This window comes from Acinonyx jubatus, chromosome C2, assembly GCF_027475565.1.
Source record: "Acinonyx jubatus isolate Ajub_Pintada_27869175 chromosome C2, VMU_Ajub_asm_v1.0, whole genome shotgun sequence".
NCBI lineage: Eukaryota > Metazoa > Chordata > Mammalia > Carnivora > Felidae > Acinonyx > Acinonyx jubatus.
In genome coordinates this window covers 107,144,938-107,274,586 of record NC_069384.1, presented here as the reverse complement: position 1 = coordinate 107,274,586, position 129,649 = coordinate 107,144,938, and the positions used below count along the sequence as shown (strand labels likewise).

The 129,649-nt window shown below is 38.5% G+C and overlaps 1 protein-coding gene and 1 non-coding gene across 4 annotated transcripts; both read left to right on the top strand.

Moving 5' to 3' along the window:
- The first annotated feature begins 17,488 nt into the window (after positions 1 to 17,488).
- Positions 17,489 to 96,323, top strand: GMPS (guanine monophosphate synthase). Of its 3 annotated transcripts, none has more exons than XM_015066027.3 (16): positions 17,489 to 17,625; positions 43,092 to 43,273; positions 46,747 to 46,861; positions 53,829 to 53,926; positions 57,737 to 57,840; positions 63,210 to 63,403; positions 63,599 to 63,764; positions 70,960 to 71,111; positions 71,589 to 71,762; positions 74,049 to 74,154; positions 76,276 to 76,391; positions 78,537 to 78,662; positions 89,345 to 89,460; positions 93,913 to 94,043; positions 94,973 to 95,145; positions 96,201 to 96,323. In XM_015066027.3, the coding sequence occupies exons 1-16, from the start codon at positions 17,581 to 17,583 to the stop codon at positions 96,300 to 96,302; spliced, it is 2,100 nt and encodes a 699-aa protein (XP_014921513.1). In that variant the 5' UTR covers positions 17,489 to 17,580; the 3' UTR covers positions 96,303 to 96,323. The 3 variants fall into 3 exon arrangements, with proteins under 3 accessions (XP_014921513.1, XP_026917356.1, XP_026917357.1); XM_027061555.2 differs by lacking the exon at positions 17,489 to 17,625 and adding an exon at positions 18,942 to 19,166; XM_027061556.2 differs by lacking the exon at positions 17,489 to 17,625 and adding an exon at positions 19,173 to 19,352.
- LOC113600079 (U6 spliceosomal RNA) lies at positions 37,147 to 37,248 on the top strand. The gene has a single exon (XR_003421046.1). It is a non-coding gene; the product is annotated as a U6 spliceosomal RNA (small nuclear RNA).
- Positions 96,324 to 129,649: the final 33,326 nt, after the last annotated feature.

Here is a 129,649-nt window from a genome sequence, read left to right as displayed (position 1 = left end):
GAGAACATGACGTTAGCTGAAACCAGGAGTTGCAGGCTTAACCGACTGAGCCACCCAGGCACCCCTCTATCTCGAAATTATTAAGAAAAAGGTTGGTTTCCTGAAGACTGACATTAAAATTTTAATACAAAAAGTTACACATTTGTTAAATGTAGCCTGTTTAGACAGGAAACCAAACTATACAAATATTACATTTCTGAAAACTAATTTCATGCAATGTTTCAAGAAATTTTTTGCAACTCTTTAAGGAATAGTTTATGAACTTAGATTCTTCAAAGAATGACTTCAAAGGTCAAGGAACTTGCTGAAATATTTTTTTTAAGTACATATGCATGGTACATAACTTGGATGATGGATTAATGTATTAGAAAGTTTAATACTAAGATATGTAAATAGAAGTTATTTCTAGTTCAAGACTCATGTTAGAAATTATTCATACTGTCTCCATCCACTTAAATATTGAAAAACAGCTTCTTCTGTATTCTTTACCCTAGGATCTCAGGGTAGTCATAATTAAATTCTATTCCATTTTTATTTATTTATTTTTAAAGATTTCTTTTTCTTTTCTTTCTTTTTTTTTTTTTTTTTTTTTAGAGTGGGGCAGAGGGTGAGAGAGAGAGAATCCTAGGTTCCACACTCAATGCAGAGCCCAGCTTGGGGCTTAATCCCATGACCCTGGTGATCATGACCCGAGCCAAAATCAAGAGTGTGAGGCTCAACAGACTGAGCCACCTAGATGCCCTGGATGTTTTCTTGTTTGTTTTTAAGTAAACTTCACATCTGACATGGGGCTTGAACTCAAGACCCTGTAATCAAGAGTCTCATGCTCTACTGACTGATCCAGCTAGGTGCCGCAAGCCAGAGCTTTATTTATTTTATTTATTTTTTTTTTTAACGTTTATTTTTTTTAACGTTTATTTATGTTTGAGACAGAGACAGAGCATGAACGGGGGAGGGTCAGAGAGAGGGAGACACAGAATCTGAAACAGGCTCCAGGCTCTGAGCTGTCAGCACAGATCCTGACGCGGGGCTTGAACTCACAGACCGTGAGATCATGACCTGAGCCAAAGTCGGCCGCTTAACCGACTAAGCCACCCAGGCACCCCCCTCCCCCATGCCAGAGCTTTAAATGTTACCATATGGCTATCCAAAGCTGACATTCAGCTGATAATACCGCATCAAAAAGAGACCAAATCCTTTTCAGTCAAGTGCTCTTCTATAGGAGCTGAGTTTTAACCAAAAACAGGTTGAGGTGAGGGATGGGTCAGGAAATTCTGATGTGGAATATGGTCTGATCTTGGCTTAACTAAGGTATAAGAGACAATGTAATGTGATGCCAGATATTACACATAGTAAGTCAGGTGGTCATATGTAATACGTTCTCTGCATTTAAACCCTCAAGGCTTTTTAGAAGATCCATAAATAACAAACTGATTTCCTTTAGCCTGATGTGGCAGTTTTATTTTAAAAATTTATTTTATTTTAATTCTTGTTTATTTTTGAGAGAGAGACAGAGCAAGAGCAGGACAGAGAGAGAGGGAGACACAGAATCCGAAGCAGGCTCCGGAGCTGTCAGCGCAGAGCCTGATGTGGGGCTCGAACTCATGAACGGTGAGATCATGACCTGAGCCAAAGTTGGATGCTTAACTGACTGAGCCACCCAGGCGTCCCATAATGTGGCAGTTTTAAAACATAGCTTCCAAAGTCTTTATCATTTCTCTCTTTAAAAAGTTTTTTTAATGTGGGGCACCTGGGTGGCTCAGTCGGTTAAGAGTCCGACTTTGGCTCAGGTCATGATCTCACAGTTTGTGAGTTCAAGCCCCGTGTTGGGCTCTGTGCTGACAGCTCAGAGCCTGGAGCCTGCTTCAGATTCTGTGTGTCCCTCTCTCTCTGACCCTCCCCTATTCACGCTCTGTCTCTTAATAATAAATAAATGTTAAAAAATTAAAAAAAAATTTTTTTTAATGTTTATTTATTTTTGAGAGAGAGCGTGAGCGGGGAAGTGGCAGAGAGAGGGAGACATAGAATCAAAGCAGGCTCCACGCTATCAGTGCAAAGCCTAGTGTGGGGCTCAAACTCACAAGCCATGAGATCAAGACCTGGGCCTAAGTCAGGTGCACAACTGACTGAGCCACCCAGGTGCCCTCATTTCTCCCTTTGAGAGGTGGAGTCTGTGTCCTTTCCCTGGGATTTAGGCTCTCTGACCAATAGCATACAGCTGAGGTGATGCTGGACTAATTTCCAGGTTCAGGTCTTAAGAATCTGGCAATTCCCACTTCCTGTCTCTTGAGACAGTCTCTTTTGGAACTGAGTACCATGCATTAAGGGAAGAACTATCTGGACAGGACCTAAATAAAGCCCATGGCTCTCAGTTGCTGGCTGAACTCCCAGTCAGCAACACCAACTTGGTTGCCATGTGTGTGACTTATCTAGGAAGTGAATCCTCTAGCCCCAAGTTAAGCTATGCTTGCTGATGCCAGTGGAGCAGAGACAAGTCTTTACTGCTAAGCCATGCCCAAATCGCTATTTCTTTCTCAGAAGACCTTGTGGTAGTCTTGTGGGACAGGCTGAGACACTCTTCTGCAAACCTGGACATGTTTCCCCACCAGGGTCTCAGTGTACCTCAGCAAATGTGGACCAACTCTCACTATGAAAACAAGACTGATACTGCATGGGAACTTTAGCCTGTACTGTGATGCACAGCTATTCTTTTTGCATACTCAGTGCTCAGTGCTCACTCACTTCTGGTAATGTCATTCTTTTTCCTGGTCTACCCTGATCGGGGTGTTCTGGTAAAGCTGGTGAAACTGCCCAACACAAACCCTCCTGATGGTAGCCACGGTCCCTTCTTGCTTCCAACTGCTCCACTCCCTACTCTGCCCTTCTCCACTGCACATGCTTGAATGACCAGAGAGTGAACACAGGGTTCATTCTGGTCCTATCAGAGTCCACTGTATAGATTTGTTACAATTTCCAGCCAGTCTCAAATTGATGATACTGTCTATTTAGGTTCTTTCTAGTTTGATGATTTGTTTTCACTATCCCCTTCCAAATTATTTATATATATGTATAATATAATAATATATCTAATATATAGGATTTACACACAGTACGATAATAATATATACACATACATGTATATATTTTAGAAGTAAAATTTCTGGGTGAAAATGTATTTTTAAAATGTGATAAAGGAGCACCTGGGTGGTTCAGTCAGTTAAGCATCTGACTTTGGCTCAGGTTCATGATCTCACAGTTTTTGAGTTCAAACCCCAGGTCAGGCTCTGTGCTGACAGCTCAGAGCCTGAAGCCTTCTTCAGATTCTGTGTCTCCCTCACTCTCTGCCCCTCCCCTGCTTGCACTCTGTCTCTCTCTCTCTCAAAAATAAACATTAAAAAAAAATAAAAAATTAAATGTGATAATATTGTCAATAGTCCTACAAAATTTTTTTGCCAGTTTACACTGTTTAACTTTGGTTAGTTCCATCTGCTTATCCTCATTAATCCTTTATTAATTAAATTATTTAATGTTTATTTATTTTTTGAGAGAGAGAGAGCAAGCTGGGAGGGCAAAGAGAAAGGGAGAAAGAAATGCCAAGCAGGCTCCATGCTTTCAGTGCAGAGTCCAATGCTGGGACTTGAACTGACTAACTGTGAGATCCTGACCTGAGCTGAAACCAAGAGTCAGAGGCTTAATTGATTGAGCCACCCAGGCACTCCCTCATTAACCCTTTATATATCATATTTTCAGCCTTCACCAATATGACAGGTACAAAAATGTGGTGTTATTTTAATTTGTATTTTTTTAATGATAAAAGCATACGTTCACATTTATTATATATGTATACATTTCTTAAAATTTCATTTATTTTTTCTGTGATCTGAGGCTGAATCTCTCAAAAATAAGGTATAAATTACATCAAAAAATGTTTTCATATTATTTTATTATTGTTAGTTAATATCAACACAGTTTTTGTTCCTTTTCTGGTATTGTTGCAAGATTTTTTACCTCAGGACCCGGGATTCATTGACTTGCCACTTGGAAGAATGAAGAGGTGGACACGAAATGAACAGTAGGCAAAAGTTTATTAGAGTAGAAGATTTGAAAGAATAGTAGGAAAGCTCTCTTTACAGAGAGGGGACACTGGAAAGTGAATGCCCACCGACAATAGACAAGGGTCCTTGTTTTATAAGGTTCTGGTTGTCCCCCCTCTTCCCTTCCCCTTTGTTCCTTCTGAGGTCCTACCTCATTGGCTGGACAACTTTAGGCGCTGGTTTGTCCATTCCTGAGTGGCTCGTTTCCATTGTATGAGGGGTGGTCTATGGCCATACTTAGGTCTGTTGTCAAATTCCTGAGGGAAACCTGAGGGGGAGTAGGTGGTGTATGTTACTTGCTTAAGAGGAACCTTAAGCCCGAGGGGGTTTGCTGTGGTCAGACACTCGCAGCATTGTGCCAAAATATGTGTTTTTCCCACACAGGGACATCAGGTCCTAATCTTTTCCCTCTCTGCCTATGTATTCCTATTTTTCCCTACCGTGGTATCCTGTTTTTCCATTTGGAAGTTTGTGGAATTTCCTTTTTCTTAGAGTTCAGAATTTTCACCATGATGTATGAAGGTATGTGCATGTATGTTTTTCTATTAATCTTAATAAATACTTTTAGGCCTTTGAATAAAGTTCCAAATCTTTCTTGAATTAAGGGAAATTGTTTTTCAAAATATGTTCAGTTTTTCCATTCTTTTTTTCCTCTTTATTAATTCCTGAAAATCCTAGTAAACTTTTCATTTGTTGACTGGATTTACCTCTTAAGTTTTCTCTCAAAATTTTTTTTTTCTTTTTGCTCTGTGCTATTGGGAATTTCTAAACCAAGTCCTTCAAAGAAAAATTGGAAGTGTACAGTTAAAATTTGTGCACTTTGGCAGGGCTTAGGGTAAGGAAGGGATGAATAGGTTGTAGAACATAGAGGATCTTTAGGGGAGTGAAGCTGCTCTGTATACTATAATGGTGGTTACATAAAGTAAATATTTGTCCACACCCATGGAAGTACACCCCAAGAGTCATCCCTGATGTAAACTATGAACTTTGGGTGATGCTGGAAGCCGAGCTATCCAACCAGCCTGATGGCAGGGCCCGGGCGGTGGACGGATCCGGACTGCAGGGCGGCCCGACAGTGAAGCTTCTTGTACTCCTGCTTTTATGTAATTTGGCCTTAGCGTTGGTCGGGGCAGCCCCCCTACCAATGAAAGTACCTGGGGATTTGTTGGTTGGGGAATTGCCCACGACTGGCCCCCTGGGAAAAGAACCACTGGGGAAAGAAATAAGATTCCGCAGGGAAATTATGGCCCTACATCCAGCCCTTTCCACCCCCTATAAAGACTCCTCTACCTAAAGGAAGGATAGCCCCATATATTTCCCAGCCAAGGAAGGGGGACAATGGATTCGAAACCCCCACTCTGGCAACAAAAGAATGTATCTATGGATACAAGTTACTCCAACCCCTAGGCCCACTTGGCCCCCAGGAGGCATTCCAGATGATAACTGGACCTGGTGGGTTAAGGTACAGAATGGTTCATTAATTCCTAGGTATACATTGTCTCTCTGGGAGCACATAAGGCGTGGGTTCCCAGTGCCCTCTTGGCTCCCTCCTGGCACCCCAGACCAAAGCGAATACTTTTGTCCCTCATACCGCAAATGGCACAAAGGAACAATTTAGAAGTCATGTCCTTGTAAGACATTCCACTTGAGGTGTTGAGAGCTAGATGACCTTGAAAGGGTAGGAGGGAATGTTACAAGAAAATAACTATGTTGTTCCCTAATGGGTGACTACACAAAGGAACATTTTTAGAATTAGGTAATGCCAAGAAACATAGATAACTGCACGCTACAAGGAATTTGCTAACAAATATAATGCCACGCTCACTACAATAAAGCGGCCAGTCTAACACACTGCTGTTGTCTGTGTCCATTTTTTTTTTTTTCGCCGACGCTGTTCATCCTTCGGGAACCCCTGGACCTGCTGGGGCTGGACCTCGGCAGGGTGAAAATGCAGGTTCATCAGTTATAACAAATGAACCATTTTGGTGGGGGATGTTGTTAATGGGTTGGGGGAGGAGTGTGGAGGCTATGCATGAGTGGGGACAGGTGTATATGGGAAATCTCTGTACTTTCTCCTTAATTTTGCAACGAACCTAAAACTGCTTTTAAAAGTAAGTCTATTTTGGGGGTGCCTGGGTGGCTCAGTCAGTTAAGCGTCCAACTTCCACTCAGGTCATGATCTCCCAGTTTGTGAGTTCAAGCCCAGTGTCAGCTCAGAGCCTGGAACCTGCTTCAGATTCTGTGTCTCCCTCTCTCTGCCCCTTCCCTGGCACACACACACACACACACACACACACACACACACTCTCTCTCTCTCTCTCTCTCTCTCTCAAAAATAAACATTAAACATTTTTAAAAAATAAGTCTATTTTAAAATATGTAAATTTTATCTCATTAAAAATGATTGTAGAAAATTATTTGCACGGGGATTGGGATGGTTGGAAATTTGATGAATTAAGAGCAGCAGATTACTCTTAAAGCTGACTCTTTAAGATGACTCTTTAAAGATGACTCTTGGGGCACCTGGGTGGTGCAGTGGGTTAAGCGTCCGACTTCAGCCAGGTCACGATCTCGCGGTCCGTGAGTTCGAGCCCCGTGTCAGGCTCTGGGCTGATGGCTCAGAGCCTGGAGCCTGTTTCCGATTCTCTGTCTCCCTCTCTCTCTGCCCCTCCCCCGTTCATGCTCTGTCTCTCTCTGTCCCAAAAATAAATAAATGTTGAAAAAAAAATTTTTTTTAATAAAAAAAAAAATAAAATAAAGATGACTCTTAAAGCTGATGGGTTTATTGGGGGATCATTTTACCGTTCTATTTATTCTGTACATATTCAAAATTCTCTGTAATGAAGAAAAACAGGCAAAAAATGCATTGGTTAACAGCTGTTATTCGTTGTGCTCTTCAGTTTGTTTCAAAAAACAAAAACAAAAGCAGAGAGAGAGTTTTACTGGAAAGATATTGATGGCCCCCCGGAATCAGTGGAAGGCTCGGAGAAATGGCTTAGCAAACACACAGAAACCAATGCAAGTCAAGGCCAGACACAAGGAGTTATAGCTATCGATTACAGGAAATTTTCCAAAAAACGGCTCTAATGACAGGCCTGTGATCTTCGAGCTTCAAGTCTCTCCTGGGCTCTGATAGAAAAATGAACACCACCATCTAGTGGTTCCTTCCTACACTTATGTGTGGTTGCAGATCTCTTGACTTGTTTCCCAGCTCACTACCATCTGAATTATGTCTTCTATACATCCCTCAGAACTTTTTCATTGCTTGTTTTTTTTTTGTTTTGTTTTTGTTTTTTTTTTTTTGCGGGGAGGTGGGGAGGGAAGGTAGAATCAGGTTTGCCATGGTCTAATTTATATACGGTAAAATTTTACTTTACAGTTCTGTAAGTTTTGATAAATATAAACTATTCTGACAAATAGTTATATAACCACCGCCACAATCAAAATATGGAATAGTTTCACCAGTCCAAAAAGTCCTTTGTGCTCTTTTGAGGGAAATCTCTCCACCCATCCCTCAGCCCCCACTGATCTGTTTTCTGTCACTATAGTTTTGCTTTTCTAAAATGTCATATAAATGGAATCATTCAATATGTAGCCTTTTGAGTCTGGCCTCTTCAAGTTAGCAAAACACCTTCATCTATGTTGTCACCTGTATTGAGAGTTCTCCCCTCTCCTCACCCCCTTTTTTTGCTTTAGCTGAGTAGTATTTCACTGTATGGATATGACAGCATGTGTTTATTATCCATTCACCAGTTCAGGGACATTTGGACTATTTCCACTTTGGGCAATTATGAATAAAGTCACTATAAACACTGTGCACAGGTTTTTGTGTAAACACAAGTTTTCATTTCTCTTGGGCAATTACCGAGAATAGGATTTCTGAGTTGTACAATATGTGTATATTTAACTTTATAGGAAACTACCAGTATGTTTTCTAAAGTGGTTGTGCCATGTTGCACTCCAACCAATCTTTTTTTCTGCTTATGACATCCTACCTGGTTTTCCAATATTGCCATGTTTTACTTCTAAATTTTTTTCTTGTGTTATTTTATGGGATTTTCAGAAGACTGGGAAAATGATGCCAAAATATTTTAAGTAGCATATTATGTTTATTAACTATTTGTAGTGACTAATTTTTAAAATTTATCTCCCCCTTTCGTGATTGGGGTCTTGATGTTTGTCTTAATTTCAATAATGTTTTAGCGATTACTATGCCTGTTATTTTGCTATAAAAATTTCCCCATATCTTGCCATATTTTAATGTACATGATTTTTAAAATAAGGACAGAGTACATAATGCTTTAGTAAATGATTCCACAATCATATACAGTAAACACGTTGGTTTGGGAGCATAATTCATTCTGGAAACATGCTTGTAATTCAAAGCACTTGTATATAAAAGCAGATTTCAAGAACCATTGGCTCAGTTGTGATCATGTGATGTTCAGTATCACATACTATTTGTATTACAAGACACCGTTCCTTTATCAAGTTAAAATTTATTAGAAATGGGGGCATCTTGGGATTCAGTCCATTAAGCGGCTGACTTTGGCTCAGGTCACGATCTCAGGGTTTGTGAGTTTGAGCCCCGCATGGGACTCTCTGCTGTCAGCGAGGAGCCTGCTTGGGATTCTCTCTTTCTCTCTCTGTCCCTCCCCGTGCCCTGTCAAAAGCGAATAAATAAATAAATTTTTTTAATTTATAAGAAATGTTTGCTTGCCTTGCAGAATACTTCCAGAGCAAGTTACTCGCAATCCAAGGTTTTACTGTTTTGGGTACTCACAATGTGCTAGTCATGGGACTATATTCTGAAAGTAACTAATAGTTTGTATTGTCTTTTATCATTTTAAAGTGTTTTCATATAAATTATTTAATTCTATGTAAGTTAAGCTGATTTTAAGTGGCTAAGAGGTGGAGAAAGCTGGAGAAGCAGGTAAAAATGTGTGAGGGGGAGGTTGGGAAGTGGAGAAAAGAAGGACATTCATGAGTACTATGTTGGGTAACCATGTTTGTCCCACCCTGAAATTCCCTTGGGAGTCTTTAAGCTACACCTTCACATTTTTTTATAGTCTTTTGAAATGCTAATTAACTGCTTACCTACTTTTTACAACTAGTGGAATTTTACGTTGGGCCACACTACCAATAGGGAAAGACATCTTAGATAAAATAGAAGTAGGTATGGAAAGGCAAACTTTGTCAAGTTTCTCCTTTCAGGAAGAGTATCTATTCTTGTAACAGGCCCAAAGTAAAGTTGGGTCATGCTGCTTTCTTCTACTCAGCTCAGATTTGTGGCATCTTGGTTGAACCGAGGCTCTGAATGAAGAACTGATTACTAGGAAGATGTTGAAATAAAAACATAAAAACATCAAACTATTGGGGCACCTGGGTGGCTCAGTCAGCTGAGCTTCCTATTTGGGCTCAGGTCATGATCTCATGGTTTGTGGGTTTGAGCCCCAAGTCGGGCTCTGTGCTAACAGCTCAGAACCTGGAATCTGCTTCAGATTGTATGTCTCCCTCTCTGCCCCTTCCGCACTTGTACTCTGTCTCTCTCTCTTTCTTAAAAATAAACATTAAACAATTTTTAAAAATCATCAAATTATTGGTTACAAGTAGAACGCCCTGTATTTGTATAAGTATTATGATGCCTATTGCCAGAATACTAAATTCATGCACATTATGCGAAGATACGTGATTTTTAAAAAAATTTTTAATGCTTATTCATTTTTGAGAGAGAGAGAGAGAGAGAGAGAGAGCGTGAGCTGGGAAGGGGCAGAGAGAGAGGGAGACACAGAATCCGAAGCAGGCCCCAGGCCCTGAGCTGTCAGCACAGAGCCTGACACTTGGCTCGAACCCACAAACTGCGAGATCATGACCTGAACCGAAGTCAGATGCTTAACCAACTGAGCAACCAGGCGCCCCAAGATAAGTGGTTTTAATATAGGAAAACAGCTTATCAAGTCCTAAGGTAAAAATTCCATGGAAAGTGTTACCATTACTTGTATAAAAACAGATAGCATACTGCATTTCAAAACCTGGAGGACTTCATTTTCTTCACCCTCACTGCAAGCTGTTTTATGGTTACTTCTTTCATTCTTATATATATATATTTAATTTTTTTATTATTTATTTACTTCTGAGAGAGAGAGAAAGAGACAGAGAGAGATGGGGCACAAGTGGGGCAGGGGCAGAGAGTGAAGGAGACACAGAGTCCGAAGCAGGATCCAGGGTCTGAGCGGTCAGCATAGAGCCCAAAGCAGGGCTCGAACCCACAGGCTGTGGGATCATGACCTGAGTTGAAGTTGGATGCTTAACCGACTGAGCCACCCGGATGCCCCTATTTTTTGTTTTTAAATTTTTTTTTCTTTTTTTCTTCAACGTTTTTATTTATTTTTGGGACAGAGAGAGACAGAGCATGAACGGGGGAGGGGCAGAGAGAGAGGGAGACACAGAATCGGAAACAGGCTCCAGGCTCTGAGCCATCAGCCCAGAGCCTGATGCGGGGCTCGAACTCACAGATTGCGAGATCATGACCTGGCTGAAGTCGGACGCTTAACCGACTGCGCCACCCAGGCGCCCCTATTTTTTGTTTTTAATACACAAATGCTCCAACAGCAATATTATTCACAACACCAAGAGGTAGAAGCCACCCAATGTCCACTGGCAGATGAATGGATAAATAAAATGTGGTATATACATACACACAATAGAATATTATTTGGCCTTAAAAAGAAAGGAAATCCTGTCCCATGTTACAATATGGATAAAACTTGAGGACATTATGTTAAGTGAAATAAGCCAGTCATAAAAAGACAAATACTGTATGATTTTACTTATAGAAGTTGTACCCCTCTATTTCCTAGCTGTGGAGACGGGACAGGATTTGGCTGAATCAGTTCCTCCCAGCAGGATGTCAGTTTAGCTGCAAGAGAAGGAGACTAAAATCTAAGAGCACAGTGGGACAGAGGGCACAGCAGGGATAATCAATAAAAATATAATTATGATAATAATATCCAATGGTCTGCTTTAATGATATTTAAACATATGAATGTATCATATATGGGTGGTTATTTTTATTATATAGTCATTCCTTCAAGAAAGGATTAACTGCAAGATTTTTTTTTAAGGAGCTTTTATGGTGTATATTATCTTTTAAAATTTTAAAGTATTCTCAAACTTACAGCAAAGTTGCAGTAACAGTACAAAAAGCTCCCATTTGCCCTTCCCTTACAGAGGGCATTCAAGTTTTGCCAATTATCCCATTATATCCTTTATAGCAAGAGGACTCAACCCAGGAGCATGTACTTACTCAGCTCTCTTCTCCAATCGAGAACAGTTCTTCAGCCCTCCCTTGACCTTCATGTTCTAAGATTATCGGGCTAACTGTATTTTTTCCCAGCATTGCCCCACATTTCCAGTTCCCCATGTTCTTCTAGAGCTCTGTCTCTTAATCCAGACAAACTCTGTGCCTCAGTCCATGAATAGAAGTAGACCTGTGTCACTTATGAGGCTGGGGTAGAAAAAGCCATATAATCTTCTATTTGGCTCTCTTTCACACACAGACACATACACACATTCCCTGGGAAGTCCTGAGGTCATGTATAGGAAATCCAGTTACTCTGAGGCTGTGGTGATGAAGAGACCATAGAGAGGTAGAGATTTCAGATGGGCTGCAGCCATTCCAGCCCTCAGCTGTTTGAATCTTCGAGATCAGGTGTCATAGATGTGAGTGTGCAAAAGTCTTCATGTGATTCTAGCTCTCAGCCTTTGAGCCACACTAGCTAAGGCCTAGTGGAGCCAGGCTCTGGGCTGTATCAGCTGATACCTTAGGATGGAGAAGAGTTGACCCTGCTGAACCTTGTTCAAATTGTAGCAAAGTAGTGTTGTTTTAAACCACCAGGTTTTTGGGTGTTTGTTGCAAGCCATTAGATAACTGGAACACTTGTAGACCCGTTATTTTGTGGAATGTACCTATATTTGGGTTTGCCTGATGTTTACTCACAGTTGGGTTATGATGTCCATTTGTTCCACTACCGTTGATGTTAACTTTGATCACTTGAGAAAGGATGTGCCTTCAGTTTTGTCCATAATAAAGTTATTTTTTCCTGTATAATTATTTTGTAGAGATCTACTTTGAGACAATGTAAATAAAACCTGTTTGTGACCCATCTTTCATCCATAAGTTTTACCATCCACTGATGTTTCTTGACTGAATTTATTATTTCTATGAGGGTTGCAATATGATAACTTTATAATTCAATTATTCTTTTGAGTTTTATTAGTTGACATTCTATTTATCACAAGGGTTTTCTATTTAATCATTCGTTTATTTATATCATCAGAGACTGATGGGCTCATAATTTAATCAATGGGTATAATTTGTTTACTGTCACTATTTTGATACATTGTCTCAGATTTGGCTGGCAAAGTCCTTTCAAACTGACTTCCCCCAAACTGACATGTCCCCATTATTCTCTGAACACTTCCTCACTTCCTGACACAAAAAAGATGTTCCTGGTCATCCTGTCCCTGCTTTGATCCTAAATTAACCTTTTCTCCAAGAAGACCTGGTTCTTGTGGGAGAATAGTATTTAGAAACTGCTATCTAGAGGCTAGGTTTGCTTGTTGCTACTGGTGGATACTGCTTCCAGGTTTTTTCTGTGCACAGAGACAAGTAAATACAGTAGAGGGTGGTGAGTACTAATGAAAGGGATATGAGAGCACAAAAAAGGAAGAGAGATCTAACCCAAGCCTTCATAGTTTTGGGAGGGGAACAGAAATATTCTAGACAGAAGATATTTATGCGCAAAAGGCCTGAGTCAAGAGAGAACATGTCTTGTTTAAGGAACTAAAGCAGTGTAATATGGCCAGAGTAGAGTGAGGTGGCATTGGTAAGAGAGCAGGATACAGTAAACAGGGGCTAGCCAAGTCTCCAAGGACAAAATAATGTTAGAAGTTTTAAGTTTATCCTGAGAGCAATCGTGAACTATTAAGAAGATTCTGAGCAAGGGATATATGATTAAAAATCACTTTAGAACAGTTGGAGCATCTGAGTGGCTCAGTCCGTTGAATGTCTAACTCTTGATTTTGGCTGAGGTAGTGATCTCATGATTTGTGAGTTTGAGCCCCACATCGGGCTCTGCAATGATGGCGTGGAGCCTGCTTGTGATTCTCTCTCTTTCTCTCTCTCTGCCCCTCCCCTTCTCTCACTCTATCTCAAAATTTTAAAAAATTAAAACAAATTAAAATAAAAAATCATTTTAGAACAGTTGTCTTCAATAAAAAAAAACCCTCACATTCCACCCTAAAAGGATTTTGAAAAACAATGTACTTCCTTCCACATTTTAAGTTGGCATCTAATATTTTTCATGAGTTTAAAAGTTAATCGTTTAATTTTTATTTATTTATTAAATATTTATTTTTGAGAAAGAGTGTGCACGCGAGCAGAGGAGGGGCAGAGAGAGAGGGGGATAAGAATGTGGAGCAGGCTGACAGCCATGAGCCCCATGTGTGGCTCAAACTCACAAACTATGAGATCATGACCTGAACTGAAGTCAGACTCTCAACTGACTGAGCCACCCATGTGCCCCTAAAAGTTAATTTTTTTTAATGGGAGGTTTAAAATATCTTACATTTTTAAAGATGAAATGACCTTGGATTGTACCTGAAATAAGTATTTTATGATACGATACTCGCCAAATCTGAAAAGTCATGTAAAATTTCTATCTGTGGATTTTATCCGATGTTATTACCTAAAAAAAATGGCTCCAGAAACCACAAAATTACATTTGTAAGTATTAGGATCACTCATTTATGTTGCCTAAGTTGTCCCGTTCCCCCACCCCGGACAAAACTATGTATGAGACAGGTGAAGTTCTTGTAGGTTTCAGATGCTTCAATTACTCATTAAAAGAGGTTTTCAGACTTCCCTTCCAGCAAAGATACAGGAACAGGAACTGGATTTACTCTCCTGCTGGAACAACAACAGCAACAACAACAAGAATTCAGACAAAATATATGAAGCAATGGTTTCAAAATACTGGATATCAAGCATCAAAGGACAGTGACCCGTGAGAGACAAGAAACAAAAGAGATGAGCCCTTCAGTTTCCCCAGCTACTGCCTTGATAATCTCTATAGATATAACTGTATTAATTAATAATCATGTAAAGTGTGAATGATCTAAATACTCCAATGAAAAGAAATGAGCAGATCAGACAATAAAAGCCAGACCCAATTATTTGCTGCCCATAAGAAACACTTTAAACATAAATACAAAAACAGGTTAAAGAGTTGCAAAAGATACCATGTCAACAATGAGTCAAGAAAGCAGGCATGCTGTTTAATTGTATTTTTTTTCATTTGTTTTTTAGGTAAGCTCTAGGCCCAATATGGGGCTTGAACTCACAACCCTGAGATCAAGAGTCTCATTCTGACTGAGCCAGCCAGGCACCCCAGGCATGCTATTTTAATATTGGACAAAGTAAATGTCAGAGTAAAGAATATTACCAGGGATAAAGAACGTCATTTCATAATGATAAAGTGGTCAATAACAATTTAAACATTTATGACCCTAACAACAGAGTTTCAAAATACATGAAGCAAAAACTGATGGAACTATAAGAAGTTGATAAAAATCACAAGTATAATTGGAGATTTTAGAACTCCTCTCTCAATAACTGATAGAACAAATAGAAAATCAAGAAGATAATAGTCTTGGTGCACCTGGGTGGCTCAGTCAGTTAAGTGTATGACACTTGGTTTTAGCTCAGGTCATAATCTCGCAGTTCGTGAGTTCAAGCCCCGCATCAGGCTCTACGCTGACAGTCTGGAGCCTGTTTGGTATTCTCTCTCTCTCCTCTCTCTCTGCCCCTTCCCTGCTTGTGCTCTCTCTCTATCTAAAAATAAATAAATAAACTTAAAAAAAGAATTTAATAGTCTTGAGCAATACTATCAAACAGCTTGACCTATTTGCCATTTATAGGACACTCTACATGACAACAGCAGAATACACATTCTTTTCAAGTACACAGAGAACATTCACCAAGATAGACTATATTCTAAGCCATAAAACAAACCTCAATAAATTTAAAAGGATTCAAATCATACAAAATATATTACAAAATATATTCTCTGACCACAATGGAATTAACTTAGAAACCAATAACAGATCTCTGAAAAATCCCCTAATGTTTGGAAATGGAATAACAGGCTTTTAGATAAGCCATGGGTCAAAGAAGAAATCAAAAGAGAAATTAGACACTATTTAGAACCAAATGAAAATTAAAATATCATATATAAGATTTTGTGGGATATCAGTAGAGCAGTTCTTCGGGAGAGACATAGAGCTAAATATATTAGAAAGGAAGAAGAAAAAAGAAAGAAAAAGAAAAGATCTCAAATTGATGATCTCAGATTCCAACTTAGTAAAATAGGAAAAGAGCAACCTAAACACAAAATAAGAAGAAGAAAGGAAATAATAAAGATTAAAGTGGAAATCAATGAAATAGAAAGCAGAAAGACAATAAACCTAAGAGCTGTTCTTCGAGAGGATTAATAAAATTGGTAAACTGCTATCTAATCAGACTGAGGAAAAGCAGAAAACAAAATTACCAGTATCAGGAATGAGAAATTTGACATCACTACAGAGTCTAGATATCAAAAGGATAATAAGAGAATATTGCAAATAACACTTTGCCTATGAATTTGACAACTTAGACAAAACTGACAAATTCCTTGAAAAACACAAAATGCCAAAGACCAATCAAGAAAAAATAACCTGAACAGCCCTATGTCTTTTTAAAATTTTGTTAGTTAAAAACCTTACTACCAAGAAAACTTCAGGCTCAGATGGCCTTATTGGTGAATTCCACCAAACATGTAAGAAAGAAATAAAATGAATTCCACACCAACTCTTTTAGAAATAATAATTCTATGTAAAATTTCAGGGAGTGCCTGCATGGCTCAGTCGGTTAAGTGTCTAACTCTTGGTTTCAGCTCAGGTCATGATCTCATGGTTCAGGATTCAAATGGCACATCTGGTTTCACGCTGACAGTGTGGAGGCTGCTTGGGATTCTCTCTGCCATTCCCTGCTTGCATTGTCTCTGTCTCTCTCAAAATAAACAAATAAACTCGGGGTGCCTGGGTGGCTCAGTGTGGGTTAAGAGTCTGACTTCAGCTGAGGTCATGATCTGAGTTCAAGCCCTGTGTTGGGCTCTGTGCTGACAGCTGAGAGCCTGGAGCCTGCTTCAGATTCTGTGTCTCCCTCTCTCTCTGCCCTTTCCCCACTCACACTCCATCTCTCTCTGTCTCTCAAAAATGAATAAATGCTAAAAAAAAATTTAAAAATAAATAAAATTCTACACAAACTTTCAACCTTATTTTCTGAGGCCAGCATTACCCTGATACCAAATCCAAAGACATTAAAAGAAAGCTACAAGCTAATATTCTTCTTTAAAATAGATACAAAAATTTGAAATCAAGATTTAACAAATCCAATACATAAAAAGGAAAATATATCATGATTCCTTCAAACTTGTCCCAAGAATATAGGGCTGGTTTGACATTTACAAATCAGCTCATCAATGTAATTTACCACATAAACTGAAAAAAGGCATATAATAATCTCAACAGACACAGAAAGAGCATTTGACAACATCCATTCCTGATCAAAACTCTCAGCAAAACAGGAACAGAGGGGAACCTCCTCAACTTGGTGAAGGCTATCTATGAAAAACCTACAACTTATGGGTGAAAGACTGAATGTTTTCCCTCTAATATCATAGTTCCAGTGAGATTGGGCACAGACATTTGGGAAGTTTTGTTTTGGAATTGTTGATTTTGGGGCCCAAAATGCCATTGAACATCTAACTAGGGATTTACAGGGTAATATGGATCTGGAGCTCAGAAGAGAGAGCTGTTATAGAGCCTATTAAAAGATATTTTAAAACGAATTTATATTTTTAAAAACCCCAGAGAAACAAGGTGAAAAGTTAAGATGAGAAGAGAGTTAGGAATGGAAATATTGAAGAAAAGCAACACTGAAGCCTTCTCCTGTAGGAAGATATAGGAAGAGGAGCAAGAAAAGGTGACCAAAAGAGCATGAGCTAGCCTTAAAAAAAAAAAAAAAAGTGACCAAGAACAATCTTACAGGTGAAAAGACACCTCTAATGGTGTGTCTGTAAGCGAAATCCAGTTTCAAGAAAGAGGGAGGGGTCAAGTCAAAAGTTGCAGAGGACCTTAAGATTTAAGGATTGTGGTACATGCTGATATGCTTAGCCATAAACACAGGTGACCATCAGAACATATTTAAAATAGGCATTATCTAGTATAGATGGGCTTTAGCCAATCCTTAATACTGGCACATCATATTACATTCCATTCCATTCTGGGTCAATATTGATGCAACTGAGTCTTTCCTATTGGTTACTACACCGTTCTCTTACTACACCGTAGGTTCATACGGACCTACCAAGAGAGCCCAGTATCCATGGCTTTAGAAAGTTCAAGTATCCATTTTTCAACTCAAAAAAGGGTAAGTGAAATACTTTCGTTGACTCCAAGGCCTGATAAGATTTGGGGCCTTTTGTTCCTGAAACTAATAAACCGTCTATCCTTTCCCAGATCAGGTACCCCTTACCTCCTATAATGAGAGGCAGAGAAGAACATTATCTCACCGAGCCTCATTTTTTTTATTATTATTAGTAAAAAAATGTATAAGAACATAAATCCGACCTCAGTACTTTCGTGGAATTGGTTAGAATAAAATGGAGGTTTCGCAAATCAGGGTTGTCTTATTCAGGCTTCTTGACACCTGGACTAGAGCCTGACACATAGCATAGGCTCAGCAAATGACTGTATTGTAATAATTGAATATTTGTTAGAAGGCTTTGTTAATCTGGAAGCTGTTCCAAGTGTTACTTATTCTCCAACCCCGATTTAGGCTCCCAGGTGACCAAATTTAAACAACTCCTCTTGATGGGTGCTAAGGAGTAGCTGGAAGGACTATAGCCCCCTCCCCAGAATAAATAAAAACATTGGAGGCTGTGCAAACAGAACTTCGTGGCCAGTTCCCTGGCCCACCATCCCACCAGATTGCCGCTCCCAAACCTCTTCCTTTTGAAAATCTGCACCCGTTGTAGAACTTTTGGGACCCTATGTGAGCAAGTCTCGCTTTGATGTCTCTGGAGATGTTACCACAAAACTCTTCATAGTAGCCCTGGCCTCTTCAACATCCCTCAACTTGAGATGCGGCCGCGAAAACGGCTAAGAGCTCCCCCAGGGGCCCAGCCCTCGGGAGGCTTCTTAGTCCGCGCCCCCAGCCTCTCACAGTGGTTAAAGGATGCCGGCAGGCAAGCCTATGAAAAGCTCTTCGAGGCTTAGGGTTTTCTCGGAGGTGGACCTTGGGGGCGAAGGTGGGGCCGCCCGCCAAGGGCCCCTCCTCCCGCGGCCCGTCGCCCGGTGCGGGGGCGGGAAGGGCGGAGCCGGGCTGTTAGCTGCGGGCTCCTCCTCCCAAGGGCAGGCCAGGGGAGGCGGAGGCGGGGCAGGTTCCTAAATGGGGCGGACTTTGGCGGCGGAGGCGGGGCCAGACGCCGCGGGCACTTCTTCCCTTGGGCGGGCAGGCCGGAGAAGCGGCGGTTTTCTTTTCCCGGGGGCGGGCCTCGGCGGCGCGAACGGACCTGGGGGCGGGGCCGGGCCCCGAAGGCCCCTCCTTCCGAGGCGGGCTTGTTTGGCCGTGGCGGCAGCTGCGGGGTGTCCGCGGTTTGGCTGCCCAGCCAAACGGGCTCTGGCTCCTCCCAGTGGCCGGCCGGGGCGGAAGCAGGAGGCGGGGGCAGCGTGCGCGCTGCTGGTCTCCTCTCCCGCGGCGCTGGGGCCCGCGTTCCGCGGCTGCTGCTCGATTCGGCGCCTCGCAGTCGGCCAGCTCCTCTCGGCGCCCGCCGGCTTCTGGACCAGGCCTCCTTCTCAAGCCCCGGCCCGCGGCGTCGACCCCGCCAGCCCTCTACCGCCCCGTCTCATAGTGTGGCCACCGCTGCCGCGGCCCCAGCCCCGATGGCTCTGTGCAACGGAGACTCCAAGGTCAGTCTTTCGCGTGGGGGTCCCTGCCTCGCCGCTTCCGGGCGCAGGCGAGGCTCCGGGGCCGGGGAACCACCGCTCGACCCCCCCTCCCCCCAGCCCGTCAGCGCAGCCCTGCGGCCCGGGCAGCTGCGCGTCGGAGAGTCCTTGGTCGGGGCCTGTGGCATGTTTTCTCCTCGGGAGCGGCAGGTGCTTTGTTGATTTTGTCTGCGTGTCGGGGTTTCTGCGGCCGCCGGTCTTTGGGCGTCGGGGAGGGCGTCAGCCTCCCGCGGCCGCGCCGCTGGCCCCCGCCTCCCCCGCGCCGCTGTGGGGCTCGGAGCCCGGGGAGCGCGGCCGGAGGGTGGAGGTAGGGAGGCCAGCGGGTTGTGCGTGTTTGCTTCCTCAGCCCTCACCCTCGTCCCTTCGAGAGGCTGGGGGCCTTTTGTGGATCTCCGGGGACCCGCCGAAGGCAGGGCAGGGTCGGGGCCTCGCGTGCGGCTTTCGAGCCGTGCCGGCCTCCCGTCTTCCCGCCACCCCATTTCCCGCCTGCCTTCGGTGGGGCCCTCCCCGTACCCTAACGCCGGCCTTGGGGTCCGCGGCGGCGAGGCCGCGTGACTGCGGCTCCCCTCGCCTCCCCCCTCCTCCGGTCCTGGTCCCCAGGTCAGTCCCTGGTCAGGGCCCATGGCCCCTCACTCCGCTGCCCTACCCCCCCCCCCCCCCCCCCAATCCTCCGAGGGCTGGAGCGTGGGTCTAACCCCGCCCCCAGTCGCTGGCTGCTTTTACTCGTTTGTTGGCGGTGGATCCCCCTCCCCTCGGTGCGGATCCCTCTCCGGGACGCGAGCCGCGGCCGCCACCGCCGAGGGCTGGAGAAGTGGGGAATCCCGGCGTGCTGGAAAAGTTGCTAACTCGATGTGGGGAGAGCACGTTTGGGCCGCCGCTGCGCTTCTCGTCACCTCCAACTCACTTTTTTCTTTAGACCTCTTCGTCCGTCTCGCTTCTGAAATTGAGCACCTTTGCTTTCACTTCTGTATTAAAATTTTCGTTGGCTTGGCGTTCTTTCAGACCCTTACAAAGTCGTTTTTGTCAGCGGGAAACTGCAGTTTTGAATTGGGATTAATTTGAGCAAGATGTACCTCCTGTATGCTGTTTAGAGCCTCGCTTTGAGAAATTACTTTAAATTTCATTCGGGTGTGTGGGATTTTAAAAGTCAGGTGGGAATTGGTGTTCTAAGTCAGATAGTAGTGCCTTACTCATGGTATTCTGTTTCCAAGGTGGTGCCTAAGTGTCACTTGCTAGTAGGTCCTTTTTTGCTAATGATTGCTTAGTTCCTCGTAAACATTCAAAAACTATTTGTTGAGCAAATGAGAAGAGATAGTAAGGTAGCGATATGCGCTTTTAAACCAAGGAAACTGATGCTTAGACTCCGTGAAGCTCTTGTCTCAGGATTATGAAGGTAAATGAAGACCCTGAAGTAGTTTCAGACCTCAGAAGCGAATGTAAACCTCATTGTACAGCTCTTTACAGTCTGTACATTTGCAAAGCATTTTTGTTCTCTCTTTTGAGACTTATAACTTAGCTTTGTGCTCGTAGAAGAAATGACTGTACCAACAGAACTGAAACCTAATTTACAGACTTTGAAAAATATGTAGTGGTATAAGAGTATTTTCAGGAAATTAACTGGCAGCAGGAAGTTAAAGATTCAGTTTCCAATTTATTTGTCTCAGGAGTATGGAACATAAACTTTTTTTCTAGTTGACACTTTGGTTTAACTTGCATTTTAAAGAGAGTCTTGATCAATTTGATGTATTTGAGCTTCAAGTGAACTGCTGATTTTTTTTAAATTTCAAGGTCCTTTATGTTTTATAGCATACTCAAGCATGTGTATTTTTATTTTGGACTAATAGATGTGAACCAGATTGGAAGCATTTTCAGGAGGAGCCATCAGGGAAATAATATACTTCATTAAATATATTATTATTTCATGTACGAGTAAGGAGAAAAAAAAAACCCTACAATTAAACCATGATATGTCATTGACATCGTATTGACAAGTAAAGAGATGTAGAAGTAAAGTAGGTGAAATGAGATATTTCTAAGAGGTCTGTCTGGAAATCTGAGTAGGTATCTCTTTTTTATAGTTTACTCCTGAATTACTCTTCTCTGGAGTGAAATACAAGTACTGGCCTCAAGCTTTGGCCGCAAGCTTACTTTGCGCATAGATTGTGTTTCTGACGATTGTATGTAAATCCTGGTTCATAAATTAAAGAGGCGATTTCAGTTTCTATCCTGGCACATTTCAATTTGTATCAGGATTTTCTTTCTTTCTTTCTTTCTTTCTTTCTTTCTTTCTTTCTTTCTTTCTTTCTTTCTTCCTCCCTCCCTCCCTCCCTCCCTCCCTCCCTCCCTCCCTCCCTTCCTTCCTTCCTTCCTTTAATCTCTACACTCACTGTGGAGCTCAAAACCCCGAGAAAAACCTGGAGATCAAGAGTTGCAAGCTCTACTGACTGAGCCAGCTATAGGCGCCCCTGTATCAGGATTTTCTAAAGTGACATTTTTATGTGATAGAAATCAGGGAGAGACCTAAAATCTGTAAAAGCATTTGGGCTGAATGGTTAACCACCTAAAGCAGAGGTTATTGTTTTCTTGGTTAAGGAGTTGACATAATGTTATTTAATTAAGAAGTTAAGATCATATTTAATAATGTCTTTAAAAACTTTTTACAGCTACTTGATGTTGTATATGAATTGTATATAGGTCAAGTATGAGACATAGTAACTATTTTCTGTTTTACTGAGGCAGGATTATCAGAATATTGTTCTTTGGACTCCGTGTCAGGTTTCCCTTTTTTTTTTTTTTTTGCCTTATCTAAGCCTCAGACTCTTGGTTCCAGTAGAGGTGGGACCTGCTCCATCACCTTTCCTGACATGTTGACTAGGGTAATCATACTTGAATTAATGTGTTTTTAAAGTTGATTGCATGTGATACAGAATCTTTAATGACCTCTAATGTTAAACTTCTTTTTTATTAAAAAAAATTTTTTTTAATGTTTATTTTTGAGAGAGAGAGAGACAGAGCTCCAGAGGCAGAGGGGCCGAGAGAGAAGGAGACACAGAATCAAAGCAGCTCCAGGTTCTGAGCTGTCAGCACAGAGCCCGACGCGGGGCTCGAACTCATGAACTGTGAGATCATGACCTGAGCTGAAGTCGGCCGCGTAACCGACTGAGCTACCCAGGCGCCCCTAATGTTAAACTTTTAAATTTGGCATTTCTAAATTTAAGTTTTTGAATTGAGTTGAAAGATGATGAGATTTTTAACCTGGGATGCATTGACAACTGTCCTTTTATGATAATCCTATATAGTACATATTTTTTTGAAAGGTCAAAGATTTTTTTTGCCTCACATTTTAAAATATTTGTGAAGATGCTCATCTAGAATGTAAGAGCTGTTACAAAAGGAATAGTTTTTATTATTTACTGTCGTTAGACATGGAAGGTTTTGAGACTTGGAAGGTTTTGAAATTCCTCCAGGAACCTCAGAGAGCCTTGTCTTTAGCGAGGCCAACTTGTTACTTAAGGTAGATGATTGTCTTTTAAGAATTTTTTAAAGATGTAGACTTGTCTTATACTCGTTCAAATGTATTTGATACTTTTTAAAAGGCTATTTAATGAATTATAGTCCAAAGGATGCTGTTTGAAGTAAAGAATAATTATTTGCTATACAGAACAATAAAATGTATCTCTGTTATGCTTAAATTGTCTTCATGTTTCCTTCTAACCTAAACTCTGTTAGATGCTCAAGATGAATGAAGTCCTCAGGGATAAAACAATTCTGAAGCACTTTGTGAATCAATGGAAAAGTAGTCTCATAGAATTTGAATATTTGTATAGCATATATAATTCTGGGTTGTGTAGAATAGAATGCTTTTTTTTTCATGCATTTTGTAGAATAGAGACATTTCTGTATTTGCTTAAGAATCACAGTGGTTCAGGGGCGCCTGGGTGGCTCAGTCGGTTAGGCCTCAGACTTCGGCTCAGGTCATGATCTCGCGGTCCGTGAGTTGGAGCCCCGCGTCAGGCTCTGTGCTGACAGCTCAGAGCCTTGGAGCCTGTTTCAGATTCTGTGTCTCCCTCTCTCTCTGCCCCTCCCCTGTTCATGCTGTCTCTCTCTGTCTCAAAAATAAGTAAACATTAAAAAAATAAAATAAAAAAGAATCACAGTGGTTCAAAAAAATAGCTTTACTATAGTAATAATGTGATAGTGGTTTTCTTCTTTTTTAATTTTTTTAATGTTTATTCATTTTTGAGAGAGAAAGAGACAGAGCCTGAGCAGGGGAGGGGCAGAGAGAGAGAGAGGGAGACACAGAACTCGAAGCAGGTTCCAGGCTCTATGCTGTCAGCACAGAGTCTGACATGGGGCTCGAACTCCTGAACTGTGAGATCATGACCCAAGTCCAAGCCAGACCCTCAACTGACTGAACCACCCAGGCGCCCCTATTAGTTGGTTTTCTTATTGGTGGGCTCTTGCCATGGCTTCAGGTTCATGGTTTGAGGATTAAGGACATGGTTATATAGTTATGTCTGTACATTCCCTGATATAAGCCTTTATAATGTGATAGGAAGTAAGATGTTTGGTTATAATAGTGTGACTATATATTCTCTTTGCAAAACTGGGGCGTATAAGGACATAAAAGAACATAAAAGAAGTTGCTGAAAATAAATTTGTAATTGCTGTAAAATGAAATATTACCAAATGAAAAGTTTGGATTCATGCAATATAGTAAATAAATGGCAAAACTCCTGTAGCAAGAATGCTCAGATTACTGTCTGAACATTATGTGCAGGAACACACGACATCTCTTTTTTGCATATATTTTACAAACACCTTATTCACATTTCCCATTGACCTAGTGGATGGTGGCCTACAGGTTTGGAGCATCTTGCAAGCTGAGCAGCGGCTGTGTGGCACAACTGAGCACTCAAGACTGGATAGAGTTAGCTATCCCTAGTTGCCGAGGGTCCAAGTGTACTTCATTTTATCAGAAATGGATAAAAAAATGGGTTATCAGATTGAACCTGAAGTTAGAAGTGAGAACTGTATATTGCACCTGCACTCTATGCAGAACTAGACAAAACCATGTCAGAAGGTGGAAATATAAAGTGAAAGTATAATAAACCCATCTGATGTTACTTAAATGCAGCTATTCATAAGCATATGTGTAAAACTGAAGAATATGTTAAGCTGGGTGGGGTGTTGGAATAACAGGTGTAAATTAGGATCCTTTTGGGCAAACTGCCATATGGTCACTTCAGTTATAGAGTACATATTGTCCTGAGTCTGGATCTTGATTTCACAGTGACAGGTATTTAAAATTTGGCTAAAATTTAATCCTAATATATATATATATATATATCAGAGTAGTTATTTTTGAGTTAATAAAATTCTGAGTTATGAAAATTCTTAAAAATTGAGTGTCAAATTGCTTGTTTTCTAAAAGATGAGAACCAGCAGTGTTGAAACTGACCAAAAGGTAAAATAATCTGCTCTAATCTACCATAACAGATGTTTCCCAAACTTTTAAAGCTGCCTGGACTTGCGAAATTCTGTTATTCCTGTTTGTCACCAGGAGAATAGAATCCTTTTTCTGTCTTAAAACTTACAGAGATCTATGTAAATTTAAGACACCCTCACCTTGTCTATAATTTGGAGAACTAGTCTTAGTAATTTTTCTCCTCTGAGTCTCATTATGAATATAAATTTAAGACTCCAGAATTCTAAAATGCTGCTTTGGACACATTTTGGATGAACAATCCGAAATTAATTTGGGAAAATTTAGATGAATATAAAAATACAGATAAATCATTGTTTTGATGTGTTTATTAGTAATAGTGAAACTTTTTATGCTGTGATTTTTCCTTCTTTAACTTAAAAAAAATTTTTTTTAATGTTTATTTTCTTTGAGAGAGCATGAGCGGTGGAGGAGCAGAGAGAGAGGGAGACACAGAATCTGAAGCAGGCTCCAGGCTCTGAGGTGTTAGCACAGAGCCGGATGCAGGGCTTGAACTCACAAACTGTGAGATCATGACCTGAGCCAAAGTTCGATGGTTAACCGACTGAGCCACCCAAGTGCCCCTTCCTCCTTTAACATTTTTTTTTTTCCTTTAACATTTTATGAAAAACTTTCAAGCTAACAAGTTAGAAGAAATTTTAGTCACCATTTAGGCATATACCTAGATTCTACTCTTCACTTTTATTAAAACAGTTTTATTGAGATATAATTCATATACCATAAAATTGTGCCAATATAAAGGGCACAATTCAGTGGTTTTAGTATATTCACAGATTTGTATGACCGTTGTCACCACAGTCAATTTTGGAACATTCTCATCACCCCCAAAAGACATCCTGTAGCTTTTAGCAATCAGCCCTCCTTTGGCCATCTGCCTTTTTTTCCCAATGCTAGACAGCTACTAATCTTTTTTGTCTCTGTAAGATTTGCCTTTCTGAACATTATATATGACTAGAATCTTAAAATATGTAGTCTTTTGTGACTGGTTTCTTTTAGTATAATGCCTTCAAAGTTCATCTGTCTTATAGCATGTGTTAAGTACCTTATTCTTTTTTGTTACCAAATAATGTTCCATTGTATGGATATACCACCTTTTATACATTCATCAGTTGATGGACACTCTTGATATTATACATAATGGTTCTATGAATATTCCTGTACAAGTGTTTGTGTAGACATAAGTTTTCATTTCTTTTGGATGTGTACTGGGGTGGAATTGCTGGGTCATATAGTAATTCTGTGTCTAACCTTTTGGTGAACTGTCAGACTTTTCCAAAGTGGCTGCAGTATTTTCTATTTTCTGTCAGTAGTGCATGAGGTTCTAATTTCCCCACATTTTACCAACACTTGTCTTTTGGATTATAGCCATCATAGTGGGTGTGAAGTGGTATTTCATTATGATTTAGATTTGCATTTCCCTAATGACTGATGATGTTGAACATCTTTTCATGTGCTTATTGTCCATTTGTATATTTTCTTTGGAGAAATGTCTGTTCAGATCATTTGCCTGTTTTTGAAAGTAGGTTACTTGTCTTTTTGTTGAGTTGTAAGAGCTCTTTATTCTAGTGACAAGTCTCTTATCAGAAATATGCTTTGCAGATATTTTCTGCCATCCTCTGGATTTTTACTTTTTTTAATGGTGTCCTCTGATACATAAAAGCTTATAATTTTGATGAAGTTCAACTTATTTATTTCCTTTTGTCACTTTAGCTTTTGGTATCTCACCTAAGGAACATTTCCTTTTTTTTTTTTTTTTCCTTCAAGTTTTTATTTAAATTCATTAGTTAACATATGGTGTATTACTAGTTTGGGGAATAGAATTTAGTAATTGGTCACTTAAATATAGCACCCAATGCTCATCACAACAAATACCCTTCTTAATGCCCATCGCCCTACCCACCTCGCCTCCAGCAACCCTCAGTTTGTTCTCTATAGTCAAGAGTTTGTTTTATAGTTTGCCTCCGAAGAAGCATTTCCTAATGATCTTAAACCTTGTGTAATTGCCTATGTTTTCTTCTAAAGCCTTTGTAGCTTTAGCTTTTACATTTAGGTCTTTGATCCGTTTTGTTGTGAGACTCTAAGTTATAATTTGGTGGAACATTTTCGTATTATTGCATTATCGTCATGAACTGTGAAATCTGTTCCTTCCAACTCCAACATCTGACTGAGTGAAATAAGGTACCAGATTTACAGCATTAGACTGAGCAGGTAACTTTTTAAAAAGTGATTAAAGGGAATTAGGAATAAAAGTATACATTTTTAATGGATGGTTAATTGGATGCTTAATCTACTTAATGGATTTAACCTGATAGATTTTTGGTTTTGTAATGGAGTGATTCTTAGATTTGACTGAATGTTGGCCTTGTTTTTGACACCATGGCAGAGCTTGACAATCTGGTCCCCCCCCCCCCCCGCTGAAGGATGAAGGTAAATAGTTGCTTATTGTAGCATTGTTTTTTGGTTTGTGGAGACAAATGGTTTGAAAAGGTCACTAATAGGTATTTTGTTTGGCTTGTTTTTATTGAGGCAAAATGTGCATAGTTGAAATACACAGATCTTTAAGTGTACAATTTGAATTTTTTAAAATTTATTTTGAGAGAGAGTGAGCACAAGCAGGAGAGGGGCAGAGAGAGAGGAAGAATGACAATCCCAAGCAGGCTCTGTACTGTCAGCACATAGCCCATCTTGGGGCTCAGACTCCCCAAACGTGAGACCTGAGCCGAAATCAAGAGTTGGGTGCTTGCTTAACTGACTGAGCCACCCAGGTGTTCAGTGTACAATTTGAATTTTGACACATACACACACACACACATGTATACATATACACAAACAAACACACCTATGTAACCACTTCTCCAATCAAGATCTAAAACATTTCTATCATTTCCAAGTTCCTGTGTGCCCCTTTGACACTTAATCCCTCCACTCCTCTAGCAGCAACCATTGTTCCCATTTTTATAACCAGACATTAGTTTTTGTCTGCTTTTGAACTATATATAAATGGAATCATACAGTGATTGTGGCTTCTTTCATGATGTTTTTGAGATTTATCCATGTTGTTGTGTCAGTAGTTAGTTCATTTTTATTGTTGCATAGTATTCCACTGTGTGGATATACCAGAATTTGTTTATCCATTCACATGTTGATGGCCATGTGTTCTGTTTCCAGTTTTTGTGGACATAGATGTTCATTACTCTTGGATAAATATTTAGGAGTGGAATTCTTGGGTCAGAGGAGAGCCCCTAATAGGTTTTGGTATTTTCTATTTTGTACAGTTTAAAATATTTAGGTTATAATAATAAATTACTTGATACCTGGAAGAGATAAACCTTGGTATAGTAAAACAGACTTTAAAAAATTACATCATAATATTTTATCTTTAAGAATATTTTCAAAAGTACCTCGTTCAGCTGTATTTTAATGGAAATAGTATGTGGTTTGTGGGCAAAGAGGCTACTTTTGGATTGGCTTTATAAATCTGTACCAGTAGAAATGAATCACTTCTTTATTTGATAATAACAATCTGAATTTTAAATTCAAAAATAATTTGACAATAAAGCTGATGAAAATAGAATTGGATGGGGCACCTGGGTGGTTCAGTCAGTTAAGCGTCCGACTTCAGCTCAGGTCACGATCTCATGGTCCGTGAGTTCGAGCCCCTCGTCGGGCTCTGGGCTGATGGCTTAGAGCCTGGAACCTGCTTCTGATTCTGTGTCTCCCTCTCTCTCTGCCCCTCCCCCATTCATGCTCTGTCTCTCTCTGTCTCAAAAATAAATAAACGTTAAAAAAAAATTTAAAAAAGAAAATATAATTGGAAGCACTTGATTTAATAAGGCTGGGTTTTTATTTTTGTTTTTATTATTTATTTATTAAAAAAAATTTTTTTTAACGTTTATTTATTTTTGAGACAGAGACAAAGCATGAACGAGGGAGGGTCAGAGAGAGGGAGACACAGAATCTGAAAACAGGCTGCAGGCTCTGAGCTGTCAGCACAGAGCCCGACGTGGGGCTCGAACTCATGGACCATGAGATCATGACCTGAGCTGAAGTCGGCTGCTTAACCGACTGAGCCACCCAGGCGCCCCCTTTTTTTTTTTTATTTTTTTTTAACGTTTATTTATTTTTGAGACAGAGACAAAGCATGAACTATTATTTATTTATTTAAAGTTTATTTAGTTATTTTGACAGAGGCAGAGATAGCATGAGTTGGGGAGGGACAGAGAGAGAGAGCGTGGGGGAGAGAGAATCCCAAGCCAGCCCATGCTGACAGTGCAGAGCCCTACACAGGGCTCGAACCCAGGAACTGTGAGATCATAACATGAGCCAGAACCGAGTCCAATGCTTAGTCGACAGAGCCACTGAGGTGCCTCTGTTCTTTTTAAATGCAACCTTTGGAATTGATGCAGTATTTGCATATAAAAACTATTTTCAGGTTTTTGATAAGAAAATTACTATCAATTTGTCTGTGAGGCGTATTATCCTTGTATGGCAAATCTTGGATTCACCAGGACTAGGTCTCCAGAGGTTAATTAATAGTGCCTCTAAGTGGTTCCTCTTCCCTAATGTCTTTCCTTCATTAGTTACCCCCTTAAAAAAATTTAAGTATGCATTTATGTTTTAAATTTACAAAGCTAGAGAATCTGTATAATGTGTATTTTTTTTTAAGTTTATTTACTTTGAGAAACAGTGCGAGTGGGGGAGAGGGGCAGAGAGAAACCATACCCAGCAGTTTCCCTGCTGCCAGTGCAGAGCCCGATGCAGGGCTCAAACCCACGAAGCTGTGAGATCATGGCCTGAGCTGAAATGAAGATTCAGATGCTTAATCGACTGAGCCACCCAGTCACCTTCAGTGTAATCTGTATCTTAAAGACAGGGTCATAGAGACCTAAGCATGATTATAGCCATTTTGTATACTTCTGCCCTGTGTTCTTACGTATTTTTGCATGTATTTCCAGGGAAAGCAGGATCATGGTTTTTTGATTTAGAACCTGCCATGGATGCTTTGGTGTTAGTTTTTTGTGAAATTTCACTTTAGGTGGCAGTAAACATTTTCAGAAGGATGTGTCATACTGATTTATTGCTGACAAGTTTATGGGTCAGCTCAGCACTGCTGAGCTCTACTACTTTCATCCTTCCGCCTAAGCCAAGATGTCTTATGGCATGGCACTCTCACTTCTGCTCTCATTACATAAGCCAAAACTAGTCTCATGGCTGAGTCTGATGTCAAGAGTGAAGAAACATATTCCACCTAAAACAGAATGAACTGCAAAGTCACATGAGAAACGGCATGGATGTGGGGAATAGTGAAGAATTAGGGCCAATTGTACAGTCGATTACGTATAGAATGTTAAAAACATGCATATGTAGAGCAGAGAGTATGAAGTCCCTACCTAGCTAAACGGTTACAAGCACATGGTCAATCTTTCTTCATATATATTTACTTAGTGCCTCACAGAGTTACATACATATTCTCTATTTTGTATGTTAAGATTGATCAGTTGATTCAGGTATTGCCAACATAACCATTTATTATCAAGTTTCTCATGAATCTTTCACCTAATGATTTTAATAACCAATGCCTAGTTTAGTGCTTGTCATAGATCTGCTGTAAAGAACCAGTTTTTAAATTTTCAGCCCACTGATGCTAATGCAATAAATTTATAGACAAATGAAATTTAAAAATCTAAGACATAATACATAAAGACCCCCAATTTTTATTGTAGACTCAGCAGAAATAAAATTATTTTGTCAACTTGTTATATAAGTATATGAATGTTTATGTAGAACTTACGTACCTTTTGTTAACGTACCTTTGGTCACAATTTCAGATCAGAACTGGTCCTTTGGTGAACCACAATAGCTTAGATCCTTTAGGATTGCAAAATGGTGATATTCTAATTTTGCTATAAAGAACTCTCTCTCATGAACTATATGGTTACTTGGTAGAGTTCCTACTGGAAAAGCAGAATGCATGCTCGATTCCTTCCCATTACTTTGACCAAATTTATTAATAGTTTTTTCAAGTTTTATTATTTGCAATAAAGTGTAGTTCAGGCACATATTAGAGTAGAAAGGGCTACATATAGAAGGGAGATTGTGTTTATGAAGTAGAGTAGAAGCATCTTGAAAAATGGACCATGTGCTAAACACCTGTGAAATTGTGACATCTCCTCACACTTCGCATTTTTTTCCTTAAAAAGTGTATTGATGCTTTCTAAGCTAAAATTCTTTTTTTTTTAAACGTTTATTTATTTTTGAGAGCGAGAGAGTGACAGAGCATGAGTAGGGGAAGGACAGAGAGAGAGAGAGAGAGAGGGAGACACAGAACCTGAAGCAGACTCCAGTTAGAGCTGTCAGCACAGAACCCGACACTGGGCTTGAACTAACGAACCGGGAGATCATGACCTGAGCCAAACAAAGTCAGACACTTAATTGATTGAGCCATCCAGGCGCCTCCCTAAGCTAAAATTCTCAAAGGTATTTTAGGAGTAATAATTATGTGGGAGACAAAATTGAATCTCTTCATGAACTCAGTATGAAGAGATAGCCTTTTGATTATCTTTCATCTGTAAATAAAAAGTGTTATCCTAAGGTCATCAGAAAAGAGGCAGTGAAGTTTGGGGATAAATCTGTATTATTTCTTATTTTTTTTATGTTTATTTTTGAGAGAGTATGAGTGGGAGAGGGGCAGAGAGCAAGTGAGACACAGAATTTGAAGCAGGCCCCAGGCCCTGAGCTATCCTCACAGAGCCTAGAACGGCGAGATCATGACCTAGGCCAAAGTTGGATTCTTAACCAGCTAAGCCACCCAGGTGTCACTGTATTATTTCTATTTCTTTGTTTGTCTTTGCAAAGAACCTTTGGTGCTTGTTTATGTGAGTAGGCCCACATATGCTCACACCTGAAATCACTTTCAAAAGAGGTACTTTTTGTTAGAATAATTGATCTGAGTCACAATAAGAATGCAGAATCAGTAGAGAAAACTAAGGGATAATATAAAGAAAACAATGTATGAGGAGGGTGAGCAGAGATAAACACAGTTCAGAACTTTTCCTTTCAATATTTTAATAGTATGAGAACAGTTGTTACTGAATGTTGTCTGCGTATGTGTATACATTGCTAACTTTTAGAATGAGGTTGATTTGAGCTGATTCACAGTGGCTTAGATTTACCTAGAGATAACCTTGTTTCTTAGTTGGTTAATGTTTGCCATTGAATGGAAAAACTGTAATAAAACTTTAAAGGATTTAAAAATGATGAGGTAAATAATAATACACTCTGATTTTCACCAACAGTGCAAGTTTTATTTAATTTAGAACTGGTTATGTAAGTATAGTTTATCCATCAGGTAACCTTGCCATAGGTTTCTGAAAAGACCTCTTTTAGGATAATTGAAATCCAAGAGGAAAATAATTAATAATTTCAAAGAGTTTAAACACTGGTATTAGAAATTATAATGTTGGACTAAATTTTTATTTCCCTGCAAGTTAGATGAGACAGAGCATATAGACTTGTGGTTTTATTTTCTTACTCAGTGTTCATATGTATAAATTAAATCCATTAGATCTGTATTTAGCTCATCTGAGAAGATGAACTTCCTGAACCACTCCTGTGGTTAAGGTTTATATAATGGAGTCTGATAGTGTTTAAGTGGATGCTGGAAGTAATATTAGAGTCCAAGCTAACCTGCTTTTTATTTTTCAATTCATTGATTTTAGGTCGTTCATTCAGACTGTGTTCATTATGTTTAGCTGTCGTGCCCTTGAACTTGAAAGGAGTTGTTGGCACCATAAATACAGGTTAGAAGAGGATTTGCAATGATTTTGAAGGATCCAGAGACATAGTTGGTTATTCAAAAGAAGATGAAGTTCGGGTCAGAAGTACAAATTGATTCAGTAAAGGAGAAAAAAATAAAAATATGGAGATGGTGGTGGCTTGGTCCTATCTAACATGTAGAAATAAAGTAGGAGTGATGAATATACCTAGTTAGTGCTTGAAATTTAATTAGGGAAAAGAATTTTCTCAATGTATGAAATCATTAGCAAACTAAGAGTAGTAAAATGCTAACACAAAAAGTCACTAGGGCCTTGTATTTTCCAGACCTGTTGAACACTGAAAACTTAAAAAACGTAGTAATTTATTGAGGGAATTCCAATAGAAGCTTATAGGTTACATAGATTAAAGGAGATAGAGAAAAATGAACTCCAGTGAACTGAGTGATCATAATTTTTGTTCACAATGTTTAATGCCTACACATGTGAAATTCTAAGATAAATAAAACAAAGTCAGTAATCATAACTTAAGCAACATGAAGCAATTGAAGATGGGTAAGCATTGCATGTACAACTAAATGTATATGCAGTATTGTGTATTATTGTATTGGGATGTCTCAGGACTTATAGATTTTTCTCAGGTGTAAAGCCATTTCCTGAGGGCATTTTATACATTTGTTACTTAAAATGAACTGCATAACTATCACTTGTATTCAGTAATGGCACCTAGAACTTTATTTATATATGTCATTAGAGATTTATTTAGAGAGGCTTTTTTGAGAATCATAATAGCACTTACACACAGATAAAAATATATGTATATGAAATAAATTACTTTTAGTATTGCTAAACTTTCTTCGTGTTCAGTCTGACTCTTCTAAGGAATTACTTTTTGACTTGAGTTGTCCAGGAATTGTTTTTCAGCACATCTTCCATGACATCAAGAATTTTGATAATTCACCATTTCTTGAGAATGCTCAGTTACTTCTGGGATTTTTTTCAAGGCCATTGACAACTCATTCTGGAAGTTTTTTTTTTTTTTTATTTTTTTTTAAATTTTTTTTTCAACGTTTTTTATTTTATTTTTGGGACAGAGAGAGACAGAGCATGAACGGGGGAGGGGCAGAGAGAGAGGGAGACACAGAATCGGAAACAGGCTCCAGGCCATCAGCCCAGAGCCTGACGCGGGGCTCGAACTCATGGACCGCGAGATCGTGACCTGAGCTGAAGTCGGACGCTCAACCGACTGCGCCACCCAGGCGCCCCTCATTCTGCAAGTTTTAATGCTAGTACTTCCTTGATCTTATCAGAAGATGTCAATGGAGGTTTTTTCAGGTAATGACCAGGACTCAGTCCTTCTTCAAATGGTCTTTAAATGTTTTGCTGACTGAAATGTTAAGGGGTTGAGCTTGTCCAAAGATACTACGAGGAGTAATAAGCCACTGTACTTTCCAGGGGTCTTACTCAAGTGTTTGTAGAAAACATAGAAAAATGATGTACTTGGTGAATTACATAAAGCTCCAGAATGTCTATCCTAGATGAATTTCAGCCAAGCTCAGCTGTATTTCTTTTGCTGAATCCTTGGGGCATCTTTCTGCTCTGAAGGAAATTTTCTAAGAGACTCAGGGAATCTCTTTCCCTTAAGGGATTTTATGTCAAGTTGTACATAACTATGACCATGGCAGTGACAGCTGTGTCATTGAGCTAATGTAAAACTTAAGATATTGTGTGATTTTTGAGCTGTCTGGCTTCTTTCATTTGGCACGTCTGAGATTGATTTATCCATGTTGGGATTTTTCGGCCAGAGAAGACATGGTATAGCACTCTGTGGGACCATAGAGAGTTTAAACAGCAGTTTAGGCTTAAAGAGTAGGTCATGGCCTTCCTTGTAGGGCTTGGAAGGTATTTTGGACTTAATTGAACTTTATTCTAAGGGAAAGTCACTATAGGATATTAAGCAGGGGGAGGAGGACTTAAATCACAGTTTTTTTTGCTTTAAGCACACAGGCTTGTTAATCACCTGATCAAAGTCAGTGTCACCAGTAATGAAACAAAATGACATTGTGTCCTTGCCACCGTGTTCTGTCAAGAAGAGGCATGATTACATCACCAGTGTAAGATTGTTGCCAGAAAAATGTTTATCTGGAATCTAATCATAAGGCAACAAGTAGATCCTGCTTGAGGCATGTTCTGCAAAAAGCTGGTCTGAACTTTTAAAAAATGTCACTGTCATAAAAGATCATAAAAAGATGAATAAATCTAGATTAAAGGAGACAGTGACATGACAATGTGAGTTCAAAGTATGTGGCTTTAGATGGGGTTCTGGAATTTAAAAAAAAAAGCCATACAGGACATTATTTGGTGACATTTGGGGAAATTTGTGTGTAGATACTATCAGTGTTAAATTTCTTGGGTGTGATAATATATTGTAGTTAGGTAGGAGAATGTCCCTGTTTGTAGGAAGTACATTCTGAAAAGGTTTTTTGGGGAGAAAAATGTTTATAATTGTTTTCTAGTAGTTCAGGGAAAGAAGTATATATAGATAGGAATAATGCAAATGTGGCAAATGTTACTAATTGTTGAATTTAGGTGGAGAGTGCTGTTTCACTGTGCCATAGTTTTGGTTTGTTTGTTTTTTTCTTAAGTTTATCTTACTCCCAGTATGGGGCTTGAACTCATGACCCCAAGATCAAGAGTTGCATGCTCCTTTGACTGAGCTGGCCAGGCACCCTTGTGCCATATTTTCATCCTTTCTGTAGGTTTAAAGTTTCTCGGGGGGGGGGGGGGGGGGACAAAAGGAGGGTTGAACAAGCATATGATAAGGTCAAGAGATAGAGGGTCTCTGATTTAACCCTTTAGTTGTAGGATAAGACTTTATTCAGTGTTGTACGTGAGGTGATGGTTTCTTATGAAAAACCTTGTTAATTCTGTTGACATTTCTTTAAAAAAATTTTTTTTTTACATTTATTTATTTTTGATAGAGACAGAGCACAAGTGGGGGAGGGGCAGAGAGAGAAGAAGACACAGAATCCGAAGCAGGCTCCAGGCTCTGAGCTGTCAGCACAGAGCCCGATGTGGGGCTCAAACTCACAAACCGTGAGATCATGACCTGAGCCGAAGTCGGACACTTAACTGACTGAGCCACCCAAGTGCCCCTGTTGACATTTCTAAAGTACCTAAGGTGTTGGATAATTTTATGAAGATGTACACTTTTTCCAGAGTATAGGTGTAGTGAGATTAAAAAAGTAAATATGTTCAAACTTCCAGTAGCCTTTTGGTAATGAAAGGATTATTCTGGGTAGTTGAATATCCCAGATGACTAAAATGTGTGTGTGTGTGGGGGGGGGGTTGTTCAAAATATCTTTAACCCTAAAACTTTTATTTTGGCAACTGAAGGCTCCTAAAATGTCTTTTCTTTTCTTTTTTTTTTTTTTCTTTTGAGAGAGAGAGTGAGAGTGCGTGCACAAGTCAGGGAGGGTCAGAGAGAGAGAGAGAGAGAGAGAGAGAGAGAGAGAGAGAGAGAATGAATCTGAAGCAGACTCCAGGCTCCAAGCTGTCAGCATAGAGCCCAATGTGGGGCTCAAACTCAAGAACTGTGAGTTCAAAGGGGCGCCTGGGTGGCGCAGTCGGTTAAGCGTCCGACTTCAGCCAGGTCACGATCTCGCGGTCCGGGAGTTCGAGCCCCGCGTCAGGCTCTGGGCTGATGGCTCAGAGCCTGGAGCCTGTTTCCGATTCTGTGTCTCCCTCTCTCTCTGCTCCTCCCCCGTTCATGCTCTGTCTCTCTCTGTCCCAAAAATAAATAAACGTTGAAAAAAAAATTTTAAAAAAAGAACTGTGAGGTCATGACCTCAGCTGAGGTTGGATGCTTAACTGACTGAGCCACCCAGGTGCCCCCTAAAATGTCTTTTTTGAAGGACAACTACCTGAATAACTTTAGTACTGATGAAATCCAGTTTCCAAAATCATTTATGTGGTATAATACTACCTTTCTCAGATAACAGTGGAACATTATTTCATTCATGAAAGCAATCTTTCTAAAGTAATAAAGCTTACTTCCTTTAAGTACCAAAATAATAAAAAATAAAATGAAGGTAGTCTTCCAAAAATACGATGCATATTTAAAAAAATATTTTTTTCTTTTAATGTTTATTTATTTTTGAGACAGAGAGAGAGGGAGACACAGAATCTGAAACAGGCTCCAGGCTCCGAGCTGTCAGCACAGAGCCCGACACGGGGCTGAAACTCACAGACTGCGAGATCATGACCTAAGCCCAAGTCGGAAGCTTAACCGACTGAGCCACCCAGGCACCCCAAAATACAATGCATATTTACCCACTTTCCTTCTGTAGTGCTGGTTGTTTTGGGGTTTGAAAAGGCCTACATTTACATCCAGCTTTTGCCATTTTTTCCCTACGCAAGTGACATAGTATCTGAGTCTCATTCTTCCATCTGTAAAATAGAAACACATACCATTATGAATAAGAAAACATGTAAAGCACATGAAATACTAGGTGTGAAGTAAATGCTAGTTCCCTTTTATTAAAAAAAAATCTTTTTATTGTAAAATAAAACATGGGCACAGAAAACTACACACAACAAATGTATAGTTGGATGAATTATAAATTGTGTGCTTTTTTATTCAAAATATTGAAAGTTTTTTTTCTTTAAAGTCCTGTAATTTTGTTAAGCATATGTGTTGGTACAGAGCGGATTAGCATGGCTCCTGTGCAAGGATGACATAAAAATATATGAGGTGTTCCATATTTTTCCACTTGCAATGATGTGGACGGAGCTAGAGAGTATTATGCTAACCAAAATAATCAGGAAAGACAAATACTGCATGTTTTCACTCATATATGGAATTTAAGGAATAAAACGACCAAAGAGGAAAAAAAAGAGAGGCAAACCGAGAGACAGACTCTTAACTACAGAGAACAAACAGATGGTTACCAGTGGGGAGGTAGGCGGGGGGATGGGTGAAATAGGTGATAGGGATTAAGGAGTGCACTTATGATAATAAGCACTGTGTATTGTATGGAAGTGTTGAATCACTATATTGTACACCTGAAGCGAATGTTACATGGTATGTTAACTGGAATTTAAATTAAAAAAGTATGCGTTGAGATTGGTCATTCTGGTTTCAAAGTCTAATTTTGAGTCGTGTTCTTTTATGCCTTGTATAATTTTCTTAATATTTTTTAGTTCATTTAGGGGTGCCTGGGTAACTCAGTCAGTTAAGCTTCCAACTTTGGCTCAGGTCATGATCTCATGGTTTGTGAGTTCGAGCCCGGCATCGGCCTTTCTGCTGTCAGGGCAGAGCCTGCCTCAGATCATCTGTCTGTCTGTCTCTTTCTGCCCCTCCCCCACTCTCTTCTTTCTTTCTCTCTCAAAAGTTAACAAACATTTTTTAAAAATTAAAATGGTACTTTCCAGTTTTGATCTGTTTCTCTTTTCAGCTTGCTCTTGTAGGGATGTTGTTTTATTCCTTACTCTTTTTTACTTTTAGTAATTTTGTATGGGATTTGACTTGTGTAATTTCTGTTTCTCTTTTATATGAATTTAATTTTCCTGAGTTTTTAGATGGAATCTTGGTTCATAAAACTTTTGTAACTTTAGGGGCGCCTGGGTGGCTCAGTTGGTTAAGCGTCCGACTTCAGCTCAGGTCACGATCTCACGGTCCGTGAGTTCACGCCCCGTGTCGGGCTCTGGACTGATGGCTCAGAGCCTGGAGCCTGCTTCCGATTCTGTGTCTTCCTCTCTCTCTGCCCCTACCCCGTTCATGCTCTGTCTCTCTCTGTCTCAAAAATAAATAAACATTAAAAAAAAAATTAAAAAAAAAAAAACTTTCGTAACTTTATAGGGCTCTTTCTTCTGTTAAAATTATGGCCGATTGTTTTCTCAGGATTCCTTGCTCTGATCCTCCCCGAGTGTAGTTTGGCCCTTCTATTTTCCTTCCTCCTTGTCCTTGTCCTGCTTAATTTTGATTCTGCTCCCAGCAGTTGCTCCTCATTTGTGAGCCTTGTCCTACAAGGGAGCCCTGGCCCATTAGTTTATAAGGTTCATGGGTATTAAATTCCTTCCACCCGTTTAAGCCTTACCTTGGGTCTCCTACTACCCATGCACAGTTGGATGGAGTTCTCACCTCCCAGTGCAGCTGCTGTTCTTGAATTGGCCTGTACTTTCTAACTAATACCTGTTGATTGTTTTTGGAATTGTCCTATTCTCAAGTTCTTCACTGAAGCTAGGTTGTTTCCCACATAAATGTTTAACACCAGAGTTTATGACTATTGTAGTTTGTTCCCACAAGCTTGTATTTTGGGATTCTTGGGAGAATATCTTGTCATTTACTGTTTCGTTTTGCTATCTAGTTGTTCAGTGATACATGGGAATTCAGGAAGATACAAAAATGATACCATCTCTACCTTATGAGAATCTTTAGATTCTTTTGTCTTATTGTTAAATTAGGGTACTGATAGGTTTGTTTTTTTCCCTTAGTATTATTGATGTTTTGAAAAATGTCATCATGATAAGATAAAATGATAGACATCAGGTGAGTTGAGAGGGATGTTAACCTTTCAGGCTTTTGTATTTACTTAATAGATTTTACAAATAGGTATAATAAAGTTCTCTGTTGTGTAGTGTTGAATTTCATTTGTCTCTACTATTGATGTGACTGACAACTTCTTTTCTCATTAGGGTCCTTTTCCTAATCTGTTAAGTTTGGAAGTTTAATTATCAAACTTTACAAGTCTGTGTGAAGTAGTAGTAAATAGAGTCAAGGTTTTGAGGGAAAGGAACTTTTGCTTTCATTACTGGTGATCTTTTTGCTTTTCCCTGAGTTGTTGAAGATTTGTGCTGGATATAGGCACGTTGATAGCCGAGGTAGAAATGAGGCAAGGATTCAGTATTTCCTCAGTGACCTCTGATGTCATGTGATTAAACATTTTCAAAAGTTGATGAGGAAACAGTGTACATTTTTCTTTTAAATTAGTTGATTTAAAGAAGTACAGATAGTCCTCACTGTATAATAGTAAAACGACCATAAAAATGGTTGTGCAAACTAAATCATGCAAAGCAATTTTAATCAATGGGAAGATTACAGTGGTTTTATGACCTTTAAAATCTTTTCTCAAAACATTAATTTTACGTTAATTATAGAAGTATAGAGAAATAAAATACTGAAACTGCCCTTTAAAATAACTTAAAGCATTAGACACAGTGAGACTTATGTTTTCTTTGTAAAATACTGATAAAGAGTAGTTTAAATATTGCTTCTCTTTGCATCTTTTCTGTGCCTTGGTGGCTTTTGACATTTTATCCTTTACACTTTGAAATGTCATGAAGTATCTCCAAGAGTTTCTTTATTGTGAAGTATTTTCCTTGGGTCCCTTTCTCTGGTACATTGTCATCCTTTTCAACATAGTCACTTTCCTCATTGGTGGTGGTAAGTTTACCTTCACCAAGTTCTTCTGGCTGCACATCTAACCAAGAGGCACACAAACCACAGCAGTGTCAGCAGCGTCATGGCCAGCAATTTCTTCCACAGCTTCATTTACACTGGATTCATATTTCACTTCTAGTGTCACTTTTCATTTCTTTGCTGCACTTTGTTTTTTTTTTTTTTAAACATTTATTTATTTTGAGGGGGGAGGAAGGACAGAAAGAGAAGGAGAGAAGAAAGAGAGAATCCAAAGCAGGCTCTGCACTGCCAGCGTGGAGCCTGATGTAGGGCTTGAACCCATGAACTGTGAGGTCATGATCTGAGCTGAAACCAAAAATCGGACGCTTACCTGACTGGGCCACCCATGTGTCCCTGCTGCACTTTCATCTTTATTGGTCAGTCCCCTCTTTGCATTTTCCATAGGAGTAAAATGTTATGTGGATTTATCACTGGGCAACAAGGAGGTAACACAGCTGTACTCTAGCTTTTGTTTTGCAGTGACCAGTTGCCAATAAACTTTGAAAGAAAGGACGTATCAGTCACTCGTCATAATGTTTGTTATTTATGTGAAAATTTGTGGATTGAAGAGCTGGTAACGAAGTTTGTACTTTGTGTAATTTCAGTTAATATATGGTAACTGAAATTTGAGCCATGTTGTGGCTCAGACTGGTGTTAGTTAACTGAACTTTGATACAAACAGTGGTGACTGAAATTTGTGTGTGTCAGAATCATGCAAAGCGAGAACTCTGCCTGCAGTGTAAAAAAACAGGTTAGTACTTGGATTTGGTAAAAAATTATGACCGTGATAAAGGGACTGAAATCTGAGAAATTTACACAATAACCAAGCGGTCATTCAAAAACACTTTCTATTCTTGACAAAATTAGGTAGAGAGGGGGAGAGAGGATCTGAAGTGGACTCTGTGCTGACAGCATGTGTTCCACTGCGGGGCTCAAACTCACAAACTGTGAGATCATGACCTCAGCCGAAGTTGGGTGCTGAGCCAACTGAACCACCCAGATGCCTCAATTGAGATTAAGGAATTTTAGACAAATAATTAAAAAAAATTTTTTTAAATGTTTGTTTATATTTGAGAGAGGGAGAAGAGAGAGAGAGAGGGAAAGAGATCGTGAGCGTGTGCAAGCATGCGTGGGGAGGGGCAGAGAGAGGCAGACTCACAGGACCTGAAGTGGGCTCTGTGCTGACACAGTCAGCCCGTTTGGGGCCTGAACCCACAAACGGTGAGATCATGACCTGAGCTGAAGTCCAGCGCTCAACCGACTGAGCCACCCAGGCGCCCCATTAAGACAAATGCCTTAAAGAGTAGTGTGTATGCACCTGTGTGTGTATAGTCTTAAGGGCAAAGATCTAAAAGGAAAAAGTTTTAGCATTTCTTTCACTCTAGTATATTCTATAAACTTCTTCTTTCTGTGATCTGATTTTTCTACATTGTTCAGTATTCGTATGATTAAAATATTCATTGTTTTGATCTGAATAATCCTTTCTGGCCTGTGGTTTGGTCCTTCTCGCAAATCCTTTGTAGATGGCTGTGATTGTTGCTTTTTTCATTACTGCAGCAGAAGTGTTTGTGAAGTTGTGAGGTCTGCATTTATTTTTTCACATAAATGGAGAGGGAAGAGGGACAACTGGAGGGGGAAAACTCAGAAATGTTTATTATAAACCTTTAAAATGTACTGAAGAGTTACAAGGAAAGAAAAATTTTATTATGTTTAAAGTTTATTTTTAAGAGAGCATGCAGGGGAGGGGCAGAGAGAGAGGAAGAGAGAGAGAACCCCAAGCAGGCTCTGCACTTTGAGCAGGGTGTGTTGCGGGGCTCGATCTCATGAACCATGAGATCATGAGCTGAGTTGAAATCAGAAGTTGGACCCTTAACCGACTCAGCCACCCAGGCACCACAGGAAAGAAAAATTTTAAATCACTTGTAGCTCATTACTCAGATACAACCTCTGTTAATATTTTTTGTATAAATCTATCTATATTATGTCTATACGTCCTTTTTCATACATGCACATACATTCTTTTACATGGTAAAATATTTTAAAATGGGATTATATAGGCTTCCTACAAGTGGGTTTCCAGAGTACAAACACTTTTTAAAGTTTTTTCTTATGTTAATATACAAAAACAGAATAGAGAATAGACTAAAATGAACACTGTGTACTTATCTTAACTTCAGTGATTTCAGTGCATAGGCAGTCTTGTTTCATCCATACCCACCTACTCCTGCATTATTTGAAGCCAGTTCCTGGTAACTATTTCAGCATATATAGTTAAAAATTTTACATTTTGCCAAATTGCTTTCAAGAAAAGCGTTATCAACATATACTTGACCTAAGATTAAAAAATTAAAAGAAATTTTAATGTTAAGGGTTAGATGCACATATATAGCATTTCCTCGGGTAATACAAAAATACTCTGATGAAGTGAGTTTGAGCATGCTGAACTCTGGCTGCAAACTTTCAGTTCCTCATCAGAAAATCCTTCATAGGAATGCTGTGACTGTTAGATAGGATGACCATATAATTATTTATTGTTCAAGCTAGGATGCTTTTGAGATTCAAAGGGGGCATTCTTAATAATAATGCCAGTGTAACAGGCATAAACCAGGACTGTATTTTGGCACAACTGTTGTAGGCCCACCCTATTAGATAATACACTTAATACTTTTATGCATAAAGTGATTATATCAGGTAGTCAATAAATGGTAGCTTTTATTAAAGTGTTTATGTATGCCCATGTATGGATATGTATAAAGATCTTCCATTTAAAATTTTTTTTAATGTTAGAGAGAGAAAGAGTGAGAGTGTGTGTGTGTGTGTGTGTCTGTGTGTGTGAGCGCCGGGGAGAGGCAAAAGTGCAGGAAACAGAATCTGAAGCAGGCTCCAGGCTCTGAGCTGTCAGCGCAAAGCCCAATGTGGAGCTTGATTGAACTCAAGAACCGTGAGATGACCTGAGCCAAAGTTGGACATTTAACCGACTGAGCCACTCAGGCGACCTGAAAAATCTTCCCTTTGAAAGAAGTGCTTTGAATTGGCAACTCAAAGTCCTAAGTTTTTTGTTTCTGTGTGTTTTTGGAGCTGATAGTGACCACTATTTTTTAAAATAGCTCTACTTTTCATAATTAAGCAGACATTTGTCTTAATATTTGCAGCTGGAGAATGCTGGAGGAGACCTTAAGGATGGCTGCCACCACTATGAAGGAGCTGTTGTAATTCTGGATGCTGGTGCCCAGTATGGGAAAGTCATAGACCGAAGAGTACGAGAACTGTTCGTGCAGTCGGAAATCTTCCCCTTGGAAACACCAGCATTTGCTATAAAAGAGCAAGGATTCCGGTAGACTTTTCACTTATGTTTTCTAAGGAGATTGAGCTTAGATTGTAGGAGATTTTTATTAATTTGCTTGGACAGTGAATTTTTTAAATGACTGTAAGACATGCAGTGGTTTTACAAGAAATTTTCCATGGTTCTGATTTAAAAAAAAAGGAAATTTTATTTTTTGAAAAACCATATTCATAGTTTATTTTATTTTTACTTATTTTTAATGTTTATTTTTGAGAGAGAGAGAGACAGTGCATAGGAAGGGGAGGGACAGACAGAAGGGGACAGAGGATCTGAAGCTGGCTGTGTGTTGACAGCAGAGAGCCTGATATGGGGCTCAGACTCACACACCATGAGATCATGACCTGATACAAAGTTGGATGTTTTACCGACTAAGCCACCTAGACACCCCAATTTGTTTTTTTGTTTGTTTGTTTTTCAATTAAAAAGATTGACTTAATTTTAATTGCACCGTTACAAGAAACTTTCATTTGAATATTTTATATTTTATAGGATTTTGGGCTCATACTTGAATTTGGCTAATATGGTCATTCCCAGAGCATTTGATCAAAGGAATGTATACAGTGGCTAGAATACCTAAATGAGAAGAATTCTGTGTCCATTGAGTCTCTTTTGCTTCCTATCCCAAGAGACTAAGTTTCTAAAATATGAAGATTTCTCAAGTCTAATATAAGGTCTAATTCAACAGCTTACATGCTCATAACTAGTCAAAATGACAGCCAACTTCTATATAGTCTCTTCCTTTAACAATTTCTGGTTAATGCTATGCCTTTTCTCATGTAATTAATGTTTTTTCCTTACTAAGAGTGTTGCCAGAAGCAAGCAACTACCATTTGTAACCTTGATAGGCTCTTAAACATTAATGCTATGTTTCCTCCAAATACAAGATGTTTAATTTTTCTTAAAAACATAATTTTTTTCCATTAGAGAAATGTTCAACTTTTAAAGACTTCATAGACGTGTTTATCCTGTGAGTGTTGTTTCTGAAATAGAGTGAATTGGACATCAGAAAAGACAGGTTTAAATTTAACTGTGTACTAGTCTTAGAATACAGTTAAAAACAGTTCTGTCTTTTAAACTGTAGAATTTTTAGAGTAAGAAGAGACTCTTGAGTTTATCTAATGCAATTGTCTCTGTTCGCCAGTGAGAACCAGTTTTAGCGAATCAAAAAATGGTGCGAGAATTCTGAATTCCTTCTGTCATATCTAAGCTCCTTCATTCCCCTCACCCAAACAAACAAACACTCTCCAGCAAACTAACCTAGGCTGAATATTTACGAATAGGGTAGCCAAATACTTGGCAATAGAATGCTAACTGTTTTTCCTGCCCTCTCCCCACCATCATAAACAATTGCTAGGTCTTGCTTGTGTCTAGAGGTTCTTTCTGTATAGGAGTATAGGAACTATAGCACTGTGGCTTTGATTACTATAATCCTTTCTTCTGAGAGATCTGTTTGATCACCCTTTTTGTAAAATATTAGTATTATGACAGGAAAGACCTCTTAACCTTGTTTTCGGAAGTTTGACCTGCTTGTTACATAAAATTGGTATCTGGAATGCCTTATAGCTTATTGGGTTTTGTAATTGCAAGTTAGTTTCAAAATAATTGCAGAATAGAAATAGAAGACTCAGAATGAGTGATTAGCTCTTCTTGAGAGTTACTGAGATAAGAATTTTCATAATTGGCTTAAGTACTCCTTGAGTTTCATCCTTGACTAAGTCCATTACCTTTTCTTTTTAATAGTATTAAGAATCTTACAGTCCTGGGGCACCTGGGTGGCTCCGTCAGTTAAGTGGCCAACTTTGGCTCATGAGTTTGAGCCCTGTGCTGGGCTCTGTGCTGACAGCTCAGAGCCTGGAGCCTGATTCGGATCCTGTGTCTCCCTGTCTCTCTGCCCCTCCCCCACTAACACACTGTCTCGCTTTCTCTCAAAAATAAATAAACATGAAAAAAAATTAAAATAAAAAAAAAAAAGAATCTTACAGTCCTGAGTTGTTTAGCAGATTATTGAAGGATGCTGGGCAGTCCCATAGTGGTTATGTTTTATAAAACTAAGTATAACATATTGCAGTTTTAGAGGTCTTGATTACTAAGTATATTTTATAGAATTCTAGCTTATGCATTAAAAAAATTTTTTTAACACTTAGTTTTGAGAGAGAGAGAGAGAGAGAGAGAGAGAGAGAGAGAGAGAGAATACAAGTAGGGAGGGGCAGAGAACAAGGGAGACACAGAATCTGAAGCAGACTCCAGGCTCTGAGCTGTCTTCATAGAGCCCAGTGCAGGACTCTGTGAGTTCATGACCAAACCGAAGTCGGAACGAACCAGGAGTTCATGACCTTAGCCGAAGACAGGTGCTTAACCGACTGAGTCACCCAAGTGCTCCTTTAGCAACTTACTATACAATTAAATCTTTACTGGAGGTGCAGGTCTCTATCTGATTCTGGTTATTTGTAGCCATGTGAGAGTGAAGGTCAGGTGCTGCCAGATTCCCCCCCCCTTCCTAAAGAAAACCCAGAAATACAGATTTTTATGTAAAATTTTCAATATTAAAATGTTCTAAATTTTTGGAGTGAATTCTGAAGGCCAAATTGGATCTGTCAGTGGCCAGGTGAGAAGCATAGGCCTCAGTTTGCAGCCTTTTTCATAATAACAGTTCAACTCCCAAGTTAACCTATAGAATGCTCTGTAAATTGTAATATAGTGAAGTTATCATATTGACCTGAGAGAATGCCATGTGGGCAAAAGTCATATGTTAGTTCCTTTTCTTGGGTATTAGGTAAAACTGTTGGGAATGTTGGACAGGTTTTCAGCCAACATAGGTTATTATTCATATTCTGTCATCCTTTGATGTATCTTGCTTTGAGTCATCTAGGGTCTTTCTGTGATGTGCTTTACTCCTTGGGTCCCAGAAGATCTGTATTTTCTCTTTCTCCCTTTAGCATTTTCATTTACTTCCTTCATGAATGAAGAAGACAAAACAAATTCATGCTAAATTTTCACAGATACAAATATTAGTATTTATGTATTTGAAGTTCGTACTTATTAACAAGTGAATGTTGAAATGATAGATTTTAACACATTGCAGTAGAGTAAAAATGATTAAGCTGTGTAGGAGGCTGGATTTGCTATAATATACTGAAAACATAATATAATCCCTGAATCTGTATTGAGTCTCCCTCAGTGCTTCAAAAGAGAGAAAATAGAGACTTTGTATAACAGGGGGTGCCTGGGTGGCTCAGTTGGTTGAGTGTCTGTCTTGATTTTGGCTCGGGTCGTGATCCCAGGGTTGTGGGATCGAGCCTGTCATCAGGCTCTGCACTGAGCGTGGAGCCTACTTGAGATTCTCTTTCTCCCTCTGCCTCTCTCGTCATGCACTTTCTCCCTCTCTCTCTCTCTCAAAAAAAAAAAAAAAAGAAAAAAATCAGCTGTTAGAGATTCTTCACTGACTCTCTTCCTTAAATCTACAGTGCTATTATCATCTCTGGAGGCCCTAATTCTGTGTATGCAGAAGATGCTCCCTGGTTTGATCCAGCAATATTCACGATTGGCAAGCCTGTTCTTGGAATTTGCTATGGCATGCAGGTACATCGGTGAATTTGCCTTAAGAATTGACTTAATTTTATCCTGTTTGTGACTCCTACTGTATTAGTATTTTCTGTCTTTAGAGTATGTAGGATATTTAGTTGTATGAGCTAATTTGTGCATATTACGAGGGTTTACAAATTGCTACAATAGCATGGCAGAATTGACCTGAGTGGAAATCTCTTTTCAGAAGAAAACAGCTATATTACTGCATATAACATAACACTATCCATTAAAAAAATAAATAAACTTAGACATTCAGATTTACGTGTTACAGAAATAGCACACAGAGCTTCTATGTATTTTTACTCAATTCCCTTACTATTGACACTTTTAACCTTTGAGAGTAAGTTGCACACATGATGTCCTGTTACTTGTTGTATTTCCTAAGGGCTAGGGCTCTCTTCTGTGTAACCACAGTACAAATAATAAAATCCGTAAGTTAACATTGATTCACTTGTGCATCTAATCCACAGAGTGAATTTACATTGCACTGTTTGTCTCATTAATGTCCCTTATAAGTCCTGGATCCAAACCAGGACCATGTATATTTAGTTGTCATGTTTCTTATTATCAGACACCTTTACTTTGGAACCATTCCTCAGTCTTTTCCTTCTCTTTCATGACCTTGACAGATTAAAAAAAAAAAAAAGGATATTCCAGTTCTTTGTAGATGATGCTTCAATTTTGGTTTATTTGCTGTTTCTGCATTGTTAGATTTAGGTTATTATTTATTTATTTTCTTTGGCAGGAGTACCATAGAAGTGACGCTGTGCTCTTCTCAGAGTATCTAACTAGGAGGCACCCGATCGATGTCTGTGTGTACCATGACAGACAATGTTAATTTTGATTATTTTGTTAAGATTGTGTCTGCCAAGTGTCTCCAGTGTGTTATTAATATACACCTTGGAATTGTATCAAAAACAAGAATAAATAGGGACTGAGGTCTAGACATAAGCTATTCTTTTATGAGTTAGGTGTTTAGAAATCTATTTTGGCTGCTTTGGTACTTCTTTGGTTACTTTATTTTTAGGTAGTATAGGTTTATTAGACTAGTAGAATGTGATTACTAAATAAGATGATGGGAAGATAATGAACCAGAACCTGCTAAAATCTCACTTAGCAAAGAATAATTTGTTTAATACGGTCTATTTACTGACGAGGTGGGAATAGAAATAAATTAAGAGAAGTTATCCTGGGGCACCTGGGTGGCTCAGTCGGTTGTGTCCAACTTCGGCTCAGGTCATGATATCATGGTTTGTGAGTTCGAGCTCCGCATCAGGCTCTGTGCTGACAGCTCGGAGCCTGGAGCTTGCTTTGGATTCTGTATCTCCCTCTCTCTCTGCCCCTCCCCTGCTTGTGCTCTCTCAAAAATAAATAAATGTTAAAAAAATTTTTTTTAAAGTTATCCCTAGTGGTTGTAAGCAACATGATTTTCTAATTGAGATAATTTTTAACAGTGTGTCTTACTTAACCATGTCATCTGAAAATTGAGTTAGCTGGGAAAATATTCCCTGAGTAATAATTATTAATTGATATGTTACAGTATTTTGACTTTTCTAGTGTCAGAAGCAAGATACTTTTTTGTTAAACTCAGAATTCTCTGCTATGATAAGAATAGCCAAATAAATATGATGACTAGATTCACTTGCTTGTGAATTGTCTTCATCTCTTCCCTTTTGCCCACCTTAAGCGGAAAGGAGGACAGGGTCGGAATACAAGTGGAATTAATCTAATTGTGAGAGTTAATCCATTGATTAACCAAATGGAATTGGTGTTAATTCAGATACTGCTTTTTACTTCCCCATGATACTCTGTTCCTCCCTAATTGATTATTGAGAACTGCCTATTAATTTTTGATTACTTGTATGCGTAGCTTAATAATTAAGACAATGTGTTCTTTGTCCCAATGACCGAGTTGTTTTAAGTTTTTGGATTGAAGATAATTTGAAATTTTAGTAAGTGGGCAAAACAGAGGGAGTCATTTTTTTTTAAAACAATCTGATTGAAACCTTTATGCTTTAATATGAATATTGTACAGAAGGAGGCTGTTTAAAAGGTAGAAAGTGAGCAGACCAGTATATTCTCTTTTAGCTATCTCTGGAGTATTCCGCAAAGTAAAAAAAATATAAATCAATGTTCACAAAATAAAAAAATATAAATCAGTGTGAATATATTCTAACTTGGATATAAATTAAAAAATTATTAAAAAATGTGAATGTTTCATTATCTGTATGCTTGATACAAGAGCAGAATATTAGGAATCATCAGTCTGTTAAACAGCTTTACCAGATTTCATTTCTTGCTAATTGTTGTTAAAGTTTTCCACTTTGATTTGGAGGAAATACTGATCACTACAAATATGTGACATACAGAGTCCAAAGGCTATAATAGATATTTTCTTCTCTATGCAGCAAACATTTTCTAGTAAAAGGCTCTTTTTCCCGTTAATGTTCTCTGAAATGTCAAGTGGTGATTATGAATTTCACTTGGTTAATAACTTATTTTTAGATTTTCTTATGTAATATTCTAATAAATGCATTTTCTTAGAAGAGCCTGCATCTTGATTTAGTTGATATTTGGATGACTCTTTTTTTTAAATATATCTTCGCTGTAGGATGTAATGTATTTACATCATTGATTTTCCATGCCAGAGTAGTCAGTATTAATCATACAGCACGACTTAAGTGTTTTTTAGTATATTGAGAGGTATTATAACATTCTGTAAGGAAGACTCTCATAGATACCTTTTTTCAAGACCCACTTACAGTGAAATACATGTGGAAAATGTTGCCTTAATTTAAGTGCTAGTGACTGTTTCTCCCTTATGCCAGTCCCTCATATAACTGTGAGGCCTAGTTTTTCTGTTATTCATTAGGGATCTTTATTGTAGCCAGAGCCAGGCCTGCTCAGGTTAAATGTGTACAACAATCTGCCTTTATGTCCTCTGAACTTACATAGTAGGACAGTGGAATAGGCTGATCTTGGTCTTTAGACAGAAATCGTCTTTCCATAAAACACTGGTATAGATGGCACATCTAGCTAATAAGCTGTCTATAAAGGACTGACTGATATTTCTTAATGGCTATTAGTTGGGTAAGTTTAGCACCAAAGGTCTCACTCTGGGACGTACTTTTGCCCCCAACAGCATTCTGAAATTTTAGTAATTTCACTATTTTATGTACCATCTTTTCCCATTCTTGAGACTCTCTTGTCAGAGACTTTCTAATTGCTTTCTGGTAATTCTTTGCTTTGGAAGAAAAAAGTTAGTCCTGCTCGTTGCTCCATTTATCTCTATTACTCTCCACTCAGCATAAGAAATAGAATATTAGTACAACTTTTGAAACTCTATACTTTTCTCCATTCATGTTTTTTTCCTACCAGAGGCAGCACTTTTCCTGAATTTTATTATTCATTCTTTCTTTTCCTTACAGCTTTAGACATAAGCTTATATCCTTAAATAATGTTATTTAGGTTGCCCATTGATCTTTATATAAATGAGATTCTGCATGTTAATACATTTAATTGTAAGTTACTCATGTTCACTACTGAATTTTTTGTTTGAATGGCACAGATTAATTATACATTTCTCTATTGGTATTGCTGGTCTTTTTCCAATTTTTTGCTATTACAGACAATACTGCCATGAATATTTTTGTACTTGTCTTTTGGCATTCTGCATACTCTAACTTTTCTCTAGGGCAGCCATGAACTGAAATGCTGAATCTCAGCTTTACTAGTAATATTTCCCTCCAATTTACATTCCTGCAGCAGTATGTGAAAATTCCATGTGCTCTATATTCCTGCCAAGCCTTAACATTGTCAGATTTCTTGTTTTATTTGCCAATCTGAAGAGGCACTAAATGGGATCACATTGTAGTCTTAATGTTCATTTTCCTTATTATTGTAAGATTTGTATGTTTATTTGCCAGTAGTGTCTGCTTTAGTATAGAAGCATGTTAATGATTTTTGCCCATTTTTCTATTACAGTGTCTTATTTTACCGTGTTTGTATATGATGGATACTAAACATTAGCCAAATACATATAGCAGATACCTTCTAGATTGTGACTTGCCTCTTCACTGTTGTAATTTCACTTGGTTTCTGTTTTTATCCTTTTTTTCTTTCTCTTTCTTTCTTTCCTTTTTTTTTTTTTTTTTTTTTGCATCCTGAGAAACATCTTTATTACAAGTGTTTGGTTTCTTTACACACTCCATGAGGTTTTGTCAAATTACTTCTTTTAAAAGGGAGTATCCTTCCCTTTCTCTCTCCCAAATCTAACCCTTGTTGTAAAACTGGCAAGACAAGAGCTGATCTGATTGGGGCAGTAGATCTGGAGTCCTGCATGAGTTTCTTTTGAGGCATTTATGACATTGGGGTTATGAGGAATCCATACTGAAAACCATTTCCTTAAGTCAGAATACTAAAACAAAAATTTAACAAGAAAACAAATTGTTTTATTATAGGTAAAGTTATCCCCCCTTCTCACAAACACAAGCTTAACTGATTGTCAGCTCTTTGCATTTTAACCTTAAGTAGTGTGGTCAGGAACGGCACCCCCCCCCCCAAAAGAAAAAAACCAAACAAACATGAAAGCCTTCTCAACAGGTAAGATAACTTCAAATTTTAGGGCAAGCCTTTGGCTTTGTAAAAGCATTTAATTTAGGTTTTGTGAACTTTTAATTTGTGTTGAGTTTGAACAGCTTTAGTTTTCTTGATCATTCAGCTGTCTTTTAATTAAGAACGGCAAATTAAAGGAGGTAGACGTGCACAAGGTTCACTGAGTATATGAAAGACAGCATTTTTCATTCAGCAAATTTTAATGACTGCTTTGGGCCACATGCTTTGGTAGGCCTCTGGGACTGTGAAGAAATCTGAAGACGTGGGGGAGAACACATGGTCTCATTGTTTTGGCAGTTACACTTGTTTGGCTGGAGTAGAGAAGTGGGGGTGGGGAAGAGAGGTGATACTAGACAGGGGCCATGTAATGAAAGCTTTTTGTGTAATATAAGCGATTTGGACTTTATCCTATAGCCAGAGGGTCAGCAAACTGTGGCCTGCCTCCACATCTGGCCCATTGCCTCTTTTTGTATGACCTGCAAGCTAAGAATAGTTTCTGTGTTTTTATTTATTTTTTTACTTTTATTTATGTGTTTATTTTAGCACGAGCCAGAGAGAGGGGCAGAATGAGAGAAGGAGAGCCTTAAGCAGGCTCCATGCTCAGCACAGAGCCCCAACCCCAGGGCCGATCTCATGACCTTGGGATCATGACCTGAGCTGAAATCAAGAGTTGGTTGCTCAGTCAACTGAGCCACCCTGGTGCCCCAGTTTTTATGGTTTCAAATACTTGGAATAAATTTTTTTAAACTGTGTGTGTTTTTTTTTTTTAATGTTTATTTATTTTGGGTGTGAGGGACGGAGAGAGAATCCCAAGCAGTCTCCATACTGTCAGCACAGAGCCCTACTTGCAGCTGTATCTCATGAACTGTGAGGTAATGACCTGAGCCAAAACTAAGAGTTGGATGCTTAACCGACTCAGCCACCCAGGTGTCCTGAAATAAAATTTTTTTTAGAGAATTACATTTTGTGATGTGAAAATTAAGTGAAGTTCAAATTTCAGTGTCCATAAATAAAGTTTTATTGGAACATAGCCCTATCCATTTCTTTAAGTGTTGTCTGTGGACAATACTTGTCTGTAGCTTTCATGCTATGGCAAGAATTGCATGGTTGCTTCAGAGGCAGTAGGGCCTGCAAAGACCAAAATACCTACTCTTTACAGGAAAAGTTTACCAACCCTGCTGTAGATGGTAGAGAGCCATTGAAGAAATTAATCATGGACTAACACAATCATATTTATATTTTAGTAGCTGACATTGGTAGATCTCTAGAATATAGACTGGTTAGACTGTAGCAATGTTTCCTAAACTGTGGTAGTTAATGTACTGCAGAAAGTGTTTAATACCTGGGTTTTTAGTTAGGGAAATTTGGGCTAAATGGGTTAATAAGTTTTGTTTTGTTTTTTTCTCTCTTTTGGGCTTAACCCAAACCTTTATTGCAGGAAGTTTTATTTTGAATGTCTTCAGAGGAGAATGTAGAGGGCAGCATTTGCTGATGATTTTGAGGAATATTCCACTGTGCATTGTAAGAATGGACATTTATTTAGCCCTCTGCCTGCTTTTTTGTTGGGAGCTGGGTCAACCTGTAACCTGCATGGGTATGGCAGGTATCTTATGACACCTGTTGTGGAACAGACAAACCCAGATGAGTTGTAGTGGTTACCTCAATCAGAAATAATGATTGTAAAAATCTTTTGTGTATTTTATTTAGTGTTGGGGAGGAGGTTGGGCAAATGTGAATGATAAATTAGAAGATTGATTGACACAAGGAGGGGCAGAATGAAGAGACTGTTTGAAATAAGAGTCTGTAGGTGTATGGGATTTGTACAAATGTATTTAATTGAAAGACCAGATATTCTTGCTTACGCTGTGTCTACACCATAGCCTTCTGCAGGCTTTCAGACTGTTCCTTTGGGGCCAAAGATTAAATTGCTTGGAGAAATTTATACCTGTCTAGTTTTAATACCACAGCTCTTCTATCATCTGCTCTTTTTCTAAGCTCAGAGTACCTTTTAAAATGCTTTTAAATTAAACTCAGATGTAAGTATTAAACCTCCATTTTTAACAGATGAATTAAAGTACACTAAATGGAAAATCTGCCAGTATTTAATAGAAATTAACCTCAGGTCAGATATCTAATCTAGTTTTGTTTTATAACTATTCTTCTTAATAACTGTGTAATTTTATATGATAATACCAAGTTATCTATATTTATCTAAGTCTTTGATTTTTGGGCCGCAAACATAGCAGATATTCTGAAAATAAGAAATATAAATTACTAAATTAGCATAATAAAATGGGTAATTTTCTTTTGACTTACATTAATGTCAATTTATTCTTTTTTTGAACAGATGATGAATAAGGTATTTGGAGGTACTGTGCACAAAAAAAGTGTTAGAGAAGATGGAGTCTTCAGTATTAGTGTGGACAACACATGCTCATTGTTCAGGTATTATAAATATTTTTAGATGAATAAGAACGGTTAGTAGAGTACCTGATTTAAAGTTGGGATTGTTACTCTTCAAAATTAGAGAATCTGTAATAATGAAATTAAGGCCATCCTAGTGGACATCGGTTAATTGTCATATTTGTTTTCCATTTGAGTGTCAGGATGGCAGAGGGTGGTGATTAGGAAGAGTGAAAGCCCTTATGACCTAATTTAAAAGCACTTGTGCAGTCTTGGATTCCTGTTTGGAGTTGTGGACTGGGATGCTAACATTTATGGCTTTTCTTTTTTACTCTTTGGGGTACGATTTTAAACATTCGTGTGCCAGGTGTGGCAAATCGATAATGTTTTAAACTATCTTGCATCTGCCACGTGTTTGTGTATCTCTTCCTTCATGTTTTTTGCTGGGTACTTAGCAAACAGCCAAATTGTTGGACTCATTACTAAATATGTGTTATGTTTCCCTCCTCACTTTCTCTGTGTTGAGCGTAACTGTACCTAGCGTACTATCTTTTAATATAGTGAGTGTATTAATTGATTTTGTTGCTAGGTGATAATAGATAAGGTGCTATAGCTCTAATCTATTTGAAGATAGGTGAATGAGCTATTCATAGCTTCCTAGAATCATTTATCTTCTGCTTGACTTAAAAAAAAAATGCTGTTTTCATTCAGTTTTCTAAAGAACCATAAACTTTCCTTTTTTGGGTTTTTCTGTGTTTTGGGTAAAGCTCATTTTGGTGGACTATTAATAGTGTTACTTACTTTCTTGATTTTTTAAGTAATCTCTACACCCAATGTGGGCTTCAAACTCATGACCCCAAAATCAAGAATTACATGCTCCAAAGACTGAGCCAGCCAAGGGCCCCCCTCACTTAATTCATTTTGACTTGTTTCATTTTTATTTCTTTTTCTTTTCTTTTCTTTTTTTTTTTTTTTTTTTGTTATATTTTAAGTAATCTGTACCCTCAACATGAAGCTCAGACTTAACTCTCAGATCAAGAGTTACATGCTCTACTGACTGAGCTAGTCAGGCGCCCCTTAAATATCCTTTTTACTTTAAAACTACATTTCCCCCTTACTGCAGTAAATCTGTAAAGTGCAGGCTGATATCGATTGATACAGGGTTAATCTGTTTTTCTTTTTTTTTGGTGAATCCAAGAAGTCTGTTTATTTATAATTTAAGTATAGTTGACACGATGTCACATTAGTTTCAAGGTACAATACAGTGATTAGACAAGTCTATCCATGATGCGGTTACTTTTTTTTTTTGTTTTTAATTTATTTTTGAGAGTCAGAGCATGAGTAGGGGAGGGGCAGAGAGAGAGGGAGTCTTAGAATCCAAAGCAGGCTCCAGGCTCAAACTCAAACTCAGAGCCATGAGATCATGACCTGAGCTGAAGTCAGTTGCTCAATCAACTGAGCCACTTATGTTCCCCTTGTTATCATTTCTTTTAACTGCTAATTATTTTTAGTTACGGGTTTGTTATAAGGTTCTTTTTTTTTTTTTTTTTTTTTTTGAATTTGAATTAGTTAACAGTGTAGTAATGGTTTCAGGAATAGAACCCAGTGATTCATCACTTACATATAACACCCGTTGCTTGTCACAAGTACCCTCCTTGCTTCCCATCATCCATTTAGCCCACCCTACTACTCACCTCCCCTCCAGTGACCCTCAATTTGTTCTCTGTATTTAAGAGTCTCTTGGGTTTGCCTCCCTCTCTGTTTTTATCTTGTTTTATTTTTACTTCTCTTCCCCTATGGTCATGTTTTGTTTCTTAAATTCCACATATGAGTGAAATCATACAATATTTATTTTTCTCTGACTTATTTCACTTAGCACAATACACTCTAGTTCCATCCATGTTGTTGCAAATGGCAGGATTTCATTCTTTTTGATCATACTGTATGTAAGGTTCTTAAAGGCTCCATTAACTTGTGCCTAAATTAATTCTTAATGAATAGTTTTCTCCAAATTGGACAGATCAGAAATTTTAAAATCCAACTTATTTTTATCTGAAATAGAGACATAACCCCAGTTGATACACAAAACAGGCCGTGGCTGTCTCCTCTTTAATTTTGAGGAAGAGCAAAAATAAGTGTATCTGTTCAAAGATTATCATTTTTCAAAACAGCCAAATGGCTCAAAATAATTATATGAACTGAAGCTATTCATTGCCAAAATACATTTGAAATCCAGTGCTTATCCATTTCATAATGGAGAGGTTGTTGTTTACATTCATCTGTATCCCAAGTGACTAGTCTTGAGAACCATTTTAGGAGTCATGGTAGTATATGATACTGCAAGAGGTTTTTTTAAATCTAAAGATCTGGTTAAAATTTAAAGTTTTTCTGTCTTCTAATTCTACAATTCTGGGACTCCCCTTCATTAATCCTAAACAACAATGATGACAGCAGTTAGTAAACCCAAAACATCGTTTTGGCTTTAATATTCTTTTATCTTCTTGCTTTATTTTTAATTAATTTTTTTTAACTTCTTAATATTCAGACCTCTTTCAGATTTTCTCATAATATAAAAAATGTCTTTTTATAGTTGATTTGTCTGAATCAGGGTCAGAGAAAGTCCATGCGTTGCATTTGATAAATGTTACTGACATTTCCTTTAATCCATGCCTTTGTTTGGCATGAGAAGTAGAGATACACATTGCTACCGGGTTGTCTTTGTTTGTAGGCCTTTTCAGTGAACAAAGTTAGTCAAAATGTATTCTTTTAGAAAAAACAAAATCAGTGTACATTCTTATTTCCAATTAAAATGAATGTTTATAGGGTTTTTATCTAACTCCTTTGATTTTGCATCTCCTTACTGTGAGGCTAAAAATCTCAATTCCTAATTATATTAATTATTTAATATTTATTTTACCCTGTGATATGTATGTATTTATACTCTCTAGCTGCAAAATAACACTACCAGTATTAGTACTATCACTTTTTGGTAGAAAACTACTGAATATTTAGTTCTCTGAAATGCCTTTTGTTCTTAAGATATTTCCTAATAGGTAAAATTTTGAAATTAGTATTTTGTAGCTTCTTGAAATTATTTTTTATGTGTATGGTTATACCACCAACTTTATTTTTTCAGTTTTTAAATTTTACAGATTGACTTTTTTTACGTTTATTTTTTCGAGAAATAGAAAACAAGCAAGTGAGGGGCAGAGAGAGAGGGAGATGCAGAATCCGAAGCAAGTTCCAGGCTCTGAGCTGTCAGCACAGAGCTGGATGCGGGGCTCGAACCCTTGAACCATGAGATCATGACCTGAGCTGAAGTAAGACACTTAACCCACTGAACCACCCAGGCGCCCCAACAGATTGCCTTTTTTGGTATTTAATGCTCTCATTGACTTTTTTTTTTTTAATGATGCATAGAATAAATTTAAATTCCAGCAGAGTTGCACTGTTACATGTTTCTAAATTTTTTGATTTACATGTACGGTGAGCTAGTATTTCTAAAGGGAAAAAACAAACTTTAGTGATAAGATGAGTAAGTTCTCGGGATCTAATGTTCAGGGATGATGACTACAGTTAACACAGTATTGTATACTTGAAAGTTGCTAAGAGAGTAGATCTTAAATAGATGAAAAAAATGGTACCTATGCTAAATGATATGTGTTAACTAACCTTATTGTGGTAATTATTTCATAATACATGTGTATATCAGATCATCAGGTTGTATATCTTTAACTTACACAATGTCATATGTCAGTTACATTTCAATAAAGCTGGAAAATAAAGCATAAGGTCTCATTGATCCTGTCTCTAAGATATTTGTATGTTGTGTTTTATTTTTTGTATGTTTAGGGGCCTTCAGAAGGAAGAAATTGTTTTGCTTACCCACGGAGATAGTGTAGACAAAGTAGCTGATGGATTCAAGGTTGTGGCACGTTCTGGGAACATTGTGGCAGGTGAAAATTTTTAAACCTTTGCAGATCTCATTTCAAAAAACCTTATCTGAAAAGTCTAAAAATATGTTTCTGTATGAGGTACTCAAAAAGATTTTTTTAAGAGTTATTGTAAATGTCATAAAATTGACCATTAATTTATGAAGGGAATTCAACATTAGATTATTTAGACGTTACTTACTGGTTTGCTCTGAAATACTTAAAAAAATGTTCGTTAATTCATTCATTTTTTAAAATTAATTAATTAATTTATAGAATTTACTTATTGTTTACATCCAAGTTAGCATATAGTACAACAATGATTTCAGGAGTAGATTCCTTAATGCCGCTTACCCATTTAGCCCATCTCCCCTCCCACAACCCCTCCAGTAACCCTCTGTTCTCTATATTTAAGAGTCTCTTCTGTTTTGTCCCCCTCCCTGTTTTTATATTATTTTTGCTTCCCTTCCCTTATGTTCATCTGTTTAGTATCTTAAATTCCTCATATGAGTGAAGTCATATGATATTTGTCTTTCTCTAATTGCGCTTAACATAATACCCTCCAGTTCCATCCATGTAGTTGCAAATGGCAAGATTTCATTTTTTTGATTGCCGTGTAATACTCTGTTGTGTGTGTGTGTGTGTATACACTACATCTTCTTTATCCATTCATCTGTTGATGAACATTTGGACTCTTTCTGTACTTTGGCTCTTGTTGATAGTGCTGCTATAAACATTGGGGTGCATGTGCCCCTTTGAAACAGCACACCTGTATCCCTTGGATAAATACCTAGTAGTGCAATTGCTGGGTCATAGGGTAGTTCTATTTTTAATTTTTTGAGGAACCTCCATGCTCTTTTCCAGAGTGGCTACACCAGTTTGCGTTCCCACCAGCAGCGCAAGAGATCTTCTCTCTCCGCATCCTTACCAACATCTGTTGTTGCCTGAGTTGTTAATGTTAGCCATTCTAACCAGTGGGAGGTGGTATCTCATTGTGGTTTTGATTTGTATTTCCCTGATGATGAGATGTTGAGCATTTTTTCATGTGTCGGTTAGCCATCTGGATGTCTTCTTTGGAGAAGTGCCTATTCATGTGTTTTGCCCATTTCTTCACTGGATTATTTGTTTTTTGGGTGTTAATAAAAAATGTTCATTCTAATAAAAGTTCTCCAGATGCAAGATACTGCTTTTAGAGCTCAGGAAAAATTGGAGAATGGTCTGTTTTTCTGTTGTGCCTTATTCATAATTGGGTTTTTAAATGCCTTCCTTAGGTGTACATGGATATTTGCAAAACATCAGACTAAGCACTCAGGACATTTCTCTGAGCCAGGATTGGTAAACTGTGTTCTGTAGTCTGTTTCTGTATGTTCAGGACCTAAAAATGATGTTTATTGTTATTAAAGAGTTATAATAAAAGGCAGGGATTGTGTCCCATGTATGCATGTATCCCTAAGGGCCTAAAATTTTTACTATTTAGCCCTTTGTAGAAATTTTACCAATCTGTGCTTTAAACCCATTTTTATTCTTGACTTTTCTGAGGAAGAGGAATTGATTTTCTGGCAGTTTGTGATTTTTGACATGCTTACTTGGTTAGTTGTTATGTAAATAATTATCAATCCTAGAAGTCAGTAGAAAATGGGTTTATCAATAAAGTTATTGTTTGAAATGCCACGCTTAAACAATAAGTTGAAGAAAAGATTTGTCATGGATAAACTGAATTGAGTATTCTGCCTGCAATTAGTTAATTAGACTAGTACATTAACATAGAAATGATTGATGATGGTTTTCGTCTTGAAATGTTTTTATTTAATATAAAAGATCAACAGTGTTAGATGGCTTATGTATTTTTTTCATTCAGCAAATACTTGTATACCTACTTTGTGCCAGTCATGGTTCTAGGTGCCAAGGATAGAGTAATGAACAAACTGGACAAAAGTCTCTGTTTAACATTCTAGTTGGGAGGAGGGATGGGACAGACAATACACAAATACAGAATATGTCAAGTGTCAGATGGTGTGTAAGTGCATTGAAAAAATACAGGGAAGAGAGGAGTGTTGCAGAATATGTGTGATTAGGGTTGTTACTGTTTTCTACAGGATATTCAGGGAGGGTATTCCTATAAAATGATACTGGGCATGAAGGAAGTGTGACCCTTCTAGATAGTTGGGGGAAGAGGAGATAGTAGTACCAAGCTCCTGGGATGGGACCTTGTTTGAGGAACAGCAAGGAGACTATGTGGTTGGAGCAGAAGAAGCCTGGGGGAGAGTGGTAGAGGTGAGATGAGGGAGGTGTTTGGGGGACCAGAACACAGACCCTTTGAGACCACTATGAGCTTTTTGGCTTTACTCATAGCGAGGTAGAGTTTTGAACAAAGGAGAAACTGAATCTAATTTTAGGCTTACCTTGGCTACAATGAAGAGCAAAGAGGAATGGGTCAAATGTAGGAGTAGGGAGATCACTTAGGAGTCTATTGTAGCAATTAGGAGAGGGGAGTGTAAGGTACAGTGTGGGAGAGGTACAAGTGGTCAACAGTTACTGGTTTCTCGCATAGATCTTGTATGTACTTTGTTAGATTTATACCAAAGTATTTCATTTATTTGGGTGCTAATTGTATTTTCAATTTCAAGTTCCACTTGTTCACTGTTGATGTGTAGGAAGGCAGTGAACTTTTGTGTATCAACCTTAGATCCTGCAACCCTGCTATGATCGCTTATTACTTCTAGTGTTTTTCTGTGGATTTTTTAGGATTTTCTGTATAGATGATCATGTCATCTGTGAACAAAGACAGTTTTATTTCTTCTTTCTCAACCTGCATGCCTTTTATTTTCATTCTGTTTTTTTCAGTGTTTTTTCTCATTGTTGTTCAGTTTTGGTTATTTCTATTGAGATATCCTGTAGCTGAGAGCTTCTTTCCTCAGCTCTGTCTGGTCAACTAATAAACCCATCAAAGGCATTCTTCATTTTTGTTAACAGTGCTTTTTATCCTAGCTTTCTTTTTGATCCCTTCTTAGACTTTCCATCCCTTTGCTTACATTACCCATTTGTTTTTGCATGCTGTCTGCTTTATCCATTAGTCTTAGCTGCTTAATCACAGTTTTTTTAAATGTTTATTTATTTTTGAGAGAAAGAGTGATGGAGGGAGGAGCAGAGAGAGGGAGACAGAGCCCGATGTTGGGCTAGAACTCACAAACCATGAGTTCTTAACCTGAGCCGAAGTCAGACGCTTAACTGACTGAGCTACCCGGGCGTCCCAATCCTAATTGTTTTAAAGCCTGATCTGATCATTCCAACATCCCTGCCATATCTTAGTCTGGGTATCTGGTTCTGATGCTTATGGTATCTCTTTGAACTGTGTTCTTTGCCTTTAGGATGCCTTGTAATTTTTTGTTTGTTTTGATTGTCATGCATGATGTACTAGTTAAAAGGAATTGTTGTAAATAGGCTTTTAGTATGTGATGGTAAGGTGTGGGGATACGAAGAGTAGCTCTCAGCCTGGGTCCCTGGGCTGTGGAGTTCACAAGTACTCAGTTTTTTCTCACTGTTAAATGGAATGTGATGACTAGAGTGGGCTGGATTTGGAGATTTCCCTTCTAGCAGGTCAGTGGTCTCTGATAGAAAGCTAACTCTTTAAGTGGATTAATTAGTTTCTCCTGAGAGTAGATAGACCTAGTTAAGAAGAACAGAATGTCCTGGTATATTTTAAAATGGTTTCTTTTTCCCCTCCCTGACATTTACTTTGAGAGCTTAGTCAATCTCCTGGAGGTAGGATTCACAAAAGTGTCAGGGCCCGTGATGAGTGGGTACTCTTGGAATTTTTATCTCTCAGATTTTCACACTGAATCTCTAAGCAATTCATTGATTATAGTTTAAGTTTCCCTACCTCAGCAGTGGTTCTTGTGGATGTTTGCACTCATGGGTTTCTGCTATGGTAAGTTATGATTCTCTGTGTTCATCTGCAGTCTTTCCAAGGGCAGTGGTTAACTTTCTGTTTATTGTTAGGACAGAGCAGTGTCCTTCAGGTTCTTACATGCTGGACTGGATACTGGAAGCAAGACTGGGTTCTGATAGGTTTTGAAAGGAGAGACAAAGGAATTGCTGTTGGATTACATGTGGAGTGGGGAAAAAAGGGTATAATTGGGCTTTAACTCCCAAGTTTTATGACCTGAGTATCCAGAAAGGTGAAGTTTTTGTTTACCTGATGGGTAAGAATGCAGTCATGTGGATTTGTGTATTAAATTCAAGATGCCTTATTAATCATAGAAATAAAGGTATGAGTAGACATTTGTATATGTAGGTCTAGACTGTAGAGTAGAAAATTGGGCTTGAGGCATAAATTTGGGAGTATACCATCATACGGGTAGAATTTAGAGCCGTGAGAGTGATAGATCACTCCACGTATAGAGAAGAGATTTAAGTGCTCAGTACTGGGCAACTTTCATTTGTAGAGATGGATAAGATGAGGAGGAACCAACAAAGATTAAGAAGGAACAGTGAAATCAGCAATGAACCAACAGAGAATGGTGTCCTAGGATAGAACCCAAGTAAAGAAAATGTGAAGTTCGTTGGTATAGTAGAATGAGTATGAGTTTGGGAGCCTGCTAGACCTGATTTAACTACTTAGCTAGCTGTACATTTCTTGATATCTCAGAGCCATAAACAGGGGTAATGCATGCACATGTAAAACATTAAGCCTAACACCTGTTGCTTAATAGGCAGTCAGTAATTTCAGAAACACGTTAGCCAAGTCCATGAAGTTATATCTGCAGTTAATAATATCTAAGAAAGGAGTACTTAGAATATTCTGACAGGCCTAATACGTAAAGTTGGTAGCTGCACATTGCATATGAAAGCTACGTGGGACCGAGAGCCAAAATTGAGTTATCATTGGGGTGCCTGGGTGGCTCAGTTTGTTAAGCGTCTGACTTCGGCTCACGTCATGATCTCACATTTCACGAGTTCGAGCCCTGCATTGGGCTCTGTGCTAACAGCTCAGAGCTTGGAGCCTGCTTCAGATTCTGTCTCTCTCTGCCCCTCCCCCACTCATGCTCTGTCTCTCTTTCTCTCTCTCAAAAATAAACATTAAAAGATTTTAAAAAATTGAGTTATCATTGTATTATGTAGACAAAGTAATCTGGGTGGAGAAGTTGAAAGTACTGTGAAATAATCTCTGTAGGACTTATTTCACTGTCATACATAAAAACCTTCAAAGAAAAATTGTGGCAATGTAGTTTTTGTTTTATGTGTTGTCTTTTTTTTTCCTGTAGCTAAAAATGCACTGATTTATATCAGTTTTCACATTTATAGAGGAAGAAATTGTGAGGAATTACTATGGGTACTTAGTTGAGTCTTCAACATGAAAAAAATTTTAATTTGTGATTATTTTCTCTATAAAGGTATAGCAAATGAATCTAAAAAATTATACGGAGCACAGTTCCACCCTGAAGTTGGCCTTACAGAAAATGGGAAAGTAATACTGAAGAATTTCCTCTATGATATAGCTGGGTGCAGTGGGACCTTCACTGTGCAGAACAGAGAACTTGAGTGCATTCGAGAGATCAAAGAGAGAGTAGGCACATCAAAAGTTTTGGTAAGGAATTTACATCTGGAAGTCTACAAATTTATTTCAGTAATGTTAGAACTCAAAACTGGCTTCATCACCATAGCCCTTAAATGTTGACTGGGTGATGGGATGCTTTGTGAGTTGCACTGGTTCAGCGTTTTTTAAAGCTGATAGTTTTGTTTGTTTACTCAATTTGATTTTTCTTTTGATTTCACCTTTTAGGTTTTACTCAGTGGTGGAGTTGACTCAACAGTTTGTACAGCTTTGCTGAATCGTGCTTTGAATCAAGATCAAGTCATTGCCGTGCACATTGATAATGGCTTTATGAGAAAACGAGAAAGCCAGTCTGTAGAAGAGGCCCTCAAAAAGCTTGGAATTCAGGTCAAAGGTATTGATGAACCCCAGAAGAGTTAATGTATATATGAGGATTTATTTAACAAATCAAATCTAACCTTATGGTTTGAATGAGCTCATTGCCTTAACCAAGTACAGGTTTCTCAATAAGCTTATAGTTATGTTTTTTACATTATAAGTGTCTGGTTCAAGGGGCGCCTGGGTGGCTCAGTTAGTTAAGCATCTGACTTCGGCTCAGGTCATGATCTTGCGGTTCGTGGGTTCTAGCCTTGCGTCAGGCTCTGTGCTGACAGCTCAGAGCCTGGAGCCTGCTTCTGGTTCTGTGTCTCCCTCTTTCTGCCCCTCTCCTGCTCGTGCTTGTTTCTATCTCTCAGAAATAAATAAAACCTTAAAAAAAATTTATGAGTATCCAGTTCAAGAGGTGTCTCAGTATAAATTTTAAAACTCTTGACTATTCCTAATGTTATATACAGGTAACTAAAATTTCAGCTACCGTTTTGTTCTCTTCTGTTCATTTCTCTTTTTGGGTTATCTTTTCCCATCTGTAATATTATTTATGGATGAGAATTTTCAAGTTTTCCTACAAGTATGGATGTACAGATTATTTTACAGACTGAAAGGCTTATACAGAGGAATGAAGAGTCTATGGTCATCTTTTTTTTTTTTTAATGTTTATTTCTGAGACAGAGCATGAGTGGGGGAGGGGCAGAGAGAGGGGGAGACACAGAATCCAAAGCAGGCTCCAGGCTCTGAGCTGTCAGCACAGAGCCCAACGCAGTGCTCAAACTCACAAACCGTGAGATCATGACCTGAGCCGAAGTCGGTCGCTCAACCGACTGAGACACCCAGCCACCCGTATGGTCATCTTTTTTCCTAGTTTTTTTTGAGAAACCATTGATAACACATCACTGTAAGTTTAAGACAATAGCATGATGATTTGATTTTACATGTATTTTGAAAGGATTATCACAGTAGTTCCAGTTTACATCCATCTTCTCATATAGGGACAGTAAAATTAAGAAGGAAAAAAATTTTTATGACATGAACCCTTAGGATTTACTCTTAACTTTTCTGTGTATTATTCAGCAGTATTAGCTATAATTGTCATGTTGTACAATATAGCCTTAGTGCTTACTCATCTTATAATTGGAAGTTTGTATCTTTTAACCTAACCTTCTTCCCAATTCCCCTTCTTCCCACCCTCCACCTCTGATAGTAAGTCTGATCTCTTTTTCTGAGTTTGGTTTTTTTGGAGTCAACATATAAGTGAGATCATACAGTATTTGTCTTTCTCTGTGTGACTTATTTCTCTTAATACATATAAGGTCCATGCATGCTGTCACAAATGGGTAGGATTTTCTTGTTTTTTTAATGGATGAATAATTTTCCATTGTATATATGTACCACATCTTTATTTACCCATTGGTGGACGCTTACTTAGGTTGTCTCCGTATCTTAGCTATTGGAAGTTATGCTGCTATGAACATGGGAATGCAGATATCTTTTTGAGTGCTTTCATTTCCTTTGGATATATCCAGGAATTAGCATTGCTGGATCGCATGGTAGTTTTATTTTTAATTTTTTGAGGATCCTCCAAACTCTTTTCTTTAAATTTTTTTTTTAAATGTTTGTTTATTTTTGAGAGAGACAGAGACAGAATGCGAGTGGGTTAGGGGCAGAGAGAGTGAGAGAGAGACACAGAATCTGAAGCAGGCTCCAGGCTCCGAGCTGTCAGCACAGATCCTGACGTGGGGCTTGAACTCATGAGCTGTGAGATCATTTCCTGAACTGAAGTCGGATGCTCAACTGACTGAGCCACCTAGACGCCCCCCTCCAAACTCCCTTCTATAGAGACTGTACCAATTTACAATCCTAACAACATTGCACAAGGATCCCTTTTCTCCACATCCTCGCATTTGTTAATCTTGTCTTTTTGATAATGGCCATTCTGACAGGAATGAGGTAATACCTCATTGTAGTTCTAATTAGCATTTATCTAATAGCTAGTGATATTGAGCTTCTTTCTGGGTACCTGTTGACCTTTTGTATATCTTCTTTGGAGAAATATCTATTCAGATCCTCTGTTTTTTCATTGGGTTATTTGTGTTTTTGCTATTGAATTGTAGAAGTTCTTTACATATTTTGGATATTAACCCCCCTTATCAGATACATGGTTTGCAAACATTTTTTCTCATTCTGTAGGTTGCCTTCTTTTTTGTTTTTTTTAATGTTTGTTTATTTTGAGAGAGAGAGAGTGGGGGGGGGGGCAGAGAGAAAGGGGGGGAGAGAGGGAATCCCAAGCAGCAGAGAATCTGCTCAGCACGGAGACAAGCTGCGGGGCTCCATTTCAAGACTGTGAGATCATGACCTTAGCTGAAATCAAGAGTCAGAAGTTTAACTGACTGAGCCTTCCAGACACCCCTGTGGGTTTTTACTTTATTGATGGGTTTCTTTTGTTGTGCAGAAGTTCTTCAGTTGGATATAGTCCCACTTGTTCATTTTTGATCTGTTCTTGTGCTTTAAGGGTCCTGTGCAAAAATTCATTATCAAGACCCGTGTCAAGGAACTTTATTTCTGTGTTTTCTTTCATGGTTTCAGGTCTTATATATTTAGGTTTTTAATCTATGTTGAATTAACTTTTCTGAGTAGTAAAAGGCAGGGGTCCAGTTTCATTCTTTTACATTTATATATTCCATCACCATTTATTGAACAGACTGTCTTTTCTCTATTGAGTATTCCTGGCTCTCTTATCAAATATTAGTTGATTGTGTATTTCTGGGCTCTTGATTCTGTTTTTTGTTTTGTCTGTTTTTATGCTGATACCATATACTGTTTGGATGAATATAGTTTTATAGGATAGCTAGAAATTAGGAAGTGTGATACTTCTGCTTTGTTCTTCTTTCTCAGGATTTCTTTAGCTATTTGGGGTCTTTTGTAGTTAACACATATTTTAGGGGTGTTTTTTCTACTTCTGTTTAAAAAAACCCGTTGGGTTCTTGGTAGGGGTTGCATTAAATCTGTAGATGGCTTTTGGTAGTATTGACATTTTAAGAGTATTTTTCTAATCCATTTATTCATTAATTTTCCATTTGTGTCTTCTTTGATTTCTTAAATCAACATCTTGTAGTTTTCATAGTAGAGATCTTTCACCTTCTTAGTTAAATTAAGTATTACTGTTTTTGATACTGTTGTAAATGGGATTGATTTCTCTATTTTTTTTGAAAATTTGTTGTTGGGGCGCCTGGGTGGCTCAGTCGGTTAAGCGGCCGACTTCGGCTCAGGTCATGATCTCGCTGTCCGTGAGTTCGAGCCCCACGTCGGGCTCTGTGCTGACAGCTCAGAGCCTGGAGCCTGTTTCGGATTCTGTGTCTCCCTCTCTCTGGCCGTCCCCCATTCATGCTCTGTCTCTCTGTCTCAAAAATAAATAAACGTTAAAAAAAACAACAAAAAAAAATTTGTTGTTAACATATAGAGACACTACTCATTTTTGTATGTTCTGTATCTTGCAACTTTACTGAATTCATTGATCAGTCTAAGTTTTTTGGTTCAGTCTTCAGGGTTTTCTCAATATAAAGTCATGTTACCTGTAAATCCAGACAGTTTGATTTTTTTCCCTTTCCAATTCTGATATCTTTTATTTCTTTTTCTTGCCTGATTTTTCTAGCTAGGACTTGTAGTACTTATGTTGAATAGGATTGATAAGGGTGGGCACCCTTGTATTGTTTCTGGTCTTAGAGGGAAAGCTTAACTTTACACCGTCTAGTATGATATAACTGTGGGCTTGTTGTATGTGGCCTTTATTATGGTGAGATATGTTAACTCCTGTGCCTAATTTGTTAATAGTCACTTTTTTTTAATTTAATTTTTTTAATTTTTTAATTTTATATCCAAGTTAGTTAGCATATAGTACAATAATGATTTCAGGAGTAGATTCCAGTGATTCATTCCCTATGTGTAACACCCATTGCTCATCCCACAAGTGTCCTTCTTAATGACCCTTACCCATTTAGCCTATCTCCCACCCATTATCCCTCCAGTAACCCTCAGTTCTCTGTATTTAAGAATCTCTTATGTTTTGTCCCCCTCCCTGTTTTTATATTCTTTTTGCTTCCCTTCCCTTATGTTCATCTGTTATGTATCTTAAATTCCACATATGGGTGAAGTCATATGATATTTGTCTTTCTCTGACTTCGCTTAGCATAATACCCTCTAGTTCCATCCGCATTGTTGCAAATGGCAAGATTTCATTGCTGAGTAATACTCCATTGTATATCTATATATACCACATCTTCTTTATCCATTCATCTGTTGATGGACATTTGGGCTCTTTCCATACTTTGGCTGTTGTCAATAGCGCTGCTATAAACATTGGGGTGCACGTGCCCCTTCAAAACAGCACGCCTATATCCCTTGGATAAATATCTAGTGGTGCAGTTGCTGGGTCTTTGGGTAGTTCTATTTTTAACTTTTTGAGGAACCTGGTCACTTTTTTTTTAAGTCCACTAGTAAATTTTTAGTTTTTTTTTTTAATGTTTATTTTTGAGAGAGAGAGACAAAGCATGAGCGGGGCCGGGGGGGGGGGGGGTGGGGGGAGGGTGGGAGGTGAGAAGAGGGAGAGCCAAAGCACAGAGCTGTCAGCACAGAGCCCGACATGGGGCTGGAACTCATGAACCGTGAGATCATGACCTCAACCGAAGTCAGATGCTTAACTGAGCCACCAGACACCCCTAAACTTCTTAGGTTTTAACTGCATTTATGTTTGTAGCTATCTTTAATACTTTTTTTTGTTTTTAATGATTATTTTCAAGAGAGAGTTTGTGAACATGAGCAGAGGAAGGACAGAGAGAGGGAGAGGGCCTGAAGTAGGCCCCAGGCTCCACGCTGTCAGCACAGAGCCCAATGTGGGGCTCAAGTCCATGAACTGTGAGATCATGACCTGAGCTGAAGTCAGAGGCTTAACGGCTGAGCCACCCAGGCGCCCATATCTTTAATACTTTTTAAAAACAGGGTGTAATCAGTAGTTACATTGAAATCAAGTCCATACTTAATGATACAAACCATGCATATTATTGAATTAGTTGGAATTGATGCTAGAAGGTTGACTGTAAAATGAAGACTTGTCGTTAAACACGAAGTGAAGACGAGTCTATTTCTTTCTCTTTAGAAGCTTCACTAAAATAACATTACAGGCATAAAACAAATATAATGCTACAGGACAAGGAATAGGGGAGGTGATAGTCTAATGGTGTAACAAAATGTTGGAAGGTGGAAAGCAGATGGATAATGTGGATTTTCTCTGATAAGCTAATGGCTCTTGAGCAGGATGCCTCACTAGCCAAGCTTTTTCCAAAATCCTGGAATGGACCCTAGGAGTGTCTTTACGTATTTCTATATTGTTGTGAAAGATGCAAGTAAGATATTTTAATAAATTGTAGTTAATTCATTTTGTCTTTCCACCATAACTTGAGCTTTGTTTCGTGGTGTTGAAGTGACTGCAGGCATTTTGGGATTAGGCTAAGAAAAAGTTGAGTTGGGGACACATTTAGTTTGGGTTTAGTGGCATATATGTGATTTGTAATCATTTCTATGTGTAGTTTGTGTTAACCATCCTAATATTAACTTGTGATTCAAAAAACAAAAACAAAAACCTTGTGGTTATTCATTCTTTTTCTTTAAATTTTTTTTTTTTTTAACATTTACTTGTTTTTGAGAGAGAGATAGAGCATGAGCTGGGGAGGGGCAGACAGAGAGGGAGACACAGAATCTGAAGCAGGCTCTGAGCTGTCAGCACAGACCCTGAAGCGGGGCTCGAACCCATGAACTGTGAGATCATGACCTGAGCTGAAGTCATACATTGAACTGACTGAGCCACCCAGGTGCTCCTCATTCTTTTTCTTGAAGGGAGCCTCCAAGTTGTAAAAGTTTTATCCTCAGAAAAACTTGCATCTGTCCCTGGTAACTGATATAGTAGAATGGAGGACTCTCAAACTTTGGTGGGAGGGGTGTTAAGGGGAGGAAGGTAACAAAGTTGAGACTTGTGGGGAGGCTCAGGGTTGACTTCCCAGTGTGGTGTGGTTCTCTGGGTGATCCTAAAACCGATTGGTTGAATACCTGAGAAGGAGATCCTTTTCCTTAACACAGGAATAAACTGCTTCTATCCCTCCACATCATAAGACTAGATTTACTCTCTACAGAGGCTAAATAAAATACACTCTGGATTTGGGCATATCAATACCAGGCATAGTTGAGGGTAGAAATAAGATTCTACAGTAGAAACAGTAAGATTAAGCAAAAATCTGTGTACTGAATGGCTACTCCTTCTCCTTGCCACTTTCTGTGTTCCATTATCAGAATGCTGATAGGCAGGAGATTTAGGGTGTCTATTCTGGGGTAATTAACCAGTTTAAGAGAAAGAGCTACAAATTCACGGCTGTATCCCAGTGAAATGACCAGCTGTATTTCAGTGAAACTCACCAGTTGTTCAGCCTTTCTACCAAGTAGAGATCTTAGTCAATTTTTAAGTATCTTGCTCTTTAAAAATAAAAGGACAGGGGCGCCTGGGTGGCTTGGTCGGTTAAGCGTCCGACTTCGGCTCAGGTCATGATCTCACGGTCCGTGAGTTCGAGCTCCGCGTTGGGCTCTGTGCTGACAGCTCAGAGCCTGGAGCCTGTTTCAGATTCTGTGTCTCCCTCTCTCTCTGCCCTTCCCCTGTTCATGCTCTGTCTCTCTCTGTCTCAAAAATAAATAAACGTTAAAAAAAAATTAAAAAATAAAAATAGAAATAAATAAAATAAAAGGACAGCCAGAGATTGCTACATATATGTTGATAAACATCAGTTTTTCAAGAGACTAGTTAATTCAGTGTGCAATTCTGAGGACTTTGACCCTTCTATATGAACCACTGCTTTCAGTTCCCTTGGGGCTATGCTTCTTCCGTTAGCTTTTCCTTATTGCTCTGGTGGGGCATTGAATACAGGGAATGCAGCCACCATAATTTATAATGTCATGGCCTTGGATTATTAAATGCCACAGGATTCTCAAAAGAACAAAATTTAATGAGTGTCTATGTCTGGACACTGTTCATCGTGGTTTGTTGGTAGTTCTGTAATATATAGGCAAGGTAAGTTGTGATCAAAAGATCTATCTAGGTTTTCTTTCCGTGGTTTGACCTGTTATTTATGGTTTTTAAAAATGTTCTATTTTAAAATGTGCTTCTCCCTCTCCTTCAGTGATAAATGCTGCTCATTCCTTCTACAATGGAACAACAACTCTACCAATATCAGATGAAGATAGAACTCCACGAAAAAGAATTAGCAAAACGTTAAATATGACTACAAGTCCTGAAGAGAAAAGAAAAATTATTGGAGATACTTTTGTTAAGGTACCTTTTTGATATCCACATTGTATGCTATTTTTGATGTGAATTTTACTATTTGTTTCCTTGTTATGTCAAATAACCAAGTTTACTACCTAATTTTAATTCTTTTTTTGGTTAAGAATTTTAGTGTATGTTGCTATTATACTGATTGGTGAAACTATTTTATGTTTTAAAAAACCATGTTTACTTATGTTGCCAGTCTATTGTTTTAACTATTTAAGAATAGATATTTTCAATTCATGTTAGACTTCAGTTCTTTGGATATTTCAATGGCTACTTTTCAGGCTTTGAATGTTTGCATACCTTTTTGAATCTCTAAAGCATATGTTCTTAATTTACTTCTGGGAGTTGGTGCAGATTTTATCTCTTGGTCAGGATTGTAAAAGGACTCTGAGAAATTTTGCTGACAGTATAAAAAAGACTGCTATCTTTTTAAAAGATTTGTCTCCTAAAAGGCTGTTTTACTACTCTTGGTTATAGATCGCCAATGAAGTGATTGGAGAAATGAACCTGAAACCAGAGGAGGTTTTCCTCGCCCAAGGTACTTTACGGCCTGATTTAATTGAAAGTGCTTCCCTTGTTGCAAGTGGCAAAGCTGAACTCATCAAAACCCATCACAATGACACAGAGCTTATCAGAAAGTTGAGAGAAGAGGTAAAAGCTTGTGAGAACTTTAACATAAAGCCTTTCTCCCTCTCGCTCATCCCTCCCTGAATCATTTTTGATTGTACAGTTCAGTAATGTTAAGTATATTTGCATTGTTATGAGACAGAGCTCCATAACGTTTTCATCTTGTAAAACTGAAACTTTATATACCCACTGAACAACAGCTACCCTGCTTTTCTTCTTCCCAACACCTGGTAATCACCATTCTACTACTTTAGATACTCCATATAAGTGAAATCATATAGTATTTGTCTTTGTGACTGGCTTATTTCATTTAGCTTAGGTCCTCAGGGTTCATCCATGTTGTAGCATGTGACAGGATTGCCTTCCTTTTTAAGGCTAAATAATATTTTTTTGTATGTGTACACATTTTGTTCATTTATCTGTCAGTGGACATTTGGGTTGCTTCCACTTTTGCCTATTGTGAATTGTGTTGTTATGAACATGAATTGGCAAATATCTCTTGGAGACCCTGCTGTCAGTATTTTTGGCTATATACAAGAAAGGCTGGATCACGGTAGCTCTATTTTTTTTTAAAGGTGTTATTTTTAAGTAATCTCCATGCCCAACATGGGGCTTAAACTTCTAACCCTAAGATTGAGTTGCATGCTCTACTAAGTGAGCCAGCTAGGTGCCCCATTATAGTTCTTTTTTTAATTTTTAAAAGGAACTTCTTAATATTTCCATGGCAGTTAAACCATATTCTAGTCCACCAGCAATGCACAAGTGTTGCTGTTTGTCCACACTTTACCAACAATTGTTACTCCCCCCACATTTTTTTTTTTTTTTTTTTGGTAATTCACACTCATTAGGATGGCTATTATCTGTCTTTATTTTATGCATCTTAGTGGATGTGAAGTGGTATCTGTGATTTTGACTTGCATTTCCTTAATAACTAATGATGTTGATCATGCTTTTACATGCTTATTAGCCATTTGTGTATCTTCTTAGGAGAAATATCCAGATCTTCTGCACATTTATAAAAAAGTTTATTGATTTATTTTTATTTTTAAAACTTTTTAAAAGTTTGTTTATTCGTTTTGAGAGAGAGTGACCAGGGAAGGGGCAGAGAGAGAATCCCAAGCTGACAGCACAGAGCCCAGTGTGGGGCTTGACTTATGAACTGTGAGATCATGACCTGAGCTGAAATTAAGAGTTGGATGTTTAACTAATTGAGTCACACAGCCGCCCCAAAAGTTTATTTATTTTTGAGACAGAGAGAAAGAGAGTGCACACATGAACGTGAGTAAGGGAGGGGCAGAGAGAGAATCCCAAGTAGGGCTCCATCTCACAAACCGTGAGATCATGACCTGAGCTTAAATCAAGAGTCAGATGCTTAACAGGTGCCCCCAGATCTTTTGCACATTTTTAATTGGTTTGCCTTTTTATTATTGAATTGCAAGTGTTCTTTATGTATTCTGATTATAGATCCTTTATCAAGTATGATTAGGTTGTCTTTTCATTACTTGATAGTATCATTTGGAGAGCTTTACTTTCGAAACACTAGTATGGTATTTTTGTTTTTAATTAAAATTGTTTTTTTAATGTTTATTTATTCTTGAAAGATAAAGACAGAGTGTGAGCAGGGGAGAGGCAGAGAGAGAGAGGGAGACACAGAATCTGAAGCAGGCTCCAGGCTGTCAGTAGCACAGAGCTTGATGTGGGGTTCGATCTCACAAACCGTGAGATCATGACCTGAGCTGAAGTCGGATGCCTAACCAACTGAGCCACCCAGGCGCCCATTAATTTTTTTTTTTAATGTTTGTTTATTTTTGAGAGAGAGAGACAGAGCGTGAGCAGGGGAGGGGCAGAAAGAGAGGGAGACACAGAATCTGAAGCAGGCCCCAGGCCCTGAGCTGTCAGCACAGCGCCTGATGCGGGGCTCGAACTCAAAAACTATGGGATCATGACCTGAGCTGAAGTCGGATGCTTAACTGACTGAGCCACCCAGAAGCCCCTAGTATGGTATTTTCTAATTGTCTTGTATTCTAATGAGAACTAGATCAGAGATAATGGTTAGGACTGCTCTGATTTATTTATATTTGAAAGGTTTATGTTTAAAATGTGTTTCAAAGAGAAATATGAGGATCAGTAAAATATTTGCCTAATTTCTTATAAGCATATGGGAGGAGATATACTTTAAAATACAAAATTTTAAAGAATGGTATTTTAATCTAAGGTAAAAGACAATAGGAGAGGCCAGTAATTTGTCACTCTTTATTTTCCATGTCATTTTGTTACTAATTTGTATTAATTGGCTTTCTGCCTCTGTAGGGAAAAGTAATAGAACCTCTGAAAGATTTTCATAAAGATGAAGTAAGAATTTTAGGCAGAGAACTTGGACTTCCAGAAGAGTTAGTTTCCAGGCATCCATTTCCAGGTAAGGAAAAAAAAAAAAAAAGAATTGCTCGATTTGCCGTAATACCTTCATGTTGAAGAAAAATCAGTTCAGACAATTTTGAAATAATTTTTTATCTCACGGAATATGTAACTTTAGAGAAAGGAAAGGGTGGGTAGGGGATAAAATTCTTCTTAGTATCTATTATATATACTTCATTTTCTTACATAATCATTTTCCATTGTATTTGTGTATATATTACACCAGCCTAGTGAGTCTGGCCTATGATGTTGCCATCAGATGAGAAAAACAAGGCATAGAGATATTTTAATAACATTGCCACACAAGAGCTGGGATTTATATGTTATTTCTGCTATACCATGATGTATCCGATGGAAGACCAGGTTAAAATGTGGTTCTCTGAAATCCTAAATCCTATGGTTAAATTGTCTGAATTACTTCTTTGCATAGTGCTGTATGTAACTAATTCATGAGCAAAAAAAGTACTTTGTTTAATCATGTGCTGCTGTCATATAGAAAAATAACTAATTAGAGGTGGTATTGGTTTAAATTTAGGACTGAGAGTCTTAAACTGTTTTTGTTATAAGTTCTTGAGCTTGGGTAAGTCTTGTACCTCAGTTTCTGGCTCTTTGTAATAGTTATTAGGTGATGATTTGCAAGAATGGCCTAATTAAATTAAAAAAACACAGTAAAGGTTAACATTTCTGAAATACTAGTATGTGCCAGGCATTCTGCTAAATAATTTACACATACTGTCTCATTTGATCCTCACAATAGAAACTACCATTATTCTTTTTTATAGATGAGGAAATTTTAGGGGCAGAGCCCAGTTTGCCAAAAGTTAACACAGATTAGGTATGGAGCTGGGATTCTAGCCCCGATGGCTTCACCTCACAGTGTGTACTCTTAAATACCATATTGGTTCCATAAACAGTGTTACAGAGTTATAACTCATTTGGTAATTAGTGTTGTTTGTGTCTATAAACTTCAAATCTAGGAATTCAGGATGTTTAATTCCTAACCTGTGTGTTGGCAAAGGATTGTGTATGAATGTAATGGAGGCCAAGTGGTCCTGTGTCCTTGGGCATCATTGCATTAGATTCACTTGACTTTTTAAAATTTATTTTATTTATTTTTGAAAACACACAAGCAAGTGGCAGAAAGAGAGGAAGAGAGAGAATCCCAAACGGACTCCTTGCTGATAGCACAGAGCCTGATGTGGAATTCGAACCCATGAACTGTGAGATCATGAACTGAGATGAAGAGTTGGGTGCTTAACTAACTGAGCCACCCAGACACCGTATAGATTCACTTGACTTTTAAAAATCTATTTTATATATTGGATTTTTTTTATTATGTTAGATTTCTTTAGTAGAAAATATTGTGCTGCTTTAAAAAAAAATTAGGCATACTACTTACCTTAAATAAGCTGTTGATTCTACAGATGAAGAATGAAACAGGAATTAATGGAACATGGCTAAGGTTTTGTCTATAATCAGGCATCTCAAGGGATGCCTTTTCTGTTCTTACAATATAGAAGCAGAATCCATTTTTCTTAGATCTATGCATACCTTATATTTTTATCCTTTTTAAGTATTTGATGAAAGAGAAATGCCAGTTCACATTTTTGGAGTTAAACAGTCTGTTGTACTTTTTTTTTTTTTTTTTTAAACAGCATACTCTTCTTCCTAAAATTAGATTAGTAGTTGAATCTGGGTGGTGAATAATAAGGTGGTTCATTATACGGTACTCTTTACTTTTGTATGTTTAAAAATTCTTTCAATAAGTTTAAAAAAGATTGGCACATATATTGTGATTTAAAAAATTTTCAGTGGAGAATACTGTGGCAATACATGGACTATCAAAAATAGATAAAAATCCTTGATGTAAAGGAGATGTAAAGAGAACTAAAGCGTTGTAAAAAATGATGAGTTGGATGGGAAATTAATAGTCACATTTGAAATTAAACACTTCAAAAAACTTACTATAGTTATGTCAATTATAATTCAGTAAAGTTGGAAACAATGGTCAATGGATTTTAATTTTTGGAAGGATTTTTATATTAGAAACTTATACTTTTGTATTACATTTTAATATAAATATAAAATTTATATTAAATACCATTGTTACTATTCTCTTTAGGTCCTGGCTTGGCAATCAGAGTAATATGTGCTGAAGAACCTTATATTTGTAAGGACTTCCCTGAAACCAACAATATTTTGAAAATAGTAGCTGATTTTTCTGCAAGTGTTAAGAAGGTAATAATTTGCATTGAGTTTATATATTGTAGGTGTTTTAAGTAGACATAGCTAATCAGTATAAGGAATTGGATGGATTCTTGGCAGTAGCAGTTTCATTTTTTGGAAATTCAGAGTAATTTAACATGTTAAGTGACTCTAAAGAAAATATTCTCTAGAGACTTTCAAATGCAGACTTTTCAGCCATACAATAGATTAGATAGCTTGAATCCTTAAAAATGCTAGATATGAAAGGGTGTTTAAAAATATTGTATATTTAATATAAGAAAATAAGGAAAAACGTTTTAACTCGAAAGTGAAGATAAGTCTCCCAGTCCTTCTGTAGATTCGATGCCTGAATTCATAATCTGTGTGGTCTGAAAAACTGCAGGCCAAGAATTTCAGTTTAAAGTGAAGCTTGATTGCTCATGCATCCAGGTGTCAGGCTTAGCAGTGTAAATTCTCTTTGCAGTGTCTTCAACCAGCCCTTAAAAGATTCCTGCATATAGAGTTCCAATATATATGAACTTAAAATTTTAAAAATTGCAAAATATGTATAGAAGTGAGGTAGCATGAATGAGAGCTAGTGGAAAAAACTGTCAGAACAAGACTCTGAAACACTATTCAGATACTGGTGTTCGTAGATAGTGTAAAATATGTAGAATTAAAAGAAGCAAAGAATAATAAGGTATATGATAAATGGGCAGCTTTGAAAAAAAGTAAGTTCTAGGAATGAAAACAACTAAAACTAAAAACAGCTAAAGAAAGAAGTAATGAACTCCAAGGTAGATGCTAAGAGATTGTCCAGAAATTAGAGTATCAAAGAGAAAATACGGATAGAAGAGGTTAAAATAGAATGAGAAGGTCAACTTTAACATATGTCCAAGAGGAGATAATAGACAAAAGTATTTGAATTCTTCCACGCTGGTGGAAGACACCATGCCTCAGATTCAGGAAACGTAACACATCTCAATTAGAATAATGGGAAGAAAAATTGATACCAAGTAGGCATATCTAGCAAAATAGCAGTCTGCCAAAGACAAAGCAGCTGCAGAGAAAAGATTGATTGCCCTTCAAAGGAAAGACTTACACTGAAAGTAATGGTAACAGCAAGAAGATTTCAAAGTGCCAAGAGAGAATAATTGTGAATAGTGAACAGATGAGCTGTCTTGTAAGAACTAGGGCAAAATAAAGACATTTTGAGATAAACAGAATTTACTATTAACAATCATTACTTAAGGAACTAAAGGCAGTGCTGCTCAACCCGAAATAAACACGGGCTGTATAATAAAAATAATCTCTGATTTTTGTTATTTGTTTAAAAACATTATAATAGTATACATGTAAAATAGCATATAAGCCACAGGGATTGGAATTAAAGCATTCAAAGATGCTTGTATTGTTTGCTAGGAGGACAGAGAGATTGATTCTCTTCTGTTAAGTATCCATGCTAACACTTAAGGGGAACTGCTAAAAGAATAAAAATATGGGAGTTAACTTCAAAACCAGTAGGGGGGAGGGGGGGGAAGACCAGTAGAAGGGATTAAATGAGGTGGGAGAAATAGTTTAGAAAAATGTAAGAAAGGAGAAAGAAACCCAGAAACTGGGACAAAAAGAAACTGCTAAATAAAATGGTAGAATGAAATCCAACCATGTTTTTAACCCACAGTTAATTAAAAGGACTAATATCTCTAGTTATGATATAGATTGTCAAACTAGATTGAGAAGTAAAACCTAATTATAGTCTGTTTACTTAGAGATGGAAGGAGTGAAAGTAAAAAAATGAAGGAGCATATATACCAGGCAAATACACCAAAAAAAGGAAGTGGGTGGAGATACATTAATTTTAGACAAAAGTAACTATGGTAAAGAGTTTTAATATAAGGAAAAGGTTTGAGTCACGTGAGGTGTGGCCCTCGCTGATGATGAAGATTAAATCTTCAAAATATATAAGCTGTATTTCTTACCCTGATGCTTAAGATTTTACAGCCCTGGCCCTTAGGAGTGAAATTCTGATACACTGCGTAGCACACACAAGTCAAAGAGAAATATCAGATAGGACCTATTGCTGTAAACCACTAAGTGTAGATACATAAGAGAGTAATAGATACCAAAAGAATACCTCATTTCTTGAAACCTTAAGAAATATCTGTTTGATTTTCTCAGCCACATACACTATTACAAAGAGTCAAAGCTTGTACCTCAGAAGAGGATCAGGAGAAGCTGATGCAAATTACAAGTTTGCATTCATTGAATGCCTTCCTGCTGCCAATTAAAACTGTAGGTGTGCAGGTGAGTTGTGTGGATTCACTGGTCTGTGACAGAACTTTCTGCAATTTGTTCTTTCCATTGATACTGAAATAGGAATGACTTAGGAAAATGAAATATGAAAGTATATATATCAGATTTAGAAATGTAAAAAGGTGGTATTTTATAAAATGTTTGTAGAGTAAATGAGGTTATAGGAACTAAAAATTCAGGCTGAGATTTTGCATTTTGGAACATCTGCCATCTCTAACCAAAAGTTAAAATTCAAACAGTGATTTGCTATAGAGTTGGCTTGCTTGCTTCTGCCTTGAAGGGCAGGTACCAGGAAGTCATGTCGTCTTGTATGCCTCTTGGTGTGGAAATGTACTTTGGCTTTAGAAGTCTTTTAAGTGCAAGAAGGCTCCCAGATGAGCATTTACACTATTTAGGTCTTGCTCTCAGCTTGTGTATTCCTTAAACGAATGCTCTCCACCTCTTCAACACGTTCTCTCTTAGCCTTGATCATGTACAGCTAACGTTTTTATATTTATTGTTCTGTCTTTCTAATTGTAAAAGCGTAGAAGGATAATATAGTTCTCACTTTTTTTTAATGATGTATGTATGTATGTATGTATGTATGTATGTATGTGAGAGCGAGCAAGCCAGGGGAGAGGCAGAGAGAGAGGGAGAGAGCAAGAATTCCAAGCAGTCTCCATCCACACTGTTGGCACAGAGCCTGACTCGGGCCAGCTGTCAGCTGTCAGCACAGAGCCCGATGTGGGTCCTGAATTCACAAACTGCGAGATCGTGATCTGAGCTGAAGTTGGACGTTTAACCAGGTGCCCCTACAGATTCATTTTGAAATTTGTTTTGATAATTCAGGCAGTTATTGCCCTACTATTAAAAAAACCAGAAAAACAGACAAGTTATTTGATTTGTAAAAGTTTTTCCAGTCCAGGTAGATCTCTTACAGAGAATTTTCATCTCTGTATACTAACTCCTGTTAGGCAGGAAGGTGAATTGAATTAGTTCCCTACTCCTGTTTTTAGATAAGTATTATAGATGATGTTAGATGAATAGATGTTTGAGGCAATTTGTTGGATGAATTCTTTTTTTTTTTTTTTAACGTTTTATTTATTTTTTGAGACAGGGAGAGACAGAGCATGACCAGGGCAGGGTCAGAGAGAGGGAGACACAGAATCTGAAACAGGCTCCAGGCTCTAAGCCGTCAGCACAGAGCCTGATGCGGGGCTTGAACTCACGGACCGCGAGATCATGACCTGAGCTGAAGTCGGCTGCTTAACCGACTGAGCCACCCAGGCGCCCCAGATGAGTTCTTTTTTAAAAATGAAGCTTATTCCAGTTCCACTACTTTTTCCATCAAAATAAAGGTTTCTTTTGTTGTTTGATATGTTACTTTATTTTAGTCTTTTATGCTTTTGAAGGTAAGACCCTTGGAAAACTAGATAAAAATCATAATTCATGGTTAGTACAGCAATGAAGTTTATTTTCTAAATACCAAAATGAACCATACTTGTAAAAAAACAAAAAAGGTCAAAATGCAGTACATTAGTAATTTTCCCTCCTCCTGTTCTGTAGTTGCATCTCCTTGTATGCATCCTTACAGAAACATTTATTTACGTATTTATGTATGTGTGTATTTATTTATTTTTTATAATTTAACTTTATTTTTTATTTTTTAAAATTTACACCCAAATTAGTATATAGTGAAGCAGTGATTTCAGGAGTAGATTCCTTAGTGCCCCTTACCCATGTAGCCCATTCCCCCTCCCACAACCCCTCCAGCAACCCTCAGTTTGTTCTCCATATTTATGAGTCTCTTTTGTCCACCTCTCTGTTTTTATATTATTTTTGTTTCCCTTCCCTTATGTTCATCTGTTTTATCTCTTACAGTTCTCATATGAGTGAAGTCATATGATTTTTGTCTTTCTCTGACTAACTTCACTTAGCATAATACTATCCTCCAGTTCCATCCACGTAGTTGCAAATGGCAAGATTTCATTCTTTTTGATTGCCAAGTAACACTGCATTGTGTATATATATACCACATCTTCTTTTTCCATTCATCCATCGAGGGACATTTGGGCTCTTTCCATATTTTGGCTGTTGTTCATAGTGCTGCTATAAACATGGGGGTGCATGTGTCCCTCTGAAACAGCACACCTGTATCCCTTGGATAAATACCTAGTAGTGCAATTGCTGGGTCGTAGGATAGTTCTCTTTTTAGGTTTTTGAGAAACTTCCATACTGTTTTCCAGAGTGGCTGCACCAGCTTGTATTCCCACCAGCAGTGCAAAAGAGATCCTCCTCCTCCGCATCCTCGCCAACATCTGTTGTTGCCTGACTTCTTAATGTTAGCCATTCTGACAGGTGTAAGGTGGTATCTCATTGTGGTTTTGATTTGTATTTTCCTGATCATGAGTGATGTTGAGCGTTTTTTCATGTGTCGGTTGGCTATCTGGATGTCTTCTTTGGAGAAGTGTCTATTCATGTCTTTTGCCCATTTCTTCACTGGATTGTTTTTTGAGTGTTGAGTTTGATAAGTTCTTTGTAGATTTTGGATACTAACCCTTTATCTGATATGTCGTTGGCAAATATCTTCTCCCATTCTGTCGGTTGGTTGCCTTTCAGTTTTTCTGATTGTTTCCTTCGTTGTGCAGAAGCTTTTTATTTTGATGAGGTCCCAGTAGTTCATTTTTGCTTTTGTTTCCCTTGCCTCCGGAGACGTGTTGAGTAAGAAATTGCTGTGGGCAAGATCAAAGAGGCTTTTGCCTGCTTTCTCCTTGAGGATTTTGATGGCTTCCTGTCTTACATTGAGGTCTTTCATCCATTTTGAGTTTCTTTTTGTGTCTGGTGTAAGAAAGTGGTCCAGGTTCATTCTTCTGCATGTCGCTGTCCAGTTTTCCCAGCACCACTTGCTGAAGAGACTGTCTTTATACCATTGGATATTCTTTCCTGCTTTGTCAAAGATAAGTTGCCCATACGTTTGTGGGTCTATTTCTGGGTTCTCTATTCTGTTCCATTGATCTGAGTGTCTGTTCTTGTGCCAGTACCATACTGTCTTGATGATTACAGCTTTGTAGTATAGCTTGAAGTCTGGGATTGTGATGCCTCCTGCTTTGGTTTTCTTTTTCAAGATTGCTTTGGCTATTCGGGGTCTTTTTTGGTTCCATACAAATTTTAGGATTATTTGTTCTAGCTCTGTGAAGAATGCTGGTGTTACTTTGATAGGGATTGCATTGAATATGTAGATTGCTTTGGGTAGTATCGACATTTTAACAATATTTGTTCTTCCTATCCAGGAGCATGGAATCTTTTTCCATTTCTTTGTGTCTTCTTCAATTTCTTTCATAAGCTTTCTATAGTTTTCAGTGTATAGATTTTTTACCTCTTTGGTTAGATTTATCCTTAGGTATTTTATAGTTTTTGGTGCAATTGTAAATGGGATGGATTCCACGATTTCTCTTTCTGTCGCTTCATTGTTGGTGTATAGGAATGCAACCGATTTCTGTGCGTTGATTTTGTATCCAGCAACTTTGCTGAATTCATGCATCAGTTCTAGCAGTTTTTTGGTGGCATCTTTCGGGTTTTCCATATAGAGCTTCATGTCATCTGTGAAGAGTGAAAGTTTGACCTCCTCCTGGCCAATTTGCATGCCTTTTATTTCTTTGTGTTGTCTGATTGCAGAGGCTAAGACTTCCAATCCTATGTTGAATTACAGTGGCGAGAGTGGACATCCCTGTCTTGTTCCTGACCTTAGGGGAAAGCTCTCAGTTTTTCCCCATTGAGGATGATAGTAGCGTTGGGTCGCTCATATATGGCTTTTATGATCTCGAGGTATGCTCCTTCTAGCCCTACTTTCTTGAGGGTTTTTATCAAGAAAGGATGCTGTATTTTGTCAAATGCTTTCTCTGCATCTATTGAGAGGATCATACGGTTCTTGTCCTTTCTTTTAGTGATGTGATGAATCACGTTAATTGTTTTGTGTATTTTGAACCAGCCCTGCATCCCAGGTATAAATTCCACTCGGTCATGGTGAATAATTTTTTTAGTGTATTGTTGGATCCAGTTGGCTAATACGTTGTTGAGGATTTTTGCATCCATGTTCATCAGGGAAATTGGTCTATAGTTCTCCTTTTTAGTGGGGTCTCTGTCTGGTTTTGGAATCAGGGTAATGCTGGCTTCATAGAAAGAGTTTGGAAGTTTTCCTTCCATTTCTATTTTTTGGAACAGCTTCAAGAGAATAGGTGTTAACTCTTTCTTAAATGTTGGGTAGAATTCCCCTGGAAAGCCATCAGGCCCTGGACTCTTGTTTTTTGGCAGATTTTTTTTACTAATTCGATTTCCTTACGGTTATGGGTCTGTTCAAATTTTCTATTTCTTCCTGTTTCAGTTTTGGTAGTGTATATGTTTCTAGGAAGTTGTCCATTTCTTCCAGATTACCCATTTTATTGGCATATAATTGCTCATAATAATTTCTTATTATTTTTATTTCTGTTGTGTTGGTTGTGATCTCTCCTCTTTCATTCTTGATTTTACTTCTTTGGGTCCTTTCCTTTTTCTTCTTGATCAAACTGACTAGTTGTTTATCAATTTTGTTAATTCTTTCAGAGAACCAGCTTCTGGTTTTATTGATCTGTTCTACTGTTTTTTTGGTTTCGATAGCATTAATGTCTGCTCTAATCTTTATTATTTCCTGTCTTCTTCTGGTTTGGGGTTTTATTTGCTGTTCTTTTTCCAGCTCCTTAAGGTGTCAGGTTAGGTTGTGTATTTGAGATCTGTCTTCCTTCTTTAGGAAGCCTTTGCTGCATCCCAGAGGTTTTGGGTTGTGGTGCTATCATTTTCATTGACTTCCATATACTTTTTAATTTCTTCTTTAACTGCTTGGTTAGCCCATTCATTCTATAGTAGGATTTTCTTCAGTCTCCAAGTATTTGTTACCTTTGCAAATTTTTTCTTGTGGTTGATTTTGAGTTTCATAGCATTGTGGTCTGAAAATATGCACGGTATGATCCTGATCTTTTTGTACTTACTTAGGGCTGACTTGTGTCTCAGTATATGGTCTATTCTGGAGAATGTTCCACGTGCACTGGAGAAGAATGTATATTGTGCTGCTTTAGGTTGAAATGTTCTGAATAGATCTGTTAAGTCCATCTGGTCCAGTGTGTCATTCAAAGCCACTGTTTCCTTGTTGATATTTTGATTAGATGTTCTGTCCATTGCTGTGAGTGGGGTGTTGAAGTCTCCTAGTATTATGGTATTACTATTGATGAGTTTCTTTATGTTTGTGATTAATTGATTTGTACATTTGGGTGTCCCACATTTGGCGCATTAGTGTTTACAGTTGTTAGGTCTTCTTGTTGGATAGACCCCTTGATTATGATATAATGCCCTTCTGCATCTCTTGATACAGTCTTTATTTTCAAGTCTAGATTGTCTAAGTATGGCTGCTCTGGCTTTCTTTTGTTGACCATTAGCATGATAGATGGTTCTCCATCCCCTTGTTTTAAATCTGTAGGTGTCTTTAGGTGTAAAGTGGGTCTCTTGTAAACAGCATATAGATGGGTCTTGTTTTCTTATCCATTCTGTTACCCTATGTCTTTTGATTGGAGCATTGAGTCCATTGACATTTAGAGTGAGTACTGAAAGATATGAATTTATTGCCATTATGATGCTTGTAGAGTTGGAGTTTCTGGTGGTGGTGCCTCCTTTCTAATCTTTTGTTGCTTTTGGTATTTATTTATATATATATATATTTTTTTTTTCATCTTTTCTCCCCTCAGAGAGTTCCCCTTTTACTTTTACTTTAAAAAGAAAGTAAAAGGGAATTATAGGTGCACATTGTTTGTCACCTTTCTCCCTTTAACTTGACATCATGGGCTTCTTACTACATGCCATTACAAGTAGATTATTATTTTTTCTAAAAATTTTAGAAATGTTTATTTATGAGAGAGTGGGAGCAGGGAAGGTGCAAAGAGGGGGCTGGGGGGGACAGAGGATCCAAAGCGGTCTCTGCACTAACAGTAGAGAGTCCAATGTGGGGCTCGAACTCATGAACTGTGAGATCATGACCTGAGCCAAAGTTGGACACTCAACTGACTGAGCCATCCAGGTGCCCCAAGTAGATTATTATTCTTAACTGTTACCTTGTATTCCATGTATGGTCATACCATAATTTAATCATTCCCTTACCAGTGGACATTTAAACTATTTCACTTTTTCATTACTATAGGTATTTCAGCAAATATTAATCATAATTTTTAAGCAGTTATTTGTGCTTCTATAATATCCTGTCTTGTATTAAAGAGCATGTACATTTTGAACTTTGGTAGATACTATCAAATTAGCGTTCATGTAGTCAATTCTCATATCTCAGTATACTGGCTAGTAGGTAGTTAGCTAATGAATCTTTTTAAATTGTTTATTTTAGTTTAAAATTTTTTAAGTTTTTGTTTATTTATTTATTTTTTTAGTAATATCTACACCCAACATGGGGCTCAAACTCACAACTCTGAGATCAAAAGTTGCACACCCTTCTGACTGAGCCAGCCAGGCACCCCTTAATTTAAAAAAAAAAACTTTTTTTTAAGTTTATTTATTTTGAAAGAGAAAGAGAGTGTGAACAAGCGAGTAGGGGAGGGGCAGAGGAAGAGAGAGAATCCCAAGCAGGCTCCTCTGCACTGACAACATGGAGCCTGATGTGGGGCTCAAACCCATGAACCGTGAGATCATTATCTGAGCTCAAACGAAGAGTCAGATGCTCAACCGAGTGGCTCAGTCAGTTAGTTGAGTGTCCAAGTCTTGATTTGGGCTCGTGTCATGATCCCAGGGTCGTAAGATTGAGCCCTGCATTGGGCTCTGTGGAGTGTGGAACCTGCTTAAGATTCTTTCTCTCTCCCCCTCCTCCCTCTTCCCCCACAACCCCCTCTACTCTTCTCCCCTGCTCCTGTGCACATGCTTGCTCTCTCCCTCTCTCTGAAATAAAAATTAAAAAAATATTTTAAATAAAAAGCAAATCACTTGCATTAAAAAGGACAAAGGAAAAGGGAATCAATATTATGTTTTATTCATTATTTTTTAATTATTAAAAAAATTTTTTTTAATGTTTATTTATTTTTGAGAGAGACAGAGACAATGCAAGTTGGTTAGAGGCAGAGAGAGAGGGAGACACAGAATCTGAAGCAGGCTCCAGGCTCCGAGCTGTTAGCACAGAGCCTGACATGAGGGTTGAACTCTCAAGCCACAAGATCATGACCTCAGCTGAAGTTGGACACTCAACCGACTGAGCCACCCAGGCGTCCCTGTTTTATTCATTATTTTTAAATTGATTTTCTTAGTTCCTATTTTTGAAGAAATTGATAATAAATGTTTAAGAAATTATTTTTATCTGACTTAGAAATGCTTTATCCACCTAATAAATGGGCAGATTTTTTCATAGTTTTTTTTTAATATAGTTTACACACAATGTTACGTTATTTTCAGGTGTACAGCATAGTGATTCAACTTCTCCATATGCTATGCTAATGCTCACCACAAGTCACCATATATCCCTATTATAATGTCATTGACTATATTCCCTATGTTGGGACTTTTATTCCTGTTACTTGCTCATTTTCTAACTGGGAATCTTGTGTCTCACTCCCCCTTCACCCATTTTGCCCATCCTCCCACTACCCTTCCCTCTGGCAATCATCAGTTTGTTCCTGTATTCATGGGTCTGATTCTGCCGTCTCTTTGGTTTTCAGATTCCACATAGGAGGGAAATCATACAGTATTTGTCTTTCTCAGTCAGACTGAATTAGCATAATAACCTCTAGGTCTATTCTCCTCAAATATCCCCTCAAATATCTCCCCTCAAATATCTTCTAGGTCTATCCATGTTTTGCAAATGGCAAAATTTCACTTTTTTTATGACTGCGTAATATTCTGTGTGTGTGTGTGTGTGTGTGTGTGTGTGTGTGTGTGTGTGTGTAGACACCACATTTTCCTTAATCCATTTGTCTATTGATGGACACTTAAGGTTTTTCCTTGTTTATTGTAAATAATGCTGCAGTAAACATAGAGGTGTGTATTTTTTCAAATTGATGTTTGCATTTTTGTTGGGTAAATACCCATTAGTAGAATTATTGCATCATATGGCATTTGTATTTTTAATTTTTTGAGGATCTGTTTTCCACAATAACTCTATCAATTTACGTTCCCACCAACAGTGCATGAGGGTTCCTTTTTCTCCACATCTGCCAACACTTAACTCTTTTTGATACTAGCCATTCTGACAGGTATAAGGGGATATCTTACTGTGCTTTTGATGTGCATTTCCCTCCTGATTAGTGATGCATCTTTTCATGTGTCTATTGCCATCTGTAGGTATTTGAAAAAATACCTGTTGAGGTCCTCTGCCCATTTTTTAATTGGATTGTTTGGTGTTTTTAGTTTTGAGTTGTAGGAGTTCTTTACGTATTTTAGATGTTCACTCCTTATTGGATGTATCATTTTTCAGATATTTTTTTCCATTCACTGGGTTGCCTTTTGTGTTTGTCAGATTCCTTCATTTGCAAAAGCTTTTTTATTTCAGTGTAGTCCCAGTAGTTTATTTTTGCTTTTTGTTTTCCTTGCCTTAGGGGATATATCTAGAAAAATGTTGCTGTGGCCAATACCAGAGATTTTACTGCCTGTGTTCTCTTCTAGGGTTTTCAGGTCTCACATTTAGGTCTTTAATCCTTTTTGAATTCATTTTTGCACATGGTGTTAGTGGTTCAGTTTTATTCTTTTACACGTAGATGTCCAGTTTTCCTGGTGCCATTTATTGAAAAGACTGTCTTTTCCTTCTTACCTCCTTTGTCATAGAGTAGTTCATCATATAAATGTGGGTTTATTTCTGGCCTCTCTATTCTTTTCCTCTGATCTATGTATCTGTTTTTGTGCCAGCACCGTACTGTTTTGATTATTGTAGCTTTATAGTATATCTTCCAGTCTGGAATTGTAAGACCTTGTTCTTCTTTCTCAAGATTGTTTTAGTTACCCAGGGTCTTTTGTGGTTCCATACAAATTCTAGTATTACTTCTAGTTATGTGAAAAATGCTGTTGGTACTTTGATAAGAATTACATTGAATGTGTAGATTGTTCTGTGTAGTAGAGACATTCTAATAATAGTCCATGAGCATGGAATCCTGTCTTTCTGTTTGTGTCATCTTCAGTTTCTTTCATCAGTATTTCATAGTTTTCAGAGCTAGGTCTTTCACCTCTTTAACTTTATCCCTAGGAATTTAATTCTCTTTAGTGTAGTTGTAAGTGGTATTATTTTCTTAATTTCTCTTTATATATGGTGTATAGAAATGCTACTGATTTCTGGGCATTAATTTTGTATCCTGCAACTTTACTGAATTCATTTATTACTTTTAGTAGTTTTTTTTTTTTTTAATTTTTTTTTTTTAACGTTTATTTATTTTTGGGACAGAGAGAGAGCATGAACGGGGGGAGGGGCAGAGAGAGAGGGAGACACAGAGTCGGAAACAGGCTCCAGGCTCTGAGCCATCAGCCCAAAGCCTGATGCGGGACTCGAACTCACGGACTGCGAGATCATGACCTGGCTGAAGTTGGACGCTTAACTGACTGCGCCACCCAGGCGCCCCACTTTTAGTAGTTTTTTGATGGAGTTCTTAGGATTTTCTATGTATGGCATCATGTCGTCAGCTAGTGACAGCTTAACTTCTTTACCAATATTGATAACTTTTTTTTTTTTCCCCTTCTCTGATTGGTATGGCTAGGACTTCTAGTACTATGTTGAATGAAAGTGGCGAGCGTGGACATAATGTGTCTTATTCCTGCTTTTATAGGAAAAGCTGTTAGTTTTTCACCATTGAGGATGATGTTAGCTGTGGGTTTTTCATATGTGGCCTTTGTTATGTTGAGGTAAAACATTGGTAGATCCTGTCTGTCAAATTAAGTATGCCGGCTATATACAGTTTGGCAGATATTTAGAATGAAATCCCAGTGAGCTTCTGGCATGTGTTGAATAATTATTTTTTTAAATATTTATTTTGAGAGAGAGAGGGTGCAAGCAGACCAGGGCAGAGAGGGAGAGAGAATCTGAAGTAGGATATGGGACTTTATCTCATGAACCTTGAGATCGTGACCTGAGCCAAAATCAAGAGTCAGATGCTCAACCAACTGAGCCACCCAGGCTCCCATGCATTGAATGAATTTTTAAAATTACCAAGATGCTTTCTTTTCTTTTTAAAAAAAAAAATTTTTTTTAATGTTTATTTTAGAGAGAGAGAGAGCGAGACTGAGAATGAGTGGGGGAGGGGCAGAGAGAGAGAGAGAGGGAGACACAGAATCCAAAGCAGGCTCCAGGCTCTGAGCTGTCATCACAGAGACCGACATGGGGCTTGAACTCACGAGCTTTGAGTTCATGACCTGACCCTAAGACGCTCAACTGACTGAGCCACCCAGGCGCCCCTAAAATTACCAAGATACTTTCTTTATGTCTGAGCTCATTTAGGTAGAATTTAATATGGGATTTTAATTTAGGATTTATTTATATCATTAGAGAAATACTTAAATATGCATTTATTCAAGCATGTTTTTGTTTAAAAAAAAAGAAAATGATTGTTGATGGTGTTATCATGACTGAAATATTTTCCAATCCGTGTTTTGATTTCTATAAAACCATTAAAAATTATTGATTGTATTTTTATTTTCAGGGTGACTGTCGTTCCTACAGTTACGTGTGTGGAATCTCCAGTAAAGATGAGCCTGACTGGGAATCTCTTATTTTCCTGGCTAGACTTATACCTCGCATGTGTCACAACATTAACAGGTATGTTCTGCAGGGGACAGGGGGTGAGGTGAAATGGGAAGATGTGTTTTTTTTAAGATCTTCTCACTGTTGAGAGACCAAAAGACTCAACGTATACATAGATAACAATTGAACAGATACTTAATAATAGCTTGTGTTTTCTTCCTTCATCACAGTGTAGTCACTGGCTTATTAAAAAGCTTTCTATTGTTGTTTAAAGGAAAACTAGGAAGGATTTTTTATTTAGTATAAAATATTAAAGGCACTTTTAAAACTTGTGTTCCAGGGGCACCTGGGTGGTTCAGTCGATTGTCTGATTCTTGATTTCAGTTCAGGTCATGAGCTCATGGTTCATGGGTTTGAGGCCTGCACCAGGCTCTGTGCTGACAGTGTGGAGCTTGTTTGGGATTCTCTTTCTCTCTCTCTCTCTCTCTCTCTCTCTCTCTCTCTCTCTCTCTCTCTCTCTCTCCCCTCCCCCTCCCCCCACTTGCGCTCAATGCTCTCTCTCAAAATAAATAAACTTGAAAAGAAAACGTATCTTTCATATTATCATCTTATTAGTTCTTGGTTTATGATAATATGTTTTCTTCCAGGATTTCTCCCAGGGTTTCTTCTACTAGAAGGAATACATACAGGTTATAGAATTTTCAGTAGAGACTTTGTTAATTTAGTAACAATCCCAAGAGAAATCAAAGGGAAGAAATGGGCATATGCCAGATATCATTAAAATACATGCAGAATTTATGTTGATTTTGGTCTTTTCAGGTCTAGCTTTCCTTTCATTTGCACATTAACTTCTTATGTTGGGAGTATCAACAGCTGATTTATAATCTGTTTGTAATACTCAATTGCATTGTCCCATCTATAGTTCAAGAAGTATCACTTGTTTAGTACCAGATTGCTAATTAGATGTTCCAGTTTCACCATTGGGTACTTTTTTGTTTTCTGCATGAGTATGAAGCAATTCACAACCAAAAATATTTTTTTAAATATACTTCATTGTCAAATTGGCTTATATATACAATATCCAGTGCTCATCCCAACCAGTACCCTCCTCAGTGCCCATCATCCTTTTTCTCTCTCTCCCACCCCCCACCTACTCTCAGTTTGTTCTCTGTATTTAAGAGTCTCTTATGGTTTGCCTCCCTCCCTCTCTGTAAAAACTATTTTTTTCCCCCTTCTCTTCCCCCGTGGTCTTCTGTTAAGTTTCTCAAGATCCACATGAGTGAAAACCTATGATATCTGTCCTTCTCTGACTTACTTCACTCAGCATAATCCCTTCCAAAAAAAATTCTTGAGGTTTCAGTTTACTCAAGTTTGCTGCAGTAATTAAGAACCTACCCATTGGTGTCCACCCGGCAGGATGTGTATAGTTTTAGAACTGCCTGCTGGGTTGTGCTCTCAGACAGGGAGTTGCAGGGAAGCCAGTGTTTTACTAAAAAGCCTTATTATCGTGATGAATCTAAGGCCTGCAAATACAGAAAGCACCTTTATGACACTGAAAAGATGTACTAATAAATAACAGTAAATTTGTAATTGCTTATTTTGAATGGAGATAATTATCTTGGTTACAATAATGGTTCATAATCCATCTTCTAGAGAATACGTAATGCCTAAATAAACTTTTTAGGTCATATAGAAAATTCCTTTTCCCTGAATTTGACTCAACTGTTTTTGGTTTTCATTTCACAGCATTCTTACAGTTTGAGCTCTCGCGCAGTTTTTCTTTTGCTAAAGGACACTCACCCTTTTTAAACTTTATCTCTGGCCTTTTGTATGCTGGTTTCTCTGCCTGTCTTCTTCTTCTCTCGTGTGTTCCTCCCTCCTTTCCCAAACATTTCCCCTACAGCCCAAAAAATAAAGTCTAACAAACAAACAAAACAATAGATCTTATTTTATTAATTTTTAAAGTTTATTTTGAGAGAGAGAGGTGAGGGTAGGGGAAGAGACAGAAGGAGAGAGAGACTCCCAAGGAGGCTCTGCACTGTCAGCACAGAGCCCGATGCCGGCCTCGAACTCAGGAACCGTGAGATCGTGACCTGAGTTGAAATCAAGAGTCGGATGCTTAACTGATTGAGCCCACCCAGGTGCCCCCAAAAATAGCTTTTAAAACATGAATCACAAACCCTTAAAAGAGTCTTGGTGAATTTTAGATGTCTTTGCCAGGGTCCTTTTGGGAATTGGAATTTAAATAATTAAAGACATTTTTTTTTTCTATTTTTGCCAAATATTTTCCTAATTCACATTATGGAATCTTTGTATAGGGAGGGACTGCTCCAGTTTCACTGTTCTGTACGGTGTAAAAGACTACCTATTCCTGTACATTCTGTGAACACTCTTGTTTGTAAAAAATAAGACAGAGCAAGTTCATGGCATTCTTTTTCCTCAGGGGATCATTTATGAACTCTAGGGACTGTATTGCTGAGTCGAAGTGTAGCTTTTTATGCATGGGATAAAAACCTGCTTGCTATCATAGGTTTAGGAGGAGGCAGTCAATTAGTTGGTGGTAGTGGCAGTTTTGATGTGATGCAGTTTTCTTCTATGTGTTTTTATTCCAAGTACTTACTAAGAAAAAAAAATTCATTAAACTTTATCATGGAAGTTGCCAAGAGATATTTGTTGTCTTTGGTAAAGATAGATAGGGCTAGAGAAGAGGGACAATTGTGTGCTGGCTAGAGTCAAGAGTTGGGAGAGCTAGGGTATGTTCATACCCGCGTCCTGACTGCCCCTTGTTTCCTGGGTGAAGGTTGTGGAACAGATCCTCCCAACCAGTGGTAAGACTCCTCAAGTTGTTGTACTTACCTAATCCCAATTTCCTCAAGCCTTGTTCCTTTTATTATAAGCTACTTTTATTAACACCGTTATTAAGATAGGAAGCGTATATCTTTCTTTTAAACATATACTTAAAGAAGTAGTGATTTATTCCTTTGGCAGGGAATAGTAGGATGCCAGATTCTATTTTGGTCACACTTTTTTTTTTTTTAATTTTTATTTTATTTTGTAAATTTGCACCCAAATTAGTGTATAGTGCAACAGTGATTTCAGGAGTAGATTCCTTAATGCCCCTTACCCATTTAGCCCATCACCCCTTCCACACCTCCTCCAGTAACCCTGTTCTCCATATTTAAGAGCCTCCTATGTTTTGTCCCCCTTCCTGTTTTTATATTATTTTTGTTTCCCTTCCCTTAGGTTCATCTGTTTTGTCTCTTCAAGTCCTCATATGAGTGAAGTCATATGATTTTTGTCTTTCTCTGATTTCACTTAGCAGAATACCCTCCAGTTCCATCCACGTAGTTGCCAATGGCAAGATTTCATTCTTTCTGATTGCCAAGTAATACTCCATTGTGTATATATACCACATCTTCTTTCTCCATTCATCCATCGATGGACATTTGGGCTCTTTCCATACTTTGGCTATTGTTGATAGTGCTGCTATAAACATGGGGGTGCATGTGTCCCTTCGAAACAGCACACCTGTATCCCTTGGATAAATGCCTAGTAGTGTAATTGCTGGGTTGTAGGGTAGTTGTATTTTTAATTTTTTGGTGAACCTCCATACTGTTTTCCAGAGTGGCTGCACCAGCTTGCATTCCCAGGTCACACCTTTTAGAATGGGGAAATGAGAATCTTTCTTTGGGATCAGTGTTTCCCAAAGTGAAAACAAAATTGAGTAGTCAGATAAGCCTGTAGTGCATTTCCCAAACTTGTCTTGGAGGTTTCTAGTGCATATTAGCATAGTACAGTTTCTCAAGTTTTGTCATAAAGCAACCTATTTGTTTGTTCAATTCAGTGTTTCCCCAGACTTCTGTGGATTGATTTCTTAGGGATACTATAACAAATTATCACACACTCAGAGACTTAAAACAGATGTTTGTTCTTTCACAGTTCTAGAGGCTGGAAGTCTGAAGTCAGGGGGTTAGCAGGGCTATGCTCCCTATGATATAAGGCTCTGGGAGAGGATCCTTCCTTGCCTCTTCTTAGTTTCTGGTATTTACTGGCAGTCCTTGGCTTGTGCAGTATAACTCCAATCTTTGTTGCCATTTTCACATGGCCCTCTTTTTTCTATGTGTGTCTGTTTGCAAATTTCCATCTTCTCAGAAGGACGCCTTCATAGATTAATGCCTACTCTGGTCCTTACAACCTTCCCTTAACTTGATTACTTCTGCAGGGACCCTATTTTCACTTACAGATTCCAGGTGGACATGAAGTTTGGGGGATACCCATCTATCCAGTACATTATATGAAAAGGGAATCGTGATAATTCCATATATATTTGTACATTCTGAGATACTATTATTCCAAAGAATACACTTGCAGGAAGGTACATGGAACATAGACCCTTCTATATCTTACATCCTGTCCTACCCATGTGGTGATTGGAAGTAGGAGAGGGGATAAAGGGAAAGAATGATACTCTATTTGCCTTGCTTCTACTAAAATGTGATTTCTCTATAATTTTTACTTCCCTTCCAGAGTTGTCTATATATTTGGCCCACCAGTTAAAGAACCTCCTACAGATGTTACTCCCACTTTCTTGACAACAGGGGTGCTCAGTACTTTACGCCAAGCTGACTTTGAGGCACATAACATTCTCAGGGAGTCTGGTAAGTTGCTCATTTTGTTTATCACTACATGCTGTAACTAGAATTTGGAAGTGTGGCATTACAGTTTCTAGTAGGAGGATGCAAGTTTGAATTTCGAGATGCTTTTATTTTTATTACTCATTTCTGTGGATTGTTCTGTGATATTGCCTGCTATACAAAATTATTCACCTTTATGGTCATTTGGGGACATGTCCATAGGGGCAAAAAATTTGAGTTGCCTGACTCCCATGTTCCCAGTTTAGGTTATATAAGGTGATTTTTTTGTTTCAGTCTATTACTGTAAACAAGTGTCCTTTTTGTAGTCTACTTGGTACCATATGTTTTGCATTTCTGTGCTTTTTGTTTCTGCTTTTACTATTTGAAATGTCCCCCAAGCATAGTGTTGAGGTGCTGTCTGGGTTTCTAAGCACAGAATGGCTGTCATGTGCCTTATGGAGAAAATACGTGGGTTAGATAAGCTTTGTTCATGTATGAATTACAGTGCTGTTGGCTATGAGTTCAGTGTTAATGAATCCAGAATAAATATTAAATGAGGTGTCTTTAAACAGAAACACATGTAAAACCAGGTTATGTATTGATTGGTTGATGAAAATGTTGTGACCAGAGGCTTACAGGAACCTAACTCTGTTTTTCCTCTAGGGACAGTGGTTTACTAATTCACTGTTTGCAGAATAGACTATAACTACCTTGGGTAACAAGAATAAAATCATATCACTGTAACATTAATACAGTCATCAAATTCTATTGTTTGTATTTGTGATTGAGTTTACTTACAACGATGTTGAAAACAATGCTGCATGATGATGGTCTTAACTGTTATGCTTATGTATGTGATTTTAGATATTGTCTGGGAAGATTTAATGGAACTAGGTTAGAGGGCTTTTTCCATGGTACGTGATTGGTTCTGCATGTTAACTTCCTTTCTCTAGGGTATGCTGGGAAAATCAGCCAGATGCCAGTGATTTTGACACCATTACATTTTGATCGAGACCCACTTCAGAAGCAGCCTTCATGTCAGAGATCTGTGGTTATTCGAACCTTTATTACTAGTGATTTTATGACTGGTATACCTGCAACGCCTGGCAATGAAATCCCTGTAGAGGTAATTTATATATTTTTTTCTCATACACATTTTTAATATCTCTTATATTTTGTAATTTGGTGAATGGAATAGGCTATGATAAAATTCGTATTTCTCGGGTTGGTTTTCTGTTTATAAGATAGGCTTTTTTTTTTTTTTAATCTCCACATAATAATTTAATGTACCGTAGTTGAAAAGACCTTAAATTTATTATACCCTCCAGATGTCTGATTACTATATGGAGAGTATCCACCTCTAATCTGTAATTCTGTCTAATCTTGCCAATAATAATATTTTTAAATATTGTTTTCTAAGAAAGGGTGAAAGCCCTGGGAGCGAAGAAGAGTTTATTAGAAATAAGGATGAGATTTGATGCAATGATGGCTAGACACCCATGAATTGCTTAATGCTCTACTTACTGTTTTTGATCACCATCTTCCTCTCTTGTTATCTCTCTCTCCACTGGAGTATTCCAAAGAAGCTATTTGCATAATAGCAAATGAAAACCAAAGTGAAACTTTATGAGGTGGCCCGCAGCTCCCATACTCTAATACAAGGCTCTGGTTATAGCTGGATAGCTAGGCTGTGGAGTGTGGCTGTTTTCCCTTAGGCTCAAATTTGCCAAATCTCTGTTCTTTCAAGTGACCAGGCCTCCTCCTCCTCATGTACACTTGGTAGTGGTTATTGTTACAGTGCATTATGTGCCACCCTGCTGGCCTCCGAGTTGTATGTTTCAGCCACACAGAATTTGTGACACATTGGCTTTAACATATAAAATCACATGCTTGGATGTCACATTGCTATCAGTGTTTCTAAACACTGGTTATGCACAAGCAACAAATATAACTTGCAGACTGGCAACTGCAGACTGCACTTTGAGTAGTACTGAGTTAAGTCACTTCAATCTATAGAGGGAAATTAGGTTCACCTCATAACACTAGTCACAGACCATGCCATACACATGAAAGACAATAATACAGATAGATCACATTTTAATTGTAAATGCAAGCCTACTAAGTCTGTTGGACATGCACTGGATCCTGGTTCTTCTATTTATGATCTTTGTTTTATAACAGGTGGTGTTAAAGATGGTCACTGAGATTAAGAAGATTCCTGGTATTTCTCGAATTATGTATGACTTAACATCAAAGCCCCCAGGAACTACCGAGTGGGAGTAATAAACTTCTTGTTCTATTAAAGTATTGTGTTCAGTTTAAATTGATTAGAAACCATTCCCAGTATTGACATGCGGTACTGTGAAAAGAGTTACTGGAGCGGCTGCATCACATCTGAGTTCTCTACAGCAAAAATCTACGGCTTAAGAGCTGAGTTGGGGATAACTAAAAGGGACTGAAGAGTTTGTACGGGTATAATCAAAGCACCATTGCCTACACTCAGACAGATTGACACTGCTTTTGCCTTTGCCTCACTTGTTCTTTATGTATAAACTCACTGTTGCTATTAATGTCTCTGTCAATGAAGATGTATGAAGGTGGCTGAGTTTGGGATTAGTAATGGGCCTCTGTCCCCTTTCCAGTTTCTAAGAGCTGTTAGAAAACACCCATTATTTACCAGTGTGACTTACTATGTATATCTTCCAGAGAATCTAAATTTTCCTGTAAGTAACCTTACTCCTCCAAAGGTGGGGAGAAGGGATGAACATAATCAGATAAAGGTGTAGGTGGGTTGTTTCAGTCACTTTTGCAGAAACTGGGGCTATCAAATGTAAGCTGCCATATCACAGTCATGGGAGGCCATGGGAGAAGGAAGCTATGAATGGCCTCAATTTAAAATGTTTTCAAATCCTGTTCCACATAGATGCCTTGGTGTTCACCGTCAACCTGTTCATTAGTAAGGAGCTTTATCACCGCCCCTCCCCCGCCGCCACCCCAGTGTTGCCAGCTCCCATAGCCTTGCCGAGGAAGTTTCTGTTCTTTTTCCCACAAGAGGCTATCTCTGGTGTAGCATCAATAAAGTCTGAGCATTTTAATCTCATTTGGTCAGAGGGCCAGCTCTGAGCCTACAGAAACCATCACTCATGCCCACAGTTTATATCATCTAGTAAAGAGTGTAAAATGAACTCTTAGATGTAATCTGTAGGTGGATTTATTATTACCCACTGCTCAGAAGACTTGTGACCAGTTCTTGGTCCATGCAAGATATTGCCAAACCTTATAATCTTTCTATTATTCATAAGAAAAGATTCAAGAACTTGTGTAGGACTCATTGCCATTGCCACTGGTTTCTACCAGATCCTTTATAACATCCATGTATGCAGTATAAAAATAGTACTAGACTTAAATTCTACAACCATTTCTCCATATTTTAGCTGATCTTACTATTTAAGAACATTAGTGAGTTTTTGTTCTGTTTTTTTTTTTTTTTTTTTTTTTTTTTTTTTTTATTGAGGTTAACTGACATGTACTAGATTAGTTTCTGTTGGCATACTAAACCCATTTCAGGTTGCTGCCTCTTCAAGATCCTTTGTATCAATCAGGTACAAAATTTTCTTTGGGATTCAGTGTTAGGTAAATCGTAAAATTATGCGATGTAGAAGTCTACTTTTTATTCTGGCTGGTCCAGAGGACAAGAAAACTGTATTGCCAGACCTGCAAGGGAAGAACTTCTGTCTATTGTAACAGAGACCCGTCCCCAAAGCAAAGGGGTATTTGACTTCTACAGAACTTGAAGGGTTTATTTTCTGTCCTGAAGATGAGGTATTCATACTGCCTTTTGGAAAGAGGAAATGTAAGTGATCTGGCCTTAACACATTTGGTTGGACTCATGTTATCTTAAACCTGGAATAGACAACCTCTAAAAGGCTTACAAATATTTACATTGTGTGAAAAAAATTCCTCTTGTAGCAGAAGTGTCTTAACAGTTTTGTATTCAAGCAAATAGGAAACTAGGAAGAATATATAATAAGTGTTTTCTTTTTAATGTATCTTCTGTGGAAAACTGCTCCACCAAGATGAACCTTGTCAAAAGGGTTAGGTGGTCATATAAATTGGGAAAGTGCTGTTCACTTGTCCTGTCTTGGAAAGTCATGGTATACATTATATTCAAAGCTCTGAGAGATTTTGATGTTAAAAGCAGTTGTTAAAACTTTTTAACTTAATGTTTTCCTGATACTGTCTGCGAAACCCTTTTTATAATTCTTAATACTGGAAAAAATGGTCTCTCCAAAACATATCCTGACATCATAAAGTAAAAAAAAAAAAAAAAAAAAAATTTTTCTGGAATTGAGAAATCTTCCCTGATGTTTTTTTGTATCCTCTTTTCCTTTGCAAAGTGCTGTTTGCTTTGTGCTGTACAGTATTAGTCTGTATCTTCACAGTCTGTCATCCAAGCAGCTGGGAAAAGTTAAGATTTATGGTCCATTTTACATTAGGGAAACAAGCTCAGCTTAGTGATGGTTACCTAGTGAAGTTCAGAATTAAATATGATCCTTGGTAGATTATGACTGCATTCCCATCACTTACCACGTGCCTGGGATACCTATTTAATTATTTTGTTTATTTGTACTGATGAGGGCTAGGTAGGCAGATCAGTGGAAACATCATTTATTCCCCACAATGGCAGGCACAAAAGAATTTTCAAGTACCCAGTTTCACCTTAATGGTGCCATTTATACTCCTCAGCCGTACGGGAAATAACAGCCTGGCTTTTAAGTTCTTTTAATATTAGATGCGACCTTACCCCAGTCATAGGTAAACATCACAATACATTGTGAAATCAAATATTAATTACCTTGTTTTTTGTAGCTGTAGTATAGATCAGCGAAATTGGACCACTTAATCTTCTGTTGTGACCACAACACTTGGAAACTACCCATTAATATATGTAACTGATAGTCTCTTTACTGTGTGTTTTTGGAACAGTTGACCAAGAATGTGCTTTGGCTTCGAGACTAATGAAAAGTGTCCCATTATCTGTTATATACAGCAAATTGTTGGCAGAACTGGAGCTAGAATCCAGGCTTTGTCTTCTCTGTATTGAAGAGGTTATGTTTGAAGGCCCTTCAAGGCAAGGCTTAACAGGAGGTTCTCAGCAGATAGTTGACCATCAAGGATAAATGTATTTACAAAGTGTAAATTCTCTCCTTATTTACAATAATAGAATGGTTAGTTTCTGTCATGCCCAGTGTTAATACCTCTGTTTCTTTTTTATTCTATTTTATTCCTTTCCACCACTCCATACCCTCCTCCTTTCTCCCACTGTTTCCTGAATTCTCACTGGAATGTGGTAAGGACACACCTCAGCTAATGGGTACTCCTGTCATTGACCCAATTCAGAAAGTAATAGGGAACTGAATATAAGCTGGACGTCTCTACCCTTGAAAGCACCCTCTTTGTTCTCACTGTGGTAGTTTAGCCATGCAGGTAACATAGGGAACCAGGGTATCTTTTTTTTTTTTTTTTTTTTTAACCACTGTAGGGTCATAACAGCGATAATGGTGGCATCCTTGGCTTTTTTATTCCCTGACCATTTAATGACAAGTGAGGAGATTTGGAATCCTGCAAAGAGTACCAAAATGCCAGCAAAATGCCCTATTAAAGAGGCCCAGGTATTCCACCCAGCTCTGACCCTTTGTCTGTGGTTCTCAACCCTGGAGAGGAATTAAGTCTCAACCTGAGGAATCAAATCTGTATAATGTCTAGACCCCACAATCAAATCAATTAAAATAGAATCTTGGTAGGGCCCCATTGTTGATAGTTTTAAATCACAGCTGGAAAAAACTATTGCTGAAAGATATACCTGGTCTGTCTAGTTATGGCTTAAAATTGTAGTCAAATCTATAAGAGAAATGCTAAGAGAAGGCCACAGATAACGTCTTGTTGAACATCTCATAGCTAAATTACTTCAGAACTAGCGGCTCTCGACAACTTCTTTTGCTTTTTGTCAAAGAGGAGCAATCCACCCCTATGTTATAGCCACCTCTCTGAATCTGACTCCAGCTAGATCATGAAACAGACTGAGCTATTATTGCACCCACTGAAATCCTTCTGGAGCTGTGTCATTTGGATATAATTCATTAGAGAGCTGGAGATTACCTGCCTGCAACCTAAGTTCCCTGAGGGAGGACTTTTTGAACAGCTCCATTTCAAGTTACGTATCCATTAGTGTCTTTGTTTACTGGTGGATCCCGTGGCATCTTTTGACCTTGTTAAGGGCTCTTTGATTAGCATAATTATGAGACTTTGGGGAGGGTTTTGTTATTTCTTGGGTATACTAGGTTCAGTAGCTCCAAAATCTTTCTGAGTTGTTCAGGAAGCCTGAACCTTACGTAATCCAAGTGGAGTATTGCCTTTGGAGAATACAAATATTTAAGGTAAGTAATCTTCTGTCTTTGAACCTAATGTGGCATTGTTAAAACCTTATGGTATTAAACGAAGAAGTGAATGTAACCTTTGAACAGATTTTTTTATAAAAAAGTATTTTGTTAATTGGAGTAAGTAGTATAGTTGTGAATTGTTCATGGTATATTGAAATACCTTGTATGTTGTGGTGATGTTGGCATAAAATAGCTTTGCTAAATTAATATGAAATGACTTTAATGCCTTTTGTTTTCAATACACTTCATAAGGGAGGCAGTGATGACTTTCATAATTTGTCGTTAAACATCAGTGTTTATGAGAAGGTGAAGGAAGAACAAAGAGGACAGACGTTATCAGGGTATGGGAAGTAAGAAATTGCATATACTGTCGGGTTTCTGGATAATAAATTGAATCTGTCTCTATAGGAGGGTGTCAGGATTTTGCCCAGAGTATAACAGTGGACATGATAGACATAAAATATTAGATAGCTTTTTAAGTGAATAGTTAGGTGTGTGTATGTGTTTTGAAAATTAAAGTCCTACACACACACACACACACACACACACACACACACACACTTATTTGACTTCTTGCATACTTATTTATATTTGATCAACTCTGTCCTCAATTATTTCAAACTTCTATTACCTTTATTAATTTGATACAAAAGTTGGATCCTATTTGTTGAGAACTGTGAGCGTTGATCAAACCCATGAAAGTAAATGTATTAAGTCACTAATATGATTAAGGGAAATAACCATGTTCAGAAACTGAATTAAGTAATTACTTTCAGGTAGCTACATTGCTGTGGTGTGATTGACCTGTTCTTAAGAAGAAAAAGCTTCTGGGGCACCTGGCAGGCTCAGTTGGAAGAGAGTGTGACTCTTGATCTCTCAGGGTTGTGAATTTGAGACCCATGTTAGGTGCAGAGATCACTTAAAAAATTAAAAAGTTCCAACAGACAAAAAATATTCAGCTAGGTGCAAGAAAATTCCATCTTCTGACTCTTTTCAAAAGCAACTTCTCTTATAGTGTGGGTGGTGAGGATGTAATGAATTGGACTTGTTCATAGTGCTTATTGTTTTGGGGGAAAAAAAGCACCAAGAATGATATATATCATGACCCTTTTGTGTTCAGGAATCTCCTTAAAAATTTTCAAGCCTACAAAAAGTGAACTAGTGCAGCTAGCACTCTCTACATATTCTTAACTACTCTGATTCAAATATTAAAATAGTGCCTCTCCTTAATTATTGAATAAACCATAGAGCACATAGTTGAAATTTCCCCAAAGTTGATAAAAGTTCCTTGAGATTTTTAAGTAAATGCAGTATCTTGGAATATTTCAGTATTTATGTTGCCATTCTAGCCTGTTTTCAGATTTTTGCTTAAAGAGAAATTTAATAATTTGCCATTGAATAGGAAACATTTCGGAAGATCTTTTTTACTTTTTTTTTTTTCTTTTCTTTTCCTGGTCAGGTTCTTAAAGCAACTGAAGTGAATTTAGTAGGGGTTTTCATGCTTTCCTTTCACAGTTCCGTTAGTGATTTTTTAATAGCAACCCTAGACCAAAATAAGTAATAGTTCCATTTTTTAAGTGATAGTAATGTTGAAACAACTTGAAAAATATTTGTCCTAACAACATAGTAGCCACTTGAAAAAATATTACACATCCATTGAAAGAAACAATGTATCTCATTTTTGAATAACTGGAGTTAATTACTAAATGTATGCTCTACTGGGGACTGTGCAACTTGATAAACTCTGGTATAGATGAACACTGCTATCTCCGTTTTCTAGTCCATGCTGAGTTTTGCACAGTACTTTTTTTATCACAGCAGCCACTGAATACTTAGCTTTGCAAAGATAAGACATTGAAAGGAGTACAGCATGCTGCTGTGTTGAAATGGACCTACCACAAGCTAGTAGTTCACCTTGCGTGTATCTGAGTTTGCTGCAGTGTCTTGGAGTACCTCTGAATAGTTTGAGAACCGTGGTGTCTGAGTATTTTGATTTTTTTTCCTTTCTGCACATCAAAGGATACGTATAAAATATACTTGTATCCTTAATAATTGAAAGAGTTGTCTTTCTTGGTTTTGATGTTAAGAGTTGGAATATTTTGCAAAGATAGAGATGTTTAAAAATCTCAACACATCTTAGGGGAGAGACAGGTATACCATGCTACATAAAGTAAACATGTATAGAGTCTGCCTAGATCCAAGTTGGATGTGTACTTCTCACTTGGGAGCTTTGCTTTGTTAGTTACAGTTATTACTACGGAGGCTTAAAACTATCCTGTGCTTTTTAGCATGTAGACTATACACCCTCTATACTGTATAAAAGTGAATATTTACTGGGTTTACACATGCCAAATATGCTTTCTACACATTAAATACTATATTGATTTCTCTTTGTAAAACAACGGGAAACAGTCACATAACACACTAAAAAAATCTTTTTGTTAAATACACAGTGATGGCCATCCCTTGAATGTTTTAGAGTTCATCAAGACACAAAGGGAATTAACATTCATCACAGTTTGGGAATAAATTGAATTTAAAGCTTACTTAAAGCATAACTCTCTTATATACAGTTTCACCTTTGTGTGACTTCTCTGGATCTCAGAAGGGAACCATTGTAGAAAAACATTGAGAATTGGGAATAGGAATCTGTCATGAAATCTTAGAATATTAATGACCTAGAGTAAGATTCCTAGTTCATTTGCTAGGTGTTATTTTGGGAATCTATTTTAGAAGTATTTCTTCCTAATTCTGCTTATAAAACATTAGCCTGAAATCTAATTAACTTGATGTATTTCTGACTCCATGTAGCTGTGCTGCCTTCGGCAAGGCAGCAATCTCCTGGGCAGTGGTTAACTCGGATGTGATGTAGGAATAATATTACCTGGTTGGTCAAGTGACAAAATGTAGGAAAAGTGAATACATTATGAGAATATGCCTTCTCTGTAAAATGCTGGTGTAAGCATAGTCAGGTATTTAAAACAGATGGCAGTGCAGATGTAACAAAAGATACGAGATTAATAATCCCATTGTGCTCATTTAGCTGGGATAATTCAAATAAAATTATACCATGTCAGATCTCAGATTTTGAGGATGGGGTGGGATGGGATCATCTGTTTTCAACTACGCCACTTGATATTAACTAAGAGGGAACAGAACTGTCTCTTGTCTCCTCCAATCTTGCACTTGAAAACTACACAAATTTCGTGTAGTTTTCTTTCTGTTCTGATTCTAGTGGTGTATGCAATAATGAGACATTTGTCCTCTCAATCTCATAGTTGGGTGAAGAAGTTTGGAACAAAATGGAAGTGATAAGTCAGCATGTGAGTAATTGCAGAATTAAATATTCAGGCAGCACTTTCCATAAAATGTGGAGAGGTGAGGGGAAACACCTCAAGCTCATGTGATGTTCAAGTGCTTTAGGTCACCCCCTGGATTGGAGCGGAGTCTTGGTGATAGGCTCCAGAGAGGTAGAACATATTCCAGGTGAGTGGAGGCCAGGAGGAGCCCCAAGTGAATCAACTTTGACCAGCTTGGGTGGTTTGGGAAGGTAAAACTGGAGAGTTGGTGCGAAATTGTGGAGGACTGTGATTCAACCAAAGGCTGGAATTGTGACCAGTTAGGAGTATGTGCTGGATAAGCCAGGAGCACTTGAAAAGCTCCTGTGTGTGGTGGCCCGGCTACCTTTGAGAGTCATACCAGCCCTTTTCTTTTGCTGTATGTGACGTCTCTGATAAGCTGTAGTCAGCTAGTCAGTCACATAGGCTTTTCCCATGCTGTTTGTATGGTTCAAGTGACCTGCTGTATGTTTGAGGCTATACATAGCCTCACTCTTGCTCACCAATCTGGCCTAACTGCCTTCTGCTGGCAGGCTGATCCGCTACGGGTCCCTCACCTCCCTTGCTGCTCCACTTCTCACCTTGGCCCCTACTGCTCTTGCGGCCTAGAGCGCCAGCCCCAGGGTCCTCATGCCCCACGGTGCACACATTCAGTCAGCTTTGAATATTTGTGAGGGTTTCCTCTATGAAAACTTGTTAGTTCATCATGTCTGTAGAATGGAGCACTCCTCAGCTCCCACTACTGCTGGTGAATTCCATGACTGTTGTTTCATTTATTTCTGTTTTACGAGTAACACTTCTTCAGACTATAAACTTCTTGATTTATAGGACCAGTGATTTCCTCATCTTTGAACTTTTAGAGCCTGGTTCATAAAATATAAAAATGGAATGCTTTTGAAAGACCTGCAAGAGGACAAGGCATACTTCAAAGGAGTACATGCCTAATAGTAGAATTCCAAGCATCAGACACCTAAGCGAAGAAACTGAGCTCAACCAGGTGACCTAGCCTGCATAACTTGAAATCACCAAATAGGAAACCACTTATATTCTAACCTATGTGTAGCTTCAGCTTTTTGTGTTACAACCCTAAGTGCAGTTGCTGTGCTTCTAAAAATTACTGTTTTAACTTTCGGCAGACAGTCTGGTTCTTTGGCAAATTGTTAGAATTGTAAATTAAAATATGAGTGCTTGGAGAATACCATGCAATTATTAGGGATTTGTTCGATCTTCTGTATTAAGTGAGATTGGGTGGTTAAGGGCCTGGCTGTGTGGCAAGCAGAAAACCACAGAATTAAAGAAGTGGGGTGGTAGTCCTGATGTCAGGTGGCCTTAGCAGTTCCCATGGTGCTTCTGGTTAGACTGGCCAACTGGCAATTGAGGTTTCTTTCAGAAACTGTCCTCCCCTTATCTCTTTTTTTAAAAAAAAAAGATTTTTTTGTTTGTTTATTTTTGAAGGAGAGAGAGAGTGTGGGGGTGCGGGGGTGGGGGCAGAGAGGGAGGGAGACACAGAATCTGAAGCAGGCTCCAGGCTCTGAGCTGTCAGCACAGAGCCGGATGCGGGGCTCAAACTCAACAAACTGTGAGATGGTGACCTGAGCCGAAGTCGGTCGCTCAACCGACTGAGCCACCCAGGTGCCCCAGCCTCTTATCTCTTGTTTAGACATCTTGTAAGTACTCTTCTTGATGAAGATATAAGCAGAGTTGGAAGAAAAGAAGGTTAGACGGGTCTTAGGATTTCAGTGTTTTCACCTTTTTGCTATAGCAGGGAACACTAGTTCATTATCCAACAAAAATAAAGAATAATGAGATTCATCTTCCAAGGTTTATTGGTGCTGCTGAGTGGACTGGCAAACATGAGGCAGCCATGGGCTGCATTTATTTTGTAGTTCAATGATAGAAGAGAGAGATTTTTTAACCCATCATCACAATTCCTCTAAACATTTTGCTTTATTTAGTAAGAAGAAGGTGTATGTAACTTGACACTTCTTACCCTCCAAGCAGACCTGAGTTCATTCGGGGCAGTAACCACTGAGCACCTGCTCTGTGCCCAGCACTGGAGCCCCAGCTGGACTCCAGAGAACAAGTCTCCAGACCCGGAGGAGGTCCTGTCATGCTCCATTCCTCTGGCTCTTCACCATAGCCAGCCCTCCACACCTATATCCAGTTTGCTTCCTCCTTTCCAGATGGCCCTTCAGTCGGCTCCTTTCCATTCCCAGCTTCCACCACAGTCCAGGCCCTCAGTTGTCTCTGAACTATGTTCTTGCAGTGACAGCAGTATTCTCCACCCCTTGTTTCTTCCCTCTCCAAGCTAGTACCTCCATTTCAAAACACAGGTGATGGACTCAGAACCTTCTGGTCGCCTTACTTGCCCAGAGCACATCAATAACCTCCTCTGTCCACAGAATAGCATCCTGGCCACTTTACCTACCACATAATTATTTTTCCAGATTTATCTTCTAAAACTATTTTCTAGCCATTCCCCACACTTGAGGCATCTTTCTTCTCTGTGGGGGACCAGGCCATGCTCTACCCAGGCTGGTGTGACCACCAAATGACATGAAACTAGCTACCGCTTTAGGGCCCAGCTCCAGTCACCTCCGAGAAGCCTTCCTTGGTTTAAGTCAGAGCATTAGCTCTCTCCTCTACATTCCTGTAACACATGGTTTACATCTGTTCTATGGCATTTATTCCGTTTACTTTGCAGTTGTTTGCTTATTCCCCATACTCAGTTGTAAACTTAGTGAGGGGAGAGAATGGGTCTTGATTTTTGTGTCCCATCAACACCCATAATGATGCTTGGCCTGCAACAGGTGCTCAGCAAATGCTTGGTCAAGGTTATGTTCTAAGCTTTATATTTGTTTTTAATTGCTTGCTGTTTGGCTTAGTTTTCATAAAGTACCATTATCTGTGCTTGAAAGAGAAACCGGACTCTCCTCATCCAAATTTAAAAGGTTGGGTAAAGCAGGTCAAAGGCGGCTGGTACGTGACAAGCAGGTCAGCAGCAGAGAAGTAACAGGGGATAGGGAGATTTCTTGAGGCTGTTTCTCCAGCATTTGTGATCAGCTGTATAATCTTGGGCAGTTTACTTAATCTTTCTGAACCTTTTTCCTCACTTGTAATGAGATGAAAATATTACTTACCTACTAGGATTGTTGTAAAGACGAAATAAGGTATTTGAAATGTAGCACCCGGTGCAATGCTGACACATAACAGTTTTCCAGCAAATGGTCATATGTACACATTGCCTGTTCCGCCCACAGCCTCCGCTGCTTCAGTACACTGGTTTTGTCTCATGTGACCTTAAACATTCCAAGCTACAACTGACAGGAACAGAGCTGGGCAGTCTGTTCAAAGACTGGCCAGTGACCTGAGACACGGCCAGGCATGAGGGCTTCTCCTAGATACTTGATCATTATTTCCTGCCGCAGGAAGTTAAGCTAGGTGATTCTAAAAGAACGAGTTACATAGGGATGTGGGAACTTAAGGTAAATTAAAGTTGGGTTTTGAGAGGCTGTGTTGGCCCTGTGCAAGGTGCAGTTGTGAGCAACCAGGAGAAGGTGGATGGACAGAAAGCAGGGATACTGTACTGGGGCAGCAGTCGGGGAGGGAGGGTGGGAAAGAGATGGCAGACCCAGTTCTGAGTAGCTCTTAACAGCTTTCTGGAAAGTATGAGTGGCCCTCTGCGTGTTGCCACCGAAGTCAAGAGGTGGAATCGAGTAGTGTGTGGCTTTATTGCTTTTATGTCCTGTCCTCCTAGGGCTGTGACTGTCTAGCTGGTCAGGCAGGTTCACACAGTATCTGCAGAGTTGGTGCCTGGTGTGCTTCTCCAGACAGGGAGTTACTGAGGAATTGTCTGCAATCTGATCCCTAGGTCCTTTCTGCACTGGAGAGGCTTGACAGAAGTAGTCTCTTCTCCCCGGGAGGCTCAAATGTCTCTTGTGGCCCAAGGGTACAGAGCACTGGGCTGGTAGGTCACACTCATGACTCATGTGATGGATAGGAGCTTGGCATTAGGAGCCAAAAGAACTGAACCAGAGAGCAGGAGTCCACAGACTATGCCATTTACAACTGAAGTTAAATGCTACCTGTGTTGAAAATTTGAACAACAAAGGGGAAAAAAAAATCTTAGTTCAGTTTTGCAGTTTAGGCAATGAAATTATGGGCCAATACAATCCATCCATTCTGTTCTAATAGTTCAGGAAATAAGATTTACTAAGGGTCCTCTTTGCACAGTAAAGGTTAATCATGTCCAGAATATCCCATCTCCCCTCTCCCTGCCCCCAACACCCAAGTTGAGGCACAGCTCTTACCAGCTAAGTTTCTGATTTAGCTTGGAAAAGAGTTCCTGTTTTAATTGGTTCCTTTCTCTTTTCATCCTTTAGCACCAAAAGTCATCCTGTCTCAAATACATTTGCAACCAGATGTCTAGGGGAAAAAATGATGTGAAGTCAGTTTTAATTTGTTGTAAGCAATTATCAGTTATTACACTTCTGGAGCTTTTTGGTCTCTAGGAAGAATAAAAATAGGGTATATAAATTGGTGGGTGCAGGCTGTTGGAGCTTGTGTAGCATGACTTGGTACAATTATAATTTAAGCTGAAAATGCTTATTGATACCTATCCATGCTAATGCAAGCCCAATTATTTATGCTTTCTGCTTCCTGTCTTCTTACCACCTGACTTTATAGTTACTTTATAGTTACTGAACTGCTTGTTATCATCTTGGTCATTGGGAAGGAAAGAAGAGGGAAAGGCATAGAAACGCAAACTAGCTAATTTTATTTCTTCATAACTTGAGCCTGTAAAGACGTTTAGTGGGGGAGGAAATACTGTTGGCCTCAAGGTTATTTGAGACTTATCTGTGGTTCATTCCAGTCTGTAGAAGATGAGAATTGGTAAAGATCTGGGAAAACGGTTGTATTTAATCCCGAAGTGCAAGTCAGGCTCCAACAGTGGGAAGTTTGCATACCTGGTTAAAGGTGGAGAACTCCGATTTGGGGGGTTTCTTTATAGCTACAGGCTGCCTTTCAGCCCTGCAGATACTAATGGTCAGGGAGGCCATGCCCCCTCCCCCCTCCCTCAACCCCTGAACCTCCACACTTGACAGCCAGTGCCTCTTCCTATTAGTCTTGTCCATGTCTTGGGTCACAAAAGTAATGTTTGGGGCATCCCTGTCAAGTTTAGTTTGAAACTAGAAATGCACCATGCTTCTTGGAAGCAGGACCAGAGTTCTATCAGAGAGAGAACCACCATCTGCAAGATCTTTTCCTCTTTCAAGCTAATTTGTATCAGATTATAGACGGTGATTTTTCAGTCTTCAGAGGTCTTTGGGAAAGCAGAATTTAACTTTTTAAATGTTTGAAGAAAAGATATTTAATGCCTTTGAAAGCTAATTCATTTAATTATTTATTCAACATTTGAATGCCCACTCCATGGTGAATCATCTCATGACTTGAACAGAAGAGAGTCATTAACATGGTTGTCAGATATATTGATTTTGCTTTATATTTTAATCTCTACATAGAGCTATGAAAAAAGTGATAATTCTGTTTTAAACCTGTGCAACTTTTTTTCATGATGTCTCCTGGGATCTCAGTGGTAGGCTTGGATGAGATAGATAAGCTTCCACTGTGAGGGCCTGGATAAGTATACCTAACATGGTTCAGGGTTAGTCCCAATCCCCACATGTCTATGAATCCCAACCTCAGAATGGGAGGTGGTCCCAGACTGAAGCAGCACTCAGGCAGGAACAAGGCTCAGCTCCCATAAGTAAGGGCTACAAGAGAGACAGGGTGTTCAGTGGTTAAAAACACCAGACTGTGGAGTCAAACCTGAGTGCATTACTGTGTGCTACATTTATCACAACTAAGGAGCAAACATTGGTATATTGCTATGAACATTTTTTATTCATATTTCACTGGTTTGTCCTAATGTCCTTTTTCTGTTCTAAGATCCTATCCAAGATACCACTGTACATTTAGTTTCATGTTTCCTCTACTGCCTCTTATCTGTGACAGTATGTAAGACTTTGTTTTTGATTACCTTGATGATTTTGAGGCATGCTGGTCAGGTATTTTGTTGAACATGCCTCCATTTTAAAAAAATGCTGGCTTTATTGTGATAGAATTCACATATCATAAAATCCAACCATGTGAAGTGTACAATTTAATGGTTTTAAGTATATCCACTAAGTTGTACAGTCATTATCACAGTCTGTTTTAGGACATTTTCATCACCCTCAAAAATCAGCCCTGGAATCAGCCATTTCTTCAAGGAGCCTGGTTTCTTTTATTGGAGAATGGTATTAGAAACCAAGATCTGGGTGCTGAGTGTGCTTGTTGCTATTGGGGTGTGTATCGCTGTTTCTGGGTTTTCTCAGTGGACAAAACTAGGAAATAAGTATGTGTAGCTTAGCCCACATATGTACATGTTTCTGTAATTATTTTGGTCTCTGTGTCTAATGCTGAACGTGACTTTGAAGATCATTTTTAAAGAAATGTACTGAGAGATGGGTAAACCCCTCAAGAGAGGTTTAATGTTTAAACATTATAGTTTCTTTGTGTAGGATAGAACCATTTGTTCCGTCAGTGGAAACAGTGGTAAAGAATCCTCTATCTAACATAATTACTGCTCCACATTTAACCACAAATGCAGTCTTTTCCTACCCATCAGATGACGACTGCCATCATACCATGTGGCTCCTGTTCTCAGGGTCTCTGGTTGTTCATTCTCTTCTAGGTACCAGTCCTCAGGGACAATAGCATACTGAGGACAATAGCATACTGGTTAAATGAATTAAAGCATATCCATGTGAATACTAAAATTGACGTTACATAAAATTGCAGCAAGAAATTAAAAAAATACTTTTGTATATAAAACATTACTAAAGGAACTATTCAAAAAATATGCATGTGGAAAAAGTATAAGGATATTCACTAAAATGTTATTAGTGTGTTAACTCAGGATAGTGAGATTAGAGGGGATTTGGTTCCCTACCTTTCGTCTGAATTTTCAAAATTCCCCACATGCTACTTAACACATGCTAACACATGCTTACATGCTTCTTGCGTGTAAGAAAAAAATTCTCCCGAAAAGTACTCTTATTAGACGAAGGCCTAATAGTACTTTAATTAGACCATGATTTTGCTTAACCATTAACTAAAGAAACCAGGAATAGGACTTTTAAATGAGATTAATGGAGTAAAAGTAATTTTCACAGTCTAGGGAAATATGAGGAAGGACAAGTCATGATAGAAGCAAAACTTTCTGATACTTCGCAAGGGAATAAGAATTCTCTAAAAGTCCGAGAAAAACCTGTGGTGGGGTGGGGTGGGGGATAGACATGACAGAAAAGCAATTGCCTAACCGGAAACCTCCAGCCTGTGGTTTAGCCTGATGCCCTTGTTGAACTGGGTCTTTGAAACTAAGGATGCCTACAGAACCTGGGCATCCTATAAGGTGAAATGAGCGCCATGTTAATTAACTTGTTTAAATGTAAATCCACAGCTAGAAGCCACACAACTGGGGGCCTGGATTAGAGAGGGGAGAGCCCTGAATCACCCACGCATGGGAGATGCTGCTCAGGCCATTTCGTAGAAGGTAAAAACACTGTCTCCGGGAAGTTGCACGTAAAGAGGAATGAATATGGGAGGCTTATACCAATGGCATATACTAATGGCATACTTGGAAATGCAATTTTTTGTCTTTGGTCACTTTATTTCTTGCATGTTAATGTTGGATCACTATCACTAATTAACATGTGGTTAGTAATTGCCCAGACTAGGGAAGTTTATTTAGAAAAGCACAAACTGGCTTACCGTTCAACCAGATCAACCGAAGCCTGAACAAATTCCTTTTCTACTCCAAAGATCAAATTTTGTTGTCAGGTAGTAGTTAAAAGGAGAAAATTTCATAATTTCTCAAAACTATTAAAAATTTTTAGTTTATTCATTTATATTTTCTATTTATGAGATTTTATTTTTTAAAATTTATTATTATTTTTTTAATTTTATTTTTTATTTTTTAAAATTTACATCCAAATTAGTTGACATAGTGCAACAATGATTTCAGGAGTAGATTCCTTAGTGCCCCTTACCTATTTAGCCCATCCCCCCTCCCACAGCCCCTCCAGTAACCCTCAGTTTGTTCTCCATATTTATGAGTCTCTCCTATTTTGTCCCCCTCCCTGTTTTTATATTATTTTTTTCCCTTCCCTTAGGTTCATCTGTTTTGTCTCTTCAAGTCCTCATATGAGTGAAGTCATATGATTTTTGTCTTTCTCTGACTGACTAATTTCACTTATCATAATACCTTCCAGTTCCATCCATGTAATTGCAAATGGCAAGATTTCATTCTTTTTGATTGCCGAGTAATACTCCATTGTGTATATATACCACATCTTCTTTGTCCATTCATCCATCGATGGACATTTGGGCTCTTTCTATACTTTGGCTATTGTTGATAGTGCTGCTATAAACATGGGGTGCATGTGTCCCTTTTAAACAGCACACCTATATCCCTTGGATGAATGCCTAGTAGTGCAGTTGCTGGGTTGTAGGGTAGCTCTATTTTTAGTTTTTCGATGAACCTCCATACTGTTTTCCAGAGTGGCTGCACTCTTTCATTGCCACCAACAATGCAAAAGAGATCTTCTTGCTCCGCATATGATGAGACTTTAAACCAAGATTTAAATGAATATTTAACAATGTTTTCCTATATTGTAAATTTCAACTGAGCACCCATTAAAAACAAGTACTAAAAAACTTGCAGATGAGTGAAAGGTATCAAATAGATCTTTTAGATGAATCCTACCTCTGTCATTCTTTGCAGTAAATTGGGAGAATGAATGAACCAGTAGTGAAGGGAAGCAGATGTTAAACCAGTTGTAAAGGAGATGGAGCATGGTGTTAGATACGTGGCCTCAGGCAGGTTACTTAACCTCATATAACCTCCTGACCACTCCATGAAGTAGGTATTATTATTATTACCCCTAGTTTATAGATGAGGAACAGGCAGAGTGCAAAGAACTTAGAGCCTGGACTGTAGAAAGTTCTGTATGAGTTGGTTAAATAAATACATACATAAAAAGAGACTAAAAGACCATGCCCTGTCTGTGACCTTGTCTGTTTTTGGATCTTTCAGCCTCTGAGAAATGAAAGATGATTAGTGTCAAGTTATTTTCCGGACTAATAATTAAAGTCAGATCTTCAGTTGTGTCTTGATCACTTGATACTACACATTCTTGATACGGTTTTTTTAAAGTTTATTTGTTTTAAGAGAGTGAGGGAGGGGCAGAGAGGGAGGGAGAGAGAATCCCAGGCAGGCTCTGCACTATCGCTGCAGAGCTCAACGTGGGGCTCAAACTCACAAACCATTAGGTCATGACATGAGCCAAAGTCAGACCCTTAACCAGCTGAGCCCCCCAGATATCCCAGTAAATAGAGTCTTAAAAGAATTCCAAGCTTGGTGACTAGAACTGCAACAGAGAAGAGGATAAACTGTTCCCCATCTGATCTCTACCTTTGCTTAATATGAGCTGGTCCATGTATACAGACAAAAATGCACTTTCCAAGGTATTTTGTAAAAATATTCTAGAACTTAGGGGCTTTGTGGGACAAGGGTGTTATTCTACGAAATTCAACTTCTGGTTCCTCAAATCTGTAAAGCCATTTTCTTTGGTCCACAGTGGTGTTTTTTTGTTTTTGTTTTTTTTTCATTGAAAACTAAGAAAACAGGATCTGAGGAAAGTTTTCTCTTTTATATTTTACGTAGGAATTCTTAAACTTGGCAAATTTATCCATATCTTTGAGCTTTGAAAAGCAGAGGAACTTTGTTTTAGAAAATGTGTTTAGTGTGTTATTAATACCTTGCCCGTTGAGCTTCAGAAAGAGTAAAGATTTTACCTGTGTCTTCCTTTCTCCTTCACAACTCTTCCCTGTTTCTCCCTTCCCCTATGCATGCTAAAGAAATGACACTTATTTTTAAAATTACATATATTTAATAAAAATTGTGCTTTTTGGTCTTAATTTTTTTTTGTTTTAATTCTATTGGAACATTTCACAGTTCTTATAAAGGAAAACTATTTAAGTTGACTTTAATTATACTTCAGTTTATGTAATAATTCATGGCACATAGATCCTTATATAAGGATTATCTTGGTAGAAATGTACTTAATAATACAATAGGAAAAAAACTCACTGTCCATGCAGAAAATGTCAAACAAAATAGGATTCATGCACAATCTAGTATTCATGTAGCTGTTAAAAGAATAAAAAGTTCAATGTGCTTATATGAAAAACATATAGCTTAATGATGGTTATATTGAAAAAATACAATTATGTAAATTCATAAAAAACTGTAAATTGTCTAAATTAGTTACCTTTGGGATAGGTCAGTGAGGGGGGAAATTGGGGTTTCAACATTTACTCTGTATTCTGTATGCTAGAATCTTTAAAGAGAATAAATTAATGCATTATTTCTATTTCTGTATTATTATTATTTAAGTCCACATTAGGGATACAATGATTTTTACCTTTTGTGTAGGTGGGTAGAATACTGTAGATATCTGAAGAGAAGTTTTCTTCCTCTTGAAATCCTTTTCCCATTCTTAGCACATAGGCTAAACTTCTCCAGTAGCCAGCAGCTTCTGAAGAGTTTCCATTGTGATGTTAATACTCAGGGTTGCTGCATTTGTTCCCATTAAAATTTCTCTTTCTTGGGGAGCTTTCCTTCCTATTAAGTGAAAATGGGAATGTAGTACCAACAACAACAAACCACCTCAAAATCCTTTGGAAGAAAAGCATTATTCAACAATATGTTGAAGAGTAACCATGCATTAGCTGGTAATGCTTAAAAATATGAATTTTTCACAATCTACTTAATCTACTTTGCTTGGTGATACTCTAGTTGGTCCAATCCAAACTCCAAACACAAATACAGATATAGAATCTCCTTTTTTTGCCCTCACACCTGCAGTGTTGAGTGATTCCCTTGACTAAAGGCATTTGGATGGCAGCATCTTCCAGAGGTAGTCAAGCCACTAGATGCAGGATGATGTGAATCAGTTGCTCCTGTGATGATGGAAGGTTGGTGGTGAGGTGTCTGAGCATGGGCCATCCAACTTTTTTACTCCAAGAATGGCAGCCACTGGCAAATTGATCTTGGAATATGAGATGGGGCGGAAGGCAGGGTGGGGGGGGGCCGGGGAGGGGCGAGTCTGTGGCCCCTCAGAGCCTCTGGGCCCTGGGAAGTGGCTTTTCACAGCTACCTACCTATCCTTTTAACCTTGGCTGTTCTCCACAGCAGGCTCACTTTTCCATCTTCATCAGGATGGGATCCCTGGTAGCCAAATTTTTGGATATACAATCTGTCCTCATTCTATGTCAGTCCTTAATTTCTCTTAAAAGCTTGAGTCCACTTGACTAGCACTTTACTGTTATAATCTCCCAAGCATTGTTCTCCCAAGCAATGACCTAAAGAGCAGAGGTGGAGTCTTCTTACTATTTTGTCTCTAGTACTTAGCCTGACATATAGTAGGCATTCCTTAATTGTGAAAAGAGGAAAACAAAGGCAGGAGTAAATGAAAGAGAAGGAAAGAAAAATTTGATTTATTTGCCTCTCCTCCATGTGTGACACTGCTTTCCTCTTGCCTCCTTGCCCTTTCTCATTTCATTTTCAGTACTATTGATCTTTCTTCTAGTATGCATTTTCCCCTTCTCTTTCCCTGCATCTACATTTCTTTTTATTCTCAATGTCAACTTCAACTCTATTTGTTTGAAGCTCCCTCTTTTTTGTGTGACAGACTTTTGGTTTGTCTCACCCTATTGTCTTAGATTTTTTTTTTTTTTTTAATGAATCAGACCTCATGGGAATCCTTCTCCTTTGACCACCTGCAGGGCAGGGCCACTGACCCAGTCAATAGTTTTAGTATGTAGACCTTTCCCAATCTTGTCCTGTTTCCAACTTAGCCTTCTAGGTGTTATCCTAAACCAGTTTCTCTTGGGCTCCTGTTTATTCATCCTAAAGCCCTCCCAATTACTGTCAACAAAGGAACTAACGTTTTCAGGGGCCCAGAGCCTCACCAATCACAGGCACTGATTAGCTGGTCCCTATGAATAACTGGCCATCCAAGTTTTGCCTTACCATTTGACTCCAATCTCATTAGTCACCCTGAAGCTCTACTAATTACCATCAACAAAGGAACCAACATTTTCCAGTACCTTGTTCCTCCTTCAATGTAGATACACCAGGATTGTCTCTATGAATAAAAAAATTGGCTAAGTTTTATCTGTTTGACTATAGGCTCCTATATGGTGACTGTAAAGCACTAATTACCATCAACAAAAGAGCCAACGTTTTCCAGCACCAGTTCCTGACCTAGTGTGAACACTGCCAGGGTTGTCTCTGTTAACTAAGATTGGTCACACGTGCTTTGTCCTACCACAATTTCACTCTATATCCCTCTGTAGTCTCTCCTTCACTTCTGTAGTTATCATTAGCAGGGGAGCCAACATTTTCTGGAGTTCAATGCTCACTAATGTGGGCCTCACCTGGCTTTCAGGATTCAAGCACACTAATAAAGCAGCCACTTTGGGACCCAGTTCCTTCCTAATTAAGATGTTAGTTCTCTACATCCTGGAGAAGACTCCCTAACACCTCTGCTTCTGTCCTTCTACTCCCACCAGTATTGACACTTGTCAGTCCAGTGTTCCCAGATTTAGTTTGGATTCCGTATGTCTGGACATCCTCCCAGTAGCCTCATAGGTGATACTCAGTAAGGGGTAACACTAGGACCCTGGTTAAATCTCCATTGACTGGCAGCTTCTCCCTTTCCTTGTGCCCTCATATCTCATTTTATTGCTTTCTACTATTCTCATCTCTGTCCCTCCTTTGTCTACATGATTTTAGAAGTGACACCATAGACTCTCTCCTGTTGGAGTAAAACAAGTGCCATTCTCCTCAAATTCAGCCGACCAATTCCTCGTGTTCTGGGCCCAGCTTTAGACTAGGAAGTGGCCATGTTTCCAATAGTCAGACTGTTTCGTGCTTCCACTGTTTCTTATGGTTTTGATGGCCATATGTCTCCCCTGTCCCCTTTACCTTGTTTTTATCATGAGCAAATAAAAAAGCAACACTTCATCTTCCCTCTCAGCCCAGCCTACTTGGCTGAATTTGCAATGATCCTATGGCCCTTCCATTTCATATAGCTACCTCAGACACTTGAGAAGCTCTGCCTTAAGATTTGTGAACTCTAAAAAAACATAAAAAAAAAGATACCCTAAGATTCTGGATCATCCATCCCCTTTGCTCTGTCCTATGACTGGCAATACTTTCCCTTCTAGGGAGAGAGAAATTCTTTAACTTTTCCCTGTGCAATGTCCCTTTGTGTCTCAAGACCCAGCTCAGCCCTCAGGATTTTTCTTTCCTCCACAGAGAAGAGGCACCTAGAAATTTCAGATGTCAAAAAAAGGTAAATATCTTTCACAACAGCCAGAACCAAAGTGGCTAGTATGTAGACATTCAGAATATGAAGCCAAACATATTAGAATATGTCACAATTAATTCAATACTTTCCATGAATCTCCTTTCCCCTAAAACAGTCTTCCTGGTACTCTGTGGGTCTGGGTTGGCCCCATGCTACATCTAGTTCCAGTCACCTTTATCAGCCCAAACTCCTTAAAGCTTCTTAGTTGGATATGCTGACTACCTCCTCCCTACCATTATCTATTGGTTAAAAAGAAATCAATCTCTACCTTTTCCCAGTGGGAAATATGACTAGGCACCTCACCAGAGATATCAAGTCATGCCCTCCTTCGGTCCCAAAGCCTTTAGTGTCCCTCCTGTGAGTAATTTGTCATGATTATAAGACCACTGTGTAATCATGTCTGAGCACAGACAAGAACATGGTGCAAAAATATCAAATATCCCCCCACCTGACTCTCACGAGTGACCACTGCTCTGCTCCTTACCAATTATAGCAGTAGCCCCTGCTCTGTTCCTCCTGGCTTCTGAGCAGAGTCTAAGAGCTGACTGGAGGGGTTTCCAGAGTTTCCAGGCAGGGGTTGCAAGACTTCCTGTCAGAGCTTCCAGGCAGGGGACCAAGGGCTTTCTGTCAGAGTTCCCAAGGGTTTCCACAGGTGGTGCTGGAGAGCAGCAGCTCATTCTTCAGGGAAGCTAATTTGGGGCCTGCCCTTAGTGGTGCTTTCCTCAGCCAGCTGGGTCAGTTGCATTCATTCAGCAAACATTTAACAGGACCTTAACAAGCTCAGTTCTGGAAGATGATTATGAGACATGGTATCAGTTCTGAAACACCTCATAGTCCCCTCTAAGAGGACTTTCTCTTGAGAAGTTTATTTCTAAAACACAGGCCTATCTTTAGTTCCCAGGGAGCAACGTTTCTCTGGCTACTGGGGTCCAGCAGACCCCACAGTTCTCTATTCCATTTTGACCTTCACATGGCTGAGGCAGATCCTAAATGAGTTCCCTGCCAGAGGTCCTAGTCCAAGCTCCTTTAGAGAGTATATTCAGTCTCTTCCTGGTTGCTGTTAAGAAATACTCTTTTAGGTTTCCCTTTAAGTTTTTGTTGTTTTGTTTTATTTTTGTGTGTTTAGTTGTGTGTGTGTGTATACTGTTTTCTGAGACAGAAGAAAAGATTCTCAGATTATCTTTGCCTCTAGGGAGCACTTAGATTCCCACTGAGGTGTTCCAGGGTCCATAGGGTAGAGCTCAAGGAAATAATTATGGAATCTTAGGATCTGCAGTGATCTGTGAGGTGTGGAAATGTGGAGGAGATCATTCATCCAATAATCAGCCCTACTTAGCCCAGCCCAGTAGACCTATTACTTTCTGCCTCAGTTTTTTCATACTAGGTGTAGAATCCCATTGATAGCCACCCAAAGTGAGTGGATGCTTTGAAAGGACACCCTTTGTTATTCAAAGCTGTTCTTCATGATGCTATATAATTCTGTAATTGGGAAAATTACAAAATTTAGCATTAAATTAGAACAGCACATTTCAAAATTATATTTTCCCTATCATCATGCTTTGATAAAAATGTGGGTGCGTATAGACCAAATCTGGAAGGGAATATGAAACTGATCCGCATCGTGTGTTAGGTGGGTTTGTGATTGTTTTGTACAAATATATATGGTGTGTGTGTGTGTGTGTGTGTGTGTGCACGCGCATGTGTGTATATATATTTCTTCGTCTGGTTCCTCCTTGACCTACTTTTTTACTCAACCCTGAGCCCTGTCACTGGTCTGTGCATCCTGTAATTGCACTGGTACCCTGAGACACAGGGACTTGGCCTTCAGAGTTCTTACAACAGAAAGGAACAGATAGCTGCCAACATCTGTATAAACATCTGTCAAGCATTTGCTTCCTACTTTCCATACCACAGGCTAAGGTATACTTAGAACTAGCTGTTCTTGTAAAAGGAAGGAGTCTACACTCTGTTTAGAAGGGCAAACTCAGCATCCAGATTGGCCTTACTTAATTGTGAAACTATTTTTGTTATCAAGTTACAGGGAGTGAATGATATACAGGAAAAAGCACTGTACTACAAGTCAAGAATTTAATACGTGAGTCCTGGTTCGATTATTCTTTGTGTTCTTGACCAGAATTTAAATATTTGGTGGTTGAACTAACTCAGATTATCTTAAAAAACCCTTTCCCCTGGACATTTTTAAAGAAAATCATGTAAGTAGATACTCTGGTTCCCTCAAATTACTCATTTTTTAAAAAATTTTTTTAACGTTTTATTTGTTTTTGAGACAGAGAGAGACAGAGCATGAATGGGGGAACGTCAGAGAGAGAGGGAGACACAGAATCCGAAACAGGCTCCAGGCTCTGAGCTGTCAGCACAGAGCCCGACGCAGGGCTCGAACTCACAGACCGTGAGATCATGACCTGAGCCGAAGTCGGACGCTTAACCGACTGAGCCACCCAGGCGCCCCAAATTACTCATTTTTTAAAAATATAATTTATTGTCAAGTTAGCTAACATACAGTGTATGCAGTGTGCTCTTGGCTTCAGGAGTAGATTCCCATGATTCATCACTTACATATAACTCAGGGCTCATGCCAACAAGTGCCCTCCTCAATGCCCATGACCCATTTTCCCCTCCTCACCCCCATCAACCCCCAGTTTGTTTTCTGTATTTACAAATCCCTTATGGTTTGCCTCCCTCTGTGTTTGAAACTATTTTTCCCCTTCCCTTCTTCCATGGTCTTCTGTTAAGTTTCTCACACTCCACATACTAATATTTATTTTTTTAATTAAAAATTTTTTTAATGGTTATTTTTTGAGAGAGAGACAGAGTGCAAGCAGGGGAGGGGCAGAGAGAGAGGGAGACACAGAATCCGAAGCAGGCTGCAGGCTCTGAGCTGTCAGCACAGAGCCCGACATGGGGGGTCAAACCCATGAACCACGAGATCATGATCTGAGCCGAAGTCGGATGTTTAACTGACTGAGCCACCCAGGCACTCCCAGACTACTCATTTTTTAAATGTTTATTTATTTTTGAGAGAGAGAGAGAGTTTGTGCATGCAAGCCGGGGGAGGGGCACAGAGAGGGGGACAACAGGTTCCAAAGCAGGCTCCACACTGACAGCAGAGAGCCTGATGTGGGACTCAAACTAACAAACCATGAGATGATGAACCAGAGCCAAAGTCGGATGCTCAACCGACTTTGAATTCAAGGTGCTGGGCAATTTAAAGCAAAAATAAATAAGAAATATTTCTTATAAGAAATCTTTAGATGACAGTCATTATTATGCAGGCTATGTGTTGTGCAGATTTGAAATTATTATGTAGTGATAAATGGTGGATGGGCATCTGAGTATTGAGAGACATGCTTTCAGGATTCTGTGCTTTTTTCTCTTTTTAAAATTTTGTTCATTTGCTACTTTTTTTCAATAAATTTTTGTTTGTTTGTTTATTTATTTATTTATTTAGAGGGAGGGAGAGAGAGAAAGAGAATCCCAAGCAGGCTTTGTGTTGTCAGCACAGAGCCCGATGCAGAGCTCCAACCCAAAAACCATGAGATCATGATCTGAGCTGAAGTTGGGCGCTTAACCGACTGAGCCACGCAGGTGTCCTTGTTTGCTTGTTTTTTCGTGAGGTCTATGCCCAGTGTGGGGCTTGAACTCAGGACCCCAAGATCAAGAGTCGGAAGCTCTACTGCTGAGCCAGCCAAATGCCCCTGTGCTTTTTCCTCTTGTTAATGCAAACCGTTCTTCTCAGCATTTCTCTTTCACCTTTGGAGTCCCAACCATTGTTTCTGTTTTCTTTACCCTTACCCTTTCCTTTCCTCTTCCTCCTCTCTGTGCCTCTCCTTTTGTTCCTTCTTTGCTTGCAGTGACTCATTTTTGTTCATGTTGAATAGTTTCTTTCAGTTATTTGGTGACCTGAGTTGATAAAGGTTGATCTTTACACAGTTAGCATCTTTATTACTTTGTTAGGGCTCCTGTAACAAAGTGCCACAAACTGAGTGGCTTAAATGAGAGATATTTGTGGTCTCACCGTTAAGGAGCCTCGAAGTCTAAGATCAAGGTGTCGACAGGGTGGGTTCCTTTTGAGGCTGTGAGGAAGAAGCTGTTCTAGGCCTCTCCCCCAGCTTCTGGTGTTTTGCTGGCCATCTTTGTGTTCCTTAACTTGTAGATACATCATCCTGATCTCTGCCTTTCTGTTCACATGGCATTCTCCTTGTGTCTGTGTCCATATCTGTGTCTAAATTTACCCTTTTTATAAAGATATCAGTCATAATGCCTACCTCTAGGATAACCTCCTATTAACTTGATTACCTTTGTAAAGACTCTTTTTCCAAATTAGGTCACATTCTGAGAGTTAGGACTTCAACATCTTTTTGAGAGGGCCGTATTTCAACCCAAAACAGTATCTAAGGGAATATGTGTGAAGCAATCAGGTGTCTAAATGGTTCAATAAAGTAATTACTAATGTTATTGAGCATTTGTATGGGCTGGGCACATTATGCATGTTACCTTCTTAAAATAATGAGATAGGTGCTATGTTGATCCTCATTTCACAGATGAAGAAAGTGAAGCTAAGAATAAGTGACCTGCCCAAGGTCACACAGATGGTGTGTGGCAATGCCAGGTTTCACGCTTAGGACTGCATCTCCAGCATCTGAACTTATAGCCATTATGTGTATAGTACTTCCAGGAAGGACCACTGGGCCCAGGAAAGAAAAATGCTCCCTGCTGCTCATTTAGTTTTTATTAAGTGAAATCTGTTTATCACTTTCTCCATTTCTGCCAGTAAAACTGAAATCTATAGGTCAGGTTCCCCCCTCTTATTGTTTAAGGTATTATTTTGATGAATTTTAGTAATTTTGTGAAATCATGTAACCATCAGCACAATCTAGATATAGAACAGATCCTTAATCTAAGAAGTTTCCTCCTGACCCTTCACAATCGATCCCTATCCTCCAACCCCAGGGCCAGGCAACCACTGATCTGCTTTTTGTCATTATAGTTTTATACAGGCCTTGTTTTAGTTTATAAGTGCTAAGATCCTAAAAAAACAGAAAACAAAAAAATAGCCTTTATTGTTAACCAAATAACTTTTTCAGTTAAAAAAAAGAGAAGCAGCAAATGTTTTTCTCTCTTGCAGTTAAGAGGGAGAAATAACATTTTGTTAAAGTTATTAAAATAATCTGATTTGGTAAGAGTTAATTTGATAATATTCTCAAGATTATTAATTTTCCTAATCTGTTTAAACAGTTAATTCATCTGTTTTGCAATTTTAATTGAGCTTTTCTCCATGCATAATTTTATAAGCTCCTGCATGGGTCATTTGGAAACTATTGGATTGTCCTTATGTAGATCTTCCAAATGTGGCATATTTCATTATATCATAAAAGAAAGTCACATTTGTTAATATCACTACTGATCTCATCAGAAAAGTCTTTGGGATTAAGAAACTGTCAAGTTCATGGTGGTGATCACAAGTTTTCAAAAGTCCAAATTTCATCTTTGAAACTTGAATTTTATTATTAGCAACACATATTGCCAGTTGTTTGTCTTGAAGTGACAGGCTCACTGTTCATTTTTGAGAAAATGTCTACCAATCCCAAATCAGAAAAACCTACTTTATCTATCAGCTATTCTTTCAAAGAAAAAATGGTATTCCATGTGAAAAGCAGTTCACCTTGCAAATCAAACTGATGCATAAGTGATTTCCCTTGAGACAACTATCAAACTTGGGTATGACACAGAAGACCTCTATGCCAAAGGATAGGTAAGAGACTATTACTCAAGAAATGAGATACTATAAAATGTAATGGTATCTAACTCCTTCCCCGAGGACATTTGTAGTTGGAACTGGTTCCTCCCTGCAAGCCTTCACCTGCTGCTAGTGAGGAATGCAATGACTACTAGTGTAGTTTGGTGCCGCTATCCTGATTCATGCTAAAGACCCAACAGTTTTATTCACCGTGGTTTTTGCATCAGCATTGCAAATGTTAACACACTTCAAAAAAGTGCCAACAGTGTTTTAATGTTATCATGAAACTAGTTTCGACCTCATGAAATTCTTTTCTTTTAAAATTTCTTTAAATATTTATTTTTGAGAGAGAGGATGCAAGTCGGGGAGGGGCAGAGAGGGTGAGAATCCAGAGCAGGCTCCAGGCTCTGAGCTGTCAGCACAGAGCCAGGTGCGGGGCTTGAACCCACAAACCATGGGCTCGAACCCATGAACCGTGAGATCATGACCTGAGCCGAAGTCGGAAGATTAACCGTCTGAGCCACCCAGGCTCCTCAACCTCATGAAATTCTTGAAAGGGTCTTGGTCCTCCCAGCAATATTTAAACCATATTTTAAGAACTGTTCTTCTAGTGGAAAAAGCAAAAACCAGACTGAGCTGCTAATCAAGCAATATATTCTCAAACCAGTAGCACATGTGTGATAGGCTACAGTGCTATATCAAGTAGACATATCAAAATCCTCTGAAGACAGAAAAGGGAAAATATTGACAAAAGTCACCCTGTATCCATGAAAATCTGATTAATCGAAATAGAATTTTCAAAGAAAAAAATTAGAACTTCTTGCTCTAGCAGTAGAACTTAGCCTCAGCAATCAAAATTTAGATTATAGGTAGTATATAACATTTCTTGTATAAGACATTTAAGAGTTAAGACTCTCAGGACATGTTAAGACTGTTAGAGAGTCTTATATGGTGAACGACTAAGGAGCTGCCATGCTTCATTCAGATCTTCTAGAACTTAAGGCTACTGCCAATCAGAAATCAGTTTCATAGTCTAAAATTGTATTTAAAAAACTATTTAACATTTTATTTATATACAAACATGTACAACATAGATGCAAGTTGTAAGGCATAATAATAAAAAGAACACTGATGAATCCACAAGCTAGTGTGAGAGCTAGAGCTTTAACATGCCATTTAACCTCCTCTATTCTAGCCCTCTGCCTTTCCCTTCAGAGGGAGACATTATCCTATATTTTAGATTTATTACTCTCTTGCTTTTTTAAAAAAGTAGTTTTATTGTATATGTATCACTAGATCACATATTGTTTTTGTACTACATTTATTCTTTTAAAACATGCTTTTTTCAGTCAACTTTATGTTTAAGATTCATCCGTGTTGCTTGAATCCTAATTCACTTTCATTGCTGTATAGTATGCCATTATATGAATACACAGTTTACTTATCCATTCTTTTGTCAGTGGTTCTTTGGGTGTTTTTAGTTTTTTCTATCATTAACACTAGTTATATGAAAAGTAGTTGTACAAGTCTCCTAGTACACATGTGTAAGAAATTCTCTTGGGTATATATACCAAGGGGTGTAATTGCTGGTTTGTAAGATACACACGTTTACCTTTACAAGATAATGTCAAGTTACCTTCTATAGTTTTTGGTATCAATTTATAATTTCACATAGTGTATAGGGGCATATGTAGTATATTTACCCATATGCATATAGGGGTATAGAATTTTCCATTTATCTACTTCCTTCCCAATACTTGCTATTGTCAGTCGAAGCAGGGGGTATACAATGGTGTCTTGATGTGATTTTACTTTGTTTTCTTGAAAAGATTGAACATCTTTCTGTATTTATATTCGCGATTCTTCCTCTTCCTTGAATGCCTGCTTATGTCTTTTGCACATTTTTTTGCTGCATCCTTTTTTATTGGTTTGTAGGAGTTCCTTACTAATTCTTGCTATTGATTCTTGGTTAGATATCTGTGTTGCTAATATCTATGTGTTGATAGGTCACATAGCTATAATTCTTAGGTACTATGAAGATGGCTTGGTGATGCAGCCAATGGGCCAGTATTACCCAAATTCAAATCCTTTTTAGAAATATTCAGATGATAAGATCTTTTAAGAGTTAGAAAAAATTTGCTTACAAGTTTTTAAATAACCAGGTGCTATTTACTGTTGAATGATATTATAGGCTGTGATCCCAAAGTCTTGGTCCACTTTCAGCACAAATGTAGAATATTATATACCTTAGAAATGTCCGCGTCAAAATGTGGACATGACCCGGTATCCTGATAAAATAGCTAGGGAATGCTAAAATACTTATTATAACAACTGGATGCACATAGGATTTCCTTTCTCCCTAGGAAGCCAGATGGAAAGTAAGGAAGAGTTTTCAGAAATAAAAATGGAAGAAAGAAACCTCTAGATATTTACATGAACTTCCCTTGTGTATGCCCTGAATTTCTCTACTGTCTAAGAGAAACCCAACCTTCTTTAATTGGCAGGGCTGTCCTCAGAGCTTCAGGACTAAATGGATATTGGGGATAGTATTGTAAGATACTTTACTGGTGTTTCACTGCTTCACTTTCACTGGGCTGCTGGCTCCCCTACTTTACCCTAGAAGGTGACAAATCCAATAGCAAAGGGAAACCCCACCTCTCTTTTGGCAGGTAAAGATGTTGGAGTGTTCACAGCTGTAATTGGTTATTTTTTTTTTCATATTCTTCCATCTCATCGTTTTGAATGATGCCCAAAGGGAAGCTGTCCTTTAAAGCTAACGCTTTGAAACTCAAAGATTCCAAATAGAGATGTTTCTATGTTTTTTAAAATTTACATTTTTATATTTAAAGCCCTAAATAATAGAACCATTGCCATATCTTGAAGCTCAGCAGTTTTTTCCTCAGGCGTGTCTAGTCTACTAACAAGCCTATCGAAGACTTCTTCTTCATTTTGTTACTATGTTTGGTCTTCAGCATTTCTTTTTGATTCTTTTTTTGGAATTTCCATCTCTGTGCTTACTTTACCCATCTGTTCTTGCATGTTGTCTACTTTTTCCATTAGAGCCCTCAGCATATTAGTCACATTTGTTTTAAATTCATGGTCTGATAATTTGAACATCCTTGCCATATCCGAGTCTGGTTCTGACGGTCTGTATTTTCAAACTGTGTTGTTTGCCTTTGGGTATACCTCGTAATTTTGTTGAAAGCCAGACACGATGAACTGAGTAAAAGGAATGCCAACAAATAAGCCTTTAGTGATATGATGGTGAGGAGATATGAGGTGTGGGGGTAAGGAAAGTGTCCTACGGTCCTGTGATTGGACGTGTAGTGAGTCTCTGGCCCTGGGCTGTGAATGTCTCAAGTGCTTCTTAGTTTCAGATCTACTGCCGGGACAGGATGGCTGGCTTAGCTGGGACAGGATGTCTAGCGTGGCCAAGGTTGGCTATTTCCCTTTCCCTAGTAGGTTAGGCCCTCATAAAATAGTTTCTCTTGAGGGCAGGTCTTGTTAAGAAAGAATGTTCTGGTATATTTCAAAATGGTTCCTTTTCTTCTCCCACTGCTGGAAGCCTGAGGGGCTTTTTGTCTGATATTCACTGTGAGAAGTAGGCTCAGCTCCAGGAGGTGAAGCATAAAACTATGTCCCTCTTCCCTGGGATTTTTAACTCTCATATTTGTCCACCCTGAGCCTCCCAACAATTCAGCAGTTACAGTTTAGGTTTTTCTACCCCTGTACTGGTTTCCATGGGGGCTTCTGCTCTGGTAAGTTGTGATTCCTTGTATCTGCCTATCTACAATTTTGAGGGTAGCAGTTTGCCCTGTGACCTCTCTTTTCTGACATACCTAAAAAGAGTTGTTGATTTTTTTCTGTTGACCCAGTTTTTTACTTGCTGGTTCGGACAAAATGGCAACTTCTAAGCACCTTACATATGAGACTGGAAACTGGAAGTTGGTACATCAAAGAACTCTTAAAATTAAAAACAAACAAACAAACAAAAAAAACCTTTTAAGTTGAACTCACTCCTAAGTTCTCAAAGCACTTTTCAAGGACATTAAGCAGTGTGCTTAGTAGTCTGGTGAAAAGAGTACTCGGTGTTAGGGGACAGATGCCATGACAGTAATTGTATTTATTAACAGATCGTTTCAAAACAAAACAAAATAAAATCACCCGGTACTTCGAAGAGAATTCACAAGAGAACATAATGCTCCATGAATAGTTTGGAAGGAAAGTGTCCAAGATGCAAGTAACCTGAATTTATTGTGGTAAATTTTATCTGTCAGCTTAGGCTAACTTGTGCTGTGGTAGCTAATATACCCAGGATCTCAGTGGCTTATGACAACACAGGCCTATTTTCACTCGTGCTACAAATCCACTGAAGGTCAGCTGAGCCTTTGCACCATGCTGTGTTCTTCAACACAGTTTGAAGGAGAGGGTGCTCTCTGGGACATGCCAGTCAAAGGAAGAGAGAAGATTTTGCTCAAGAGAGCCACACAGCCCCTCTGTTCACCTTTCTTTGCTCAAAGAAAGTCATCTGGGTGCTCTTGTGTTCAGTAAGGTGGGTTCCAGGAAAGGGTGCTATAAGTCACATGGCCAACCATGATATCAGTGTGATGGGAGGTATAACCTTTCTACAAAGAGGGGTATAGATGTTTTGAATGTTAATACAATTTACTATATAGCTTCTACCAACTTTGCCCCAGGAGTAAGGGAATTGTCGGTGTAGAATTCTTTTTAAAAAAAATTTTTTTAAATATAATTTATTGTCTTGTTGGCTAACATATGGTGTATACAGTGTGCTCTTGGTTTTGGGGGTAGATTTGATGAAAAAAAAATTTTTTTAATGTTTATTTTTTGAGAGAGAGTGAGCGAACATGAGCAGGAGAGGGGCAGAGAAAGAGGGAGACACTGAATCCGAAGCAGGCTCCTGTCTCTGAACTGTCAGCACAGAGTCTGACGCAGGGCTAGAACTCACGCACCACGAGATCATGACCTGAGCTGAAGCTGGACGCTTAACCCACTGAGCCACCCAGGTGCCCCTGTGTAGAATTCTCTTATCTATGTTGCAGGACTGGGCAGTTGTTACTGGCCACCTCCTTGCTTACTTTGAGGTTGAATTCTTTTACATTCCTTTGCTAGAGGATGAGGGAACAAAGGAATTCATCAGGTAAATACTTTTGTGAGGCACTCTTGGACATCAGGTGGGGCTGAAAACAGGCACTTGCATTTGAGGTACTTACAAAACAGTGCTCTCCAGCAAATCCTTGGTGTAAACCTTGTTCCTGGAATCTGCATTGGGAGACAGATGGTAGAAAAATGACTCCTCTTTTATGCCACATCAGATTTTGGTTCTTGAGAAGCATGTGGCTACCCCATTGCCAAGATACATCTGTGTAATAATAAGGAAATATGCTGATGGAGTGATGGTCAGCTATTCCATCTGTTCAGAGATGGGGATAAAATTAGTAAATGGGCAGGATTAGGAACACGTTAAGGACAGGTAAACTAATAAATGGGCAGAAAAAAATGCAGGAAGTACTTGTTCTAGCAATAGCTGGAGTACAAAGCTTCAGAAGTCAGGTGAAAATATTAAAGAGATACTTTGTGATTCAAAGACCATAAGCTGGCAGCTCGCAGGATAAATCTGGGCCATATATACCTTTTGTTTGGGCAACACAATGTTTTAAATATCAGGAGATGTTGGGGAGCCTGGGTGGCTCAGTCAGTTAAGCGTCCACCTCTTGATTTTGGCTCCAGTCATAATCTAATGGTCACGAGATCGAGCCTCAGTCAGGCTCCACGCTGAGCATAGAGCCTGCTTAAGATTCTCTCTCTCCCTCTGCCCCTACCTCCCATCTAAAATTAAAAAAAAAAAAAAAAAAAAAGGAGATGTTACATTGAAAGAATCCAGGTTTCTGGCTTCTCATGAAAAATAGTAAGGTTTGTTAACTTTTGCCAACATCGCTGTTTGGCAAAATTGGCTGCAGCATTGCTGTTGCCCCCTTGGGAAGCAACATGAATCTCCAGCTTTCTATTTGGAATCTGGATGGATTAAATACGTTAATATGAAAAATAAAACTTTGAAGTCTGTGGAAGAAAATATAGGACACCCTCTTTGTCATGCTGTTTGAGGATAGATTCTTTTTTGTTTTTTCAAAAAATTTTTATTTTTTGAGAGAGAGCGAGAGAGAGAGAGAGAGACAGAGACAGAGACAGAGTGTGAGTGGGGGAGGAGCAGAGAAAGAGGGAGACACAGAATCCAAAGCAGGCTCTAGGCTCTGGGCTGTCAGCACAGAGCCTGGCATGGTGCTCGAACCCATGCACTGTGAGATCATGACCTGAGCTCCACCCATGCACCGTGAGATCATCACCTGAGCTGAAGTTGGATGCTTAAACGACTGAGCCACCCAGGCGCCCCGAGGATAGATTCTTTTTTTGTTTTTTATTTTTTTTAATGTTTATTTTATTTGTTTTTGAGAGACAGAGAGAGAAAGCATGAGCAGGAGAGGGCAGAGAGAGAGGGAGACCCAGAATATGAAGCAGGCTCCAGGCTCCGAGCTGTCAGCACAGAGCCTGACGTGGGGCTTGAACTCATGAGCCATGAGATCGTGACTTGAGC

Coding starts and splice junctions, on each gene's coding strand:
- GMPS (XM_015066027.3), top strand. CDS start 17,581: ATGGCTTTAGAAAGTTCAAGTATCCATTTTTCAACTCAAAAAAGG. Junction 71,763..74,048: donor TCAGAAAGTTGAGAGAAGAG/GTAAAAGCTTGT, acceptor CTGCCTCTGTAG/GGAAAAGTAATAGAACCTCT. Junction 76,392..78,536: donor TTTCTGCAAGTGTTAAGAAG/GTAATAATTTGC, acceptor TGATTTTCTCAG/CCACATACACTATTACAAAG.